The sequence below is a fragment of the Miniopterus natalensis genome, chromosome 1 (assembly GCF_054644295.1).
Source record: "Miniopterus natalensis isolate mMinNat1 chromosome 1, mMinNat1.hap1, whole genome shotgun sequence".
In the NCBI taxonomy this organism is placed as follows: Eukaryota; Metazoa; Chordata; class Mammalia; order Chiroptera; family Miniopteridae; genus Miniopterus; species Miniopterus natalensis.
This window is the reverse complement of record NC_142081.1, coordinates 174,560,268-174,683,231: the sequence shown is the minus strand read 5'-3', so window position 1 is coordinate 174,683,231 and position 122,964 is coordinate 174,560,268. Positions and strand designations below refer to the sequence as shown.

Genomic DNA, 122,964 nt, shown 5'->3' with positions numbered 1-122,964 from the left:
GAAAGCGTAGGCTAAGGGACACACTTCGTAGTAGAAACAGAATTAGATTCTAGGGTTTGGAGTACAAAGGCCACAGCGTTCTGTCCTTCCACTCGGTACACACACTTCAGGGCCCATACGAGGAAAGCTTTGTTTTTTTGGGGGGGGAGGGGGGCAACCAATAAAATTATACATGGCCAAGAAATACGAAAACAACATAATAAAAAAGGCACTTAGGAGTTTCACTCTATCCCACTGGAAAATCTAAATAAAATTTAACTAAAACTAAAGGGAACACCTCTAATGAAGACACAGCATGTTCACGTCGCCCTTCCTATTTCCTGCCTTGAGGAAGACCTCTAAACATCCTGGGTGGGTTCTTCTAGTTTTACCTCACCTTTTGCCTTAGCTATGCTTCTATGCAAAAACCTTTTTTTTTAAGTTTTAGTGAAATATTTAAAGATTTTGGAAAAAGCTGTTGCCAGGTTACTCACCTTGTTTTGCACGTCCCTTGTGTATGGAACAGTCAGTGCAGGGACGTGCTGCTGTGCACGTGGCTCCTCAGGGTGGAAAGGGAAACGCAGGGACAGGTGGGGCCGGATGGGAAGGGACAGGATGGGGAAGGGTCGAGGGGAGGGACGGAGGAAGGAGAAAGTGCGACACTGATGGTCGGTCTGACTGGAACATGAGCAGCTCCTCGAATGAGCTGCAATTCAGCTGAAAGGTGTGCATGTTTTTGTGACGGGGGTCACAGTTACACAGGAAGATGGGGGGAAGGTGGCAAACAGACTGCGACAACACTTAGGATAGATATTTTATACTTTTCCATCCTAAGGGGGCTCAGGGAAGACAGAAGGCAGCATTCAGCAGGTGGACTGACCAAAAGGGAAAGCGTGGGTCCCCAGGGTCACAGGGGAGGTGCTGCTCAGAGCGTCCACACAATGCTCCCCAGCACAGGGGACACCTGCGCAGTCCCCGGGCAGACAGAGCTCCTGAAGAAAGGCCCGTGTCTCGCTTGGCTTTCTACCCGCAAGAACAATGTGTGGGGCAATCCCTCGCCTCAGCCATTGCTGACGGAGACTGTTTCTTTTCCCTGAGCTCCTGAAGAAAGGTGAAGGCTCTCACTCAGCAGGTGTCTAAGTCAGAGACTGTAAAGGTCAGAAACCTACTCAAACAAACTCGATCACAGGGTGTACTGTGAGGCTGTGATACACAACCTCTCGGAGCCAGGAACCCAAATCCAAAAAGGCCTCCTGAAAACCATCGGAGACAACTCAATACACGATGCTCTCCTTTTCCCCTGGTCTGTCAGAACTTGAGCTTGCTCCTGGGTCTTGCTTACAGTGGGGCACCTCTGTTGTGAAGGTCACCTGATCCTTCTGTTCCAGGGCCCAGCACTTCCACTTACAGCCTCTGTGCCCTGGGGCAAACAGTTTCTAAGCTTCAGAAACTGTTTACCATTAGTTCAATTTTCTACCTAACTCCAATTAACTGTGGATACCATGGGTAGGGTCACTTAGCCCAAACATGGGCCCTGTTGGGGCCCCCAAACATTCTACCTAAGTGAGGAGGGGGCATTAATATTAGAAGGGTCCACACTCTTTTCAGTAAGGAGTATTTGATCTCCAGGGGAAATGGAATTGACAGCTATAAAGTACCACCCCAAGTCTTAAGAAGGTTAGCTCATATATTACAGAATTCAAAGTTTCAATTAAAAGACAACTCATGTACTGGCCTGGTGGCTCAGTTGGTTGGAGCATCAACCTGTACACCAAAATGTTTCGGGTTCAATTTCTGATCAGAGCACATACCTTAGGTTGCAGTTTCGATCCCCAGTTGGGGCACGTACGGGAGGCAACCAATCAATGTCTGTCTCTCTCTCCCCCTTCCTCTCTCTCTAAAAATCAATAAAAACATATCCGGGTGTGGATTGAAAAAATAATAAAAAAATTAAAAAATAAAAGACAACTCATGTTTCTTATAAATATATAACTTTATATATTATATATATTTACAATATATACAGCACACAAACTTTTTGTAATGTAATACTAATGGCAGTCTTGAAAACAGATGTTTCAAAACACATGATGGGTACTTATCCAATGTGGTTCCCGGTTCCTCCAGAACCCATATTCTATACAATGCCCCAGGCCCAGATTTCTGTAGAAGTGAAAGGGAAGAGACGGGTTGCTGGAATATGTTTGCCCTTCCCAAACACCCTGGTCTTCCACTGGCACAACTAACGTGGCCCCATGTTCACCCCTCAAATGGGCAAGCCCCGGGGCCTGCGCATGGTACCTTTGCAGGCACTCAGCCCTGTGGAATGGGTAAGAGTGCTTTTAATGACCATCTCCAAGGCAGCATTTCCATAATCTGGAAGATTCAGTCATGGAGCTAAAGATGGTCTAAAAGCAGATGCTTTAGGTGTTTTCACTTTACAAGTAAAACATTCTACACATCCAAGTGCTAAATAAATTAAAAGTTAGCCACTAAGTGCCATTTCCTCCTTGTGCTTTGGAATCTGGAAGCCGCTGGTCACAACGTTGCTTATCTTCCGAACGTTTCTTCACACTCGGCCAGTTCATCTATCGTGCGCAGCAAATCCTCAAAGGAAGGTCTTCCCTCTGGTTTCTACAATTAAAAAGCAAAGAGAAGCGGTGGGTTCCAGAATCCACTCCAAAAGTAATTTCTCCAGCTCAGATAGCACAGCACACTAGAGCAGGGCGCTCGTCGCGCTGGGGCTGGAACATGCAGGCGCCTCCAGACGGCGTGGCCTATCCTGCAGGCCCTGCCTCGAGACTAAGCTTTCTGCCCCACTGCTGCTGCGTCCCTACCCAAGACCCCGACAGAGCGCCTTACTGCGGCAAAATCAAGGCCTGCTAATTTGCAGTGCCCCCTATAACCTGCCATCCCCCACCTCCTTGCCACCCAATTTCACTTCCCAGAGAAACGCTCACATGGACTCGCTGCTCAGTGAAACCAATCTCCACCCTCGTGTACACACGCCAAGCTCGTTACTGCCTCCTTGCCTTCACTCACGCTGTCCCCTTCCCCCAGGGCCACTTCCTGGCCGGAAGGCCTCTGCCCATCCCAACCGATGCCCTCAGGAGCTTATAGCAAATGACTGGGAGCATGGGCTTTGGGGTCAGACAGGACTCTGGTCGTCTGCAGACAAGTGGCGTTGGGCAAGCATCACCTTCATGAGTCTTAGTGTTTTCATCCACAGACCGGTCACAGTAAAAGTAACTGCACCTCCAAGGGTTCTTTTTGAGAACTAAATCTAAAGCATTTAGTACAGCGCCTAGCACACAATACATGTGAGCTAATGTTATTAGTTTTAATAACAATTATTATTATCTTTCAAAAGTCATTTTGGTGTTTAATCTCTTCTATAAGGTGGCATTTCAATGCAGGGGGAAGGAAAACTTCCAAAGCTCATGAGTAAAAAGACCTGAGAGAGCTGAGGTTTGCAGAGAGAAATCCTCTCTGGTGAAAGATAATACTTCCACTATAGGAGACGCCCACTCAGAGGAGAGCCACCTTCCCAGGCTTGTTCCCTGAGTCCCTAACTCAGGCAGCTGTCGCAGGTTCCCATCCGGGAGTGGGGCAGCCTGAATGCATTATCTTAATTACTAGCATTTTCCACTCCTTCACATTCTTCTTCCCATTAAATGGAACTGAGTCGAGAGCGTTGGCTTCCTACCTAGAGTCGTGCAAAACATGCACCAACTCACTAGGCTACAAAGACTACACATTCTTAATCTACCAACCCCAGATCCATAAATATTTGAGAGACTCAAAAATAAAAGACACAAAAAAATTCTATACCTCCTGCCAACATCTCAGCATCACTTCGTATATATATTTGGACGCCAGCTTAGGCCGGTAGAGCCGGTGGCCACGAGTAACCATGGTTACCACTTCATAGTTGGTGTTCTTCTCGAAGGGCATTCTGCCTTCAGTGAACACCTCCCACATCAGCACACCTGGAAAAGGGCGAGGATTACCAGGTGAGGTGCCCACTCCCCTGCAGGGCAGAGCTGGGGGAACGGACCAGGGGTCTTACCGAATGACCACACATCTGATTTGCTGCTAAAGCGGCTGTAATTAAACACCTCAGGTGGACACCACTTCACAGGAAACTTAGCACCAGAGGAACTTGTGTATTGATCATCCAAAACATACCTAGAGTAAGACACATCAGAAGCTTACACCTCTGAGCTATGATCTGCATTTAGTACATGTTCTTTCATTCCCCCCCCCCCCTTAGAATCAAAAACACAGTTGACTGAAGTCCAACAAGCATCCGGTTGAAGCTAAATGTTTGCCTCGGTGGCCACGCCTGGTGATTTCCATCTCAGCTTCATTTAAGTATTTGAACTGATGCATTATAACATCAGTATCTGTACTTTCATTTTTGTATGTTTTTTCTTTTTTATAAGGCAATAGCGGCAGAATACAATAAAATAGTTGGCAAACTTTTCTTGTAAACAATTCTGCTACAAAGATTTACCCAAAGACCTCACATGTAAAACATCTAAAGCAAAGCTGCGCTAAAGGAAGTGGTGAAGGCATTTGGAGACACGTGCTTTTAGAGCACAACTTAAAACTACAGCAAATTAAAAAAGCAAATTGCACAATGACATACGTAAATGGTGGAGTATATATTTAGAAACCATGACATTGCTCCTACACACACACACACACACACACACATACACACTCTCAAAACAGTGTTATATAATTTTTCTGTGAGAGCATACTTATGTCCTCTGGAAGACACATACAAACTGGTAACACTGGCTATGTCTTGGGAAAAATCCCTGATTGGAGTGGTGCATATGGGAACTTCAGCCCTTTCTGTAATGTGTTCAATATGTATTTACAAGAGGAATGTGTTTGTGTATTACATGAACATACAAAGTTAATTTCCAAAAAGTCCTTGAGAAAATATTCTAATAATCACATAGGCCTCCTTTGCTGTGTAGACCAAGATGGTGACTATGCCACCATGGGCTGAATCAACTTGTCTGTCAAGTGGAGGAGTCTGAATTCAGTGTATAATGAGTGTTTTAAAGGGGACAGTACAAAAGCACAGATTTCCTGAAAGCCAACCATATGAAAACAGAACTTATAAAATTGAAGGACTGCCTGTCAGATACAGAACATCTTTATATAAAGCAAACCAAGGGCACTGGGTAATTCATGCCCTGACTGTCCGCAGTTCTGGTCCCATTTCTGACAGTAACACTGCTTTTGAACCTCTCTGGTCCTGAGTTTCCTTAGGAAGTAAACTTGATGTGCACGACCTGGTCCTTGCCTCCCTTTACTATTGCTCTTTGTGCTGGTCATGGACCAGCCACCTGGCTCTTTCAGTTCCTCGAGCAGGCCAAGCTCAATATATATATATTTATTTTATTTTTTTCCATCACCATTTATCCCGCCTATCCTCTCCTCCACCTCCACCAGATTTCAAACTTTCATACTTGCTGTTTCTTCCACCTGGAATATTTTATCCTCAGGTTTTCACTGAACTGGCTACTTTCTGCCTTTTTGGCTTCATTCATATATCCTAGCCTCAAAGAGGTCTTCCAGAGTACCAGCTCTAAAAGAGCCACCATCACCCCTACCCCACTCCATCACTCAGCGCCTGCCCCACCCCAACCCCGAGTTCTCTCCATCACAGGGGCCAGCAAACCTTTTCTGTAAAGGACCGGATAATGAATATTTTAGATTTTGCAGGCCAGAGTCACACCCACTCTACTCTGCCTTTGTGGTGTGAAAGCAGCCACAGTCAACACACAAGCACATGAGTGAGGCTGTGACCCAGTAACACTTTATTTATGGGCCCTGACACTTGAAGTTCAGATAACTTTCACATGTTATATTCTTTTGACTTTTTCCCAACCATTTAAAAATGTGAAAACCATTGTTGGCTCGCAGGCCACACAAAAAGACATGGTGGGTCAGATTTGGCCCAGGGGCCATAGTTCCCTGAGCCGGGCTCTGTCACATCACTCTGTGTTTTCCCTCGTGTGTGTCTCAGGTCCTGTGTTTCACACTCCTCTTGACTATAAGCTGCATGTGGGTGGGGACTCGTGTGTCTTTCTCTCTGCTATGGCTCAGTCTAACATTGTGCCTGGGAGACAGCAGGCACCACATTTCTTACAGATGGATGTATACATGAATGAATAGACAGAGGGAAAGAAGGTTAAACTAAAGAAGAAAAAATTAAAATTACAAAAATTAAGCAAATAAAAACACTACAGATTCGGATATTCTAAGAACTACACCCCCAAACAGATTTCTGTAAAAACAAAAGATTCTAGAAATCTGATCCACATCAGGAAGAAGCGTATTTAACGGGCTATACCACCACCTAGTGGAGAGGATTAACAATAATTAACACAGTATATACGCATTTATTTTAATGAATGTATTTGTCTCAGAACAGCTAGCTAACAAGCTTGCCTTTCTGCTTCATTAGTACAGATTATTCCCATGGTTATCTGTTCTACAAGCTAATGTGAATATCACATAGCACAGCACTAAGCAACCGTAATTTCTCAACAATTTGTTTACCTGAGAAAAAGCCAAAGCTAACTAACAGTAATGGGCACATTCGGCAAAGAAATCTTCCAAAATGTAAATAATTTATTTTATTACCTTATATCAAAAACACTAAAAAGCGGAAAAATCAATTAGTTCCTCTATAAAAAATGATGAGTGCTACTAATATTTTGCTAATGTAACAAAACATTCAAAACAGCTCTCAAATAGGCTTCTGAGGAAGACACTGACACAGTCAAACTGCAAAGAAAAATTCAGGCTTTCTGTAGATTCAAGGGAAAGGTCACAGTCTCATATTAATTTAATCCAAAATTGACAGTAAATGTTCACATATACTCGGACTTACCTGGCCATTCCAAAATCAGACACTTTCACAACTCCCGCCTCATTTACTAGACAATTTCTGGCAGCCTGGGAAACATTATAATGGTATATTAGTTACAAAGTTCCACAATAAAAGTAGAAAAATGTATGTTCTATGTATATTAAATTAAGTATGACCCAATCATCATCTGCAGAGGGTGAAAATGCCTCTTCAGAAATTGTTTGTACACCTATGGGAATGACTCCAACATACAGTTGACCCCTGAACACCCCAGGTTTGAACTGCATGGGGCCACTTACACATGAATTTTTTTCAATAAATACATACAGTACTGTAAGTGTATTGTATCTTCCTTTTGATTTTCTTAATATTTTCTTTTTACTAGTTTATTTTATTATAAGAATACAACATATAATACAAATAACAAAATATATGTTGACTAAGTGTGTTTTTGGTAAAGCTGCCAGTCAACAGGAGGCTATTAGTAGTTAAGATTTTGGGGAGTCAAAAGTTATACACAGATTTTCGACGGTGTGGGGGTTGGATCCCCTAATCCCCACACTGTTCAAGGGTTGACTGTATACACAAGAGTAAACCTAGCCTTCTGGCTCACTAAAGAATAGGAAAAAATATTTGCAAACCAAATATCTGATAAAGAGTTAATATGTAAAATATGTAAGGAACTCATACAACTCAATGGCAAAAAAAAAAAAAAAAATCCAATTTAAACTTGAAATCTGCTAAGAGAATAAACCTAAGCACTCTTACCACACACACAGAGGTAATTATGTAGGAAAGAGAGATGTTCAAATATGTGGAAACTATCAAAGGAAATATCAAGATAGAAATAAAAAATTATCTCAAAACAAATGAAAATGAAAATACAACATATCAAATTGTGTGGAATGAAACAAAAGCAAGCAGTTCTGGGAGGACTATTTCACATAATAAGCACATATATTAAAAAGTTAGAAAGATCTAAAATAAACAACCTAACTTTACATTTCAAGGAGCTAGAAAAAGAGGAACAAAGTTAGTAGAAGGAAGGAAATAATAAAAATCACAGCAGAAATAAATGAAATAGAGACCAGAGAAACAGTGAAGGGAACAACAAAATTAAAAAGCTGGTTCTTTGAAGAGATAAACAAAATCGAGAAACCTTTAGCTGACTAAGAAAAAAAGAAAGAAGACAAATAAAACTAGAAATGAAAGAAGAGACAATTCAACTGTTACTACATAAATTATAAGAGACTACTATGAACAATTAAGTGCCACCAAATTACATAACCTAGAAGAAATGGGTACATTTCTAGAAACCTACCAAGAGGGAATCAGGAAGAAATCTGAATAGGCCAACAAGTCACGAGACTGAGTCAGTAACCAAAAAACTCCAAACACAGAAAAGTCCAGGGCCAGATGGCTTCACTGGTGAACTCTACCAAACATTTAAAGAAGAATTAATACCAACCCTCATCAAACTCTTCCAAAATACTGAGGAAGAGGGAACACTTCCAAATTCATTCTAAAGCCAGCATTACCTAAATACAAAAACCAGATAAAGATATCACAAGAAAACCATACACCAATATCCTTGATGACTACAGATGCAAAAATTCTCAACAAAATATTTGCAAACCAAATTCAAGAACACATTAAGAGGATTATACAGCATCACCAAGTGGGATTTATCCCTGGAATGCAAGAATGGTTCAATATATGCAAATCAATAAGTATAACTTATCATGTCAATAAGATAAAAATACAGAAAAGCATTTGACAAAATACAACATCCTTTCATGATAAAAGCCCTTAAGAGACTGATTACAGAAGGAACATATCCCAACATAATAAAGGCCATATATGATAAACCCACTGCTAACATTATAATTAATAGAGAAAAATTGGAAGGATTTCTCCTGAGATCAGGTACAAGACAAGGTTGCCCACTCTCACCACTCCTAATCAGTACAGTACTGGAAGTCCTAGCTAGAACAATCAGGCAAGACAAAGAAATAAAAGGCATCCAAATCAGGAAGAAAGAGTAAAATTGTCACTATTTGCTGACAATATGATCTTACATCCCAGAGTCAATCAAAAAACTGTTGGAATTAATCAGTAAAGTGGCAGGTTACAAAATCAACTTATCAGTAAAGTGGCATTCCTTTACACTAATAATGAAGCATCAGCAAAGGAAATAAAGAAAACTATCCCATTTACAATAGCATCAAAGCCAGTAAAATACTTTGGAATAAATTTAACCCAGAAAGTGGAAGATCTATACAATGAAAACTACAAAACTTGGCTGAAAGAAATCAAAGAAGACACAAACAAGTAGAAAGACATCCCGAATTCACGGATTAGAAAAATATTGTTGAAATGGCCATACCACCCAAAGCCATCTACAAATTCAGCATAATCCCCATCAAAATACCAAAGGTATTCCTCATAGAAATAGAAAAAACAATCCTAAAATTTGTGTGGAGCCACAAAAGACCCTGAAGAGCCAAAGCAATCCTGAGAAAAAAGAACATAGGTGGAGGTATCACCCTTCCTGATTTCAATCTACACTACAAAGCCACGGTAATAAAAACAGTATGGTACTGGCATAAAAGCAGACTAATGGAACAGATTAGAGAACCCAGAATTAAACCCTGGCATTTACAGTCAGCTAATATTCCACAAGTGAGCCAAAAACACCCAATGAGGGAAGAATAGTCTCTTTAACAAATGGTGCTGGGAAAACTGGAGAAACACATACAGAACAGTGAAATTGAACCCCTATCTCATACCACTCACAAAAATTAACTCAAAATGGATCAAAGTCTTAAATGTAAGACCTGATACTATAAAACTCCTAGAAGAAAATGTGGGGAAGAAACTCATTGATATTGGTCTTGGCAATGATTTTTTTTATACATAACAAGAGTACAAACAACAAAAGCAAAAATCAGCAAATGCGACTACATCAAACTTGAGAGCTTTTGCATGGCAAAAGAAATAATCAACAAAATGAAATGGCAGCCTACATAATGAGAAAAAAGTTTTGCAAACTATGTACTGGATAAGGGGTTAATATCCAAAAGATTTAAAGAACACAACTTAACAAAAAACAGCAAACCAATTTAAAAATGGGCAGAAGAACTAAATAGATATTTTTCCAAAGACATCAAAATGGCCAACAGGAACATGAAAAGACCCTCAACATCCACTAATCATCAGGGAAATGCATATCAAAACCACATGAGGTATCTCCTTACACCTGTTAGAATGGCTGTCACCAAGAAGACAAGACACAACAGGTGCCGGCAAGAATGCCGTGAAATGGGAGCCCTAATGCATCTAAGTTAATGGGAATTTAAATTAGTCCAACCACTATGGAAAACAATATAGAGGTTTCTCAAAAAATTAAAAATAGGTCTACCATACGATCTAGCAATTCCACCTCAGGGTATACACCCAAAGGAAATGAACACAGGATTTTGATGAGATGCATGCACAGCCATGTTTACCGCAGCATTATTCACAACAGCCAAGATATGGAAACAACCCCAGTGCTCATCAATGGATGAACAGATAAAAAAGATGTGGTATATGCCCTGGCCAGGTGGCTCAGCTGTTGGAGCACTGTCCCGTACTCCAAAAGGTTTCGGGTTTGATTCCTAGTTAAGGGCACACACCTAGGTTGTAGGTTCAATCCTCAGTTGGGGTGCATACGGGAGGCAACCAATCATTGTCTCTCTCTCACATCGATGCTTCTTTCTCTCCTCTCTCTCTAAAAATCAATTTTAAAAAAAGATGTGGTATATATACACAATGAATATTATTCGGCCATGAAAAAGAAAGGTATCCTGCTATTTGTGACAATACGAATGGACCTTTAGCATATAAGTCAGAGAAAGACAAGTTCCGTGCGATATCACTTATGAGTGAAATCTAAAAAAAGAGTAAAAACTGTAAAAAGAACAGAAATGAAATGGTGGTTACAGGGGATGGGGGACTGATGGTCCTACCAACATGCTGAAAATAGACACATTTGGGAAGAAATAGCAGAGAGGAAAAAGGGAAGGAAAAGAATGGGGGAGAGAGGGCAAAAGAGTAAGACAGGAAAACTTAAGAAGTGTCCCCATCATAATAATTTTGAACCAGTAACAGATTTACTTTGTCTGGTATTTTCAGGAATTAACATGGGGTCCCATCTTTCCCCAGTGATTTGAGAGATAAAGTAAACCAAGGATTTCTGTTATATAGTTTCTGCTGACAGTGTGTGAGGTGGAAAAGAGCTTAGGATTTAGTTTAAAAATGAGTCAAGCTTAACTTCCTCATTTATCACCACATGCAAGTCATTTCATGTCTCTAAAGCTGACTTTCTTATCTATAAAATAATGTCGGTCAGAAACACTAGCTATTTCGTGAGATTCTTATGGAGATCAAAGAATCTATGCACGGTAACTTGCTGGGACATATTATCTTTGTAATTATGTATTATTTAAATAATTGCCTATGTAATTATGTATGACATGTTTTAGATTTTAAAAAGATCTTTCTGTTAAAATTATGGCACGTTAAGCTCGCCAAGTTTAAAAATAATAGTGAAATACTGTCGAGAATATAAATTGGAGATTAACACATCATTGCTCACGGGCTGGCCCAGGGTTGCAAAGGAATTCCAACAATGAAGGGGCAGCCAGGCAGCTCCTGACTCACCAGGTCCCTGTGGATGAAGCTGTTTCTCTCCAGGTACTCCATCCCCTCGCACACGTCTTGGCACATGCTCAGCAGCACGTCTCTGCTGAAGTGACCCTGCCTCTGTCGGAGGAAGTTCAGAAGGCAGCCCCTTTCCATGAACTCGGTGACGATGTAGAGAGGCCTCTGCTGGGTGCACACACCATACAGCTGCACTAGCTTCGGGTGCGTCAGCTTCCTGGGAGGGAAGCCGCACACACACACAGTTACTACAGGAAAAGCAACCATGGGGGCGAATGCTGGGGGAGGCCACTTTTTAATGCAAAAAGGGGAAGCGGAGAGGACACAGTAACTTACATCATCACTTTAGCTTCTTCTATAAAATCTTCCTCGCACATGGCGCCTTCCCGAATAGCTTTGATGGCTACTTTGTACTGAGCTCGCCACTTGCCCAGCCTCACCACTCCGAACAGTCCGCTCCCCAGCTCCCTCATAAAGGTCAGCTCCGAGGGGTTGATCTCCCATTTTTCTGTGAGACACAGTTTAATAAGGAAAACACAGCACGAGTCGGTGGGAAACAAAGAATTATAACCTCACAGTTAGAGGGTAAGACAACGACTGGTAAAACAGAGCAAACGTGCAACCTGCATCGAAACTGCAAGTGCGTCATGGACACAGACAGCAGGGTGGTGATTGTTGGGGGGCGGTGGGGGGGTGGAGAAGGGCGCAGGGGGGATAAACGGTGATGGACGGAGGCCTGACTTGGGTGAACACACAGCACAGTGCACAGATGATGTGCACCTACCTAAACCCCGCATAATTTGGTTAACCAGTGTCACCCCAATAAAAAAGTTTTTTGACTGCAAATGGCGCTTTCCACCCTCTGGGGAGGACGCACCCCTCTCTAAGTTGTCACAAAATGAGCAGAGGGGACTGAAGGAGGTAAGAAGATGCTGCATAATAGGCTAATAACAACAGAGCTTGAAAGTCAAAAGTTTTTAAAAAATTCCTCCTTTACTACTCTTTCCCCTCAAATTTTTGCTGTTTTGTTTTGTTTCCAATTCCAGCGAGTTGGAAATAATTTAACCCGCTGTTTAAAAGGCTTCTGCCGGAAGCAACAAAGACAATGGCGTTGGATGCCTTCGTTGGATGCCTTCTCTATTACCACAGTCCTTACTTTTCCGAGTATCCAACAAAGCCAGTGAGAACCAGGAAAGGCTTTGATTCATTTTAGATGTAACATGGTAATTAATGCCTATTTTCCACTGACAGAATTTTCTGCTGAATTATGACTAGGAGGAAAACAGAGAACCTAGGATAACTACAGCTATAAATATAATCGTCTAAAAACCCATACTATAAAATTTATAAAAACAGTTCCACTACGTGGAATTCTATGCATCTAAATTGCCTTGCGATAACGGATTCTTTTCAAGGACAATCCCCCGGTGCAAGTACAAAATGAGTTACCGTAGCTGAATCCTGCCGTGGTGGGCGCCTTCTTCTCCTTTGCACTAACGGGGTACCGCAGCCTTGTGACAAGTCCTAGAAATTAAAGAAGGCATTGCAGTTAAATTCATTCTTAATCATTCTACATGGTAAAGTGTGAAACTAGAAACTCACTTATAAAATCCATTCATTTAGTCTCTTAGTGCTCACCCTTTGTGTGTGCTTACAGCTGTGTGCTATATGCTGGCAAAAAATAAAGAGAGAGGAAGGCAAGAAGGAAGGAGACGCCCCTACCATCTGAGCTGACAATTTCATGTTTTTAGGGAGCACAAAAATTTAAATATATATACATGCTTTTATCAATTCAATAAACACTTTCTTTACATACTACAGTGTTTATCAGGCACCATGCCAGCATATTCTCTTCTCAAACATTTTAAAGGATGTTAAGAGGTTTCTAACAGCTATTATCAATTATTACTTCCTGTTCTTTTCTAATATGCGATCTTAACTATGTAAAGGAACTATGGTAATCTAATAAAAATAGACTCACTGGACAATGTTAAGAAACTTAGCATACAAATCAGGCTCTAAAATAATACCAACTACTGGTAATCAGTGAGGAACATTAAATCCTTTCATCTAAATTGCTACAACACCAAATAAGAAGAAATGGTAGGTATCTCTCCTATAAACACCTAGAGCACACTGAATTTCCTCTATTACAGCACATCTCATGTTAACTTAATATTGTTATATACGTCTCTGTCTCCCCCGCCAGATGGTGAGATCTGGGAGAGACAGAAGATCTGGGAGAGAGAATCAGTAACTGTCTAGTCCACCACAGTGTCCCTAGGACCCAGCACAGTTCCTGGCATGCACTAGACACTTAATACATGTTTGTTAAATGAATGGAGATAATGGTGAAAGAAATAGTGGAATGTAAACACTGGAAAAAAATAACAGAATAAGGGCTATGAAAAAGTCCTTTGGGGGACAGATGTTCAACACAGAATTACCCCACAGCCCAGCAAGCCCATTTCTAGGTAAGTATCAAAGGGAAATGAAAGATATTTCCACAACAAAACCTGTGCACAAACATTCATAGCAGCATGATTTCTAACCGCCAAAATGTGGGAACAACCCAAATGTCCATCAATTGATGAATGATAACAAGATGGATAAACAAAGCCCACACAATGACTTATTATTCATCAATAAAAAGGAATGGGGTACTTATCAGGTGACAACACAGGCTAACATCAAAAACACTGTGGTAAGTCAAAAAAGCTAGTCACAACAGAGCACACATTGTATGATCCTATTTATGTGAAATGTCTAGAAAAGGCAAATCTGGAGACAAAAAGGAGATCAGTGGTTGCCTAGGGCTGGACTGCTGAAAGGGTACAAGATTTTTGGGGGGATGATCCAAATGTTCCTAGATTGTGGTGAGAGTTGGCACAACTCTATAAATATATTAATGACCACTGAATCGGACACTTTAAATGGGTAAACTTTGTGATATGTAAATTATATCTCAATAACTGTTCACTTTTCTCAGATAATGACTGGAACAGAGTCACAAATAGCAACAGACTTTGCAAAAGGTGCCTTCGCTAAAATTTCAAAAGTTAATTTTTCATAAATTGGATTAGACACTTGGCTATCCCCTGCTCAGTTACATCTTTGAAGTCACAAGGCGAGAAACCTTTCCTATCTTATCCTGTGGAGCCTCAATAGGCATAAATGTGGTTTCTGGTGTTTGGTTTGTTCCCACTCTGGTGGTGAGTGCAGCAGAGATTCAGGAAGATGGAAACCCTGTCTGGGACATGAATACCCTTGTCTTTGGAAGCCCAGAGCCTAGGCCTAAACTCTGGACTCATCTGGCAGTTTCTGTGACAACTCTGAATGGGCGTGTCTTAGGGTTTAGTTTAGCACTGTTAAAGAAAAAAAGTGCTCAATGACACATTTAAAGATGGTAAGGCAGGCTTCATTCACGACCATTGTGATAGGGTTAGGGACCACCGCAATGGGATTTTACAATGGGGGAGAGAGACTGGACTCAACCCCGAATACAATGTGGGCAAGTGGGAATATATAGCCAAGAAACAGGGTGGAGGTAAGTGGGTGGAAAATCACTAAAAAAAACATCAGAGGTAAGGGAAGTGGGCAGTTCTGGTTAAACCAATCTCCTCACAGGGTTCTTGCTGAAGACAAGCCAGGGTGGTCAGACATTCCCTGCGGGCTGGTGGGCAATGAGGAATCTGATTGGATACTGAGGGCGATCAGGCATCAGATACTGAGGGTAGGGGCTCTGGTTAAACTGACCTAGCAGGGCTGCTGTTAAAACTGGATTTGACAACAAAGCGCACAGATGGCCTAGGAGATGGTTCAGGACCCTGACTACAGTCTGGTCAAGCAAATAATCTTTGTCAGTACCCAGAAATGTGAAGTTTACCATATATAATGAGAATAACTCATGTCCTAAGGTCCAGACAGACCTTTTTATGAAACTTGGTATTATTTCTGAATTTTTTCTGTATATAGATAGCACTTCCTTAATATGCAATAATTTTAAATCAATCACATTCTACAACTATATAATAAAACTGCTCAAGAAGAAATTATCACAATGTCTGATCATTTTAATCGCTACCTTATATTGAAATAGGCTTTAACAGCTCACCTACCTGCTGCATTGTGCTTATGATATTCAATAATTTCGGGAATGGAACCAAATGCGTGTTTTTCCGCCAGATAATACTTCTTGGGGGAGGTTGTTGTTTCCTTTATATGATAATGCCTGAAACCTGATGAGCCTTCTCTATAACAAAAATCAAAATGTGTTAGAACCAAGTTGGAATAAGGGAACTTTACTCTGAAGATGTTTTCTACCAGGTCACCACAGGGCCCTTACATATGGCCCCTTCAAGTTGCTGCACAAATTTTATTTTTCCCCATGTTCACCTTAGCTTCCCCTTTCACATTAAAAGGCAGAAGTTTTTAAAATGGTCACTGACAACATTCTTGGTCCCTTGCCTGAGGTTACGAAAGAGAACTTTTACCAACTCCATTTACCAACAGTTAAGTCTTACAATAGCTTTAGCTGGCTACTGCTTTTTGACCCTGCTGTTGGTGTAAACTTGCAAATATTTAGAGGGCGTATATCCCTAAAAGTGAATAAACTAGACTTGTAAAAAAACACAGAGTCTATTTTAGATATCTTTCTAGAGCACAGAGCTTCTGGAGTCATCTCTTGCTAATAATCTTTCAAAGAGAACTCCCACTACTCTTAAGATAAAGCTCAGACTCCTTGGCACTGGCATGGCCTAACCTCCGTTTATTTCTCAGGCTTCTCTCTTCACCCCGACCCTCCCATTCTACAGTCCAGCGGCAACACACTCCTGTCAGTTCCTGAATCACCACATCCCTCCCACTGCTGGGCCCAGGCAGCTTCCTGGGTCTGAAACATCCTTTCTCCTCCCGACTTCTGCCCTCCTCACCCGCCACGTCTCAGCCTGACTGTCACTAGACATTAATGGCTAACTCAGGTGTGTCTGGGCTATGTACCCTATTTCCCCCATCCCCCCCTCAACACACACACACTGCCCTCCTAGCATAGCACTTACTCGTATACTATCATAACTATTTGCTTTTCATGTATGCATGTATTTATTTAATTTATTGGGGTGACACTGGTTAATAAAATTATATAGTTTTCAGGTACATGATTCTATAATGCATCATCTGTACACTGTTTTGTGTGTTCACCACCCCAAGTCGAGTCTCCTTCCATCACCATTTACCCACCTTTACCCTCCTCTACCTCCCCCCACTCCCTATTTGCTTTTCTGAAGCTCCCACGAAGCTACTGGAGGGCAGGGCCTGTCTACTTTGCTCACTGTGGCATCTGTAGTGCTTAACACAGTGCACAGTAACTATCTGTTCAATGTTGCTAACATTTCTATAGCCATTCTCAACAAATATATATACAGAAAACTATGAGGAAAATTACTGAAACATGAATATAAAAAATAGTATAGGCTTTAAAAATCAAGTTCAGGTTTTCTTTTTTAATGCTGAAATGCAACATATTTTTTGAAAATTAGAAATCCATACTAACTATATAGGAACTTCACACAAAAACTCTAAATTAAAAAAGAGAGAGAGAGTGGGATTACTTACCCTCCAAACTTTGTATAAAGGGAGACAGTGTACATGCCTGGTTGACTGGAATCCCTTACCATAAAACCGCCCTCTTTATCCTGAAATCCAAGTTAAGAAAAATGTTTCAATCCAGTAACAAATATCAATCCACAGGGAAGATTCAAGAACCCAATCTTACGGCTTTATGATTATGATCCTTTACCTAGAAAGTCTGCTCTGGAGAGCACAGCTTCCCAGGAGGGTTCTCTCATATGACCTTGCAGTGGACAGGGCTGGGCCAGGAGAGGAACGCACCACACTCACAATCCCCCATTCACAAGTCACACACACAAGCTCCGCTCTCAGGGCCCTTTCAGAACTAACGGACAAGATTTTGCGACTCCTTTACATTCTGGACATTAGGGTGAAAACAGATACTGAAAATGTATTTCTTAATATTTGGGTTTCATTTCATACAATTTTAATATTTGATATAAGCTTTGATCCTGACCCAAGATCCTCTTCTATCCAAATAGCATTTTTCCTGTAAGTATCTCAGTGCTCTTTAAAAGAATGTCTTTTTAAAATCCTGAATTCCCTTGGAAATTGATGTTAAATATCATTCTTTACAAAAGGAGTGATGGAGGCACAAGTAACTTAAGCAGAGAAAACCAAAGGGCAGAACCAACTATAAATGACTAAAGGATAAATCCTGATCAGGTTCCAAGCCAAAGAGCAAGAAATCGAAGCTTAGGTCCTCAAATACCTCAAATACAGTCAAGCTCTAGCACCAAAACTGCTTTGAGATGAAAGTGTGTTGCATGCCTGACAAAATAAATTTTATTCTTACTCATAAGAAAGACAATGGAATTCAATAAAACCCCACAAATAAATCTGGTAAGAACAATTAGGGACAATGATATAATAGTTAATCTGTAAAAAGTATAATAGCTACCATATATTTATTGAGAACTTACTCTGTTTTAATATGTTCTAATCTGTGGATTTACTAATCCTCAAAACAGTGCTATGTGGTAGGTCCTACTGTTGTTATCCCTGCTTTACTTCACAGGTAAAGAAAATGGGCACAGAAAGGTTGGATAACTTGCCCCAGGTCACACAGCTAGTAAGTAGCAGAGCCAGGATTTGAACCCCAGGTCCTCTAGCTACCCACACACCTCGAGCTGCCGCTAACTGTGGGGTCACCAGGGGGCATGTAAGAATCCTGTGGGGGAGTCGTGTGGTTACGTGTCATTTGAATCAAGCAAAGTCACCTACTATTGCTCTCTCAACATAAACTACAGAAACAATTGCCCAACAAATCTTGACTGGTGGTAATAAGCAGGATATAAAATGAAAAAGCATGGTTTAAAAGACTGGGAACCATTAGTCAATGGAATAACTAGATCATAAATGCAGAGAACTATAGAAATCATCTTCTAATCCAACTCGTCATCAATGATGAGAGAGACCCATTGATCGGCCGCCTCCTGCGCGCCCCCTATTGGGGACCAAGCCCGCAACCTGGGCATGTGCCCTGATGGGAATTGAACGGTCACCTCTTGAGGGACAGAATCCATTGAGCCATGCTGGCAGGGCCCCTGCTGGCATCTTCATTTCAGACTTCTCACCTCTAGAATCTTGAAACAATACTGTTTAAGCCAGTCTGTGGTACTTTGTTACAACAGCCCCAGGAAACTAATATATCAGTATTCACTTTTAAATGATTAAGAAAACAAAACCCTGTACTTATATCATAGTATTTTTTAGGCTTTAGGAACAAAGGTATGTGAAATGACTGGCTTCATTTTAATCAATTTGTGTTGAAACCAAACCCATGAAATGAGTACAGACACTTACTTCACTTCTGAGGAGTAGCTCTGCTTTGCTTCTATTCGTATTTCTGCAATACCATCTGAACAGAAAAGATATGCTTAAGACCTCAGGTTTCTTATTTTTTATTCTTTTTAGAATTAACAAGGTAATATTTCTAATTAGTAACAAATACAATAAATAAGAACGAGACATCATTCATAATCTTAGTAATATAGACAACCGCTAGTAATACACTTCCAGACATTTTCTACCCATATTTTCATGAAGACTTGTGTATGCCAACATTCTTATGTTTTATTAAAGTGGAATCAAACTATACTTGCTATATCATAACCTGAATTTTTCATATAACTGCATAATTGACATCTTTGCATAATTTAAGTAAGCTATTCTTCCATATTTAACATAAAAATCATTTCCGATTTTTTACTATTATAGTAAGAATACATTTTCCTCCACAGACTCAAACATGCAGGAAATGTCACTTTACATTATTGTCTTTAATTCAATTAAATCTTATCCAAAGCCCCCATCTCACCAACAGGCAGTAGATTTTATCTCAAGTCATTATGGAGGTTTCCCCATTGAATTTCAGGAAGAGTCCAAAGAAACAGAGCAAAACAGAAGAGCAGGCCTCCTGGTTCTTTCAGCCTCACTCGTTCTAGCGCAGCCCTGGAGGTCACCAGAGGCTCTGCTGTAGGAATCCCGCCATGGCCAAGCAGTGGAACCTGCCCTCCCACCAGATCCTGCCACCATCCTGTGCCACAGCCCCAAGCGCCTGCTCACCTGGTCCCTTATTAACCCTGGGAACTTCCTAAGGAAGAATGGATACTGGCATCATCCGCCTCACCCTCAGAGGTGCTCCCCTCTCCCTGCTGCCCCAGCCCAATGTCTCTGTGAGATTCCAGTTGACCCTTGAGCAACAGGGGTTCGGAGCGCAGGCACGCACCCCACCCTCCCACCCCAAAGTAGAAAATCTGAGTATAACTTCTAACTGCCCAAAAGCTTAATAGCCTAATGTTGATCTCAAGCTTTACAGAACAGTCAATTAATGCATATTTTGTACATTATATACTATATTCTTACAAAAAAGTAAGCTGAAAAGAAAATGTTATTCAGAAAATCATAAGGAAGAGAAAATACATTTACAGTATTTACTGGGGGAAAAATCCATGTATAAGTGGACCTGCGTAGTTCAAGCCCAAATTGTTCAAGGGCCAACTGTACATAAGCAAGGAAGCCAAAGAACATGAACTCAGATTTTCTTTAGCCTTCAGTTTTAAACTTTATTTTTTTGGTTTTTGTTTGTTTGTTTTCAATGACCTTTTTAGTGGGCAGAGAACCCCCTACCAAGGTCATATTTCCTGAGGCTCCTGATGTTATAAAATCAGCTTGGCCCCTCTGGACATCTGAATTTTCCACCACTGGTTCAGCCTTTTATAAAAGAGCCAGCTGTTTGGGGCCCAGCAAATACCCTGAGACAAGCTAGCACAAAGGCCTTCCCTGATGGAGGAAGGGAAAAATACAAAGAACAAAATACAACGCAAGATCTTTTTTGGTCTGTATTCTTTTATGCAGTTGTAGAGGCCAAACACAAATTACAATCTCAACACAAGCTGATGACTGCTATTTCATTTGGAGCCTGAGGTGATTAATGAGGCCTCAGCATTGTGGGCATTGAGATCTCACTGCTGTGGACCCCACTTTATGAACTGAGCTCAAGTTCAACAATACTGCAGTCTGATCAATCAATTTCTGAATACAATTAAGAAATATAATAAATGAAAATGGGGGACATCTGTAATACTCTCAAATTTTATATATATATATATATATATATATATATATATATAATAAATGAGAACAGAATGGATTCTGTCCCTAAAGCCTTTCCATTGGTACAAGAAACATTTGTCAGAATGTTAAAAACAGTCCCAAAAATTAACTAAGGAAAGGTAACTGGAGCTCTCACTATGGATTATAATCAGAAAGATTGAAAAAAACATCTCTTCATTAATAACAGAATATCCAACCCCCATCTTCACAGAGAGAGTAAGCAATGGAGGGTTCACCTCACATTTCAGATGCAAGAAATCAGTAAGGCTAGAGTGTGGCTCTCAAGAGGAAATTAGATGAGCTACTTAGAGAAAGAAAGAGGTCCTTTCCTTACCTAGCATATTCAAGGTCCTGGGAAGGGATAAAGGAAATGAGAGAAGAGCAGGAACCCACTGCACAAGGGGGAGGCTCTTTGCAATGCTGTTCCGAGGGGTTATTTTTACGGCATTTGCAGATTCCCCAGAAAGGTCATTTTCCCTGCTGAGGATCTCAACTCAGAGCTTTCAGGATATGATGAAGGAAGGAAAGGAGGAAGGAGTGATGACACATAAACAGATGAATCAACTAGTGGTGAGTGTTTCCCAACGATTCTTTGTGGCCTCTCTCCCTCCTCCATGGTACGTATCACCGGGCAACAGTGACTCTGCTGAATTCGTCCCAACAGGAAGAGCTACGCACCTGGGTAAAATGTGAAGAAGCCCGGGTGGTGGGCACACAGTGCAGCTCGCACAAGCCCGGCAGAGAAATGCCTCTGCCAGAGGGCAGGTAGCTTGCCTCGAGGAAGGGACTATACAGCTAGAAAGCATGCCAAGGATTTGTAACTTGTCATTCTATTCTTGGAAATCACAACCCCTGTGTGAATGAGGTTTGCAGATGGGCTAGTCACTTCAAAACACGCCAGAGGAGCAGGACGTCACAGTGCTGTCTGATTTGGGGAGACTCAGTCCTTTCTGGAAAGGTAGGATCCCAGCCAACCTTCTTGGGCAGGGTGAGGTGGGTAAATCGTAACAAGAAAACAGGCATAAACGAAGAAAAAAACAGAAAACAACCAACCAACCAAAGAGCTACCAATCTGCCAGTTCTCTAATTTGGCCACCAACTCGAAGCCTTATGTTAGACTTTTTCCTGCTTAAGGACCCTTTCATTTCTGCCGCCTTCTTCCGTTAACATCTTTCCATTAAGAACACCTTATTGACCATCACAATGAACCCACTTTCTTTCCTGCAGCAGTTCCTCTCAGCATTCCCCCCAAATTGTTACCTGGGTGTTGAGGTCAGAACTCGGTTACTGGTAGCCTGACTAGGTAGGACAGGCCCCAGGAGCCTCAGGTCTGGCGATCCTGAGTCCAGCCCAGGGGACAGTGTGTTGCCTGGGCTCCTCCTAGGCCCAAACGAACAGCTGAAGAACTCAACAGCTCCCAAAAGGTTTTTTAACCTTGGGGACATTTAAGATGTTTTACAGGACAGGCTATAGCAAGAAACAGCACGAACCAAAGAGTGGGAAGACAGAAGCAGGAGGGGAACTCTGACTGTCACATTAAGAACGGGTTTCCCCTTTCTCATCCAGCCCGGCATGGCACAACGCCCTGAGGAATCCCTGACCTCTGGGCAGATGGCCAAGGGGACTCCCTCACCGGAGACCATACACAGCAAGTTCACTTAGTCATCCAGAGAGGAGAGTCCCTCAAAAGAGAAAATTTCCAAACTCAGATATATCCAGAAACTCACAGCAATGAACCATAAACTTCACAAAATCCTCATTTGTAATTCCATGAGTCGCAAAGGAGTTCTCACATTTATATAAGGATTATCTGGTTGGCAAGCACACCCTCCCCAATTAGCAGTTAGTTCTCAGATCCCTTTAAAACCAGGTCCCAGTTTTCACCTTTCAGCATCTTCCCTAATTCTAAGGATTTAGCTACACTTCCCCAAAATATTATTTAAGAATAGAGACATTATTTTATTTGTGCATTTTTATACCCTTACCTGCTTAGAGACAACCGTGAGGGATCATACCACTAAGTGCTGTGAGCTTTGGACCTATTAATCTTTTTTCCTGGATTTTAAGCTATACTCAGTTATAAGAAATGACATGGACAGAGGAAATCGCCTTTCGTTGTTGTTGGTGGTGGTGGTGTTTTAAAAGAAGTAAATGGAAACATCCATATACCTCTTCAGAACGACCACAAAAGAGTATTTGGTATATAGGAGCCTCTCATTAAAACCTGGCCATGCATGGCATATGAATAGCATGCCCCCTGCTTTCTCTGGAAGGCGATCTGACAGCACACATTAGGAGTCTGAGCAAGTTCATAACTAGCCTTTAGCCCAGTACATGGATTTTTAGAGATCTAGTTTAAGACAGTAAGCAGGAAGAAGGTTATCCCAGTTATTTTTACATAGCAAAGATGCCTACACAAAAGCCACACAAATAAGAAAATGATTACATAAATTATTGCACATCCATGTGCCATATGCCCGGTTGTACCCCCTAAGGCCTAGCACAGTACCTGATACATGCTAAGGTTTCAGTAAATAGTTGATGAATTTATGACAATGAAATATAATGCAGTTATGGAAGTGTTTCTGAAGACTACTTAATGGCATGAGGAAATAGACTCGTAACATTCTATGAGGTGGAATAAGCAGAATATAAAACAGTATATACAGCATGATTCTGTTTTTTAAAAGATTGAAGAAAAACATACTAATGTTGACAGAGATCAATTCTATTTTATTTATGAGTAACTTTTCTTATTAACTTTTTACTATTTTTAAACAATTTTAAAACTATAATCATATGTATAATTATACTTAGAAAAAAATAAACGTGTTTTTTTAAAGGCTACTCTGGGAAACTATATTCTGATTTCTTGAATGAATGAACAATTATCTGTATTTCAAAGTCAGCTAAGTAAGCTGTGATTTGTGTAAAATAAATTCAATTGTATTGCTTGTATAACTCGATTTATACATAGTACCTTCAAGTAAAGTGTATTATAGAAACTAATTCTCTCAACATCTTTTACAGCCTAGATAACTGAGTTAAGGATATGCTAGTACCACCTTCTAAAGATAAGGAAAGATATCCATTAATCTCCAAAAGTCTTTACATAATTAGGAAAATGAAAACATTTTCTAGTTCTCCACATTCACAAAATAAACATTTACTTACTCATATTGATCTAAGTTGTTTGATTTCTTTCCTGTTACATAATTACTTGGGATATATCCTTCACTCCTAGAAATAAGAAAAATACTTTCGGTAAATTGATATTATCTTACTGACAGGTTACTAAAAGAAAAATTATTGCCTTCTTGAAATAAAGAATAAGATTGCTTAAAGCTTAGAAGAAAGATTAGCTGACCCCAATATGTCAATATTTGAGGCTTTGCATAGTGCTTGCTCATTTGAGCCTCACAAAATTTCTGAAGTAGGCGGGCATCATTGTACCCACTCTCGGGTGGGGAAACCAAGGCTTAGAAAGACTGAAAGACTTTCTCAAGGTCCCAAGACTACCAGCAACAAGGTCAGCACTTGATCTCATTTCTGAACTTGTGACTAGGTTAAAAGCCCTTCGTGATATTCCATGATGCTTCTCTTGAATTCTAAACTTCTTGGGATGTTTTAAAGAAACCAGTACTTCAGAAAAGTTCAAGTGCTGGATAAAAATACCCACCACTCCAATACCTCAACAGTCCATGTGGAGTATTATCTCACAGAAGGTAGTCCTCGATTTTTACATCAACATCATCTGGGGGGCTTGTTAAAAGGCAAATTCTTGGCTCATACCCCAAGAAATCTGAATTGAGAAGGCCTATGTGAGGCCAAGAACTCTTTGATTTTACCCCATATGACTCTTATGCCCATTACAGTTTAAGAAGCACTTATAACAGATGGAATCTTGGTAGAAGCCAAGATTTTCCACATAAGATAAAATTTAAAAATCCAGTAAAAACCTTGCAGTCTTAAGTCTGAATTTGAACTATTAGTAAGAACTCATCACACACACACACACACACAAGTGCATATGTGTAGCTCTGTTACACTGAGAAAGACCTAAAAGCAGTGATAGTCCAGTAGCAGTTAGAATCCTAGCAACCCAACTGATGTCTCTGAATAGTATTTCTTACTAAAAGGAGCTAGCACTCCTTGGAAAAATGGCAAATCGCAGGTTTGACCAGGAAAATTCCAAGGTGAACTTGAGCCATTTTATTTTACCCAGACAGCAAGGAAGCTAAGAAAGACTAAAGGGCCCTTCAACCCAAAACAGCTACCATTGACCAAAGATAGGGCAAATCAAGCAATAATAATGATCACAATGGATCAAAGCCAAATATATAAGCATCCTTAATAACACTAAAAAAAATATACTGGTTGCCATTGTTATCATTAGCAGAAACTCAGTCACTAACTCATTATTTTCAAAACTGGTAAAAGAATCAATAATTTATCTTGCCTTTCCTGCATGAAATAAATGAACTGGTTGATGAGGCAGTTCTTCTTTAGAGAATTAATAAGTGCAGATGGAATGACAGAAATTTTTTAAAAATCACCATTTTGCAATTCCTAATGAAGTGATAGATCTAAGTAATAATCATTAATGGAAGCCAAAATCTTCAGGTGAAACACTGCTGAAGAGCTTTGTGATGAAGGGATAAGGTTGGCATCTGAACCACTAAGCTTCACATCATGATACCTGGGATGATCAGATGTCAACTTCTAATGTGATCAAGCCCCTAGACTACAATTTACAGGAAATACAGGACATAACAACATATTAAATGACACCTGCAATTAGCTTAGTCAAATGGTGGCCCACTTCATAGGGTAAATGACCTAGTTTCATCAATAAATCAAAAATGAAAAAAAGGATGGTGACTATGGTAGAATAAAAGAAAAACATAAAAGACACATCAGCCAAAACACAGTATGTGGACCTTGTTTTAATCTTGATTAAACTGTAAAATATAGATTAGAGATAATAAAGGGAAATTGAAATTACATAATTGGTACCATCTTTAGACCTGGGCCAGAGGGGCCCCTGACCTGCTCTCATAGTTTCAAGAGTGCCCTAAAGCCCATGTCCTTGCAGACCTCTTCCAGGCCATCATCTGGGTACCTAGAAGCCCAGAATTCTCCGCCCATTGCCCAGGCCAACATGGGCCCTTCCACTGGGTTCATTCTCTGAAAGCAAATTACGCTGGCCATGTGTACCCCCTTCCAGCCCAGGTCTTGGGGGCAGGCCATATCTGGAGGTGGCTTTTGCAAATGATATGGACAGACCTTGAAAGTAGGGCTGTGAGATCCACAAGGTATGTGTGAGATGGAGCCTGGGGCAGAAAGAAACAGAAAACGAGGCAACCTGGGAGCCAGCCCTCATTGCACTATGGCATTCCTCCTCTCACTCAGCACTCAACTCCCACCCACCCACTGCGGATCACACCCAGAGAGGGAGCACTCACCCATACTTATCTCTTGCTCTCCACCAATGCACATCATTCTTTTCTAATATGATATACTCCTGGCCTCTCTCTAGCCTGAGATCATGTGCTTCTGTCGCATGGAAGTCATACATGGCTACAACCACTTCCTCACTGTTATCTTCTTCTTCGGGTGGGACTGGTGGGGGAGGCCTTCGCTAAGAAAGAGAGAATGTGGAAGGTTAGTCTTCCCTTTGTGTGAAGGAAAACGCTGGGCGAGTCACACATCACCACCGAATAAAGCAGAAACTCAAGTCTATGTCATGTAAGCCGGTGAACCTCCCAGGAGCTTGATGCTACTGGACCTCTTGTGGGTTTCAGAAGGTAGGACGCGAGTAAACACTGTCTTTAAACATGGGAGGCTTCTGCTCAGGGTGAGGGGTCGCTTCCCAGGGAGAGGGAAGGGTAATTCATGAGTAGAAACCAGAAGGACTAAAGGTAGACCCGCCGCTCGAATGGCCTACACCGGGGAAAACACACTGTGGAGTGGAGACTTTCACCAGGTCTCCTCCCACTCAAAGGAACTGGCATTTGTCTTACTGTGTGCAAGGCACACACTGAGTACCGAACACTCTTTCTCATTTACTCTTAATACATAATTCCCCATTTACAACGGAGGGAACAAGGGTTTAAGAAGCCCACTCGCCCGGGCGTGGCTCAGCGGTTGAGCATCGACCTAGGATCCAGGAGATTGCGGTTCGATTCCCGGGCAGGGCACATGCCCGGGTTGCGGGCTCGGTCCCTAGTCGGGGGCAAGCAGGAGGCAGCCGATCAATGCCTCTCTCATCATTGATGTTTCTGTCTCTTTCTCCCTCTCCCCTCCTCTCTCTGAAATCAGTGAAGATATATGAAAAACAAAAAAATTTTTAAAATTAACCCACTCAATGTCCCTCCTATCAGATTCATGTGGATCAGGTCGTGTCTGGGTCCAACGTACCTGCGCTTTCCACCATAGCCCATCTTCAAAGGCATATCAGTAAATCCTTAAAGTCACTCTGGTGTCATAATTCTGTGGTTTAAGACTGAAATATTCCTGTGAAGTCCCACACCTCTTATACAATTATTGAAGCCAAAATACAGGCAAAATGCCAGATGATAGTAGGGGCCCCAATGATACTATCTGATACATTTAATATTATTTGCCACCAAAAAAATCAAACAAGCTATAGCATATCTGTTTCTGATATGATGGGGGTGGAGGGGAGACAAACAGCATCACCTGAATGAATATAGACACACTCGGTAAACTACAAATGCTTCCAAAAGTTAAAGGCCACCTACCTTCTTTGTTTCTGGTGCTGGAGGCAGTGCTTTTCTTATACCTGAAAATGACAACAAAAAAGGGTCAACTGATAGTTTTAAGGAAAAGCAAAAATGGACACACAGGCAAGAAGTTCACTTTGACTCTCTCACTCTGGTGCCTGTTGCTTGTATCACTATTTGGAACAGAATTTTAAAACGATCTTCAAGTTGGTTTGTATTTCTGCCTTTCTGAACAGATTGGAAATGCCAGAGGGATGGGGCCATGCCTTATTCTTTGTAAACAAGTGGGGCTACATCAAACTAAAAAGCTTCTGCTCAGCAAAGGAAACTGTCAACAAAATGAAAAGGGAGCCTATGGAAGGGAAGAAAATACCTGCAAATTACATCTCTGATAAGGGGTTAATATCCAAAATATACAAGGAATTCATACAACTCAACAGCAATAATAGAAACTGTTAAAAATGGGCAAAGGAGCTGAAGACATTTTTCCAAAGAAAACATACACATGACCAACAGGTATATAAAAAGGTGCTCAACATCACTAATCATTAGGGAAATGCAAATTAAAACTACAATGAGATATCACCTCACATCTATTAGAATGGCTGTTATTAAAAACACATGAGAGAACAAATGCTGGTGAAAATGTGGAGAAAAGGAAACCCTCATGTGCTGTTGGCAGGACTGTCAACTGGTGCAGTCAGTATGGTGGATCCTCAAGAAAATGAAAATAGTTCCACCCTATGGCTCAGCAATCCCACCTGTGGGCACATGCACGAAGGAAATGAAATCAGTACCTCGAAAAGATACCTGCACCGCCATGGTCATCGCAGCATTACGCTCAATAGCCACGGTATAGAAACAACAGACGTGTGTTGAAAATGTGATATGGTCGTGGAGATAGAGAGAGATAATGGAATATTATTCAGCCTTAAAAGAAGAAGGAAACCCTGTCGTTACGACAACATGGATGAACTTGGAGGGCATTACATGAAGTGAAATAAGCCAGACACAGAAAGACAAATACCACATGGTATCACTTATATGTGTGATCTTCAAAAAAAAAAAGTAAACTCAGAAACAAAGAGCAGAAGAGTGAGCTAGGATTAGGAAAATAGAGATGTTGGTCTGATAGAAGGGTACAAACTTTCAGTTGTAAGATGAACAAGGTCTGAGGATCTAATGTATACCATGGTGACTATACTTGATAAGTCTGCAGTGTTTAAATAAATTTACCAAGAGAGTACAACATAAATGTTCGCATTCATACACAGAAAAAGGTACACATGTGAGGTGATGGATGCATTAACTCAATGGGAGGAATCCTTTCACAACACATAAGTTTATCAAATCACACCATACACTTTAAATCTTACAATTTTATACGTCAATTATGCCTCAACAAAGTTGAAAAATAGAAAAAAAGCGGATGATGGCGCCATATTAGGCTCACATTTTTAATAGTCACTGTGATAAAAGGTCCCAAAAATTGATCAGGCCTTTTGATTCCATGAAATGGCCCCACTGTTAACTAAATATCATTACTCTTACAAAATATACCTGCCCAATATTTATGCTGTGCCAGGAAGTGTGAAGGACATACTTAACCAACCTCAAAATCAAAATCACGTCACTCTCTCACCATACCAGTAATATGTACATCCTGAGACAATGTAACCAGAGAACAAAATGAATACTTACTGCTCTCAAAAAGGTTGTACTTTTCACATCCAGGTGCTAGTTTTTCAGTTTGTCTGCAACACTGATAAGTTCCATCTGCCCAAAATTTAGGATGATATTTAATCATAATATTGTTGTTGTTCTTTATTTCTGCAATTCATAAACACATTACATGATTAGGGAAATAAAGCAGAAATGACAATGTCTCATAGGTAACAGTAACCATTCTTTATTTCTCAGATTCCATATTTATTATGAGAACACCCTCATAACACCATACAACCCAGCATTCAGAAAATCCATAGGGTTCTCTTTTGCCTCCTTTGTTTGGTGAAGCACCCTTGTTAGCAGAAGTAATCTCAGCTACACTATCATGGTTAAACACAGAAGCAAGCCCCCCACCATTCTGTTCTGCAGAAGCAGCAATGGGAGTTGTGCGAGACAATCACCCTTTTAAACTCTTTAAGCACAAGTCAGTTAATCTACATCAAATGCTGGCTACATTGGCGATTTCTTAGAAAATACCAAATCCTGTTATCAGAAAAGCCCAGTGCTTTATCAGCTTCAAATGCATCATTCACTAAATGAAAGCATGCTTTTCTTAGAAACGGGGTATACCTCACCAGAAGAATTAGATTATTCAAAAAAGAAGCTGTCTTCAGTATGTATCCCTTAGAGTAACAGAATGTCCTTGGAGAAACACTTGTTGTAAATTAAAGGATTATAAATGCAAGATACCTTAGCTGTGTTTCTATTTTAGTGATAACAGTGTTCTATCCTAAAATTAAACACAGATTAATATTTCATTGTAGGAGTTTTACCTTCTTTTAACTTCTTCACCCACCGGTCCCTGCTTTGTGCACTAGGTGCAAAAATGTAGAGTGTGTTGGCATCATGAACAACCTAAAATAGAAGATAAGGCAGAGTCGGTGAGAAATACTCAGACACAGCACTTTGTCCAGCACAGAGCCCTCAGTACCACATTCACCAATAAATGATTCTCAAATAACTGAATAAAAGTCAATTACTTTGGATCCAGAGAACCTAGATTCCTGCCTTACAAAACACATCTATTTCTTCATGTCTATGCCGAGTAGAAAACACATTTTCCAAAGGACTGCGTTTTATAGAAGAAAAGTCGTAGAGAGGCAAGGATGCATCACTAATCTGGTTATTTCCCGTGACCTAATTAACTAAAGCTCCTTAGGTAAACTGGGTGTAACGGGGATGATTCTAATACAGTATTTTTCTGAACAACATTTAGATAAATGGACTATACTGTTTCCACATCACTCCTATACCTTCCTTTTGCCACTGTAAATAACTGCAGCAGCTAACTTATCAAGCACAGGCTATCCTAACTCCATGCTATGTGCTTCACAGACTTCAACTCAAGGACTCCAGTATTTTTACAGAGGAGGAGACCAAGGCCTATCCACGGGTCCCTTCCTCCTGGGTAACTCCAGGAGGCACCATCACGTAGAATGCGCTGCAAATGGGGCCCCTGATGCTGTGCTGCTTAACCCGCCCATGATCACTGGGCTGGGATCCCAGAAAGCCACGATCCTGATGCCAAAGCCCAAACTTGTAACCACAGTGCTTCTTTTAGAAGTAACTTATGTCGAGCAGCTAAATAGTCTTATTATTTTTAGTTTTAGTATTAATAATAAAATTAAACCTGGGAGTTAACCCAAGAATTTTATTATTGGTCTTGATGTCTTTCACAATGTAGAAACACCGTGATTGTTCAAATCTATATGTGTGGCTAGAAACCTCCCTGCACCCCATTGACAGCCACCGGATTGAACACAAATAGCTCTTTCATTGATAAATGGCTGTTGCTGGCATCTTCAATGCATAATTCTTTCCCATTCATTTCAATCCAATAAATGCAGTCTAGCAGCAATGTCAGCACCATAGAACAAATAGTTTATATTTCATTTAGTGATTAATTCATTCAACTAGCATTTTGATGGGGCTATATAGATACAAAAATACATCAAAGAAGAAGCCTGTTTTCAAGACATGGATAGAAATACCTTATAACAAGACAGAAAATGAGACATGATAGAGAGGTAAAGATAAAGCGCTAAGAGAGATGTGGGGATGTTTTGTTGCCTGGTTTGGTCCACGATTTTCACACCTGTGATACTGTGATTTATAATAAGAAAATAAATATCTATTTGGTTTTCATCCTGTTTCCTGGCACAGAAATCCTAAAACCCTTGGAACATCCTGTGCCTGGAGTGATAAAGGGGTCTTTTGTTGTGCTTATGAGGTGGCTTTTGGAAAGCACCTAAGGATGGGAGCTGGTTGCCAGTGGAGCCAACCTTGTGATCAGAAGGATTGGAACTTCTAGTCCCCCACCCCACCACCTCCGGGAGTGGAGAGGAACTCATTGAGTTCAGTCACCAATGGCCAATGATGTCATCAACCATGCCTATGTAATGAAGCTTCCATAAAAACCCGAAAAGGAGAGGGTTTGTAGAGCTTCTGGGTTAGTGATTATGTGGAGATTTGGGGAGAGCGGTGCGCTAGGAGAGGGCATGACACCTTCACACCCTTTCCCCATGCCTTGTCCTATGCATCTCTTCCACCTAGTTGTTCCGGAGTTATATCCTTTCCTAATGAGCTGGTGACCTAGTAAGTAGAATATTCTCTGAATTCTATGAGCTACTGTAGCAAGTTACTCAAACCCGAGGAGGAGACTGTGGGAACCCCTGATCTATAGCCAGTAGATCAGAAACACAGGTGACAACTTGGAGTTGCGACTGGCATCTGAAGTGGGGCCAGTTTTGAGGGGCTGAGCCCTTAACCTATGGAATTGATGCTATCTTTGGTCAGATGGTGTTAGAGTTGAAATGAATTGTAGATCACCTAGCAGGGTGTCGGGGAATTGCTTGGTGGTGTGTTAAAAAACACACACACATTGGAAATGGGTGTCAGAATCTTAACACATTATCCAGGTTCATCAATGCAATCAACTCTGTAGGTAAGAATTAGGTAGAAATGTACCATGAAACAATCATTCTGGGTGTATCATAATAATTCATTACAATAATCCACTTTACTAAGTCTCTGTATCAGGCTAAGCACTTCACATACATGGGCTCACTTAATCCATATGGCAGCCCATGTCTCTGTTAGCAATGGAATACCCATTTTCCAGGTGAGAAAACCAAAGTAGGTGAGGTTAAGTCATCTGAGTAGGATCCACTTGACCCCCTAAACGTTCTTCTTATTCATGTTTCCTCCAAACACCTCCACAGTGCCCCTTGGTTAGCTCCCTGCTAGAATCTCCCTTTTCGTGTCAGTACTGTGAGCTTATAACTTTGTTAAACTTTGTTAAAGGCTAGCTAATCAGAGGAAAACTAATCCAAATGCAGAGTTCTGATAACTAAGACCAGATATATTACCTAGCTAAATGGGACATTTGCATTTCTAAAGAAAATTTCCAGAGAGCACCCTCAACCCAAATGATAAACATTAACTTGGCATCTCAGGCAAGCGGGTGGGTGAGTTATATGGGGTCCAGGGCCCTTCTCTCCACAAACCCCCAGCACATCTGGAGGCCGCCTTCTGTGTCACCCACGCAGAAAGCTGACCATGGCAGAGGGCATGCGGGGAGCCATGTGCGCCTCATCTCATGATGAGTCATCCTGCCACAGCAGAGGGTGTTGGGGGGGAGAGCTCTGCAGACCTTAGGCCCAGAAGCCATTTCAACAAGAAGGAAATATACTCTCCTTGGTAACAACCCTAACTTAGTAGTTACCCTCCCTCCTACTTACACCTTCATTCATTCATTCACTTATTCAAGAGGTTTTCACTGGCAATGTGTCTAACAGTTGTCAGGCACACAGATCTGGGTTCCAACCTCAGGAAAGAAATGCCACCTCCGGGGGAACCCCCGCCCCCCATCAGAAGACTCAGCTGAGGAAGAAGCTGGCACCTCCTCCCACGGCCTCGTTTCCTTCCCGGGGCTGGAAGCAATCTCCTTTTGTTTCCTGGTCTCTTTCGAAAATGTCTACTTCTACTTTTCTTTTTTTTTCTTTCTTGTGTGTATGTGTGTGTCTGTGTGGCATCTGCACGCGATGCAAACTTGGAAACTAGGACCCACACTTTAAGTTCTACTTGTTGCAATAAGAGGATATTTTTCATCTTTCAAATCTTGCTGGCTTCAGTTACAGTTAAAGCTCACGTTTACCTCTTCTTCATTTTTAAGATGTTTTTTTTTTTCTTGCATTTGTTCATCTCAACAATGAGAAAAGGCTCCGGGGCGGAAGGCCTGTCCCCTAGGTGCCCTCGCTGCAGAGCCCGCGCCGGCGCAGGGCGGCGCCCCCTCGCGGCGGCGCAGATTCCGAGCGGCCGAGCGGGGCGCAGGGGCGCCCTCGGCGACCTGCAGGCGGCTGCTGAGCCTCCCGGCATGGCAGGAGCGCGTGTCCTGCTCAACTTACACACACATACACCCGCACATATGCACTGAACATACTGAGTCAAGAACAGGATTTAAACTGGGCCGGCTTCTAGGTCGGAGGCAGGTGCAGTGCTCACAGTAGTAATAGGGGAAGTAACAATAATCATTATTACAGTCGTTATTAACAGAGGAGGGGAGCAAGGGACATCAGACTCATTCCCTAGGAAGGGGCGGCCGCTCCTCCACGAAAGGGACCCAATCCCCCCCCGGCAGGAAGGACCCGCTTCCCGCACTCCCGGGAAACCAGCGCCCCGCAGGCGGGATGAGGGGCAGGGCGGCGAGGACCTTGTAGGGGGAGTCCAATGCTGACGCATGTGCAGTAGGAGGCAGATGGCCCCGCAACAGCAGAAGGCATGCGCAGTGGGGGCCAAAACGGGCGGCATAAGTGGGCGGAGTCTAGCCTGGGAAAACGACCTGATAGGTCAAAGGCCTGGAACATGGAAGACCCAGGAAAGTGATTGGATGCGGGAGGGCCTCGTGCAAGCCCCAGAAGAACCGGAAGAAGGAAGTTTGAAAGCAAGCCTGCTGGTGCCCCAAACCGAGACGACGCCCGCGGATGCCTGGGGGTCTGGGGCAGGCGCCGCTGCAGCCCGCCCTGCCTCCCTGACCCTGACCCTGATGGCGCATTTTCTTTCCACCCCAGGGGACCCGCCTGGGTGCTTGACCTCCCCATGGGTGCCCCGTGAAGTTCTCTCTGTACTGCAGGGACCCGTTTTCTCCAGCAACAACCTAACGCTTCCCTTGCTCCCGCCGCGTATCTAAACTGTATCTCCTCGGTGTTAAGCGAGTAGCAGTGCTGTCACCCTTCTCATGTTTCCACGGAGGACACGGAGCAGTTCCCCCTGCGCAGGGTCGCAGCCCCGTCAGCGGCCGGCGGGCGGAGGCCTCGCAGGTGCCTCTCTCGGCGCCACGCTGACCCCCCTTCACGCAGAGAGAGTAGATGCGAAATGAGGAACTGGGAAAGGGAAAATTAATTGTAGGCCTTTCTCCTACTGTTTTCCTACCATAGTGAAAATAAGCCAGATGAGGCTTTAAAGTTTGAGTATCTTAATCCCCCCAACTGTAAGTGTTTATTTCTAACGTAATTCAAAAGTTCACAGTAGCGATTAAAAACACACAAGCTGTCCACTGTGATGCTACGTTGAGAAGATTTTTGCAACTTTCCCCTTAGGACATAGCCCTGGGTAAAAGGAGACTTTTACCCAGATGTTCATTACTCAAAGGAAAGCATAAAAATGTCCTCAACCAGAGAAGGGGGTTATGAGGCCTTGGAGGGGGTCCTGTGCTGTCTGCTGCAAGGTCTGGGACGGCAGGGCCCAACTCCACACTCCTGATTCCCAAGGCACGTGTGCACCACTCCCAAGGCGTGTGTGCACCACTCCCAAGGCACGTGTGCACCACTCCCAAGGCACGTGTGCACCACTCCCAAGGCACGTGTGCACCATTCTCAAGGCGTGTGTGCACCATTCTCAAGGTGTGTGTGCACCACTCCCAAGGCACGTGTGCACCATTCTCAAGGCATGTGTGCACCATGACCTGCAGGGAGTGACAAGGCCAGCTCCGGATGCCACACTGATCCTCCCGCGGAGTGGCAAGAGGTGAGAGTGTGTTCTAGGGAGGCTTTTCACTCACAAAATGACCTCGGGCAAGGCATTTAACATCTGTGAACCTCAGTGTCCTGTCATAAATGAGAATTTAAGTGTATTACCTCCCTCATGCAAAAGGATCATTGTGAAGAAAAACATGGGATAACGTAACTTTTTTAAAAGGTACACCTTAATCAATAAACAATGCTAACGTATTTTGCATCACGAGCAGCATTTTAATCTCATTTCTGTTCCAGTGGCTCACTCCTGCCCCTTCTCAGCTCCTCAAATCACAGAGAGCACCTCACCCCACTCTTTGCAGCCTCAGTCTCCACTCCTCCTAATTGCTCTGGGATAAATCTGAAAACTAGCAAGTTAGGGCTGGGGCTTAGAAACTCAGGGCATTGGGTGCATCTAACAGACCAAAATTAATAAGAAAATGTTTCAACCAAGTCTTAAATGGTTCATGAAGAAAAGCAACTACTATTAAAGTACAAATGAACCTAAAAGTCAACTAGCGTGTGATTCAGCAATCCCACTTCTAGGTATTTATCTGAAGGAAATAAAATCTGGGTCTTGAAGATATCCCTGCACTGCCGTATTTGCTGCAGCATTACTTGCGATAGCAAACACATGAAAACCACCCACTGTCCACTGGCAGATGAATGGTTAAAGAAAATGTGTATGTCTATGTACAACAGAATATTATTCAGCTTTAAAAAAAGAATGAAATCCTGTCATTCTTGACAACATGGATGAACCCAAAGGGCATTACGCTAAGTGAAATAAGCCAGACACAGAAAGATAAATACTGCATGATCTCATTTATATATGGAACTTAAAATAGTCAAAATCATAGAAGCATAGAATAGAACAGTGGAGGTCATGGGTTGGGGGATGGGAAAGTGGGGAAATGTGGATCAAAGAGTACTGTGGTAGGCAGTCAGACAGACACAAGCAGAGCAAGCACGATGGGCCAGGTACAGAAGGTCACCACGGGGAAAGCCCCAAGTGCCTAGCAATAGGTAAAACAAGGACCTTGCCCCCAAAGGTAACCCTTCCTCCCCTAGCCTATCACTGCTCCTGCGGTTTGGACCCCCTGACCTTTCATATCGTGATCATGCAGTTCAGATCTTTCCTCCCCTGACCTTTCCTCCCCTGGCATGTTGCTAGTCATGTGGGTTAGACCCATCTGAGGGAACTGAAAAGGGGGCTGGGGAATGGCCCTTAAGCATTAAGCCCCCAGGACAATGAGGTTCTGACCCACATCAAATACATCTAGGCTTCAGTTGTGTTTCAGCTCCAGGCCCAGAAAAGCAGCAAATGCAGACAAGGGACACCCTGGCTGACATCAGGACCAGCCACAATGCCTAATGAGCCCCTGCCCTGGTGCTGACCGATCAGTGGAGACCACAACCCTGAAAGGACACACGTGGAGAGCTGGTGAATATTCTATTGGGATCCTCTCCCGAGACCTCAGATAAATGCCCTCAAGACCGAGGACCCAGTGCAGCTCTCTCTAGGAGCACACCCTCGCCTCACCCCATCTCGAGTTTTCCTTGCCTCTCTCTCTCTCCTCAGCTCCGAGAGCCCCTTCTTTGGCTTCTGTAACTTGTTTCCTGAGCCCATTTATTCTACAACACTCTTCTACCTCTGCCACTTTCTGAATAAACTTTCTCTTATAGTTTGAGTCTTCACTCTGAATTCTTTCTTAGCCAGAACTCAAGTACCGAGGTTGCTGAACCAAGGTCCAGTCTGACTCCACAGGTCTAAGACCTGGTGCCGTCACTGCCGCCAAGTGTTTCAGTTACACCAGGTGAGAGTTCTGGGCATCTCACCCACAGCATTGTGACTACAGTTAACAGTACTGCATTGCAAACTTGAAATTTGCTAAGAAGGTAGATCTTAAGTGGTCTCACCACACACACAAAAAGAAAATGGTAACTATGTGAAGTGATGGGTATGTTAATTACTTGATTGTGAAGATCATTTCACAATGTATACATACATCAAAACATCAAGATTTTACACCTTAAGTACATACAATTCCCATGTGTCAGTTATAGCTCAATAAAACTGAAGTTTTAAAGAAAACAACCACCAAAGCAATGACAGGAAACTGTAATGTCAGATAGTATGACTAAAGCACAGAATTACACTGCCACGAAAACACACCAGCTCACCTGAAATGGATATTTATTTTGACAGGGAATGACACCGTCATCATTCTTCACTGTTTCCACACACTTTATTTTTGAAAGGTCAATAAATCCCTTTCTGTATTTTTTCTGTTAAAAGAAAGAAGAAGAAAAACTATTACAATCATAAGATATGAAATCACTGACTCGATATATTACAATTTCCTTAATAATTATTAAACCATGCATCCCTTTATTGTTAAAATTATTCAAAACACTAACACCGTGAGGACTGTAATCACAATAATTAAATCCTTTAATTTCTAAAGATGAAATGGTTCTGTCCTTGCCTCCCAAAAGCTCTGGAACAGAGAAATGGACTCCCTCTTATTGTCGCCTTTCCTTCTTAGACATACATCTTAACTTCTTTAACTTCTTGATGACAGCCCCCCAAAAATAGCATCAATCATAGATGCAGACTCTAGCCAGTTACCTTTTCCCCTCCAACACACAGAACCCAGGAGGTTGGAGGTGGCCTTAGCACATTCACACAAAGCCTCCACTCAGACTCTTATTGAATGTTCTACTTTCTTCCCTATTGCCCTCCCTCCCTGTGTACCGCAAACCTCCCTGCGGCAAGTAACTAAGGACATATCAAGACACACAGCCCCAAATCACTCACACCAATTGAGATTACTCCAATGTGAGTAACCTCACATTTGAGAATTTATCCCAGGAAAAAAATCCAAAAGAATACAAAGTAGTATGTGCAATGATAACTTGATATACTGTTTCCATTAAAAATATTACAAATACAATGTAGAAATAAAAAACGTTTGCTGCATAATACTAATTGATACATGCCACACAAAAAGTTGTATAAAGACTAAGGCTACTTGGTAGACGGGGGTAGATATTCTTGATAAAGAATAGAAGAAAAAATAAACAAATGAAGTATACAGTATTGGGGGTGACCAAGCCATTCCCTGGCCCCAGTCATTCAAAACTGCTTCATCTAATACTTTGAAATGCCCCTCTGGCCACAATCTTTGGGCCTCCTACCCTGCTCCCAGGAACCTGCCCTGCATCCTCACTGTCACCATAGGACTTTCAGACCTGCCAACTGCCCCAGGCCAGCAGCTCCCAGCTGACTAGACTACTCTGGAGGTCATTTCACCAGTATATCTCCCCTCCCGTCCCCTTCCCTCCCCTTCTTCTTCTCTCTCTCCTCCTTAACCCCCCTCACCCCCACATACTAATCCCATACATCCTCTGACATTTTTGCAGCCCCAGCTCCATCCTTACCTTTCCCTATTCCCGCATGCCTGGCTAGAGGTCAAGAAACAATACTGTCTTCTTGATGCTTAGCCAGACCCTCACTGCTACATCTCGGTTCTTCTGTGTATCTCTAGTGGAGAGAACCTGGTGGAACCACCAGTCCCATCAGAACTACAAACCCTTCTTCCCATTCCCTTACCCCAGGGGACAGCTGTCCCACTACTTCATGGAGCAGAGAGCAGCCATTCCACAGCCACCCCCCCAACTCTTTCCTTCTGCAGGTCAAAAGCACTCTAAGGTTTACCCTTTTCTCTTCTCTTTCATCCTGTCTCTAAGAGAAGTTAACAGGATACAACCGTTAAGATGCCATAGCTGGTACTTAACAGAAGTCATTTCATTTTATGCTCACAAAATCCCCCTCATTTTACAGATGAAGAAACTGCAGCTCAGACTATTTAAACACATAACCCAAGGACCCCAACTGACCCCAAAGTCAACTAGACCCTGGGATGCCCCAGCTGCAGGCAGGTGACGGAATTAATGAAGCCAAGTCCCCAAGAGGGCAACAAGAATCCTGGGCGTGGACTGAGCTTTTAGCCAGGAGAGGGACAATCTCGGCATCACGCTCTCCTAAGGCATTTACTTCTCCTGCCTGTAGTGTCTTCCAGCCACACCAACACCCCTTCTTCTGGCCCTGCTACTGCCCTAACTCTTCTCTCCCCTTCCTGAAAGAAAAGGTGACCACACGCCGGGCCTTTCAGTTCCTTCCCACCCACTCCTCCCTAACCACTTGAGATCTGCCTCCCACGTCACCACAGCCTGCTAACGCCGTTCTCAAAAACATCACAATAAACAAACCCCACTGTCCTGCCCGGCTGTCGTCCGCTCAAACCTTTACGAGGCATTCTTGTATTATTATTTATTAATTATTGTATTATTTTCCACATGAACAACTGTAAATGTACTTTTGTGCCCCAGCCTGTATAATACAGTGAGTACTGTATATTAAAAGGGTGCTAAGAGGATACACAGGAACTGAGACTTCAGTGACAGTTTGGGCACAGATAGGGAGGGAATGAACAGCACACATAAAGAAAAATGTGTTCCAGGATGACCCCAGTTGCCTCACCTGTAAAATGGAAATAATAACAGTATCTACTTCACAGATACTTACAGAGCTATGCGAAGTAAATGAGTTCGCATTTGCACAGCGCTGAGGAGAGTGCCTGGCCTATCGTAGGGTATCTGTAAGTGTCCGCTCCATCAGATAAACAAGCAGCACAAAAAGGCTGGTGTGGCCATGCACAGGGCGCCTGCGGCAGGATGGAGAAGGGACAGGGAGCGAGCTGGGAAAGAGCTGTGCTGAGGGGCCTGGCCCGACCCTTCCTGGGCCTGCACCAGTTCACGGGCAGAGGGAGTGCCAGAGCCCCGCCCTCCTCTTAACAAGCCACACGCGTTCACTGTGCAGAACACTAACAGCAAAGGGTTATCAAATGACCTTTATAACCCCCAACCCTGGGAAAGTCACTGGACGTTGCTCTGGGGTCACTGATCACCCCCAGCCCTCTTCGCCCTGGAGCAGCAGGCTCTGCGCGCTCTTCTTCCCCGACACCGTCGCCGCCCACCACGTGCCCTAAAAGCAGCTGTTCCCTGCAGGTCAGTCTACACAGAAAAGGGGGATAGCTTTTATACTGAGTTTACCTCCACCCCGTAAATTCAAGTTCTGTGATATATAATCTATTCGTGTACTGTATTAGTAGCTGGGTTTATTGATCTAAATATCTTGCTATGAAGTTTGCAGAGAAAAGTGCAAATTTAGATTGCTCATTCAGCGTGTCATCCATTCCGCCGGCAAACACTGGTGACACACCACGCACAGTGGCTTCCGAGTTCTGGGAGGGGGCCAAGGGTCTCCTCAAGAGGAGTGCCCAGCAACTCGGTGGGTGGAAGGGCTGGGGCGGGTGACTCATCGTGAAGTCAGCGAACACATGGGGGGCTGTGGGGGGGCCGTGACTGGGCCAGGAGAGGCTGGAGACATTTCAGGGAGGAAGTGATATTGTGATTTGTTTTTTAAAGGATAAGTAGGAGAGTTTCCTGCAGAGAAAGTGAAGGAGAGTTCCGGAGGGGGGGGGAGGGGGCACTGATTTTGATTTAGGGAACAGAAAGAAACTCATTGAGGCTGATGCTCAGAGTGAGTCAGGGGCAGTGTAGGAAACGACACCAGAAAGGTTATTTGAGAGCAAATTAGAAAGATGCTTAGATGCCTGACTTAGGAGTTTGGATTTACCCTGAGTGGCTGTAAGTGGGCAGCGAGGAGTGCCGAAGCGGGGCTGGTTTTAGGAAGGACAGTAAGGCAGCGTGATGCACGCGTGGACACGCCGCACACGCTCAGGTGCAGGGTACAGGAGGCCGGCAGCCCGGCGGCGGCAGCCAGGGAGCTGAGCAAAGGGGGAGGCGGGAGCGTGGGGAGGCAGAGCCCCCTGAGCTGTGACCGATCAGAGGGGGATGAAGGGCAGAAGCGGATGGGGAGCCTCCGAGGTTTGGAGTTTGCATGGCCGTGGCCATGGCCGTGGCCGGTGGACAGCTACATAGCCCACAGGAAGGAATACTGGGGACAGCCCGCTTTGGGAGGGCAAGGCTGGGATGCTCTCGAGGCCACAGGCGGACAGCCAGGTGGACACGTCTGGGGGGTGTTGCTCAACTCAGAGATGCTCAGCACTGTCCTCACGCAGGCCAGAGAACTCTGCTTCTCGTGAGACACGTACAGGATGTTCGGCAGCCCGCGACTCTAGACAAACCCTGGGTGACCCTGAGAGGCCAGGCAGGGCCGGGGAAGAAAAGGTTGGAAGGAAAGGTCTGAAACTCGCCATAGGAAACCCTGAGAGTTAATAAAAAATTTGAAAGAAGCCACGTACACCCAAACCCCTGGCTGCTTCACCCCGGCCCTCGCACTCTGGTTAACACTGAGGAAGGACACACAGCGCACAGTTTCTCCTCCACCTGGACTACTTAGGATTTCTTCAATGAGAAAGTTAGCTCATGACTACTTAAGTGTGCTCTACAGTCCTGTTAATATTGTGGCCCAAGAAGAAATATCCAAGAGCGTTACTTTCTTCACGTGGTATTTCTCTTCTGTTTCTGCAGCCTTCACCCTGCCCACTAGACTGACAGTCACACAGAAGCTGCGACTTCCTCTTGCTCACCTCCGAGCTGGGAGGCGCGCATCAAACCGTGTGCTGGGCCAGGCCGCAGAGCAGCACGACTGACGCTGCGCGTGTGCGCGCACAGGGTTATAGAGGGTGCCCCGAAAGCATGCACGCACACTTCCACAGCTGACAACTCACTTAACTTTGAAAGCAAATTGTAGGATAATACACAGGACTTTATAATCATTCAAAGTGTGTGTATGTGCTTTTTGGGACACATGGGGGTGGGGGGGTGGGTGTGTGTGTGTGTGTGTGTGTGTGTGTGTGTGTGTCCTTTCTTGCGTATCTTTCACAAAGCCTGAGATTCTGTCCCCCAGCAAGTCTTACAAGGTACACTGTTTTCCTTTAATTTCCAGAATACTCAGTATTTTTTAAATGTCAGTATCAATATACTAAATTGACAAAATCAAAAATTTTAAATATACACAAATGTCCAGGGCTGGCCCCAGATGAATTTGAGGTCGGTTGTTAATCTTCAGGACACCCTCACGTCCACATTCCCCAACCTTCCTGAGTCCCCTCTATGCACAGTGAAAGATATACCAGAAATTTCCTCCACACTGCAAAGGACCCCTCCCTTTTCCCCATCACAACTTCTATTCCTAATGTGGCAATTCCCAGCTGCCGCAGAAGAAATTTACTAGATGAATCACCTTTGCACTGCAAGAGGACCTCAGGTGGGGAGCATGGGCCTTGGAGACCGGCAGATCCTGACTCTAGCCTCTGCTTTGCCACTCAGAAGTCTTATGAGGAAGGCAAGCAGTCTCCTCTCAGTTCCCTTCTCTGTAGGAACAGGATAATATTACTCACTTTGCTAAGCTTTTTGCAGGAATAAAGACAGCCATACACAGGTACTCAGTACAGTGTCTGGCCCCGGGAAGTCCCTCCCTAAATGGCAACATTTGCTATTCATTAGTTTTCACAACAATTCCTGGAACTTGTTAGGAAACAGCATCAGAGCGGTTATGAGATTGGCTAAGAGGCTGAGCCAGAAATGAACCCAGATCTCTCAAAAAACACTGACGCCTTTACCTAACTCCAGGTCTCTCAAGCTGGAATATTTTTGGATGCTTAATATAAAAAAAAGAAAATGATGTCAAAATCTAACAATTATAGAGCATTCACTATGAACTAGTCACATGGAAAACTCAATGAATCTTCACAACACTGTAACGGGAGAACTCTTGCCACCCCATTTAACATATGAAACAATCAGAACTGAGAGTACAGTTAACTTGCCAAAAGTCACAATAAACCAAGATTTGACCTCTAATTTCAGCCCTGAATTCTTAAGCGCCACATATACTTGATACCACTTAACCAAGTACAAGCATAAACTGAGTGGAAATTTCTTAACACTTACGGCTCTTAACAACTGTAAGACCAAAGCAAGTTCACAAATTAAATACAAACAAAACGATACACTAAATAAGATTTAAATTAAGCACATTACTCGAGTGAGATGGATGGAAGGGGTGTCTGTTGGCACTGAAACCCTCTCCCAGGGCCAGTTCTCCCGGTGTCCAGGTGCTGTGTGCCCCGTGGTGCCCTCTTCTGCCCTTTCTCTCAGTTCCAGCCATGGAGCCTCTGCTTGCACATACCCTGCCATCCTACCATTAGGCCTCCCTTTGGCGCCACTAAGCTGTCTTGTGTTCGTTCTGCCTCTGTTCTTTTTCAGTCGGGCACAACAATTACAACAGAACATAAATACAACCCCAAGATGGCTGCTGACGTGGCATAAATTAATGACAAGGGACCCTCCACAGAATATGGACAAAACACATATTAGATACAATAATATATAAATAAAATTCCTAGAACTTAGAGTCCTTGCCAGATGGATAGACCAGTACGCCCTGCCAACACTCACCGCGTGCCAACGTGAATTCCTTCATTCAGCCACATTCACCAAAGACTGAGTCTGGCTCCCTTCCACCTTCAGCAAGGCACAGATGCCAAAGGATCATGATAGAGATTAAAAAGTACAAAATTTCTTGCTCTTAAGGAATTTACAACCAGACATTTTGCTAAGACTAAGGAGAGGAATGATGGTGTCGACAATGAAAGTTCGGATGGGTCAATACTAAAAGGATAGAGTTCCAATCAACTCTTAAAAAGAAAGAAGACGGCACATTCCACACGAAAAATCGCAAATGAGCCAAAAAGCCTGTTCTATGCATGAGGGTAGCTCTTCCCTTTCCACTCAGAACAGTTAAAAGCACAGACTGAAAAAGCAGCAGGACACGTTAACCAGGAGACACAAGGAAAACCTCAGGAGGAGTTTCACATTTTTCCTGTTGATATTGGGAATAATTTTGATAGAGACCTTTCTGGTATCAGAAGTAGAATAAATAAAATATAGCCCTGTCAGGTGTGGCTCAGTGGTTAGAGTGTCAGCCTGCACACTAAAGGGTCCAGGGTTCTATTACCAGTCAAGGCACGTACCTGGGTTGCAGGTTCACTCCCCTCCACCCCGTCCGGGTACATGCAGGAGGCAACCAGTCGATGTGTCTCTCCCTCCCTCCCCCTCTCTCCTGCTCTCCCTCTGAAAAGCAATGGAAAAAACACCCTCAGGAGAGGATTAACAAAAAAATAAAAAATAAAGTCACTTCCAACTTGGCAATTCTGTAATAAAATGCCTCCTCTTTACCAAGGACTAAATTCTAGTGAAAAATCAAAGAAAGCAAAAACTTGGCATCCTAATATTTCTTCCTCCCTTGAACCAGTTCATAATCGTAAATACTGACATAGGTGCTTTACAAGTGCTTTTAAACTAAAAGAAAAGAAAGAAAAGACATCTACACATCAAGAAGCCAACAGTTACATACATAAGCATGAAGGCTTATGAAGGTTTAATTATGAAGATTATGACTTTTAATGTAATATCCAGAATATAAACAGGATGTTGAAAAATCTCTATAAATTATAAGGAATTAAAAGGCAAAAAATTCCATTTCCAAAATGACAGAATAAACTTCATATTAGGTTGTGCTGATGTAGATTATTATAACGTTTCTGGAGATTTTTTTTTTTTTTTTACTTAAGCTAAAGCGTGTTTGTTTTTTCCCCAGTGGTCATTCCTCTTATAATATTCCTATACTCCTGGTAACTCCCCAAGGGCACTTCTAAAAACTATTACCAGGTATGTTTTATGACACGTGAAAGTAGAACATACTAATGTTTAAGTGTTTTGAAATAAGTCTAAAAGTGATTTACCTAGTTTAATTTTTAAAGTTAGTAAAAATTGGAATGAGTTATGTAGAAATAAATGTATATAGGTCCTTACTTCATAGATTTCATGGAATAGACTTCCAAATTCAAGTAATTCCAGAATTAATACATTCAATCCAAAGATTACAAATCCTTTGGAGCAGTGACGACGCCAGTGATCTTAGATTGCCACATTTTCCCTTCTTCTCAGTGCCCATCTAGGCTACATTTTTCCAGCTCTATTCATTTAGGCGAGGCCACAGGCCTGAGCTCTAGTCAAGGGAATGTAGAGGGAAGTGATGTAACCCCACTTCCTTCCTCTAAAACCTTTCACACCACTCTCCATGTTCCATCTCCTCCCTTCTCTCCCAGTTGAAGTGGAAGATCCAGTGGAAGATTCTACAAGACAAGACTACAAGACAATGGACTGCTAATGGTACAAGATTTCTGTTTGGGGTGTAGTGATAATTGCACAACTCTGTGAACATACTAAAAACAACTCAATTGCACAACTTAAAAGGGTGAATTGTACCGTATGTGAATTACATCTCAATAAAGTGGTTTTTAAAAACAAACAAACAATGGAGCCACTAGATGGAAGGAGCCTGGGTCCCTGAATCACTATGTGGAAGGTAATTATACATAACATAACGTAAGCAAGAAATAAACTTTCTATTGGGGTGAGGCATTGGGTTTGAGGGGATTGTATGTTATATAGTGAGCTACCCTGAATAATACATTCTAGAACAAGAAGAATCTCAGCTACTCAGTACTTCAGACTCCGTATCCAGAAAGGGAACATATTTAACTAAATCAATGTTTCCCAAAGTATGCTACATGGTGGTGACTGAGGTGGCTTCAGGTGGAATTTGAATAAACATTTACTTTTATTGTATTTAGTTTTATGGTTACCTTTTATTAATGGTTTTTCACTTACTGACAGACACAGTTTCCTTTTAAAAATCAGTGTATTGAAGGAAAAAAATTGAAATTATTTAAAGGAAAACATTAAGCAAATTACATTACTATACAGATGGCATGAATATATGTCAAAATCACGTAAGGCATATGAATAAAGACTAAAGTTTAGGCAATACTGGGTTAAATTATCTCTTCATACCCAATTCTCATATTCCTTGATTTTTGATATTTTGTACTTGCCACTGTACTCCACCACCTCGCCTGCCTGGTATAGCTCCCACTGCATGAGTTAGGAGTAGTGCTGATTTATGTGGAACAAGATGCAATCCACACGTATACACTCAGCTAAAACCCCCAGGAATGTTACACATAATGATGCTCAGCAACCTCTCCTCACTGACAAGCATTCCAGCACAAATCCCAAACGCCTACTTGTTCCTACTGCCATCGAGTTTCAATTCCTTACTGATAAGATACAGAAAATGCAGAATTTTTATAGCAACATTTTGCTTCTGGGGCAGACTTCCCACCTGGACACAATTCCTGCCTAGAATAGAAGTGTTTTACTGGCAAATAACTTATATGAAACTCAGTGTTGGACTTAGGCTCTGAATCTGGCAGCATAGGTAAAAATGATGAGACTCTCTGGGGTAAACTTAAATATACTAAATCAGAGCCTCTGATTTAACCCAGATTCAAATTATAAACATAATAATAGGTAACACTTATACAGCACTGTGTGCCAGGTACTGCCCCATGAGTTTACATAAATTAATTCCTTTAGGCTTCTAATAACCATTATGCCACCCCACCTCTCCAAAAACGTCAAGAGCAATCTGGAACTGGGTCACAGTGGCAGAAAGGGTTCCCACATGGCAGATCTGCAAGAAAGGACAGCCCCTGGCCAGTATCTAGTACGTGAAATGCCTACCATGTGCTTAGCACACTGAGCTATAGACATCATCGGAAGGCAGGGTGCTTCCTATCACCATATATATTAGCATTAGGTTTGCAAGCACAAGGCCATAGACATACTTCACTTCTCTTAGTTACCTTCCTACAATTTGAATATGTATGTTGATACCTGGAGACTTGTTTAATAGAGTCTAAAACACCAGATGACTGTTTATCAGATTATAACCAAAATTTTCCAGTTTTTAAAACATAATTCTACTAATTGCACAACAAAACACTAAGCTCTCATGGAGCCAACTTGTAAAGAAACAGAGAGTCACCTTCTACACTTAAATTTTGATGCCCAAATGGGACAATGGAGGGTTCCCGGCCAATAGTCATTTTTAATTTCAAGCAAGATATAGAAGAGTAGCCACAGACAAACCACTGTCTCGGGTGTGTCTGACCCACAGGATGCCAAACAGCCACAAGTTCAAGAGACAAGAGGCTGGTTCCACTGTAAAACAAAAAAGGATGGGACATTTCCGTCTCAGGATTCTGCCTAATAGGAGGTGATCAGAAACAGACTGGCCAATACGAGTGGCAGGAAGAGTATAAAAAGTGGCTTTAAATAGAAAGAAGTCATTAGGGAAGAAATTAGTCAAGTCCATTAACTTTATGGAAACTTAAGTGAACAATGCTCAGTTGACTAGACTGCTAGAATCTCTGCCTACATAGACTTGTAAAAAACTTACTGTTTTGAATATGCCACAATATTTTGAGTATTGTTTTAATATAACTGTCAATGTGTCGTAACGGTTCAGAGCACAGCTTCAGTGTCAGGCAGACCTGCATTTAAACACCAGCTCCGTGGCCCCATGCAAATTCATTAAAGTCTTAGTCTCCATTTTCTCATCTGTAAAATGGGAATATTAACCTATCTCCTAGATTGTTGTGAGGATTGTAAAATGCTCATAAGGCACTCAGCACAATATCTGGCACAATGTAATTACTAATATAAGCTATTTGGTATAATTATTTTTGCCTTTAAATATAAGACTTCTAAAATCTTTCAGTATTAAATTCATTTTATCCCACAAATAGATCCTTAATTTTTTTCAACCATACAGTCTCTAATTTTGTTAGAGACTCAGCAAGAAAAAAGAAGTTAACAGAGATCTTTTAAATATTACTGGCTTTTACAGTGTTTCTTTAGATTAATATAGCAGTATTTTTTCACTCGATCCTTGGAGGAATTCAATAAATCTTCCAAGAACTCAAAAAATATAGGAATAAACAATTAAGTTTGACTCTAGTGCAGAAAATATCACAGAAGTAGGAAAAGAGGATAATAGCAGAACCACTCCTTCTCTTGAAACAAAACAGTATTTTAAATAGCTATTTTTAAAAGTAATTTAGTTCTATCTATCAATTACGATAGAAATGCAGAAAGAATCCAGCAACTACTTAGGACAATAATTTGCTGAGCATCTAATATATGCTACGTAATGTGCTAAGCACAACAGATGTGACGGTTAAAAAGTATGGCCACTGTATTTACCCAAGAGAAATGAAGGCCTCTGACCACACAAAAACATACAAGAATATTAATAGCAGCTTTCTTTGTAATAGCTGAAAACTGGAAACAACCCAAAAGTCCATCAAACACCTGAATAGATAAACAAATTGTGGCATATGCAGACAATGGAATCCTTCACAGTAATAAAAAGAAGTGAAATACTGTGAAACAAAATGGATGTATTTCAAAATACTATGCTGAGTAAAAAGCTATTTTAAAAAGAGCACATGCTGTATGCGTTTGTTTGTTCTAGAAGCGTAGTGTATGTGAACTAATCGATGGTGTCTAGGGAAGGTGGGAATGAAAGGGGAAGTAATGAATTACCAAGAGCTAGGAGGAAACTCTTGTGGGAGACGGATAAGCTAATTATTTTATTGTAGTGATGGTTTCACAGCTATGGTTTCACATGTATATATATACATGTCAAAATTCATCAAGTAATACAATTTAAATATAGGCAGTTTATGGCACATTGATTATACCTCAATAAAGTTGAAAAACTACGGTCCCTGCCCTCAGGGACCTTGAAACCTGGGGACTGTTGGAAACTATGCCCTTCTTTGCTGATACGTTAGTGTTCTGAATCACGGACTTAAAAACGAAAAAACAAAAAGAACAAAAGAGAACAAGACGTACAAAGATGAAACAAAATAACCTCAGTTTATAATGGGCCAGAAGTAGGCAATCAAGCAGCTCTCATTTAAATGAAGGCTCAGCCTTAGGATTTATTCCAATTTAGAAAGAACTCTTCCATTCATCCGATTCACCCAGTACTATGTGAATTTCTGGTTAAGAAATAAATGGAACACCTTCCCCCAAACTGCGGCCTGATCCTATCTTCCTCTCTTTCTTGCTTTCTCATCAGTCCCTTCTTCGAGGCAGGCACAATAGGGCTCGGTGAAGACATGCCCACCTGCCCCTCAGTGCCAGCGGCAGAGCCTGGCGTGGACAGTCGGGCACGCGGCGATGCCCAGTGACTTTGCTGAGTGAGTGAGGGCATGAACGAAGAGGAGGGGCCTGGCTCAGCAGACAGGAGGCCTTCCTCGGGTCTAATTTCATAATATCCAGGCACAGCCACCACTTTTTCTCAACTAACCCATTTCAGAGCAGAGTTGCGACTGGCTTTATTTTTGCCACTGCTCTCTCAGGCCTATGCCATACCGGGTGGGCACAGGCATGCCAAGAATCGCCAGGAAGTAAGAGGCCCTGCTTCCTCTGCCCCTGCTCCACTGGCATGCATCGCTTCAGTGTAAATACCCAATTACTGAAGTACCTGTCAAGTTACGATCCTCAGAGATTCTTATAACTACTGTCGGGGACCCTCCTCGATGGTCATCATCGGACGGCACTACAAATTTCAGTGTATCTTTTTAAGCAGCAAAAGACAAGGCTGGCACCTTAACCTAGGTTTCAGTTCTTGAGTTTGTATGGTTAACACTTATTAGTAAGTAGCACTTTGCTCCTGTATTAAAGATTCTGTGCGCCTGTGTGTGTGCGAGTGTGTGGGTGCGTGTCCTGGGGCTCCCCAGTGGACACTTTAGGTGTTCAGGGTTCGTTTGTTTTTTAATGACACTTTTATATCTTTATGAAAGTGGAAATAACTAGAATCACATGAACATAATCTCTTATCAAGAGGAACTTGGGGAGATTAGTTCTGAGTTTCTGGTGGGTGAGATTTGCAGATAGCAAGCAAAGCAAGATAGAAAATGCAATTTCCGGGGTACGTGGTGGGTGGCAGTGACAACTAGTAATGCAAACACACAGTGACACGCTCTGTGGCCTGTGCACCTGGCATGAACCTACGGCTGCAGCACCAGGAGCCCCACCCCAGTAGCCGGGCCATGGCCGAATGGATTGATGCGTGATAACGCAGAGAAATGACAGCTCAGGGAGTGGGAAGGCCCTGTGACCACTGCCCCACAGCCTCACCCTAGGAGGCTGACCCATGACTTACAGGCAGGACTGGTTCTGGACAGAAAATTTGGGAGACTCAAAGCCTCTAGGGAACTTTACCTCCACAGTGCCCATACCAGACCAGTTCCTCCACTAAGAGAAACCCCTCTCTGCTCATCTGATATTAGTGAAAAGCAAAGTATGAATTGGAAACGTGATTGATTTAAAATGGAACTGGGCTTTGCTAGTGTACTGCAAAAGGAGAGCATTAACCTGGTATTTAAATGAGCTTCTACTGAACCGTATATAAGATTTTTCCAGTCCTCTCAAAGTTAAAGGGGTCATACTGCAGGTTGCTTTTCAAATACCTTAAAAATACTAAACTGCATATACTGGCAGCTTCCCTTTGCTGCTTGCTGCCCCAGAGAGAACAACATCCCCTATTATTTTTTCCCCAAAGAGATAATTGGCTGTGCTCAGAAAAGTTCCTTTTTTTGCTTCTAGGGGTATCTCAAGGAGTGGAAGGGGGAGTGAGTGGGAAAGTGAGGAGGTGGACCTGGGGACAAGAAATCACCATGAGAACACTGGCAAGAAAGAGAATGTGTATGTTAGATCCAGGTTTCCAGTAAGAGATGAATTGCCCATCAATTCTCCCATCAGTAAGATATTCAAAGAGAAATATATGGAATAGCCTGGTTCCATGGATTTCTGTGGGCTTAATCAGTGTCAGTCACTGCTTTTACTATGGTTTCTATGGGAATATTCACTTTGTGCTACAATTAATCAATTTATAGAAAACTTTGGCAGCACAACCCCTCAAGTGGGAATGTTCTAGAGATAAAATTATTTTTAAAACAGTTTCTCCCATGGACTGAGTATGCTGGATGACATCAAGGACGTTCTGTTGATATCCTGTTGTTTTTTATTTTTTTATTGATTTTTTAGAGCAAGAAGGCAGAGGGAGAGAGAGATGAGAGTGACGCATCCATCAGTTGCCTCAGGCATGCCCCCTACCAGGGATTGCTGACCTGGAATCCAACCAGCTACTTTTGGTGCAACAGAGGACACCCAGCCAACTGTGCCACACCTGCCAGGGCTCTGTTGATATGTTTTGAGGTGCGGTGATAGCATTAAGGTTCTACTGAAGATGAGGACTTCTCGTCTTGTGGAGATGGATACTGAAGCATCTGTAGAAGAAATGATGTGTAGAAGAGCTCCCGGACAAGATAACAGGAGTGGGAGGGATTTGCTAGAAGCTAACGGAGGTGGGGGAAAGTATGAGTCAGGGTTATCGGGTAGGATGGTGGGTTCATGGGGGTCACTGTACTATTCTGTCTACTCTTGAGTATGTTTGAAACTTTCCACAATAAAAGTCAAAAAATACTTCGCCCCAGCACATTTTTTGAAATCCTGATCAAAGTTGTACTTGGGTCTACTTATAATTTTTTTTTTATCAGAATATAGAAAGGCATTTACCATTATAAACTGGTAAAAAGTGGGGATGTGCACATTACTTAATTGCTACTAGTAAAGCTTTGGTCATCCTGTGTACCCTGGATTCAAAAGAGGAAACAACAATCCCTGATGTTTACACAACTGCTCTTAGAGGTCACATTTACACAGCCCCTTGCAACCAATCTCCAGAATTACTTATACGGACCCTGCTGAAGCCATGAGTTATTCAGCATGTGCATTTTACAACTGGGTAAATGGGGCACTGAGGTTAAACCCATTGACCAGGGACAAATGAAGATACAGAACTCCAGGCTGCAGAGCTCTACTCTTTATTGGCTATCCCAGTGGGGGGCCATAATTAAACTATCCATGCCCTCTTAGTTTGCTATTGCTAATGCCCTTAACTCTCAAATACTCTAGTGAAAATTAATCCAACTTGCAGGATATATGGACATTCCAAGAGATGCCCCTCAGTACCAAATATAAGATCCCCACGGCACGAGAGCCAGGCCACTCACTGCGAGCCCACCAGCACCTGCGGGGGAGGCATTATCAGTTTAATTTTCTCTTTACCCCGTCCCTCCCTTCTGGTGGTGCAGAAGTAGCGCATCATACCCCCTTGACGGCAACTGGTCTTACAAGGCTTTCGAGGAACTTCTAGGAGTAACTGTAGTTACTCCACTGAGTGTATCTGAAACCTCCGTATTACCAAGCACAGGCGTTCAAGTGGATTCATAAAGAGAGGTGGCTTTTGTGATCTATTCACTAAGGCACCATTAGATCACCCCATAAGAAATTGCCATTTTTATGTCAACAAGTGATCAAATATTGGTGATTTCCCATGGTTTAATTTAATACACTAGGTACATTTAGTACATTTTGGTCCTACTCAAATACCTCGCACTCTGTAATAGAAGCCACCTATACTTTTTCTAACTTCTATACATCATAAATGCAGTTGTTATGAGTGAGACTCTTGTTGGACACCTGATGCCCACAGCAGAATGAATGGTTCACAGGTGAGGGCCTGGCACCCATGTGGTGCTGTCACCGCCAGCACCGGGCACAGTCAGAATTCAATCAATGTTTGGTGTGGACAATCCAGGGAAATGCTGGGATGTGAATTAGATTTAGCATAGCCAAATTAAAACATCAAACAGTTAACCTAGAATAATAGCAATTATTTTTTGCTTGTTTTTTGTTTTAAATCATGTTCTATTTTGACTGCCAGACAGACACTTCACTGTTGCATGTTTCGTGGATGTCATGACTGTGAACCTCGCATTTGTAAACTTTTCACTCCTCGTTAGGAAAGAAAGCAGGTTACCCTAAATAGTTTGAGTCCCAAAAATCAAAAAATCTTATACTATATAGACAGGAATCAACTCAAACACCCTCACACCTTTCTGTTAACTTCCCTACCCCTCCTACCCCTCAGCTCTTTCAGTCAGCATTTCTGTAGCATCTGCTCATGTTCCAACTGGATGGGAAGAGAGGACTACTCACAGGCAGTGTGAACAGCTCATTACTGAACCGCATGCAGTGGGACACAAAGGCAGAAGTGGTTAATTCTCCCCAAAGACAAGTCAGAGAAGGCTGCACCCAGGAGGTGCCTCTTTGAGCTGAGCCTTGACTCATGAATAAGGGTTTCCCAGCAAAGGAAGGAGACAAGAGAACACTGAAAGTAAAGCGGGCAGTTACAAAAGAGCACAGGAGGTTTGGGGATTGCAATGTGACAGTGTGTTCAGACGCACTGAGGGACACAGGCGGAAGAGGCAGGAGAGGAGACTGGGAGTGCAGGATGGGACCAGATTATGAAGAGCTCTGTGTGTATGTAATGCTAAGGGGTTGCACTTAATCTTCAAGGCAGTGAGGAACCATGGCCTTAAATAATTATATTTTGCCATGCAATGGCCCAGGCTGTCAAAATAGAAAGCTGAGCCTGGCTCTGTTGCTTAGAATGCTCTTATTTTTTTGGAGGAAGAAAAACTGGGCAGCTTTTTAAAAATAGAAATAAATGGATAAACCACTTTACTTTGTTTAACATACCTCATATCTCAGACAAAGAACTAGCAGACTCTAATAAGTGTTTATTGCTTAAGAGCAAAGACTATGGAGCCAGAATGTCTGTTTGAATCCCAGCTCTGCCACTTACTCACTGTGTCTCCTTAGAGAAGTTACTTACCCTCTCTGTGCTTTAGTTTCTTTAGCTATACAATGGGATAAATAATAGCACCACAACTTCATAAGTTTGTTGAAGGAAATAAAAGAGTCCATTCATGTTAAGCTCTCAGAACAAAGAGGACAAATGGTAAGGGCTTGATAAATTTAACTATTAATATTATTTTTCAAATAGTATTTAGTCCTTAGGGAAAATAAAAGCAAAAGCCACTAGTTCTGTTTAAGGAAAGACCCTCACATCTACCTTCTACATGCCAGGGAAGATCTTAGGATTGATGTCAACTTGACTGTATCTTATAAAATAAAATGGCATGAATGAGATTCCTCCTTGGACAATGACAAACATCATCAGTTCCCTAAAATTACTGGAGGTCGTAACAGAAATGACCGGTACCTACCCATATTCACTCTTTTCAACAATAACAAAATTAACCTTTACATCATGGATTTTATAATTCTATTTTGAAAAAGGGCGATTAATGCTGCATGTGACTGTACTATTTTTACCTTCTGAGGCTGTTATTTTAGTTGCCATAAAGTATGAAACCAATACTGAATCAGCAAGCCGCTATATTAGCACTTCCTTTTTAGGTTAGAAACAGTTACAACTGGTAACTCACACTCTTAACACACAGAGCAGAGAGCACCTCTCCTTTCAAGTACAATAATAATATTACAAAGACACACTTTACCAATTTGTTAGGCTTTCTTGAGGGCTTCATGTACTGGAGAATATAAAGATTAATATAAGTTTGATTCTATGAATATATACAATTTAAGACAGCCAAGAAGTATCACAAAGTTAGCCAGAGGCGATGCAGTGTAATGAGTGGTTCAGGGCTCACGAATCAGACAGCCTAGGCTGGGTTCCGGGCCTGTCACATACTGGTGCTCAACTTCTCTGTCCTTCAGTTTGCTCATCTGTAAAATGGGAATGCTAACTGCATTTACCTTATAGAGTTAAGAGGATTAAAGTTAATACTTGCAAAGCACATAAGACCATGCATAAGGTATGGTAATCACGATAGAAGTATTTGGTACCTTTAAAACAAACAAACAAAAAAGCCTGCAAATGGCCTCCAAGCCCTTCTGTTCTTAAGCCCAGACGACAATCCTGACTTTCACTGTTCAAAGGGTGTACATGCAGGATGACCAGGAAATGATAAAAAAAGAAGATGATTTCCAGTGTCTGTTTTTAAAGCAGGAAGACTTCCTTCTTAAAGTGTTTTGTGTGTGTTTTTTTGAATCAGACAAACAGAAGAGTTCATAATACTCTATCTGCAAACAAATAGCCTGGCAGGATAGGTATCTTCTCCTTTTATAGATAAAGAAATTGAGACTCAGAGAGTTTTAGCAACTCTCCAATGTCAGAGCTGGTCAATGAACAGATCCAGGACTCAGAGCAGATCTTTCTGGCTTCCAAGTCCTTTTCCCTCAGGAAAATGCCTCCGTGTAGGATAAACAGCACTGAATGGACTAGGTCTGATCATCTCAAATGTACTTCCCTAATCGCATCCGCTTACTTGCGTCGGATCCTGCACCTCTAACTAGCAAAACACCTCTCCGTATGTCTTTCGCTCACATCTCTTTAAGATGATTCAAAATAAAGCCATCATTATGCCCACTCAGTCATTCCACAATCATTTATGATTTCCCATAGGTCACGTACTGGGCCCAGTGATGCCTTCGCCTGCCTCATGAAGCTAATAGATGAGAGAGAGAGAGAGAGAGAGAGAGAGAGAGAGAGAGAGAGACTGAAAAAGTAACTGTACTAATAATTTATTAAATAGAGATCAGTGGTACAAAGTAAAAGCATTAGATGATATTATACAGGGAAAACTGATCTAACCTGGAAGATCAATGAGGCTGTCCTGAGGAAGTGACATTTCAGCTGAAACCCGAAGGAGTTAGCCAGTCAAGGGAGGAGAACCTGGACTCTAAACACAGGACCCGGCTCAGGTCCATGCTCTGTGGGAGAAAGGAGCCGGGCGCCTTCAAGGAACAGAATGACTGGCAAGAGGGAGGAAGGGAATGAACCGCATATTAATGCCGACTGGTGGGAAGGCTGCTGGGCCATAGCCCATGAGGACTTTGAGGTTTAAACTGGGGATAGTGAGAAGCCCCTGAAGGGTTTTAAGCAGGGGAGGGACATGATCGCTGTAGCCACTGTGTACAACAGACTGGAGAGGGCAGGAGCAGAGAGAGGAGCCTGTCACACTGCAGCAGAGATCCCTAGTTATCGACCCATAAGTCCACTTGTCATCAGTAACAGAACCCTGACTTTTAGTTGGGCATGTTGATACTCAGAATAAATGACTATTACTTTTTTTATTTATCTTTACTGGTGAACATATTACAGATGTCCTCCTTTTTCCCCATTGGCTCCACCCTGCCTCTGCCCCCCCCCCCCCTTCACCACACTATTGTCTGTGTCCACGGTCATGCACATGCACACAAGTTCTTTGGTTAATCTCTCCCACCCTCCCCCGCCTTCCCTCTGACGATAGTCAGTCTCTTTCTTAGCTCCCTTTGCAGCTAAGCCCGGCACATGGTTCAACACCGGTCACTGGGACACAGGCAGAAGTCTTCTCACTGGTCACTGGGACACAGGCAGAAGTCTTCTCACTGGTCACTGGGACACAGGCAGAAGTCTTGTCACCGGTCACTGGGACACAGGCAGAAGTCTTGTCACCGGTCACTGGGACACAGGCAGAAGTCTTCTCACCGGTCACTGAGACACAGGCAGAAGTCTTCTGTGGAATACACGGGAAGGCTGATAAAGGGAGCGGACTCAGGTAGAAGTCCTTTCTTGCTCTTCTGTCCTCCCTTCATCCGGCCTACAATTCAGACAAGATGACTGGAAATTCAGCAGCTATCTTGGGCCAAAATGAAAAAGAAAAGCCAGAATGCTGGAAGGGAAAGGTAGGGTCCAAGAGCCCTCATTTGGAGCCACCACACCAGTTCAGAACGCCCTGCCTCCAGTATTTCTTCTCCATATTCAAAGAAAGAAAAAAAAAATCTTCTGTTTAAGGCACTATTATTTAGTGATTTTATAGGATGCATAGCCTAACTCAGCCCTAACCAATACAGAGGCTGCTGTCTCCGTCCGAGTCTGCAGCGGTGGCTGGGACCACGGCGGGGTAGAGATGAAGAGCGGCAGGAGTGAGACCTATTCAAAATGTGGAATCAACAAAACCTGTTGAAAGTCCAGACGTGAGAGAGGGTGAGGGAGAAGGGGAAGTTTAGGCCAACTTCCAGGTTTCCGGTACAATTTCTGAACCAGAAATGGTAGGGGGCACCTTGAGTTTCTTTGCAGACACTTTGGAGTTGCCTGTGCAGACTCTTCAACCTCAGAATAGATACCAAGCTGGGTCGTTTTTCTTTTCATTCCCCGGCCTATCTGGTAGCTCAGAACGAAAGGAACCAGGGCTTCAGTCAGCTCCCCGTCGCCTGCAGTGGGCTTGTGACAACCTGATACGGGGCCGACAGTTCAGTGGGTTTGTGAGAACAAAGGAAGGCATGACCCCAACATGTGACCCAGACACGGGGGAGGTCAGGTGGGGGAAACTGTTCCATTTTTAGTCGAAGCTCACCCATGTAAAAGTGAGTCTGAGGCAGTGTGCCTGGGCCGCTGGAACAAAAGAACCAATATTTCCACTGAAGATGCAAATAGACCTTAGTATTTCCAATGCAGGCCTTTCAAGGGAGGAAAGTCACTGAGAATTCAGCCGGGGAATGAGGCCACGCTGAGATGTCTGGGCTAAGCAGTCATAATGAATCATGATTTGGAGGTTCTGGGTTAACACAGAGACTTGACGAGCACTTCTGGAGTACAGACAATGCAGACACACAGGCTGGGTGTCAATGAGGATCTGCACAACTCAGGGAGCCATTGTTAGAAACCCACCGTGTATCCAGTTCTATGCAGGAGCTGGGAGGGGGAGAGGGCGTAATGATAAGGAGACATGGTCTCTGCGCTTTTTCAATTTTCTTTCCTATTTTTGCATCTGGTTAGTGTGCAGAAAGGAGTTAACACAGCAGGCCTGCAACTGCTATTCTTAGAAAGGACTGATGGCCTTTCTACAGTTGGCCCTTGGCTGGCATCTGGAACTTGGCCTTTAGGAAGGTTCCCACTGTTCCCAGCACTGATAAAAACGGCTCATTGTGTCTAAACTGCTTGTACAAATAGTACAGTGTATGCTGAACATCTGCTTTTCCTTCTAGAGTCTGAAATTTGGGCACATGCTAGGCAGGTGCCTATATAACCCATCGGTCTCCAATACAAAAACCTCAGGCAATGAGTCTCTAATGGGCCTCCTGGTAGGCAATATTCCACATGTGTTGTCACAGCTCATTGCTGGAAGTTTAAAGCACATCCTACGTGGCTCCACCGAGAAAGGACTCTTGTAAGCTTGTGCCTGTTTTCCTCTGGACTTCACCCCACGTGCCTTTTCCCTTGCTCATTTTACTTTGTCTCCTTTTGCTGTAATAAATGATAGTCATGAGTTTAACAATATGCTGAGTCCTGAGTCCTGCTCAAAATTAATCAAACTAGGATTGGGGGTGTCTTGGAGATCTGCCCCCCAACATCACTCCAAAACATTTGGTAAACTGGAACGAATTTTGGAATAAGAAAGACCTGATTTACATCCCAATTTTGACACTTACTAGTTGTGAACCACTGAGTTAATTAAATTCCCTAAGTCTTGGATTTCTCTGAAAATAAGACAGTAAAACTATCTTGCCTCAGAAGAGGAATGTGGTGAGGGTTAAATTTGTGGTAGACATTCAATAAATATTATTTCCTTTTCTCTTTAACATGTGAATGGCACCCCTATGGTTGTACAGTGCCCAGCAAGCACAATACCAGGCAGCCATAAGAAGCTCACTTTACCATTCCTCCCTCCCACTGACGTGTGTTTAAGTCAGTTCATGCCAACTCATGAGAGTCTATTGCGTGTGCCATTTCCCTGCTCCACTTTCAATGTCATAGTGGTGGCAATCGGCCATGGTGGGAGTATTTACACCATGGATATTGGCAAACACTAAAAATCAGGGCTTCTCCCCGGACTCCCAGTTACTAAATATTTACTACCGCACCACTGTCCCCTTCATTTACTTTTTGTTTTTGTCCCCTTCATTTAAAAAAGTCAAATAAAGCTGAAGTTTCTCCTAGACAGGTTTTATTGCCTGACCAAAGACAGCAAGCAGATATGCATTTTAAAAAAGAAACAGACTACATGAAAAGATTTGCAGTGTTAAGAGGCATAAGAGAAACTTAAACCAAAAACACTAGGAGATACCACTTCACACAAACTAGGATGGCTAGAATAAGCAAGATAATCTTAAGGGGGAGGTGGAAAATTAGAACCCTCATATGCCCCAGGTGGGACTATAAAATGTAGGAAAACAACCTAGCAGTTGTGCAAAACGTTAAACATGTCCCAGCAAGAGAAATGAAAATACATGCCCACACAAAACTTTGTACATGAATATTCATAGCAGTTCTATTCGCAATAGCCAAAAAGTGGAAACAACCCAACTACCTATCAACAGATGAATTAATAAACCAAATGTGGTATATACACATAATGAAATATTATTTAGTTATAAAAATGAATGAAGTACTGCCCTGGCCAGCTGGTTAAAGCGTTAACCCAATACCGCAAGGTTTTGGGTTGGATTCCTGGTCAGGATAATGAATGAATAAATAGATGGAACAACAAATTGATGTTTCTCTTCCCCCCGCCCCCCAAATCGATAAATAAATTTTTAAAAAAGGAATGAAGTACTGATAAACTCTAACATGAACAAACCTTGAAAACATTATGCTAAGTGAAAGAAGCCAGGCTACAAAATTCAACATATTATAGATTCTATTTATGTTAAATATCCTTAATAGGCAAATCCATAGAGACAGGAAGCAGATTAGTGGTTGCCAGGGGCGGAGAGGATAGGGGAATGGGGACTGGCTGCTTAATGAGTACCAGGTTTCTTTTATCACTATTATTTTTTATCACTTTTTTTTCTTGGCCTTCCTTGTACCAGTTTTTAGGACTCTATGTCTATTCCTTTTCACTGGCAGCTCATCCCTTTGACATTTTAGTGACTGTTCTTGAAAGTTTCTAGCTACTTTTACTTTGGCTTAAGGAATGATCAAAGCTATATGCAGCTTTTCAGGGGTTAATTATGTAATTTTGTGCCACAGGGATTTATATGATCAAATATCTTCTGACTTTGCAGATGATTTACAGGTAATGGCAATCAAATCAGCATCAGTGATAACTAATTATTTTGAAGATGCAAAATGTCTTTACCACCATTTTCTTTTTTTTCCCCGAAATATATTCAAGTCTCATACAGTTTGTTTTTTTGGTGAGGTTTTTTTTAATATGTGTCTTTATTGATTTCAGAGAGGGGAAATGAAAGGGGGAGAGAGAGAGAAACATCAATGATGTGAGAGTCATTGATCGGCTGCCTCCTGGACACACCCTACTGGGGATCGAGCCCGCCAAACAGGCATGTGCCCTGACCAGGAATGGAATCTCGATCTCCTGGATCATAGGTCGATGCTCAACCACTGTTAAATTCACTTTGCTACTATTTTGTTGAAAAATTTTGCATCTGTGTTCATCAGGGCTATTGGCCTGTAATTTTCTTATAACATCCTTGTCTGGTTTTGGTATCAGGCTAATGCTGCCCTCATAAAATGAGTTTTGAAGAGTTCCTTTCTTTTCTGTTTTGGGGAAGAATTTAACAAGAATTGGTATTAATTCTTCTTTGAATGTTTGGTAGAATTCACCAGTCCCTGGACTTTGATTTGTTGGGAGGTTTTGATTACTGATATGACCTTACTACTAATCAACCTGTTCATATTTTCTTTTTTTTCATGATCCAGTCTCTGTAAGTTGTATGTTTCTAGGAATTTATTCATTTCTTCTAGGTTGTCCAATTTATTGGCATATAATTGTTCACAGTAGTCTAGTATGATCCTTTGTATTTCTGAGGTATCAGCTGTAATCTCTCTTTCATTCCTAATTTTATTTAATTAAGTCCACTCTTATTTTCTTGGTGAGTCTACTATAGGTTTGTCAACTTTGTTTATGTTTTCCAAAGAACCAGCTCTTAATTTCATTGATCTTTTCTATTGTTTCTTCGGTTTCTATTTCACTTATTTCTGTTCTAATCTTTGTTATTTCATTCCTACTATAAAATAACTGTGGGCTTTGTTTGCTCTTTTTATTCTAGTTCCTGAAGTGTAAAGTTAGGTTATTTTAGATGTTTCTGGTTTCCTGAGGTTGGCATTTCTTGCTATGCACTTCCCTCTTAGAACTGCTTTTGCTGCTTCCCATAAATTTTGATATACTTTCATTTTCATTTGTCTCGACATGATCTTTTATTTCTCTTTTGAATTTTTCTTGACCATCCGTTGATTAGTATCATGTTATTTAACCTCTATATAGTCATCATTTTCCAATTTTCTTTGTGCGATTAATCTTAAATTTCATACCATTGTGGTTGGAAAAGATGTTTGATATGATTTCAATCATCTTAAATTCATTAAGGCTTGTTTTGTGGCCTAACATGTGATCTATTCCAAAAGAGAGCTTTTCCCAGAGAACAGATTATACACTCAACTGGAGCCCCAATTTTTGCCACTGCTACCCCGGGGACACCTCCATATTGCCTGGCTCTGGGACTGTAGCCAGCATGGCTTAAACTCACAGTCCCAAACAACTGGATGTATTTGCATACTTTAAAAAACTGCTGCCTGTGGATCTGGCTTCCAATCAGCCTGATTATAGGTGCTGAGATCCTCCCTTTAGGACACTGACAAGTCTTGGCATAGCCTCAACTACAAGGAGCTATTAAAAATATAATAGGTTCCTTGGACAAACACAAGATTTGAGAGACAACTAAGAGCTAGGGCAAGGCTGATGACAAGGTTCATTTCCTACATGAGGCCATTTCTTCAAGACTGGGAGAGGCAGTTGTTTCATCTACTACATAAAAATCAACACAGAGAGTCAGGCAGAATGAAATAAGAAATACGTTCCAAATGAAAGAACAAGATGAAACTTCAGGGGGGGAGGGGGGACTTAATGAAATGCGATACGTAATTTACTTGATAAAGAGTTCAAAGTAATAGTCATAAAGACGCTCACTAAACTGGGGATAAGAATGGATAAGCGCAGTGAGAATTTCAACAAAGAGATGGAAAATATAAGAAAGTAACAAACAGAAGTCACAGAGCTGAAGAATACAATAAATGAACTGAAAAATACACTAGAGGAGTTCAACAGCCGACTGGATGAAACAGAAAGAGTCCACTGAAGGGTCAGTGACCTCAAAGACAAGGCAGTGGCCTTAAACAAGACATAGATAAGACTGACTTAACAGACATATACAGAACATCCCATCCACAGGCAACAGGATACATATTCTTCTCAAGTGCACATGGAACACTCTCAAGGTTTCTGTTTGGGGTGATGAAAAAGTTTTGGAACCAGACAGTGGTGACTGTTGCACAACATTATGAATGTACTTAATGCCACTGAATTGTACACTTTAAAATGGTTACAATGGTAAATTTAGTTACGTGTATTTTACCTCAATAAAAAAAAATATATCATTAAGAAAATTAAAAGACAAGCTACAAGTATAGACATGTATTTGCAAAGGATATACAGACAATGGGTTTGATTCAGAATATATATTTCATATTTTTCAAAAACAAGTAAGACAGAAAACCTAATAGAGAAAAATAAAGAAAAATATCTAAATGGGCACTTCAACAGAGTAAATGCCAGCAGACAATGAAAATATGTGGACTTGCTCACCCTCTTTAGTAACCAGAGAAATGCAGGTTGAAAAAAACAGTGAAATACCACTACACACACACACACACACACACACACACACACTGCAACTTGGCCACCCAGAAGCAGGAGTGAGGCTCAGGGCTGAGAACAGGAAAGGCTCAAAGTGTGAACAAAGAGCGGGAGGGGCAAGTCTCCTCTTCTATTCCACATAGCCAACAGCCACTGCAAAGATATCTGAGTGCTTACTCTTTTAAGATCTGAGAATTATATTTCGCCATGAGAGACTCTAGTGAGGCACTGACTGGATAACTGACGTCCCCAAGGTCACATTAGCAGAGCCAGAACTATATCCTAAACCTCCTAACTTCTAGTTCATGTTCCACTGTGCGCCCCTGTCTGGATGTGCAGGAATATAAGGGTCAAATTTTGTCACATCCCACTCATAACCCTCCAAAATCTTCCTATCACATTACAAAAAAAAAATACAGAGCCTTTTTCCCAGCCCACAGTCATCCATGCATGATCTTGCCCAGGCCTCTGGCCTCTTCCCCTAACCCCACCCCATTCCACTTCAACCCCTGGGCCTCTCTGCTGTTTCTTTAGCAAAGAAGCACCTGCTGCCTCCCTTGGGGCCTTGCATTCCTGGCTTCTCTGCTGGAACACCTCCCCCAGGCTTCTATATGAACTGCTTTGCTCTTCCTAAGGTCTTCATTCCCTGACCACCTACAAAAACACAAAACCCAGCCATGCAAGGCCCCACCCCTCCCATCCTGCTTTACTTTTCTTCATCGCAGGGAGGTATTTATTGGTAAAGTTGTATACTGTCCATCTTTCTCCTCTAGAAGGTAAGTTCCCTAAGAGCAGGACATTTGCTATATATACTTTTGTGTCCCCGGAGCCTAGAACAGTACTTGCAACAAAGCAGGCACTATTTTTTTGTTGTTGTTAAATTAATTGATTCAAGTAAAAAAAATGTTTTTACTTGAGGACTTCCTTGGCCTGAGTTTGCATCATATTACCCTGCCAACAGTAGCAGTTATGAATTCGAAATCTAGGTTTCTCTACTTCAAATTTTATATTTTAGTTAATCCAGAAAGTTTAACGTTATTGATTATGTATATTCCTCCACCATCTCCCATCAATACCTCTGTCCAAGACACACAATTTAAAACTTTCTCAGCAAAGAAAGATTTAATCCCAACCTTTTAAGTTTTCCTGTTTAAAATTTAAAATGCTTTTATTTCTCCTAATATTTTTAACTGTTTTCTCCTCATAATTTGGATTAAGTTTAATTAAAAAAATAACTCTTTTATAGCAAAGTTGAGAATAGAATATTATATCTCTATGCAATATTTAGAAATAGCATAGTAGACCAGTTGGTTACAAAACAGATTTATAAAAATCAAGAGCTTGATTATATATCAACAATATCTAATTACAACAAACATATCATGAAAAATAACCTATTCATAAGAGTAACTATAAACATAAAATATTCAGAAAATTTAACATTTAACAAGAAAAGTATGAAACTTTTAAAAACAATTCTGAAACTATTAAAGGGAAATAAATTAAATGGATTATAGTAGACATATACCACTTAGCTCTTGAAAGAAAGACTTTTAAGAATATAACCAATTATAAATGTCCTTGACTTTTAGCTGTTTTACAGTGGAGATGGTTGGGAGTATTTCACTGACAAAATCTGTAGATATTATCATATATTAGAACAAATCAAGTCCTACATGCTCCACAGAGATCCAGATTTTGAATGACCTAAAGCTTCTACACTTTGCAGAGAAGGCGCTCTCTCTTTTTTTTTTTAAGTGCAAAATTATGAAACAAAATTGCTAGGGCCCTTTCAGGGACTTTTGAAAGGGCTGTGGAATTGAAGGGCTCTAATGCTTCCTTTTCTTTAATGTGATTCAAGGTAGAGCCACCTCTGCTGTTACAAAAATGTAAAACTGAAGCAACACCACATTTATCACACCAGCACCCTGTCATGTGCCCACTGATAAACATCTAGAGAAACGCTTCCAGAACCCAGATCTTGTTAGTCCCTAACAAGAGTTCCACCAACACGGGCTCAGAGATGTCAGAATGCTAATCCATCCTACCCCAAGGAACACATTTCCACCAGGCAGCAGAATGCCACGGAACAACCAACAGTGACCAATTTAAAGAGTGAATCACCTGGAATTAGTGACCTACTAGGACAATGAAACAGTTACGCTTATTGCAATAATTTCTAAATCTGGGAAGAGCCAGACACAAGAACAGAAACTCTGAAAGCATTATACAGAAAGATAAAAGTCAGTTACAACACAACCTACCTAGAATAACAGCCACCAATACTTACAAGGCACTTAACTATATGCCAGGTGCTGTCCTAACTACTTCATACCCATTTCTTCCTCACAAAAACCTGTGAGGGAAATAACATTATTTGCCCCAGTTTAAAGGTAAGGAAAATGAAGGCACAGAGAGATTAAGTAACTTGTCCAAGGACACAGCTAATAAGCAACAAATTTAAGATTTAAACCCAAATACACAGTCTACTCTCAACTCACAGAAATTCCATTAACTCAGAGATGAACCTTACACTAGAACTGAAGTTCCCTATAAGGGAGAAGGAACAGAAAACAAATGAAAAGCTGGTTTTAGAACCTCAAGAAGAAACATTATCTCACCCAGTGGATGTTGATCTTGTTTCCTACAGATATTTTAGTCATAACACGTATCCTTAGAAAGTGATTGTGATTTCTGAAAATAAAGGAATGACCCTGTTTTTTAAAAAAATATATTGAATTATGTATTTGATTTTTAGCATCAAGCTACTCATCATTTTCTAAGAAAATTCAAATCTCTGCCATTTGTTTTGACATTACACTATGATCAATCCCAGTCAGGCCTGAGTTAATCTAAAAGTCAGCTTACTTTCCTATTTAAAAGTGTTAAGCTAACTTACTAATGTATTAGGGTAGATTTATAGTGTCTTTTTCAACTGTAATACTGTTCTCTCCTGTGGGGATAGACTATGAATGTAATAAATTCAGCTTTTGAGTTTCTTGTGAGTTTTCTCTATAACAAATCATTTAAAGTATTTATGAAATGAATTTTCGTTCACATTACTTTAACCAAGCCTGCTTTGAAGTTCTTAAGAGTTTCGAACTAAGTATAACCCTTTTCAACTTCTTTCATATAAACACTCACAGAAAACCTTTCCTTCTGTGGGTCTCCTTTCTGCACAGCTCTAGTTTACTGAAATGCACAGGGCTCCCCCCACCTCGCAGGGGCACAGGGAGGGAAAACAAACGTGAATGAAGAACTGTCAGGCGAGGCCCTTTTCAAGCCACCCAGGGCAGGGAGGAAGGAAACACATGCCTGGAGGTGGTCAGTGAAGCTGCTGTTTAAGGAAGTCCCCTCCGCGGGAAGTAGCACAATGCGGTTTGACAGCACACAGGCCAGAAAGATAAGATGTTTCTTCATCTAGCCAAACGGCACGTCTGCCACTTCAGAGGAGGAGCCTGGGTTGTCCCTCGGTGTCTTCCTTGTAAAATTCAGGGTGGACGAATTCGGTGCGTATCTCCTTTATAGGGATGCTAAGGAGAACAGAGTGTGGCGAGTAGGTACGTAAAGCCCCTGTACTTCTGTGAAACCCACGCGATGGAAAATTTAAGAACAGAAGGAAATCCTGAACCCCTGCAGGTGTAACCGCCCGTGTCACAACTGCAACCCCAGGCCAGAGATGTTCAAGGGTCGGAAGTGATCCAGAAATGCGTGCGCAAGTGCAAACGGCAGCGCACGTAAGGATAAGCACTCTAGGCCTCAAGGGGCCCCTCCGCCCTCCAAGACAGTAGCTGCAGCATAAGATAGTCCGCAATTATGAACCCATAAAACTAGAATGATAGCTTAATCAGACTGCATGCTAAGCAAAACCAGGGGCGCTCATCTTTTAATTCCTCCATCCTAGCATACTCTACATACTCACTAAATCTTCGTGGTACAAATGACAAATAAGTTGAAACAAATGAGCTGAGTCCTATATAACAAGCAACAGTGTATAGACTCTCTTCTGTCTGGAAATATAAGTATAGATGTAGATATAGATGATATAGCTAGATACATAGATAGATATAGTGATAGAGATAGACATAGAGACATAGAGACATAGAGATATAGACATATAGATATAGACATAGACAATCCCCAAAAATGTACACACACTTTGAATAATTATAAAGGCAGTGTTTATTAAAATGTATTTCATTTTCAAAATTGAACTATCAGCTGTTAAAACATGTATACATTTTTTGGGGCACCCTGTAGATTTAGACATAGACAGACATAGACATAGACATAGACATAGACATAGACATAGACATAGACATAGACATAGACATAGACATAGACATAGACATAGACATAGACATAGACATAGACATAGACATGAATATGCACAGACACAGACATATACACATATACATATAGATACAGATACATACACATATAATATATTATTCCTCTAAAATGAGGAAAATTCACGTTACAATCTCACCAGCAGGGACTTACACCTGTCTATGTTACTTTCTGCAGCAGCAAATAAAATTAAGGCACAGCTATACCTATGTGATTACCTGGAATAAAGGTGGGATGGAAAAAGTTTTCTCATACAACTAGGATAATGAGGAGAAAATTCCTTCCCACTAGAGATTTCAATGAAGTCTCTTACAGAATTTTATTTAACAAACAAGTTATGTTGCATATATTTTGTGCAACTTTTCATCTCAGGTGTTTGCCAGTGTGGAATCATGCAAATATTATAGACAGTTCTCTAAGATTAAAAATGCAAAAGGCACTGGAAGAGCTTTGGTGAAAGACAGTAACAATGTTTTTCATTCTCTAAGGTAGTTATCATCAAACTTAAATATTTCTTTCACAAAACCCCAAGGCCAATAATGGCAGGCATTCTCCTAAAAGTCACAGAGTTAACTGCTAAGTAAGACATGTGCTCCTTAGCTCCCTTCTGCGGGTAATTCTCTACATGGACCTGACCAGCATCAACCAGTGGCTACGAGAGTCCCCAAAACAGTTTTAGAAACAACTCGAAATGGAGTTTCACTTTCTCAAATTGCTATGTGATTTCTTCTGACAGTTCATATCTTGATTGTTTAAATAATATCCACATTTTAGTTTTGAGGAGAGATTAATACTAATAAATACCAAAGAAAAACATAGTTGCATTTCTAAGCTTAAATAATGCATCTCCTCAAAAACATAAAATGCAACAAAATTGCATGGGAAATCACTATCACAGGTCTCTAAAGATCTTTTTGCTTCCTCGAATACTAACTGATCACCACCATTGTAATTATCACTAACAAAAACTGTTGGAGAGCCTAATAAGTGCAAGGTATTGTGTGATGTGTTTAAATTATGAGGCAACAACCTCAGCCCTCGCAATTTTTATGTAGTTGGTGAGGGAAAAGGCAATAATAATAACACATAAATTTAATAGTAATTCACAAAGGGCAAGTCATTGACAACCAGAAAGATGAGAAAGGTCTCCCACTTAAGAAGACTTGAGATGGGACATGGGTAAACAGAGGAGAGAAGGAGAACTGTCAGCTACAGCAAGAGCAAAGCTTTGAAAGCAGAAAAATGACAAGTATTTTTCAGCAAAGGGGTCTGAACAGTCACTAGATGGTGTCCATTCTGTGAACAACCATATTATTTAAGCTGCATCTTTTCCAGAACTAAGGCAATGCAATCAGAGACTGCTACAGACACATTTGGATCTGAGTTTTGGTCCAGGCTTACCATAGGCTTACTGGGTGACATGGAGCAAATAGCTCCTGATGCTCATTTTCCAGAAGGGAAACAGCTGGGGTTCATTCTTTAAAGTTCCTTCAAGGTCTAAAATTATATGATTCTTTTTTATTACTAACAAAATAAATTATCCCCTTGTATGGGTAATTATCACTTACATAAATCTATATAGGTGTAGATAGAGCAGAGCAGCTCTACAAACACACCAAGCTCCCTTTCACCCCAGGGCCTTTGCACATTCCGTTCTCTTTATATTGAAAGGGTTTTCTCTGCCCAACATTACTCATACACCAACCTTTCACTAAGTGGAGGTCCTCCCCAAACCCTCCCAACCTGCATCGAGCCCTCCCAAATCTGTATAGTCTATACTTTTCTACCAAAACTTCCTCCACTCATATAATTTGGTCTCTTTTTCAACTGTCCCTCAAGAAAAAGCTATCACACCCATCCTCAGTAACAAACACTGTATAGAAAATAATTACAGAAGCGGCTTCAAAGATTTCTAAGAATCCCCAGCCCAATAGTTCATGATGCAAGAGAGAAATAAAACTCAGGTTACAAAAATCATTATGTCCGCCCTGGCCAGTTTTGCTCAGTGGTTAGAGCATTGGCCTGCGGACTGAAGGGTCCTGGGTTCGATTCCACCCAAGGGCACGTACCTCGGTTGCAGGCTTGATCCCTGGCCCCAGTCGGGGCATGTGCGGGAGGCAACCAGTCAATGTGTCTCTCTCTCATTGATGTTTCTCTCTTTCTCTCTCTCCTCTACTCTCTCTGAAAAGTAATGGAAAAAATATCCTTGGGTGAGGGTTAAAAATAAAAATCATTATGTCAAATATAGTTCTTTTTTACAAAAAAAAATTGCAACAAGTTATACACACTTCCAATTAAAAGAAGTTTCTTTCAAAATAGGCAGGTGGGGAAGAGAGGTGGGGAGAAACACTGTTTATTTTAACTATGGTGCCATTTCCCAAACATCCTGGGATTGTTCTTTTCATAATCACCTTCAGTGCCTATAGCACAGTCTTCTGAATATATTCAGTGGCAAAATTGCTAAATAAAACTTTGATGGAAATTTTACTTTTTGATATCACTAAAAATTGCTAAGACCTAAGTCTTATGAATAAAATAAACTAAACAATATCATTTCTGGGGAAAAACACTGATTTTTCTTACAGCTTTTGTCTCTCTCATCACAATACAAATAACCAATGAGTAAACCACAACTATCATAGCTGGATCCTAGAGTGTTTCTCGAAATCTAGAATCTCTTTATTATTTCTAGTTTTAAGTAGAGCATGAGAACCAAACCTTTGGTTAAGCTCCCTCTTCATTTACTAGTAATTACTGAACTGTACTGTTCTTCATAAAATATTTTACATGCCTAACAACTGTTTAACACAGAAGAACAAAAAGTTAAAACTGAGGCAGCAGTAGAGATAGGGAAACAAGAATAAGTGATTTTTACTCATTGTAGTGGACCAGACTAAAGTAAACAATTTCTTTACTGGGAAATTATGGTCATCCTAACGATGACCATGAGAATGAGAGGAGGAGAACAGACTACAATCATCTTTAAATCTGACTGCATGTTTGTGGACTCCCATCGACCATCACTGAGTATTCATGAGACAGTTGGCATTTTACAGTATGCAACAAAAGAAGAGCATTCTTCCTTTCATTTGTCTTCCTTTCACCACTGACATTTAAAAATTTTATGTCTTGGCCAACTAAATGCAATGCATGATCAGGAATTAGATCCTGGACTTGGCAACAGGAGGAGTTTGAGAAATAGCTATGAAGATATCAGCAGAAAGATGAATGAAATCTGACTACAGACTATAGATTCAATAACAGTATTTACTGTATCAGTGTTAAAAGTCTTAATTTTGACCATTGTACTGTGTGTATAAAAGAGAATGATCTTGGTCTTAGACAGCACATAATGACCTATTTAGTGATAAAAGGGGCAATGTCTACAACTTACTCTCAAATTGTTCAGAGAATAACATACATAGAAAGAGAAAAAGAGAAAGATAGAGGGACAAAACTATAGGAAATTTGTAAATCCGAGTCAAAGTTACTTGAGAGATCCTTGTACTATTCTTGCAACTTTTTTTAAGTTTGAAACTACAGCAAAATACAAAGTTATTTAAAAAAATTTTTTAGGAATCTGGATGGAAGGAATGGTATCCTCCCACCTTCTGTCTTAAATGGGTTCTGCTTCCCAGAGAGAAAAAAACAGTAAATGTTATGAAATGAAAATGGATTAATTTGGCAAATTAAGGGGATAGATCAGATTCTAGGACTTCAGACCTGCATCTTGACCCTTCTAAGTGATTGATTACAAGGAAGTTCAAATCCAGGACAATACATTAAGAAGACAGATATGAATCAGAAGAAGAGACATAAGAAAGGAAATTGAGACACAAGAGAGGAAGTTGATACTACCTTATTTCAGAAACAAGGAAATTCAACTGCCTATAAGAAATGAGTTTTCGCCCTGGCCCTGGAAGCTCAGTTGGTTAGAGCATTGTCCCGATACTCCAAGGTTTTGGGTTCCATCCCTGGTCAGGGCACATACAAGAAGCAACCAATGACTGCATGTGTAAGTAGAATGACAAATTGATGTGTTTCTCTTTCTCTCTCTTTCTTTCTCTCTCTCTCTCTCTCTCTCTCTCCCTCCCTCCCTCCCTCCCTCTCTCCCTGCAGCACCCTTTCCCACCCCCTCAAACCAATAAATTAAAATTTTAAAAAATAATAAAAGAAAATGAATTTTCATGGGATAAAACAGTTGAGAATATTCAGAGCCAAAAAAAGTTCCCTTGTACAATAAACACTGTACTATCTCTATTGAGTATTTAGAGCTGTATTACTTTTTTACAAACTAGTGAACTGTCTGGTAACCTATAAAATCTGATGCAAATGCTTCCAACTGACATGTAATAAATAAGACACTTTTCCCACCCCCTACCCACTCTCCAGAAACATAGGAAGTGCTGAAAGATACAAATCTTCAGGTAGGGATTAGAAGTGTCCTGGAAACCTATGCTTCCCACTGAGTCCACTTAGTCTAAGGATACAACCAAGAGAGAAACATCAGATCAACTCAGGACCTTAACCGGCTCTTAATCCCTATGTCACTAAAAGTCTCCAGGTTCCCAGGGCTGGTCAAGAAAACAGCCTACTATGACCCAGAATACTCCAAAGAAATATGAGAGTTTGCCCAGGATGTTTAACAGGCTCATGTCACATCACACTCATAACTGATTGCCTCAACCATCCTGTAAAATTTCAAACATTTCATTATGAAGAATGTTCAGTTTCAGTACAACCAGAATAAAATTCTAAGGGAGGCACCTGTGGCATTATGGAAAAAGCACTGAACTTGGGGTCATAATACCAAGGTTCAAATTTTACTCTTCCACTTCTTTGCAGTCTGACCACCTTTCTGGTTGTCATGGTTCATGACGTATGTTTAAGATAAACTGTCCTGCCTGCTTTTGAGGCTGTGGTCTCCCCATCTCTCCTTCCATCCAGCCAGTCCTCCAACTGAATACTCACTCTGCACTGGAAATGCAGAGATGGTTAAGCTATGAGCCCTGCCCTCGAAAAGCTTCAAGTCCAATGGATGACATAGTTATGTAAATAGAGTCAGACAACCAAGATGCCATGATAAAAGTAAGGACAGGGCACAGAGGGCTGAAGTGGCGTGGGGATTCTACCTTTGGTGGGAAAGATATAGGAAAGGCTTTAAAGAAGGTGGGGAGCACGGCCAGGCGTGGCTCAGCGGTTGAGCATCGACCTAAGATCCAGGCGATCGGGGTTCGATTCCCGGTCAGGGCACATGCCCGGGTTGCGGGCTAGGCAGCTGGTCAATGACTCATCATTGATTTTTCTATCTCTCTCTCGCTCCCTCTCCTTTCCTCTCTCTGAAATCAATAAAAATATATTTAAAAAATAAAGAAGGTGGGCATTGAGCTGAGTCAGAAAAGATGAGTGTTTGCCAGGCACTCAACAAATTTTTGATGGCTCAATTGGACAGTGGATGGACAGACAGATCCTGGCAGGAAGGCAGAGGCTATCACTCCAAGTAGATTGAACAATATTAACAAAAACACCATGAAAAAGGGCAACCAAGTTAGAAGACGTGGCTATGGCCGGAGGAAGAAGGCATGGCAATTAAGAAAATTGCATCATGCACCTTGTATTCCAAGCTAAGGAGTTTTAACTTGATCCTAGAGAAGATACAAAGCTACAGGTTTTCAGTATCACTCTGAAGACTCTGCAGACGGAAGATAAAGATTCATGAGTGGGATCAGGGACAGCAGTGATCCACCTAAGAGAATGGGGTGGGAGCCACAATAAAGTTGTAACTTTAAAGGGAAGGAGAATTCATGGAACTTGGTAATAGATCACATGCGTGCTCGGGTCGAAACAGTGATGACAAAGGAAGAGTTCAGAGTATAAAGAGATAGAAAATGTATATAGAAGTAATTTCTAAACTATATGTACAAATTGAAGAACACTGTTTTATAGTGTCCAAGTAAATAATGGCAGAGCCAGGACAAAAGCCCTCTCTGGTGTTAATTTTCTTCTATCGCAAAGAAAATTCAAAAAAATAATAACTGAAAGTAATAAAAATATCCTTGTTTTAAAATAAAACTCTATCTGTATTATAGAAAGATTTCATTTTCCCTGGAGTATCAAGGTGATTTCAAAGATAGGCTTTGAAGAAATCAGCCCTGTAATTCATTAGGTATGGCCTCGTGCAAGTTTTAAACCTTTCTAAGCCTCATATCACTCATTTTTAAATGGGGGTACTAGTAAGACAATTTAGCACTGTTTTGAGGGGCAAAAGTAATGCACATAAAGTATTTAGCACAATGCCTGGCATGTATTTGGTGCTCAAAAATCTGTATCATTATTACTACTGATTTGCAAAAAAAGAGTTAACATAGCAGGCCTACGAGACTACTGTCCTGGGAATGACCTGATTATAAGGTTGGCCTGAACTTGGACTTTGGGAGGGTCCCCATTCCTAGCACCAATAAGAATAATTCACTGAGCTTAAACTTTGTACAAACAGTATGTTTTGAGCCGAACACCTGCTTTCCTTCTGGAGTCTTGAATTTTGGTACATGCTAGGTAGAGGGTGCCCGTGTGACCAGCCTCCACTGAAAACCTTGGACCCTGAGTCTCTAATGAGCTTCCCTGGTAACAACATTTCACAGCTGTCACAACTGGATGCTGAAGGAATTACTCACACCCTTTGGGACTCCACTGAGGAAGGCCTCTTGGAAGCTTGTGCCCGGTTTCCTCTAGACTTGCCCCATTTGCTTTTCCTTTGGCTGATTCTGTTTTGTCTCCTTTCACTGAAATAAACCATAGCTCTGAGTACAACTATATGCTGAGTCCCGTGAGATCTCCTATCAAATCATCAAACCTGGAGGTGGCCTTCAGGATCCCTGACACAACTAGTCTCCCTGCTCCTCGACTTTATAAACTATTTGCCAGTTTCCATACTGGAGCAGTATTAGAAACAACACACCAACCAAATTAGTAGTACCAAAGTCCAATTATAAAAAGTTCTTGATTTCTTAGTTAACAATAGTTACAGTTTTACTTACTACTTGAAAATGTTTTATTCAACATCTCAACATAGAGAAATCTCCACCCTCCTTGTTTTCTCACCATTATTTAGAAGGCCTTTTTCCTAATTAATTCCCAGCCCTGCTCTTCCCTGGATTCCCACTCAGTACCACACAGAGCCTCCACTGGGATGTCAGATAATCTGACCCATGTGTCATTTGGTTCCCTCACCCAAACACAAGATCACTTATGAAACTGCCTTTGTTCTGTGTTATTATGAGTAAGATCAAACCACATAAATTGCCAGGAAGATCAATTACCATTTCATTAGAATACATAAAAACACAAGCTAATTGGGAGTAATAAGAACAAGGGGACAAACCAAAGAATGGCCCATCATGGGAACTGAAACACAGGTTTTCCAGCGTCAGACTTGGAAGATCTGGCTTGACTGAATTTCCCATCATCCAGAACAGAATTTCTCAGCATACTTCCCAAGCACAATAAACTGTATTTAACAGCAAGAATTTCAATAAAATTATTGCTATTGTATCGAAGAAGCCTGGGGTCCAGAGAACCAGGAGAAGACAGATGTCTGTCTCACTTTATGATTAATTGATACAGACACAGTTTCTATGAGCTAAAGACTGTGATATATAATACAGTAATTTATGGGAAAGAGCCATGTACACAGTATACTTAATTCCATAAGGATCTGATTTGTTTTCAGTAACAGATTAATTTAGTGGGCTGATACAAAATGTATACCCATTACATATAAAATGTATACCCATATACTAAACCCATAATTAACGGACTTGTGAACAATTTCTATCCACATTCTAAACTTTATCTCAAATCCAAATGATAGCGTATTATTACCTTAACTTCATTATTAACTTATTAACCTAAAGCTTATACCACAAGATGGGGGTAGGGGAAGTATTATAAAGTATATCAACATAGAAAGCAGCAAAGCAAAACTGAGTGTCTCCTACCTCTGCTCGACCCTCATAGTAGGTTAACATGGACTTTGTTAGCACAAAAAGTCTCTCTTTGTAGTTTAAGGGCGATGTCTTCTTTTTCTGCTGGGACCGTTTAATAAGAATCTCTTCCAGAATAGTGTTAAAATTCATCTCGGTCTTCTGATCACTCCTTCTCCTGCCATTGAAGATTCCAGTATTCTAAAGTGAGAAAATGAACAGTTGAAATAAAATGTGACACTTTAATTTTCCAAGGATGTTGTCATTTCAAATTAGCAAAAGAGACTTAATCTTCATCACAGCCAGAGCCAATAACTGTTATTCTACGTACCTGGACTGAGAATGCCCAAGGCACCAAAGCTCACCCTCCACTCTGTCCCCAGCCTCATTCTCTTCACCCATATCCCAGCATTTTATAAGAAAATCTAATCAAGTTTTGCCATGATGGTGATTCTCTCCTTTATACCTCCCCAGCACCCCTTAACTTTCCGGCACGCTCTTCTGCTATTTGATTGCAAGGAAACAAGTATCTCAGATGGATATCTGTAGCCATCACCTGCATGGCTGGTTTAAGCTGGTATTTAAATAGCCTCAGGGTCTTGGTACACAAAATGGACAAGAACACAGACATGGTAAAGGTGTGAACAAAATGAATTACTACAGCGGTGGCTGTGATTCAGTCTCCAGCTCTGGCAAGGATATAATCTTGATCAAACATCTTAGTCACCAGAGCAGGAGCCACAAGGATGTTCTCTGATGTCTACACTATCATACTCCACAGTTCTCTTCTCAACCACAAGAGAAAAGGAAACCCAGTCATAGCTAGCTTACTCAGCCCATATTTGGAGCCTAATATCCAGAGTCTCCACCCCTAGACTAAGCCTTCTAATAGTCAACCAAATTTAACTATCTGAAAACCCAAGGATACTCAGAAAAGGCCTGAAGATTCTTATGTGAGACAAGTTGAATTGATGACAGCCATTTCTTCCCTTCCTTCACCACACCTTTATAAGACATCATTACGTGTCAAACTATAAAGGCAACGGAAGTCACGTGAAGAACATAAGAGGTTACCTGAGACCACAGTCAGAGGCTTGACAGAATTAGCCACTGAGGAATTCCACCGTCTTCACACCCAGCCTGATACCTCAGAAGAACCCTTGCAACCCCGATGTACTGTCACCATCCAACTGGGCCCGTCCATTTTTCACTTGGTTATTTTATAGCAGTTGAACCTCCGTATAGCATTTCCTTATTTCATAAAATGCCACTAAGTTATTGTGAGGTTTAATGAGATGTGGGGAAAAACTCAGTTATTTTGAAAACATATTTTGAATCATTATTTTTTTAATTACACTGCTCTTTTCCTAGCTCAGAGGATTACAATCTGGGCCACACTAGTAACAGTAGCTTTCCAACTGGTCTTCCTTTCCCCAGGCTTTGCCTCATGTCATTCAAACTGCAAACCACTTATTCCCATTGGGTCACCCTTCAGAGACACTGCTTGGATCATGCCATTTCATTCAATGGAAATCCTCGATGCCTCCTCAAAGCCTCCCTACCACCTGCAGGAAAAAGTCAAAACGAGTCTGACCCTGGAGATGGTTTAGAATCTGGCTACAACCTAACGTCGACTCTTTACTCCCACTGTTCTCCAAATATTCCACACCAGTCAAAATACCTGGCATTCAATCCCTGGCCTAGAGAGAGTCCCCTATCACCCTATAGAAACTCCACTAGCTCAAAACTCATTTTCTTGATGAAGCCTTTCCAGATGACTCCAATTAATCAAAAACCTTCCAATTCAAGTCTCACTCATAGAGCCCATCATAATCTTCCACGTTCTATAGACATTAATGTACATATTTGAACTTTTACCTAGATTTTAAGCTCCTAAAGGAATAGTTCTCAACCTTAAGTACCCATTAGAATAACCTACAGGGATTTTCTTTTTAATGCAGATATCCAGGACGTGGATATTTTTACTCAGCTGTTCTGGGGTGAGGCCCAGGCATCACGATTTAATGGCAATAGATTTGAGAGCCACTATCTTAAAGACAGAGACTGGGCTCTTACACTAACTCTTTATACCATTCTTGGTATTTACAGCGTCTCTCAGTAAGCAGTTGGACAATGGACCAATTAACCCTTTAGCTATGCTAAGATGAAAAGTCAGAGAAAAGCTCTTGTTCCTTCTGCATTTAGGTTGGCCTTCCTTATTCTAAATTAAAATTCTGATGCTCTCTTTTTTTTTCCTGAGAAACTGCTGATCTGTAAATACCATTTCTTGGAAAATTATCTTTTCATCTTTATGCAGCACATCTTCAACACAGGGTGAAAACGATTACTTACAAGAATTGATTATAAGGGAAAAGCAAGCTATACACTGGAAAACAAGCCCTATGCAGATGTGTAGCTCCCACCCCAGAGTGACACCGCAGTTACCACCTGGCTCATCCGCAGTTCCAGAGGCAAAAGGTCTCCACACCAGGGGCAGGTGATTCAGCAGGTTTAAAGTACGTTTCACAGAAAGGATGGAAATTCCTAATGGAATCATCAAAGGCAATACTGGAAGCTAGAAGATGATGGAGAAAAATCCCAGAGGAAATTGATTTCTAACCCAAAATTGAAATTGATTTCTAACCCAAAATTCTATACTCAGCCAAACAATCAATGCGGAGGCAAGAGAATAAAGACATTTTTCAAATATGTAAGGCTTTAAAAACATTACCTCCTATTCACTCGCCCTCCTCGAAAAGCCCTTTGAGGATGTACTCTACAATAGAGGCGTAACTGCTGATCTGTAATACACGGAATCCAAGAAACAAAGGCTCCGGCACAACAGAAAGGGAAGGAGAATCTCCCAGATGATGGAGAAGGGAAAGCTAGGACGACACTGAGCAGCAGGCCAAGAAAGCAACTAAGCCAGGTTATAGCAAGTTAGAAGGTTCACGGAAAGAACTTTTTCAGGTGATGAGCCTAAAGGTATTGGAGGGAGATCTACAATAAATCAGTAAACCTTTGCCAACTTAAAAACAATAAAATAAATCTCCAAAGAATGTATCTGTATAACCCATAGACACAGGCAACAGTGTGGTGATGGCCAGGGGGAAGGGGAGGTGGGGCTGGTGGAGGCTGGGGCTGGGGGAAGGCGGGCAAAGGCGGGGGGGGATAACGGGGGCATCTCTAATAGTGTCAATAAAAAAGGTTTTTTTAAAAAGACTTCTCAGACCACATGGTCTCTGTTGCAGCTACTCGCCTCTGCCATTGTAGTGTGAAAGCAGTTACAGACAATATGTAAACAACTGATTGTGGCTGTGTTCTAATAAAACTTTGACTACAAATATAAAAAAATAAAATAAATCAATTAATTCCTGGGAAAACAAAAATTGTGCAGAAAAGGAAAAATAATCACAGTATTCTACAGCATTCAGCTATATACATCCAGAACATCATAATAAGGTAAGCAAAAATAATAATCTTACTACCACTGATATAAATCCATTGGGGGTGAGTGCAGGAAGTGTGCTCGTGGGGGGGGGGGAGCGCTCTGTGAAAGCGCACGGCCTCCACAGTGCTAGCAGGACGTCAACAGAGCACACCCACACTGAAAACCAAGAAGTGGGAACGTGAGGGGGTCACTTAGAAAGTGATGGTACTACAATGTTTTTAAAAATAAAAATGTTTGCCTCTGAGGATCAGAAAGTTATTGGAAGATGGCAGTGAAAAGGAAACTATAAAACATAAAAACCAGAGGAAAATAATCCCACCTTCCAATGAACAAAAGATGGCCTTCAACCCCAAACTACAAACTATGAAACACGTATCTGCCAAATATTGTGAAAATTGGACAAAAATAGAGAAGGAGGCTAAAAGGTCAATCTAATGAATGACCTATTGATAAGATCAATGAAACCCAGCGCAATAAACCACCATTGGAGAATCAGGGAGTATCCCTATAGAATTACTGTTTATACAGAAAAAAATAATAAAAATTATAATTACCATTATCCAGCTTTCATTATCTTGCTTTGTGTTGTCACTGTGCTGAGCACTGAGCACTTTATATGTAGCAAATCATTTAACTCTCAACAAACCTTCTGAAGCAGGTACTAGTACTAACTGTACTTTACAAGCCACCAAGGAAGAGTCAGAGCCAGGCAGACCAACCACAGAGGCTGGACGATTAGCCACTCCACTGCGTGGCTCTCTGACGGAAGGGAAGGGAGAACGGAAGGAAAGGCATGATGACAGGCCACTTTCAGAACACAACTGGATTCAATCTCGAGATTTCAACAGGGATCATTTATGACTTCCAGGCATCACTCAGAGAGGCACGCCAACCTCGTAGTACCAAAAACTGAAGGGAGATGTTCCCTCTGAATGAAGGAAATAATAGATTTGATGTTCTTAATTAGAAAACAAAGATAAAACAAAATTTCAGAACACTCCAGCTTAATCTCCCAGTGATTCTCTGCTCCACAAATAGCTGACCCTTTCAGAAATAAGAAGCACAAAGGAACCAACTCGCGATTACAAACATCTTTAAATAAAATTCAAAGCTGCAACTTTGAATTTTAAGTGTTTTTCTCTGTATCTCATTGGAGTTAAACACAAGAATACTATTCTCTTTACCTTAGCTGCTAATTGGTAAGAGTTGGGAGACCTTAACAAACAATCCTAAAATCTGTATGGAACCACAAAGACCCCGAATTGCCAAAGTAAACTTGAGAAAGAGCAAAACTGGTGGCATCACACTCCATGATTTCAAACTACATTACAAAGCAACAGTAATCAAAAGAGTACACTATTGGCCGGAAAACAGATGTGTAGATAAATGCAACAGAAACCATGTGCAAAACTTCCAAGAATCAACAAATATATTTACTATGCAGGAAATTCATAGTTAAGTGGTTCTAGAGAAAAGCATAAGTTATCATAACATAAAAATATTCACTTATCAACTGGCCACAGAGGCCCCAATCAAATATCCCTTTCACATTACTAGGTTCTGCTTTGCTGGTCATTCTCTCTCACAGAATGAGAGATGCCACCGTCAACCATACAGGTGCAAATGAAATATCAATTATTCAAAAGATGAGGATTTTAAGAATCAATGAGAGTGATACTGGAGAAGCGCTCCAATCACATCAATACCCCTGGAAAATGAGAATCTTGCAGTTAGCTAGTAAAAAAAATAAAATAACACAATAGAAGTGTCAAAAGAGAATACAGAATGATTTACAATTAAAATGTTAAGGTACACTGTGGAAGAGTGCTTTTTGCTCCATTTCCCACCCCAGTCCAGTCTCCCCTTCTTCCTGGACCTATGGGCTAGAGATATTTCCCAGCCTTCTTTGCAGCTAGGCGTGGCCATCTAAGTTAAAGCCTGTTACAGAACAAAATTCAGTTGAGTATAACTGAAGATTTAATTGGCTTTATTAAGTGAGTCATCAGTTGGGCAGCATCCCACCTAGCAACCAGAAGGGCACTCCAATGAGTTGTATAAAACAGAACGTTTTTGAGGCCAAAAAAAAATGTAGGGCTAAGAAATTAAAAGAGTGGATTGTTTCAGGCAAGGACAGCTTCCATAAGGGGAAGGCAGGGTCTTATCAGGCAGATTTTCTCACCAGTGTTGATCAGGAGATTCCACTCCTGGGGGAGTCTGAAACTGCAATTAGGCTAGTTACTAAGTTTTGGTTTGGTGACATGGCCTAACAAAAGTGACTCCGTTTTGACCTACTGTCTCTTTTCCTTAACAAGCCAAAGGAATATGTGCAGAAGTGATATGTGGATCATCTTCAACTTAAAGACAAGTGAATCTCCCTGGGTTTAGAGCATTTTCCACCTTCCCGCCAGCTGGAAAGTACTCATGGTAAACTCAACTTTCCTTATGCATTCCAGGCATCACCCAAGGGAGAGGAGGGGGAATAGAATGGAACCGGAATCTGGCCCTCGAATGACTTCATGCAGCAGAGCTGCCCCACCAGTCTAGATAGTTGACCGACACTGTAAGAAATAAACACACTTCTGTCTTATTTTTGAAATTACGTATAATTGTTCTTTGTTATAGTGGCTTAACCTTTATTCTACCTAACAGACACACCCTTGCAAAAACTGATAAAGCTTTCTAATACTTTTGGGAAAAATGGTCCTATTTAGACTGCGCTGACAAATTCATATGAAGTAAAGGAAGTAAAATTTTATCATGCATTTCCATCAGAAAAAGTATCTCAAGGATACTTTCACTCTTTGTTCTAAGAGTTAGCAAATATAATCTAAATGGTGCCATTTATGAGCTAAAACAAGCATGTTAAAGTCTGAATCATATTGGGCTTTCTCTTTTACTACTTACTATGAAATTTAAGTGGATTCACTTTAAGTGACAATATTCTGGCACTAATTCTCCCCAGATGGGAATTTCCAATATAAAACAAATATTTCTCTTCCTGCTTCATGCTATTTCAAAGGCAAACAATAACCATTGAAAACAGGCATGAATAGCAAGTATCTCAAGTGAGTAAAGTGCTTTTCAGCACCTCTTACTAGAAGAAAACATGAAACTAAAGAAAAGTAATTTGGAAATTATATATAAAATAATCAAATACCAATATGTGTTCCTTGGCTGCAGTATTCTAAATTGGTTTTTAATGAGAAACATATGTCTATGTCAACATATTTTTTTCCTTATTGTTTCTAAAATAGGAATAAAGAATCCAAGTCATTATTGCATTCAACTTTTTTACAGAATGAGAGCTTTTTAACAAAAAAGTTCACGAACAAAGAGAGAAATTGGGGAGGATTCAATACATTTTAAGTCTTGAGAGACATTTCAACTAGTTAAAATATATGATGAGACAATGTGGCAACAGGAATACTACCAGATATTGATGACATTAAGTATTTTTGGTAAGATTTGTTTTATGATATTAAGATTTGATGACATCAAGATAGTGTTAGGTTGTTTTGGAGTGTTTTGGGTGTGACAATGGTATTGTGATGTATTTTTAACAGTTCTTATCTTTTAGAGCTACATAATGAAAAATTTAGAGGTAAAATAATACCTGTGATTTGCTTCATAATCTGGTAAGGGGTGTGTGGACGTGCAGACAAAATTATTCTTGAATTAATAACTATTGAAGCTGAGTGATGGATACAGGGGTCTTAATACTACCCTATTTTTGTTTAAGTTTGAAATTTTCCATAACAAAAAAATTTTAAAATATGTTTAAGGGTTTTCCATAAATGGTTTCCCATGTCCTTGTCTTCCAACACTTTGGAACTGGTAAGAAAAAGAACAGAAAAAGGTGAAATAGAAAATGGTGAAAGGAGAAAGACAAAGGAGGGAGGGGGGCAGACAAGTAAAAGTAAAACCTGTAGGTGAGCTCTCCTTTATAACAGTGTCTCCCTCAGGGTGCTATTACCACCCTACCTAGCTCATCATGAAAGCTCTTCCAAGGATTCCTTGAGTCAACTGAGCCTCAAAATAATGTATGTGATGCAACCTCTTCTTGGACAAACAGGAATGTGTATCTCTAGCAACCAAAAATAAAACCACAGTCTCTGGGACATTTGTCCTTTTTGTAACTCCTCCCTTCCCTTTATTTCCTTTCCTTCCCCCTGTTCAAATTTCATGGAAAAAGAAGTTGGCTTTTCAAGTTCACAGCATGATAAAAGGAAGTACCAAGGCACAGTGGGCGGTCAGGTAAAGTGCATACATTCAAACTGCAGTCTTTTAATAAAAGAATCATTCAAAAGATCACCAAAGGTAACCATCACAACGGAAACTACAGAGCATACTAAAACAAGAAGGCAATTTTTTTTAATTTGTTTTTATTGTTGAGAGTATTACAGGTGTCCCATCTTCCCCTCTTTGGCGCCTACCACCCAGCTCCCGCCCAACCCCAGGCCTTCACTGCACTATTGTCTGTGTCCATGGGCTATGAATATATGCATATAAATTCTCTGATAATCTCTTCCCGCCCTCCACATCCCTCTTCCCTCTGAGATCTGTCAGTCTGTTCCATGTGGAATCAAATGGACAAAATAAACTGATGAACAGAATAGGTCCAGGGACATGGAAGCATGGAAGCAAAGAAGGCAAATTTGACCAGAGAAACCATTACCCTTACTTCTAAGGCTTGTGGAGCTCAGTTATTAAAGAATTTCCCAAACTAAAATCCCAGCTGTTATATACCTGATCTCTAAGAGGAAAAAAATAAACTGATAAAAATACTAGTTCCATAGAAAACATTCTCATACATCACTTATAACAAATAAAAATTATAAACTACATTAAAAGAGTATCATGGATATGCACCATGACCTAACTTCTGTTTGGAAAATGTCCTGTGACCTTCTCCATATGTTCTACTTCTAATGAAGTAAATCAATAATGTACTTTCCTACTCTTTGCTCTCTGGCCTATTTATGATATGCAATGCTCCTGAATTTAAAAATACATACAGCCCAGCCAGGTTTGGCTCAGCGGTTTAGCATCGACCTAGGATCCAGGAGATTTAGGTTCGATTCCCAGTCAGGTTACATGCCCGGGTTGTGGGCTCAATCAATGACTCATCATTGATGTTTCTATCTCTCTCTCCCTCTCCCTTCCTCTCTCTGAAATTAATAAAAATATTTAATTAATTAATTAATTAAAATACATATTCTTTTTTTTTTAAATCCTCACCTGAGGACGTTTTTTCACATTGCTTTTTCAGTGAGAGTGGAAGGTAGAGATAGAGAGAAAAACATTGATATGAGAAAGGCACACTGACTGGTTGCCTCCTACATGTGTCCCAACCAGGGCCAGGGATTGAACCTGCAACTGAGATATATGCCCTTGACCGAAATCAAACCCAAGACCCTTCAGTCTGTGGGTCAACGCTCTATTCACTGAGCAAACCTGCTAGGGCAAAAACTACATGCAAATTCTTTAAGACTCCTCCATTAAGAGACAAGGTCTACATCTCCTTCTCTTGAGTCTGAGTGGGCTTTTGACACCTTGGACAAATACAGTACAGCAGAAGGGATACTGTGTTACCTCTGAGGCTAGGTCAGAAAAGGCCAAGTAGCTCCGGCCTAGTTCTTTTGGACTCTCACTCTTTCGACAGTCCCTCTTAGAGCCAGCTCCCACCAAATGCAAAAGCCACTTATAGGGGTTCTAGTGGAGAAGTCCAGCTGAGCCCAGCCTTCAAATCATCCCAGCCTAGAAGCCAGACCTATAAGTGAGAAAACTTTCAGATGATTCCAGCCCTGAGTTGTCTGAGTCACACCCAGCTATCAAGATTTTTAAGATAAAGGCACAGACATTGTGGAGTAGACACCTTGTGCTGTCCAATTCTTAACTTACAGATTCCACAAGGGTGATAAAATGGTGGTGGTGGTTGTGTGCCTGTAAGTTGAGGGTGGTTTGTTACATAGCAATGGATAAGTGGGACATATTATACGATATAATTCTTTTTTTTTATGTTTTGTTTTTGGTGTTTGTTTTTGGTGTTTTATATTGATCAAAACATCAAGTCATGCTGGCATAAGAACCTGGACAAGGAAGTAGCACATTAATTCATGTTTCCTTCTTAGCTCTGCTCAGGACCTGCCCAACTTGCTCTCCATATCAAAATCTAAGAAACTGAATTTACCAGTTTCACCATCATCATAAGAAACACTGAGCACCACCCACAGAGCAGAATAATTCCAAAGAGGTATCTTCTCCACAATAGTAGCTGAGTGAGCCTAATACAGAGGCACTCAATCTGCCCAGTGTGTCAACAAAACTCATAGATGTCCCAACTCTGGCTGACGGTTGAAATTGTCCAAGTAGTGGATATACCCTTTCATTCCAAAATTAGAAATAAAATATAGACTGCAAATACCTCAGAAGTAGGTAATACACAGACTAGTTTATTCTAAATTCTCAGTCCCATCGTCTCTTGCCATCTCAAACATTTCTGGCCTGCAGTTCCCATCTCTCTTCGAAGCACCTGATCCCTCTCTCCTGGGTCATCCCCTTTGGCACAGCAGCATCACTTATGTTCCAGTCATAACCCAATCCCTTGACACACATTCACCTCCAAATACCAGGTCACTTCTGTTTCCCTTTGCAGCACAAGCTCTTGAAAACTGGGAGTGGGGTTGCTTGTCTCCACTGCTCATCATGTGCTTTCCTCCAAACAGTCCAGTTGGGTTCTATCTCCAGCATCCCACTAAGACCGCATTTGTCCAGGTCACCAAGAACCTACTTGTTGTCAAACCCAGTGGTCACTCCTCAGTTCTTATCTTACTTAACACAACTGACCATTCTCTCTTTGAAATACTTCACTTTTCTTGGTTCCCCGTGATGCTAAAGTTTCCTGGATTCTTCTCTGATCTTAGAGGCTGTATCTTCTCAGCCCCCTTTATTGGTTTCTATTTTTCTGCTTTCCTTCTAAACACTGGTGTGTACCAGGGCTCCATCCTGGGCTTGCTGGGCCTCTTCATTTATCCATTCTTCAGGAGTGGCCTCATCCACTTCCATGGCTTGAAATACTACCTACAGGTTGATAACTCTGAAATCTACATCTTCAGCCCTGTCCCCAAGAACCTCAGATTTATATATCCAATTGCAAACCTAACATCTTTATTTGAATGGCTAACAGGTATCTCAAATATAACATGGCTAAAACAGAACTCTAGATACTCCCCTAAAACTTGCTCTTTACCTAGTCATTACCATCTAGGTGAATGGTCTCACCACCTCTCCACCAGCTCAGCCAAAATTTTAAGTTATCTTTGATTCATTCCTCTTTCATACTTCAAATCAATCCATGAGCACATTCTTTGGACTTTATCTCCAAAATATTCTAAACCTGAATATTCAAGTCTCTATTTCACTCTTCTCCCATTAGCACAATAGATTGATTACACTAATGGTCCTGATATTTCATACCTCCCTATATCTTTTCACACCTCTCTTTATTCCTGCCCTTTAGCAATGCCCTCCCACACTAAGTGTGAGTGCACCATATCACTTTCTTGGACCAATAGGATAGGAACAAACTTGACACAAGTTAAGGCTTGCTTGTTCTATCTCCTCTCTCACTTCTTTGTGATTACCATGAGAATATGATGTTGCCTCAGTTCTCTAACGTGTTTGGGGGGCCAGCTGGCTGTCGACTGTGGATGTAACATAAACACAGAAGAGAGAAGAGTTGTCCCAGCCATCTCAGCTGAGGCCATCCTAGACAGCTGACAGTCAGCTGGCCCCCCAAACACATCAGAGAACCCAGGCAACATCATAGAGCTGCCTACTTCACCCACAATTGATTATGCACACACCGGCAAGACCAGTCACAATCAGCTGGGTCTGGCCCAGAACAACAGAACTACCCAGGCATCCCATTGACTCATAAGTGAAAATAAATCCTTATTTCTATATGCCACTACGTTTATGGGGATATTTGTTACCTGGCATTACTAGGGCAATTAATTAACGCAGCCACCATCATCCCTTGTTAGGACTATTGCAATATCCTCCTAATAGGCCTCACTATTTCTTTCCTTAGCTTCTTATAATCATTTCTCCATTCACCAATCAACACAAACTTATAAAAACATAAATCAATTCATGTCCTAAGCCTTCTAATGATTTCCCTGCACTTAGACTAAAACCCAATCTTTGTAACCTAGCATAACACCTACTTGTCCAGCCACATCTAGTACCACTCTCCTACTGGTCCACTATAATTCAACCACACCAGCTTTCTTCCTGTTCTTCAAATGCAGCAAATTCATGGCAGGGTGGGGTCATTGTACATGATGTTCCCTCTACCTATAAAATCATTATTTCATCTGGTATTTCTAGTTTTCTCTCTAACCACAATTTCTTATTACTCAAATTTCAGCTTAAATGTCACTTTCACAAAAAGGCCTTCCATTGACTACCCAATCTAAAGGAGACAACAGGTGTGGAGAAAAAGGAACCCTCCTTTGCTGCTGGTGGGAATGCAAACTGGTACAGCCATGATGGAAAACAGTATGGAAGCTCCTCAAAAAATTAAGACTAGAGTTACCATATGACACAGTGACCCCTCTTCTGGCTATCTACCCAAAAAATTTGAAAACATTTATTCACAAAGGTATATGCACCCCTATGTTCAATGTAGCATTGTTCACAGTGGCCAAGACATGGAAACAACAGAAGTATCTTTTGATAGATGATTGGACAAAGGTGTGGTACATGTACACAATGGACTACTACTCAGCCATAAAAAAAGATGAAATATTGCCATTTGAGACAACATGGATGGATCTTGAGAATATTATGCTAAGCAAAGTAAGTCAAAGAGAAAAAGTTAAGAACTATATGATTTCATTCATATGTGGGATATAAAACTGAAAGCAACAAATGAACAAACAAGAAAAACAACAAACAAAAAACTCACAGACACAGACAACAGTAAGATGATTACCAGATAGAAGGGGTGGGGGTAGGGGGAGGTAGAAGAGGGTAAAGGGGGAATAAGTGGTGATGGAAGGAGACTTGACTTGGGGTGGTGAACACTCAATGCAATATACAGATGATGTGTTATAGAACTGTACACTTGAAACCTACATAATTTTATTGACCAATGTCACCCTGATAAATTTAATTTTAAAAATAAATAAATAAAGTAGACAACTGGTCATTCTGAGATTCCTATTTTAATTCTTTGCATGATGTTTATCACTACATGGCATTTTTCTTGGTTGTTTTTATCACATGCTCTCTCCACTGATTGTAAGTTCCACACAAGCAAGAATTATGTCTGTGTATTCACCTCTGGATACTCAGCTCCTAAAATAGTTCTTCTCATAGTAGAAACTCATTAATTATTTGATGAATGACATCTAACTTATAGAATAAATAAATGATCAGTTCCTTTCTGAGGTCAGGTTTTTACAAAGAAGAAGGAATTAGGCATGTTGAAATGGCAAGGGAGAAAAGACAGACTAATTCGGAGAGGGAAGTCTAGAAGCAGAGTAAATATTTCTATTATAAAATGAAGTTAGGAGCCTGGACTCTGAAAACAACCTAGAATGAAAACTCTGCCCTGCTCCTTCCTAGCTATGTATACACAGAAATACCACGCACATCTCTGAGCTTGCCTCCTCATCTGTAAGGTGGTGCAACAATTACTACTTCATAGAGTTATTGTAAAAATGAAATAAGAAAATAGATATAAAGTGCTTACATGAATCATAGTACTTACTCAACATTAATGATGACAATGATGGTGGTGGTGGTGGTACCTAAGTCAACCCTGCTATTATTGATTAAACTGGCATAATCTATAGTATCTTACTCAAGCTGTTGAGTCTACCTAGTTGTTGTTTTTTAATTTTCAGGCATTTTGCTCCGGAAAGTGTGGCTCACTTGGTTGGAGCACCATCCCGAACACCAAACGGTGGCAGGTTTGATTCCCAATCAGGGCACATACTCAGACTGCAGGTTCAAACCCAGGTCAGGGCACACAAGTGAGGCAACCAACTAATGTTTCCCTCTCACATCGTTGTTTCTCTCTCTCTCCCTTCCTCTCTCTTAGATAGATAGATGATAGACAGATGATAGATAGATAGATGATAGATAGATAGATAGATAGATAGATAGATAGATAGATAGATAGATAGATAGATGATAGATGCATAGATAGACAGATAGATGATAGATAGATAGATAGATAGATAGATAGATAGATAGATAGATAGATAGATAGATGATAGATACATAGATGATAGATAGATAGATGATAGATAGATGATAGATAGATAGATAGATAGATAGATAGATAGATAGATAGATAGATAGATAGATAGATGATAGATAGATGATAGATAGATAGATGATAGATAGATAGATAGATAGATAGATAGATAGATAGATAGATAGATAGATAGATAGATAGATAGATGATAGATAGATAAAAATTTGCAGGCATTTCAAAATTGTCCCTTCTCACTGAAAATAAAATGATCATAGAACCTAGAGCTAAATGAGCTGGGGTCCTGGCTCTGGTTCTGCCCCTAACCAGCTGGGTGACCTTGGGCCAAGTCACCATCTTCCCAGACCTGAAAGTTACCTTGTCATAAGCTCTGTCTATGCCAAAGGCAGGAGGTGCAGGAGACATTCTTTGAAGAGGTGGAGGTACTGGTATAACACAGAGACACGGAGGCAGACAGACAGGTAATCAATCACTCCATTCCACTCCAGAGCACAACAAGGAATATCTAAACACCTTAACTCAAGGCTTCCCAAAGTGTGTTTCTCAGAACCTGTCAGATTATACTCGACTGTAATCTCATAAAGGCAAAGGACATTGGCTGATTTTATTCTCTACTGTAGGACCAGTGGCCAGCACAGTGCCAAAAACATACTATCACAGTATGTGCTTACCACATGCTTGCAGAATGAATGAACAAGTATAATCAGGAAAAGCTGGGTTAAACAATGTCAAACTGGTTTCTTGTGTGCATTTCTGAGCCTTTAATGCGTGAATAGACTCTGTGAATCATAAAGAATGCAGTGTTTCCCAACCTGATTTAACCACAGGACTCTTCCTATTTCCCTTGAACCTTATAAACATCTCCCAGAGTTGCAGTATCCTATAAAAATAGTTTGAGAAACATCTTAAGCTTACGTAATTTAAGTGATTTTTACCATCATGAAATAAAGTTATCTTACTCTTTATGCATAAGGTAATTAAAAGGCCGACTAATTTGATTCATATCTAGTATGCAGCTGTTTTCTCCCAGCATCCTACACCTTCAAGTCTCCCATCAGCAGCCAGGGCCTCAATCTCTCCTATCTCCCAAGCAGCAGGTGTCTTGCCAGGCTTTTCCACTCTGCTCCCTGCCCCCTCGCCACCAGTCTGCTCTGCAAATCCTCACACCTCTTCTTGCACTGCTCTTTCTCTCTACATCTGTAGTCTTATAATGGATTTCTTAAACTGCTTTAATTACTCCCCTTCTCCCTTTACAATCAACCCAGCAAAGTTCAATCTTGTCATTTACAATATCATCCCACCTCTGAAAACTTTTCAAAGTACTTCTCCCTTTTATAACAAAATCTGTCCCATCCTTTGCCTTCTCCACATTGAACCCTCCCTAGGATCACTCCTTAATTTTAAGTAAATATAACCATGTCACATCCCATCTGGGTTCCCGCTTCCCTTCCGATCACTTATTTCCAGGTGCTCACGGAAGTCAACACGTGGACATTCTCGTATCTCCATGCTTCTGCCTGAGTTGCTCTCTCTGCCTGAAGAGCACCTGTTGAAACCCTACTCATTTTTTTAAGGTCCTGATCACAGGTAATCTCTTGTACGAAGTCTCCCTTATTTTCCATTCCTACCACAATTAACTACTCCCTTTAACTACCCCCAGGCAATTGCACAACTTATCTCAGACATATAAAGTTAGTTGTATGGATGCAGAGATGGCAGAGTTGGGAAAGATGACCAGGAACCTGGTGAGCCTGCCAGGGACAGTGACCAAGAGGCTGGTGGCAAAGGGAGAGACCAGGAGGTTATTTGCATGAATGCCTTGACCTCTAAAGGAGAAAGGATTTTGCATGACCTGTAGGCAGCTCAGGGAAGCCTGGGGAAGGCCACAGCAGACAGAGCTGCAGAGAAGGGAGTGACCTCATTCTGTGAGGAGGCTGGGGATGTGGGAAAGTTGATTCACAATGGAACAATGCCCAAAGGGCCCCTGGAAAGATTTGGAAGGAAGCCAATAGGAGCATGGAAGTTCAGACTCACAGGGGAGTTGAGAGTACATAAGAAAACAGCTGATCAGAAAGGCTGGGCGCCAAGGAAACTGGGGCTAAGAGGCAAAGCCTTGGCCAGAGCTGGCTGAGATCCCAGCTTGTGTCAGAGCCCAGATGAGTTAGGCATTCAACAGTTTTTGATCAGCAGTCACAAGTAGGTTGATGAGTAATTTTTCTAATGTCTGTGAAGAACAGATTTCTCTCATGCTCATGGCACAATTCTTAATCTTGTGTGTGGGCTGTGCCATGGTGGTAAGGGTGGAGGGAGTAGTGAGGATGGGTTGGGTATGGCATCTCCTTTCATTAGGGCAGTGCTCACAGACCTAAGAGAGAGGAAGTTCGCCCAACAGGAGCAGTTTACAGGGATCCAAGGCGTCCAGGCACAGTGCAAGCAGCAGCAGGCACCAAGGCCCAGGAAGGAGTGGGCTCACCCAAAAGGAGGTAGAGAATGGCAATGTAGAATCCACAACAGAAATAGTCATCTTCTCAAAAGTCTGTATATTAGGCAGGCTCATTCAATTGCAAGTAATTAGACTGAAGTCAGCAACAACAAAAGGAATGTGTTGGCTCACATAACAAAGAAGTGCTGAAATGCTTCAGGCACATCTGGATCCTGGGGCTCAAAGGATGCCATCTGTGCTCGCACCACCGCTCACTGCTGCTTCTCAGTGCCCGCCCGCCTCATTCATTCTCTCCTACTTCAGACTGCTTCCTCCAGGTAGCAGGGAAAGGTGGCCACCGGGAGCTCCAGGTTCCATCACTCTAGCAGCAAAAAAATTCTTTTTCCCAGAGGAAAAGAATGCTTCCTTCCTAAGGAGCAGAAAAGGAGCCTGGGTCGTGTGCTAACCTCAGAAGCAATCACTTGGTCAGGTGGAAGCACTTCTCAGATTGGCCAGAGCTGAGTCACATGACCACCCTGGGGTTAGCATATACCCCACCCAAACCACACGCACTGGGATGGAGGAGTTTCCCAAAGGAAGGAATCTGGGCAAATAATAAGTCCACTAGAATGTGGTCACTTGTCAGTCAGGTTCCAGATACCAAAAGAGAAGTCTAGTCCTATTTAAAGTACAAAAGGGCTTTGAAGTCAGACAGAACCGGTTTTAAATTTCAACTTTGACACTTAATAGCTGTGTGACCTCGGGTAAATTACTTAATTTCTTAATTTCCTCCTTATAAAATGGAGGTAATAGTACCTACCTCCTAGAGATGTCTGTGAACAATGCACATAAATTGCTAGGCATACATAATGCTTGACACAAAGTGATCGATAAATGGCAGCTATTATTAGTAATAATAACAATAATGGCAATTATTTTTATTTAGAACAAGGGTACCACATGAAGGATGAGCTGTGACTGGGTGAAAGACAGCTATGTTGGCATCTGATAAATCCACCCTGCATCAAGTTTCATTAAGAGCAACTGAGGACACAATACAGGGGCCTGAGTGAACACTGAGATACAAATTCAAATCAATAAATGTGTTAAGCACCTATTGTGTGCCAGGAACTAGAGATTCAATTATGAATAAGACATGTGGCTCCAAAGTAAACTACCACAGAGAGTGACTATAGCTTTGTAACATTATCTGGGGGGGAGAGGAGTGGTTGACTGAAGCTGCTTCATTACTTTCAACCACAGGCTGTGGGCACTGGGAAAGTGCTAAGCGTACAAGAGAACAATGCCTGGGCCCAACTGCGAGAATGCTAGAAAGGAACAGAAGGGCTACAATTATCACCACCACCACCCCAAAAAAACAACAACAAAACCTTTGTATGAATTAGGAAAAAGTATCTCTTCTTTTAAAAACTTTACTTCCATCTTCCAAAAAACTGTCACAATAAATAAACAAATCTACTAGATGTCAATGTGAATGACATCTCAGAGTTTTGCAGTGTATAACCTGCACGAACTGTACATGGTAGCCCTGTGTATAGGCAGGGAAGATAAGATGGGGGCTGAGGGAAGTTAGGGGTGGTGATGGAGTATCTGGGAGCCCCTGAAGAGAATAACTTTTCCCCCCCCCCCCAAATTTTAAGAGAAATTTCATTTAGAAAGTCACAGAAGTAGAAAGAAGTGAGCCTGCTGGGCTACATGGGCTCAGGAAACAAGTTACAGAGGAAAAAGAAGGGCCCTGAGGAAAGAATAGGGTGGGGGAAAACTCAGGCATGCTCAAGAGACGGAACACACTGGACAGAGAATAACTTTTGCTGCTAAGTTGTACTGTTCAATATGATAGCCACTCACCACAAATAGCTACTGTGAACTTGAAATGTGACTGGTACAACCAAGGAATTAAATTTTTTTATGTTATTTAATCTTAATTTTAATTTAAAATGTAAAACTGTAATAGTATAAAATATTTTCCATTAGCCACAATTTATGATATTATATTGTATTGCATTGTACTGTATTGCTCATATCCTGAGTTGTTTCTGATATCTCATTAGTAATTTTATATGATAACATGAAATTAGAGTATTTTTTAATATACTGGGTTACATAAAACATTTCACCTATTGCATTTTGCCTTTTTAATGTGGCTACTAGCAATTTTTAAATTATATTTTTGACTCACAGAATATTTTTATTTATTTGACAGTGCTGCTATGAAGACATCTCTTAGATCAAGAGGGTTAAGGGGCTTACAGTGATACCCAGAGGAATGGTTGCTTTTGTTTTCTTTGAAGCAGACCTTCACATTTCCTTCTAGGTTGTTCAACTCTGCTTACCAGGAGGGAAAATAAGAGAGGGAGAGGGAAGGAATGTAGCTTAGTATGTACAACTCAGTAAAGCCCTAAGAGTACGCTCTGAAGACCAACTGTGTTGTTCTGGACTCTGGCTTCACTACTTAACCAAATCTCTCTGACTCTCCTGCGCTCAGGCTCTTCCATAAACACCAACTATGGAGGGAGTGGGGCATATTTGGGATAAGGATGGTGCGAATAGCCAGCCTCCCTGTGTCACCAGGTTTGCCCTGGTGTCAGAGGGCGCACCCTGCCTACATGTCTCCTTGGCACTAATCTTTCTAGACTGAAGAGTTGTATGAGGGTATCTTACTCAATCTTCTGTTCTGCTGATAATACATTTGCTTTTCTCTAAGTCCATTATGTCTTTCAAGTGTATTGATGAAACTATTTTAGAGGCTGGAGCATCATGGAAACAGGGTAAGATGGCATTTTTGAATTACTAGTTAGGTTTTTTTGTTCCAAGTCGTACACTTAGTGGACATCTTCAGTGAAGAGTTTACAATAACATCTGAATCTCTTTCTTGAGGAAAAAACTGGATGCCCATCTGCACATACAGATGAATTCATCTTCCCTAAATGCCTTCTTTATCACTCCCCTGCCATTTTGCATGGAATTGAGACCAGCAGTTTGACTTCTGAGTGTCCCAATAGGTTCATGTTGACTGTACACTTGGACTTTCCACTGTGCACTCCCTCTTTTACATTGTTTATTTTTGTAGAAATAATAATAAGACTAGTTTACTCACAGTGACATCCTAAAAAATATCCATCTACGCCTACCCTTTGTTCTGTCTTTGTCCCCTCCCCATACCTTCCACTGACTCAATTTATTTAACCGCTTTTGTGGGGAGTCTTTTCAAAATCACTTTGAAAGTCAGTTTATCCCTAGCTCCCATAATCACTTAATGCTCTTTAAAAACTCTAGTAAATTTGTCAAACATGATTCCCCCTTACAGAGAAGTAGCCTTCCCCCCTGAAAGGTTATATTTGCTTAAAAACTATTAAATCCATTTTCCTGACACATATACACTCACGCAGAATTTATTTTCAATTCCACTTGTTCCACAAAATCCAGGAAAAATTCCATAGATGCTACCTTAAATTTACCCTGTGATTCTCAGCAAGCCATTATCCTCTATGAGCCTCACTTTTCTCATCTATATAATGGGCTTAATATAGAGCAAGCCAAACAGAGCAAGCCATCTCATTATTCATGAATGTGTATAAAACACTCTGAGGAAAGCTCAAAGTCCTTTACAGCATTATGAATCTTTCTGAAGTGAACTGTTAATTATATGTCATTATGCTTTGTTTAATAGATGGAAAACCTGAGGCTTGAGAACACACTATCAGTTAATAGCTGACTTAGAAATCTAGCCCAGACTCCAAACATTAGACAAAAAGATGTCAGGGGGGAAATCTGAAAAGGAATGCACTCTGCTCTAGTTCTTTATCAAGAAACTACATTAATCCAAAATTCCCTTACATGCTGGTTGCCCTGCCCCTCTTCCTCAAGCAGTCAGGAATGGGGAAATCAGTGGGAGGGCTGGAGTTCCCTATGAAACTATAATGCCTTCACCCCTGCTTACTGGAAGGTTCATGAACCCTAGACCAGGTACTAAGGTCAAACACAGTTTCACAGATAACATAACAACCTCTCCACTTTTTGTTACTGGCTCCTGTTCACTTTTCCTACCAAACATCCAGCAAAATGAAATGAGGCTCTGGACATTATGAACATGAATGCAGCCTCTGCAAATGGACCTGCCAGGTGACCCTGGCTTTAATACCTGACCTACAACTGGGTACATAACATGGCCTCCATAGCTCCAGCTAAACCTGTGTCTTCACATACAAGAGATACTGTTGACCTAAAAGGTAAAAAAAAAAGAAAACCTTCATATAACTTTATATAGCTAATGAACTTTTTCAAATTATTATTTTGTGTCTTTGTGACAATGGCCAACAGAAGCTAGAAATCCTTAATCCCAGAGTGGTATTTTGAAATATACCCCAAGGAAATAATCCCCCCAAAAAGGAAAAAAAAAGTATAGTAACACTACTTACTGAAAAAAAAGGGCTGGGAGGAACAACCCCAAATGTCCAACAATTAGGAAGTGGTTCAAAACGCCACTGCATATTAACATGGCAGACGATCACCTAGCTATTAAAAGTGATAATTATTCCTGCAAGAAAATGCCTGTATGAAATAATGTTACCCAAAGAACATTATGCCCGAACTCATTATAACCTCATAAAGTAATGGCATATACATGTAAATACTATAGAATTTAGAGTTACATAAACAGTTCCACACAATGCTCCTTATGTTAATTATTTTCTAGAAAGTTGCTAAAGATTTTTGAAAAGTCAAATGATGATAGAGATGATTGAGAGGGTGTTCACCAGTATTCTCTCTGGAATGGTTTTGGTGTCATTTTAATTTCTTCTATGTAAGCTCCCATATTGTTTACATTTTCAACAGAAAACATATAAAATTCTATAAAACAATAATTTTTTAAATGATGGCAGGGAGAGTCCGAAAGCTCACTGAGAACTGGAGAATCTCAGTGGCATGCAGAGATCTATCTTCAGTCTGGGGAAGGCAGGAGGATGCATCACCAGCCTTTGAGCCCAAAAAGCTTTTATTCAGTGACAACTTTAGAACATAAAATGAACAAGAACCCTTTCATGAAATGCTTCTAGAACCGGTTTAAGGATGTGATAGTTTATCCTGTCGAAAATCCTTTAATAAATGTTTAAAGCACTCAAACCTAAATTTACATATCTAACAGCATTCATAGCTCAGTTAAATTGTATTTCTGTTTCTCTGTGTGATTAAAAGATAAAGCATTTTTATCACGCAAAGCAGGAGTATAAAAAAGAAAGCCAACTGCCTTCCATGAAACAAAAATAATCCCAATAGTAAAAACTGACTTTACTGCATGCTTAAGTTTTATTTGTAGGAAAATAAACTCTGAAATCACTCCTTTGTAGGGAAAAAAAAAGCCACAATTTCATTTTTGGGGCAATCATGTGAAATGAAGATCCCACAAGTGGTGGTTGAAACATAATACTGGGGGTACATGAGGACATGAGAGTTTCTAAGGAAATAGTAACAGAAAGACATCATTGGAATTCTACTCAGGATATAGAGAAGTTAATTTTTTTCCTATTAAATCAGGCTAGACCTTCACAAAATTTAAAGATAAAGGGAGTAGGATATTAGACAGGGATTCTACATTATAAGTATCTCATAAAGCATATGACAATTTAAAGTCTGTCACTTTGATACAATGAAGTTAAGCATTTCAAAAGTTTTTAAACTTAAAAAACAAAGGACATATAGTTCCAAAAGGATATGTATATATATGTATATATATTGCTGAAACCCAAAGGTCTTCCTCTTTTAGAAACATAAAATTCACCAGACTAGACAGCCTAATCAGCACAAACGTCCCTCCAACCTCCAAAAGCCACTCTTCTTAGCCATAAAAACCAAGACAATTACAACACTATGCTAAGAATATATGGATGGAAAAATATTATAATAATAGCATATGTATCCTTTCAAGAACGTTTTCAATAAAGAATAGTTCTAAATAATGAGAAGCAATATATTGGGGAAAATTTAAATTGAACACACTGTGCTACAGTCTACACAGCCAGAGTGAAATGTAAGTCTAATTAAGAACTTAAAGAATTTAGGCTATTGGGTACAACTTGAATAATTATGCACAAACATTGTTTGTTTGTTTTTTAACTGCCAAGTGTCCACAATTATTTGAATAATCTGGAAGATTCATTCAGTGCATTAAGTATTTATCAAGCACTATGCTCTTCCCTAGAATTTACAATCCAGCTGAGAAGACAAAAAGAACTTATTGAAGCACTTAGCACATTAGAGCAGAACTGTTCTGCATGGAAAGAGAGGTTGCACCGGCTTCAAAGGTTTTATTTAGAAAAGGAAGAGTGCCTATGGAAGCACAGAAGAAGGAAGGAGCAGCAGAGATATCCTGCTGGCCACGCTTTGGTTCATAATGGTACCTAGCAGGTTCTAGCCGGGTATGTGCTCTCTAATCACCTCACCCTTCACGGTCATCCTCCAGAGAGCAAGTCACACTGCACCTGCTGCACTGCAACAACTGCCAGCACCGGTGTTTTCTGAATCCCCAGTGCACAGCCCCCATCATGGGAGGAGAGCTTTGCTTTTCCTTTACAGATAAGGTGGGTTGGGAACAATGCTCTTCCCACTTCAGTGGAAGTTGACTTGTCATTCCTCTGTGTGTAACCACAGTCATGTTGATGTTATTAAGCTACGGGGATAGAATGCTTGAAGGTCACCATGCCTTAAGCCTGAGAAATGACTCAACTGGTAAAACAGGGTTAGGAAAGTTGTGATGATCCACGAGGAGCAGGGCAGGCCAGTCATCTCTGCTCAGCCCAGCCAGAAACAGGAACTTGGTGCACATTCCAAGAAGGGCACGAGCTTTGAAACAGGAAGAGAGGACGTTGCTTCTGGTAAGGCAATTGTGTGATAAACTGGCCTCTAAAAGGAAACAATAGTAACTTCCATGGAGGCCACAAGGCCATCAATGACACCAGGTTCACCTCTAAGATTAAAATACTAGACTTACAGAAGCTGAACTTTATTGAGAGGTAACAGAGTTAGAGGCCAAGGTGACAGAATGAATACTCCTAGACAAAGTGAATTTGAGAAATAGCAACAAGGGCTCTATGACCAGTAACTATACACTATCTAAGCTAGGGCTAGAGTGAGGCTTTCCCACGACAACTGTGATCAATTGGTAGTGGATAATTAGAATGACAAAAGGAATCTGGCTTGGCAGGAGTGGCTCGATCCCCAGCAGGGGGCATGCAGAAGGCAGCCGATCAATAACTCTCATTATTGATGTTTCTATCTCTCCCTCTCCCTTTCTCTCTCTGAAATCAATAAAAATATATATAAAAGAAAGAAAGAAGGAATCTGAGGTCCCAACTGGGCTCAGTGAGAGAATATGCCCAGAGTGATCAGAAAATGTTTATTATTGGTAAAGGGGGAGAAAACGGCAGTATAGTGCCGTGGCTGAACCATGCTACTCTCTCAGTAGAGATTAGTTGAGAAATCTATGTTCCCCTAAACAAAAGAAAATGTAATTTTCTAGACCACAGTAGCTGTGGTCATGAGCTCTGAGTTTTCAGCATTCAAATGTGGTGGGAAATTGAGCAGTTATAATCCAATCCAAGGAAGGACTGGTTGATCTAGGGCAGAGTCAATAAGTCAAGACCAGGCAGACACAAGCTTGGGGATGGAGGACAGGACTAAGCCCCTCCCCTCTGGGGTTCTTTTCAACAAAGCTATTCTCATGGCATAATCACATGGTACAGAGTAATTTTACAGTTGCCAGTGGCCATGGGCCAATTTCACTCCTTTCTAATACACTTTATGACTCTAATCCAACCAAGGCAGACAGCCCCCAAAGAGGCTGATCTGGGTTCAACTTCAGTTACTCCTCTATGCTTGTGTAGCCTGGATAACAGGAGAGCATGTAAGGGCTCTGGAACAAGTGACACTGTTGTCAACAGATATTTACTGAGCATCCATGGGGAGCCCAGCACCAAGCTTGAGGACCAAGTCAACCATGTGGACCAAGTCTCCCTGCCCTGTCCAATAAGGTGATTCTCCCTAGGCATAGCAATTGGGACGGGGAGGGGGGTAGAAGCCAAGGAGCTAGAAGAGCTGGGATGGGAAGGGGAGGCACCAACCCCATACACCTGGAGGAACCTATAGGCAGAGGTGTGCTTGGAGGCCCAAGGCCCAGGCTCCCTCCCAGAGGAAGGCAGAGAGACCAACAATTCTTTCCCAAGCATAAAAGTGGCCAGACACTGCCCACAACCCCTTCAACCATCCTGTCAAGGGCCCACTTCAGGAAGCATTAAGTCGCCATTCTCTGAGCTTTACTATGATTTGATAAAGCATGGCCCCTGCCAGTGGTGAGTAACTAGTAGCTGAGAAAGCATGATTCCCTTATCTTGATACGGAATAAGTAGGTAAACATCAGGCCAGAGCACACACTAATATTCCGTATTCTTGGTGTTGCCTTAGAGCACAGCACCGATTTGCATGTGTTTACAACACTTGCCCTATACAGTTCCACAAACCAAAATGCACACATCCTTGTAAGGATCAAGATCATTAACAGAAGCACACTGCAGTAAGCATCATGAGTTGGCAAGAGTAGGAATATACCGAGCAGATCCACTGGACTACGGGAAAGCACAGGTCTTCCCCAGACACTGAAAATGTAACTAAACTAAAAAAATACTTTCAAATGCATAATGAGAAGATTACACAAACTTTTCTTTTCTCCACATAAATCGTAACATTCTATGCGACGTGTGATTCTGGCTAAGGAGCTACCGGTGTCACTAATTAACTGTTAACCCTAAACTTGTTTAGGAAGCCCGCTGGTTTGCCAGGGCTGTTTCATCTTCCCGGCTCTTTAGGGCAGAATCATCTGGAAGAGAGTAAATTCTCAGAATTTCCTGAGAGGAAAATGGGCACTCACTGGAATAACTTTCAAACCCACGTAGCCACCAACCCTCCTGTTGTTCCCAGTTCACACTGCGATCGCCCCTTCTAATCAAACACGCCAGCTTCCAACGAAAGGCCATAGGTGAGAGTGCCCAAGGACCCGAGGAACAGTGCCCACTCCTGGGTCAAGGCCCTAGTTTTTCCCATACACGCATTCGCCGACCCCTGCTTTTTAAGATTCAAACACAATTTCCCAGATTTAAAAAAAAAAAAAAAAAGAGCTTGGTGCGGGGAGGCGCTCGGACACGTGCAGCTGCGGAACCTGCGTGGATTCTGCCGACTTTCAATCCAGCCCGCGCGGCCGCCCAGGCAGAGAGAGGGACCTACCCTGCGCGCAGCTGGGAATGAACCCAGCGCCGAACCGGCCCCGGCCCCGGCCCCGGCCCCGGCCCCGGCCCCGGCCCCGGCCCCGGCCCCGGCCCCGGCCTGGCCTCGCCGGACCCGAGCGGACGGGGACGCGGGCGGGGGCGCCTCCCAGAGGCCAGCGCCGCGGCTCCCGGGTGGAGAGGCGGCGGCCGTGCGGGTCCGCGCGGGTACGCGCACCTGCCGCCTCCAGCGGGGCCGGAGGGGACGCGCCGCACTCAGCGCGGGGCGCCGAACATCCTTCCTCGTCCCGCGAGGGCCAGAGCCCGGTCAGTGCCTGCGCCTGTGGGAGCGCCCTCCCCGCGCCCGTCGCCACCCGCGCGCCCCGGTGCCGCCGTCCCCCGTGCGCTCCCGCGGGCGCGGCGCCCTTACCTGGCCGGAGCGCGCAGCCGCCCGGAGTCCCGCGGGGAGTGAGCGTGGCGGGCGCCGCGGAGCCGGGACCCGGGCGCTCTCCAGCCCGCCCCCGAGCGCCTCGGCCCGCCCGCCGCCGGCCGCCCCGCCCCTCGCTGCAGCGGGCGGAGGCCGGCTCCCCGCCCCGCGGCCGCCGCGAGACCAGAGGCCGAGCGGGTCGGGGCCGCGTCCCGGCTCCCCAGCCCGAAGTTTCGGGGAAGCCCCGGGAGCGTCCCTCGTGTTCCCGGACGCGGCGCTGGGCCTCCCTAGGCAGCGCTTCCTACCCGGGAGAACCTCCCCGCGAGGGCTCGGACATCCCCGCCTGCAAGAACCCCGAGCAGTGCCACCTGCGGGTGACAGGGGACCCTCGGAGTTAGGGACCGCACCTCCTCTTCCGCTGAGCGGCGAGGGGCCCGGAGGACGACACGGCGCAGTGGAGCGAGGCAGCGAGTGTTCCCAAAAACCGTCTTTTCACTGTCAAACCTGAGCGCGTCCGTTACGAAGGATCACGTGGGCTCATCTTGATGTATTAACACCCCACCCACCCCTCACTGAAGAGTAAGAAACAGTCTAAGGCCACATGTGCCAAGCGCTGTTCTAGGTACTTTACATGTGTTAACGTGTCTATACAGTCCATGTTATCAGAGTCCCTAATTTTCACTGGTGGCGAAAGTGAGGCATAGCGAAGTTAACCTACCTAATGTTACCCAACTAGTGAATCTAAGAGCTGGGTCTCAAACCCAGGTGGCCCTCCTCCGGAGTCTGTGTCCTAACCCACTGCAACCCTGACTCTCCAAAATGTGAGCGTCCACCACGGCCCATGAGCTGGAACCATGTTACAGGCTTAGGGAATACAAGACAGGGCTCTGCTCTCAAGGAGTTTTACTTTAGTGTGGGGAGAAAGATAACAGGTAATCAGTAGGAAGTAAAAATGAAACGATTGCCTATGTGAAAAGTATCTTGACTAAAATAAAGCAGGGGGATGGAGTTGAGAGTGATGGGGAGAGGGGCTACTTTCCATCTGGCGGTGGGAAGGCTTCTCTGAGGAGGTGACAGAGGAGCTGAGAGCTGAATGATAGAACTGGCAAGTGCATTAAAATGTATCATACCTCATGCCTAATGTCACCCAACTGGTAAATCTAAAAGCTGGGTTTCAAATCCAGGTAGCCCTCCTCTGGAGTCTGGGCCTAAAAATATGCCTTTGTATATTATCTCTCCTTTAATCATACAAGATTGAGAAGAAATCTGACAAGATTCCATTTTATAGGGGGGGAACATCCTAAGAGTCACAGAGGTTTAAGGACTTGCCTAAAGTCAACAATTGGGGGGGGGGGGGGCAGAGAATAGGCACAGATTTGAATCAAGGTCTTCTGATTTTAAATCCTTGTTTACTCTGGTGAGGGTCTTGAATGAATCGAGAGGACTTAGAACTTTCATCACATTGATCACAAAAAGAACTGTCTTAAGGGGGTTAATTGATATTGTAGTGACTAGAAAAACTGATTTCTAATTCACTTTTCCTATGCTAGTTAGGTGATTCTGGTGGCTTAATGGAAATGAGGCTCTCAAAGTTTCTGAAGTCTGATGCAAAGGAAAGCAAATCCTTCATAAAGTTTAAAATAAAGAGAGAGGAGAATATCTATATTGTCACTCTTAGTTCTCAAGAAAACCAGAGAGGACTGATCCACAAACGAAACATCTGGCTCAACATAGTTATCAGTGATAACTGGGGTAGTTTCCATAACCTTTTACTGTTTCCTGAAGAAAGCATTCATCACATTATTAATCAAACAGTTTAAGCAGATAGTTGCCACAGGTATGTCATCCCCAAGGCACGTCATGAAGACTAAGGGCAATTGTTCTCAGTAGGGTGTTTTTGAAAAGAGAGAGACAGAAAGAGAGAGGCTACTAGAGAATTTCATCTACATTAATGAAAAGGTGTAAAACTGAATTCAGGATGTGGTAGGCTAAAAAAAAGTTCAATCTTTAATGTTTATGTGAAAAAGTTCAGCAGCTTTAACAGAAAACAGAGTACAAAGTTTGTGCCTATATAACTCAAACTTTTACATTGGGCAGCTGTCAAAAGAAGAAATCTGGTGGTGGAATTTAAAAAATGCCTTCCTCTTCCTCCAACGAGGAGATTCAGATAATATTATCACTGCCTTCTTTATTTTAATAAAATTGAGATACAGGGAAAAAAGGCACTTATGACTTCTTAGATACAGGAACTTCCTTCTTACACAATATCCCCATGGCTTCTATAAAATTTGTATGTTTAAATGAGCAGTATCAGATTGACATAATTTTGGTTCCTTGAGAGAAGAAAATGCCCCTTTTTAAAACTTGCATGTAGATTTCCACATTTTGCATAAGGAGATACACAGAATCAACCTGGAAGATTTGTAAATAAAGTGGTGTTTGTATTTGGAGCTTCTCGAACTCTTTTCTTGTAAATCTCTGGCTTCCTGTTTGTTTGTTTGTTTAAAATATTACAAATGCCTCTTTATCTCCCCAATGACCCATTCCACCTGTCCCACCTCTCTCCCCAGTCCCTCTCCCCACCATTGTTCTGGCTTCCTTTTGTAACTTTCTTCCTGGCCCATCCTAGATGAATAGTAAATGTTTGTCGACTGAATGAGTGATGACAACAATGATGATGATAATGCAAACCTATCAGTCTTATATAGAGTCTGTTCCTACATAAAGAAGACTTCATTGCAGTAGTGTGATGTGCCTGCCTTTCTTTCTATCACATACTGAAAAGTAGTTTCTTCTTTGGAACTGCATAGAAGAAGGAAAAAGTTTTAAATGTTGGACACAAAATAAAAAATTATACTCCTGGGAACAGTTACCAAATAAGTCATTCAAAAGAAAGAAAAAACATAATTACAAAGTTTGGTTATAATATCACTAGTAATAAAATAATTAAATGTCCAATAACAGGGAAATGTTTAAGCAAAATATATCAATATTATGAAACGTCAGGCTGTCATTAAAAATAATATTTATGTTAATAAAATAAAAATGCGGAGGAAACTATGAACATTAAGTTAAAAAAAGTAGAACACGCTGCTTTATGTATCCTATGATTAAATAGAAATTATGTAGGAAGAAAATTGTTGTGTTGAAAATAAGAATTATGAGGGGATCCCTATGTGCCAGGCTTTGTTTTCAGTGTATTAGATTAATTCAGTAATTTTCACAACTGTGTGAGGTAGGTACAGTTCTTATTTTCATTTGGAGATGAGGAAACTGAGGCAGAATACATCTAAGTAACTTGGTCAAAGTCACTCAGCTAATGAGCAGCAAAGTCAGGATGTAAGTATAGAGTAGTGTCTCCAGAGTTTACACTCTAAACCATGCAAAACTACTAGAAAAAATTATTTTTGAATCACAGATTATGCTTTTTTAAATATATGTATATTTCCTTTTATAATGTTTTTACATTTATTTAATAGTAAGTAAAAACTTTTTTAATTGAAAAGTCAGAAAGACTGCATAGTGGTAAAACCAGGCTATGCTCAAAAGAGACAGATACAAAAGTAAAGATGATAAACATATTGAGTGAAATTATCTGGGTTTGGCCAGTTTATGTTTTGGATTAGAATTTAAATGGTGTTTCAGATGAGTGCAATATATCAACAACTTAATAGTTTATGAGGATTGAGATAAAATGAGCTATGTCACATAAAATGTTATATTTCATATTATTAGTATAACTAAAAACCAGTTCTGGCATTATGGCTTGCAAGTGCTATTTTTTTCTAACTAGAATTCTCTATTACCAGCTTTTTAAAAATATATATTTTTATTTATTTTAGAGAGAGAGGAAGGGAGAGGGAGAGAGAAACATCAATGATGAGTCATTGATCAGATGCCTCCTGCACACCCCCTACCGGGCATCGAGCCCACGACCCGGGCATGTGCCCTGACCAGGAATTGAACCTCAATCTCCTGGATCACAGGTCGATGCTCAACCGCTGAGCCACGCCGGCTGGGCTATTACCAGCTTTTTGAAGCTGCTATTTTCTCAGCAGTGGCAGTTGTGAAAATGTGACCATCACTACATTAGCAGGAAGCTGAGAAAACATTAGTGAACAATTGCAACAAAACTCCCCTTTATAGTGGAACAAACGTCTGGTGGAAAGGACAGTCATTTAAAATACTATTTATCTATATCCCCTTGTAGTAGGCAGAATGAAGGCCTCTCAAAGATGCCCTTAAACCCTGAAACTCATGAGTATGTTAACTTACTTGGCAAAGGGGACTTTGTATATGTGATTAAATGAAGAATCTTGAGATAGGGAGATTATCCTGGACTATCCAAGTGAGCCCAATGTAAACATAAGGGTCTTAAAAGGGAGGCAGGAGGATCAGAGTCAGAGAAGGAAACATGATGAGAGAAGCAGGACAGACAGAGAGCAAGAGAGAGATTTGACCATGGGCAGGCAGCTTCTAGAAGTTGGTAAATGTAAGGAAACAGATTCTCCCCTGGAGTTTCCAAAAGGAACCAACCCTGCTGACATCTGGATTTTAGCCCAGTGAAACTGATTTTGAACTTCTGACCTCCAGCATGATAAGAAGACATTTGTGTTTTAAGCCAATATGTTTGTGGCAATGTGTTACAGCAGCAATAGGCAACAGAGTCTTTATTAAGAGTTTTTGTCTTATGTGTAAGAAGTCAGTGTCAGACTAGCATGATGTTCTACTAGTGTCAGGGCCCCAGGTCCTTCTATCTTTACACCTAGGCGAGAAGACCTAGAAGGAAGGACTCCTGACTTGGGTATCAGGTCATATAGTCACCCATGTCAGTGTTTCTTAAACTTGAGTAAAGTATAAAGCCCTTTGAAACGAGATTTCACTATAAATCACTTAAATACTTACAAATATAAAACTAGTTATACATTGCTTATGTTTATAGAATTTTATATATATTTGAGGCCAAAATAAATTTGCAAAATAGGTTCAAACAAGACTACAAAACCAATTATTGAGACCACGCACATCTCCACCCCATGGAGTCACTGGAGGCCACAGGGGAAGCGGTAATAAGACATTCCTATCCCTCCCAGCCAGGGACGTATCATTGGAGGCCTAGTCAGGAGCTGGAACTCCCAACCGCACCCAGCAGTAATAGGAGCACATCCCCTTGATTGTCAGTGTGGGCAATGGGAAACCTGAATTTCTAACCACAACTAGTAGTAGATGGTGAAGACAGTGCCCCCTTCCTCAGCCAAAGCAATGTCAGAGAAGCCAGTTAAAGCAGAAGGCTAAAATAAAAGCTAGAATTTCATAACATAATGCACCAAATGTCCTGGTTTCGATTGAAAATAACACCCTTTACCAAGAAACCGATCTCAAACTGAAGGAAAAAGATAATCGATAGGCACCAACACCAAGATGCCAGGGATGTTAGAATTGTGTGAGAATAATTTGAAAGGAGCCATCACAGAACTGATTCAGTGAGCAATCACAAACATGCTTGAAACAAAATTTTTTTAATAAAAAACAAAGTCTCAGCAAAGAAATAGAAAGTCTTAGTAAAGAAACAGAAGATATAAAATGAACCAGATGGAAGTTTTAGAACTGAAAATACAATAACTAAAATATTAAAACTCCATGGATAGGTTTCAGCAGAATGGATGGAAAAGAGGAAAGAATCAGTGAACTCGACAGAGCAATAGAAGTTATTCAATCCAAACAACAGACACAAAACCGAAACCAAACAAAAAAACCATGAACAGTTCTGTGGGACTATAACAAAAGATCTACCTTTTACATATATATATACATATATACTTATATATATACACACACACACACATTTTTTTTTTTTTTCAGAGAGAAAGGGAGAAGGAGAGAGAGAGAGAAACATCAATGATAAGAGAGAGTCATTGATCGGCTGCCTCCTGCCCACCCCCTACTGGGAATCCAGCCTGGAACCCGGGCATGTACCCTGACTGGGAATCGAACCATGATCTCCTGGCTCATAGGTCAATGTTCAACCACAGAGCTACGCTGGCCGGGCAAAAGATCTACCATTTTTATCATCAGAGTATCAGGAAAGGATAAAGAGGACTAAAGAGGTACTCAGAGAAATAATGGCAGAACACTGTTCTTATTTGGCAAAATCTATACACCTACAGATTTGCTAAGAAGTTAGGCAAACTTCATATAGGAAAAAAGCACAGAAATCCACACTAACACACATCACAGTCAGACTTCTTAAAACTAAAGACAAAGAAAAATATCTTAAAAACAGGAAGAGAGCCATGACTCCTTACCTATGGGGGGCAAATAATTCAAGTGACAGCAGATTTCTCATCAGAAACCATGCAGGAGACATGGAAATATTTTGTGTCTTGACTGTATCAATATCAATATTCTGGCTGTGATATTGTACTATAGTTTTGCAACATATTACTGTTGAGGGAAGCTGGGACATATGAGATCTCACTGTACTTTTCAAATTACAACTGCATATGAATCTGTAATTATGCCAAAATTAAAAGTTTAATTAAAATTTTAATTAACAGCTGATAATGACAATAGCCAGCAATTATTGAGTACTTAATGCTAAGTATGGTTCTAAGCACTTGATCCATTTAATCCTTCCAACCACCCTATGCTATAGGTACAGCCATTAGCTGCACTCTCATCCATTGATGTTACCCACCAGGTCCAGTAGACCCTAGCATATGACATAACCTTGTGCCTGAAAAATGAAAAAAATTAAAACTATATTAATTTAAATCTAACAAAGAAGAACAACCATTAGAATTAGTATAAAGTCTGAATTGTAGAATATTTTTAAAGTAACTATAATAATGCAAATAGGTATACTGCTAATATTGCAGCATGTTTATTAATTTTTTTAAATAAAATAAATAACTAAAATTTTAAAATAAATAAAAATAAAATCTTCCCATGGATCAGTTCTGCTCATACTATTAATTACTTAGTTCATCCCTTTTCCAAACTATCTGCCGTTACTCCTTTCCCTGCCTCACCCCACTGTAGTAACTATTAGTGTCCCTCAGGTATCCCCTTGGCATTCACCTTTCCTTTGAGTGCACAAGGTCATTTCTGGACAACTTCTGCTTGAGAGTTTTCTCTTGACTCTTCTCTAGGGAGCAGGCTGGAAATGTCAGAGGAGTTAACATCCCCGGGAAGCTGCCACCAGCCAAGACAGATGAGGACTGGAAGATAAATACCCCAGTTTCCCTGCCTTTGCGATGAACCAAAAAGCCATAGGTGGAAGCCCTAACCTCCAATATGACCAGATTTGGAGATAGGGCCTTCAAGGAAGTAAATAAGCTTCAATGAGGTCCTAATCCAGTAGGACTGGTGTCTTTATAAGAAGCGGAAGAAACACCAGGAGCACATGGGCACAGAGAAAAGGCCAGGTGAAGACACAGCAAGAAAGTGGCCATGTCCAAACCAAGGAGAGGTCGCAGGAGAAGCCGGACCAGTGGACACCTTGATCTTAGACTTCCAGTCTACAGAACTGTGAGGAAATAGATTTCTGTTCTTTAAGCCACTCAGTCTGTGGTATTTTTTATGGCAATCCAGCAATTCTCAACAAATGGCCGACAATATCTGATTTATATGTGGAATTTTCTGCCTTCAGCCATTCGAACGGACAACTCTGCAAGGCACTTACTGTGATACTCAGAAGGTTTCAGCCCAATCAAAGCCCTGTCGCCCCCAACATTGACCTTTATACACACCCTCATCTTGGCTTTTCCTCCTTCCTTGTCTCACCCTTCCCACTCTCTCACTCCTGTGTCTTAGGATCACTAAGCGCACTGCCTGCATAAACGTCCTTATGACTCTTTGGGGGAAACCCAGGCTAAAGCAGAGCCTGCTCCCAGACTAAAAGTAGGATCTGGTTCTAGGAATGGCAGCTACTTGGGCCCCATTCATGTACAGCACCCAGGATAAGTGTTGGTGGCTCCTCCAAGAGGACTCAGGGCCGCACCAAGCAAAGTCTACACCCTTGCCCACCAAAGAAGATGCAATCAGCAGCCGCTTCAGGGAGATGGAGCAGAGGGAATAAAGTCAACATCCACCCAAGGCCTAAATATAGATCCTCCCCAACATTCCTGGGACAATTGAAGCCTGAGATTCTTGTAGGATAATTCCGTGGAAGAAAAGGGCCTGAATAATAACTGAGATTTGATTTTCTGCCAGGTAAATGAGTGAGGGCTCAAAGCTGATGACATTGGATTTAGAAAAATAAGGACTATGATGTGTTTTACACCCTGGTGTTGTGGACTTGTTAATAGCTGCAACTGGTTGTATAATAAACTGAGATCAAGGCATGTTCCACGCCGTCTCCCAGGGTCCCCACCCAGAGGTGCTCAGCCAAATTAATTCCAAATTAAGGACATTTTGTGTTACATGTGTTTATAAAATGGAAGAAATACTTTTCCTCTTCTGTTCCCTTTCCCCACAGGAAAAATTTAAATACCTAAGAAATAAAGAAGTTTTGAAGAACTCCCTTTTCCTGCCCTTGTTTTTCTAACACTACGTGTTATTTCGTAACATTAATAACACAATACGATGACCAAAAACAAGCTAGGCTTCTTTAGTTCAACTCAATTCTTGGCTTCCAAACAATAGTGGGAACAAAGCCAGTAAGAAAATTTGGCCTGCCAGACACATTATTGTTAGGGAATCTGCTAGAATTGATGGCAGCCCTCTTGATCTTTTCCAAGAGGTAAAAATTAACATCTTTCTCTTTTTTAAAAGGAATTTCTGCCCCCTTTGCCAATTTTGAGTCCCTCGATTTTGAAGTTTTCAGTTACTACTAAAAATTGTCCTCCATAAGATTTCTTTATTGCTTACAAGATTTCATGAAGTTGAAACTTACTATATACTTTCACCTTGCACTTAGCTGGGAGACTCACCAAATTGCCAAGTGAATGAGTGAATGAATGAATGAATGAATGAATGAATGAATGAATGAATGAATGAATTTGTCTTTGTATAAGAAAATGGTTAATGAACTCAATTCTATTTTCAAAGCTGCTTTCATTCTAAAGCTGTTTTTCTGCTTTTTATAATTCCCTGCATTGTTGACTTTAACAGAAAAAAAGTCTTCAGTAGAACTCTTGTACCCTATTTAAACAGAAAGGTCTTGAGCATTCTTTCATAATAATGCAACTTGAGTCCTCAGGGGCTGACAGAAGCATTCAAAAGAGCAGCTTAGCATATTTCCAACTCCTCTCACAGGGCCTGAGTGTAGGCACTTTGACTAAGTGTGTCAGTAGCAATTTAGTGTAAAACATGACTGCTGCAGGTATAGATAAATTTAGAGAAGAAACAGTGTGGGGCAGAAAAGTTAGCCTCTCTCCTTCCTTGAATGGCCCAAAGCCAGGTATCTCCTGATGTGATGGAGAAAATGTACCCTGTGCTGTATTTAGTATGAAATAGAAAAGTTAGGGATTTACAATAAAAATAAGCAAATAACATTATATTTATATAAAATCAATGGTTTTATTCAAAGATTCTTAAGTACACAGTCACTTTGATATATAAAACAAACTTGGATTGCCATATCTACATACCCACAGACTTACCTATACTAATATATTTTTTAATTTACTCACTTTGCTTCACTTAAATAAATCTACTTAATAAGGAAACTTCAGGAAACTGAAAGTGCAAAGATCTGTTATTTCCTCCCTCTATCTCATCTGCTTACAGCCCCAGACTCTGCCCCAGCAGCCAGCAGTCCAGCACCCAGCACCAAGCTCCCAACACAGCCCCCTGCTGTTGGCCATCAGATAAATCTTTCTCACTGGCCTGAGCAAGAGGCTTCTCTAGGGGTCCCAGATACAACTCCCAGCATGTTGTGGGAGTGAAGTACTGGGATGGACAGGAGCTCTTGCAGGCGGTGTCCATCCAGAGCAGCACTGTCTAGTAGAAATATACGTGTGCCACAAATGCAGACAACACATGTAATCAAAATGTTGTAATAGCCACACTGAAAAAACTGAAAGAAACAGGCAAAATTAATGTTAATAATGTCTTATTTATATTTTCAACATGTGATCGATACAAAAAAATCATTAGTGAGGCATTTTATATTCTTTTTGTTGTACTAAGATTTCAAAATCAGGTGTATAGTTTACACTTACAACATATCTCAGTTTGGATTAGCCACTTTCAAGTATTCAGTAGTCACCTGTATGTGCCTAGTAACCTCACATTGGACAGCATGGGTCCAGAGCATACCATAGCAGTACATTCACGGACGGGTGGGCAGGGAAAATGTCATCGCCTTAAATACCCAGGCATCACACTTTGGGAAACACTGCCTTTGGAGTTTCCAAAGCCTGAGTTCCAAATATTAAGGGATCCCTAGTCATCTTAGACTAAATGAGATTACTTATCAACCCTAAAACTGCCCAGGATCTTTTCAAAAATGTTTCAGGAACCTCCAGACTAGGGGTGGATGCTCCTGTTTTAGAATAGATTCTTCAAACTGGAACAGATTCGTTGGGATTCACTTTGGTCTGAATTGCTGCTCCTTTGGGCCACTACTGAAACTAGACACAATTCTGGACTAGATGCTGAAGAACACTTTGTTAGGTAATAGGTTTCATTTGTCCTTTCTCCAGTCAATTTCTGTGATTTTACAATCCAAGCTTTTAAAGCTGTTGATTGTCAATGAGCTGCCTCTAGAGTATTTCTTCTTTACTCTAATTCTGTTTTATTCCAGGCCATGTGCATAGTCAACATGGAGTGTGAAAAAGACTTTAAAACACAGAGTCATTTAAAAAAAATTATCCTCGCTGTATGTAAAAATAGCCTCCATCTGTCATCTTGAGCAAGGATTGTTTAGACTAGTCACACAACTATGCTCTCTGAATACACTAGACTAGATAACTACTCAACTCTGTTACCATTGACAGTATAGGTCTGGCCTAAATATGCGAGTTTTATTTTTGTTTTGTTTTGTTTTTTAGTTTTTCTTAAAATAAAAGAAACAATATTTAAACATGAAAAATAATTAGTTTTGAATATTTTGGCAGTTGTGGGCCAATGAGTTTATAAAGTCATAGAATTACATACCTTTTTAGAAGGTAAAAGGGTTAGAGACCCTCCAGGCAAACCCTCTCATATTGTAGATGTGGACCTTTTTGTTTTAATCTAAAAATCTCGATCTGGATTTTAATTCATATATTTTTCAAGAATCAAGATATTTCAAATAATTTACATTCTTAAGAAATTATCATAATTTTAAATATCTTAAATTTAATAAATTTAGTTAATCATTTATTGGGAGCCTCCTATGCTAAAAAGCCTGGTAGATACTGAGAACATAAAGACAAATTATTTCATCACTATTTATGTTTATTCCAATATATTATGATACATTATGGCAAAAGTTTACATAATTAGTAATGCTTTTTTAAAAAATACGTCTTTATTGATTTCAGAGAGAGGAAGGGAGAGGGGGAGAGAGAGAGAGAGAGAGAGAGAGAAAAACATCAATGATGAGAGAGTCATTGATCAGCTGATCAGCTGCCTCCTGCAGGACCCATATGGGGGATCAAGCTCGAAACCCAGGCATGTGCCCTGACCCGGAATTGAACCTAGATCTCCTGGATCCTAGGTCGATGCTCAACTGCTGAGCCATGTCGGCTGGGCTTAGTAATGCTTTAATAAACAACTAAGAGTTTAGCTAATACATTATTACTTACAATAAATAAAGATACTTTAAAAACATATTTTTATTGATTTTTTTTTAGAGAGAGAGAGAGGAAAAAGAAGAGAGAGAGAAAGAGAAACATTGATGTGAGAGAGAAACATCCACCAGTTGCCTCCCGTGTGCGCCCTGACCAGGGAACCAGGACCATTTGGTGCCCTGGGTGATGCTCAACCAGCTGAGCCACACTGGCCAGGGCAGTAAAGGTACTTTTTTTGTGGTTAACCACAATGACATCACATAGAGTGGCATCCCATAGAGTGAGCAGGAATTTCAGATAGATGGGTCGATGGGTCTCCTTTCTTTATAGATCCTAAAAAGAGACATACTTGAGCCAGGACACAGTGGGTTACAATGTGGGGCCATCCTCTTACTGAAGGGTGTCCCCTCTTTGTTGCTCTGTCTTTAAACAAGATGAGGTGAGAGTGGTATGGGGACAAACAGACTGCTTGGGCAGTCTGAGCTTAATTACCAGCAGCTTTGAGGAGTGCTGAGAAAGCTGGCTGTGCAGCATCTGGAGATGGTGGGAAGATGCGTTTTCACGCAGCACCTCCCACTGCAGAAAGAGGGATCCCAGCCATTCTCATATCTAGGACTCTGAAGTCATCCAACAGCCGTATCTGTCTCCACTAATATCAAAGATTTAATACTCTCTATATTGTTTTGTAATTTAAATATCATGGAAACCTAAACACTTGCTATGTAGAATATGAAATTGCTCATAGGAGATTGTTTATAGAAAAAAAAAGACTGAAGTATTTAAATGTTATATATAGGCACTCAATGTTTGTTGAATAAATGAATGTAAGGACAATAAAATATAATTCCATTTGGGATCAAATTAGTAGACTATCTACTGTTTATGATGAATCTAGCTTCTGGAAAAGTGTTGCTCTGTGAAATAATTGTATATACTTAATTTCAGGGTCAATCATTGTTCAATTATCCATGAATTTATCTAAATTTTTGTTATTTCTATTATAGTTTCAGCCTTACAATTTTAGGGATAGTTTCAAGATGGTTATATTATGATGTACAGATATGTTACTGTTCAAAACTTCCTTTTTTATATCTCTTACTCATCCTCTAATGATATAATAGTTTGTAAAATGAAGTATTTTCCTGAATATATTGAACTAATTAAAAAATAAGTTTTTTAATTTACTTTTCATCTTCATTTAATGCTAGAAGTGCCTTTCAGATTAATGGTTGCCTAGTATATTGCAGAGGTGTCTACTGGAAAGCACTGTTCTAAATGGATGCTAACGGATCAACAGTCCTTCAGATATTGAAAAGCACTATCTAGCTTGATGTGCATTATCTAGAGAGTAGGACCAACAAATTTAAGATCTTATCTGCAAGAAAGTAAAAACTATGAGTTAAAATACTCCTAAGTGCATAAATCATATAAGTTTTATCAAGGGAAATTTTGTGGTAAATATCAAGAGCCCTAAAAGTTTGTGTATTATTTAATCCAGCAATTCCATTCGGGGAAAATATCCCAAAGAAATATTCATGAACATGTGTTAAAAGATATTAAAGAATGATTTTCATCAATGTTAAAATTTGTAAAATAAAAATTAGTAATAATTGGGTATATTTATATATATTATGACCCAACCCTGTAATAGCATATAGAAAAATAAGGATGTTTTCGGTATAATGATTTAGGTATAAGGATGTTTTAGAAGATTATTTAGTGATATAGCAAAATGCTATACCAAAAAATATATACTGAAAAATAAATTTGTAAAACAGACGGACTTGGCCTTGGCCAAGTTGCTCAGTTGGTTACAGTGTCTTGCCAATATGTCAAGATTTCGGGTTCAATCCCTGGTCAAGGCACATACAAGAACTAACCAATGAATGCATAAATAAGTGGAATAACAAATCCATGTTTCCCTCTGTCTTTCTCTCCCCTCCTTCTCTCTCTCTCATCAAAAAACAAAACAAAAACAAAAACAAATGGACTTCATGATCTCATCTTTGGTTAAAATGTATGGATTTATACACAGGAAAAAGACTGAAATTATACTCTAAAATATCAATAGTTGTTACTTCTGGTGGTATGCATATAGATTTTTATATTTTTTGTATATGTTTACATTTTGTATATGTTTACAATTCATATGTACTCTTTCTATGAGCAAGTTTTCCAAGTTATTGTTATTTTTTAAAATCTTGTTAACAGTTTTACTAAATTTAAAAGAATAATTTTATGTAAGAAATAAAAATTCAATACCTTAAGAATAAAACAGTCTTTAATGCAGGCCAGAGAAATTATCATGAAAAATGAAGAAAGCCTCACATGTAAACATGACAGGAAGCATAAAAAGGAAGCAATTGCTTGAAACAAGTTCCTTTCTTCCCCACCTATCTGGAAGTTAACCCTTTGCGGTCATATTAAATTTGGACATGGGTGTCGTACTGGTCGGAATTAATTTCCACTGAAAGAGCAGTGATACGTAACATGCAAGATTATGAAGGATAAACAAGAGAAATTATGATCTGATACATGAATGAATAGAGTTAAGATTCGTACGGTTCCTTGCTGTGGTGGCTGAGAGCAGACAAACGACCGCAAAGGGCTAAGTCCTCCATTTATGGAGAATCAATGAAGCAGAGGTATAATTTTTAGTATTAGTAATAATTAATAAGTTGTTCTTTAATTCTGCTTTAAAACAGTTTGTGTTATGAGGAAAATTCACCAAGGATTTTAAAGCTTGGGTTGATTCAATTAGGTAGTCTTAGGGAGAAAGTAACTTTTCTAGTTCTCACAGCCATTATTCCTGGTGGAAGCAGGACAGATATATCAATTTTGTATACATTCTGCTATTCAAGCATTCAATGAGGCAGTGTTGGGTGTGAGCTGTTTCCTGTGGACTGAAAAGTAGCCACCCATCTAATCCTTTCAGGGAAGAAATTTCTTAACAAATAGCTTGTTAGGCATCAGGTGTTACAAAACCCCAGCTGTCAGCTACGGAACTGGCAGGATGTTATGAGAAATATCCTGACAACTCCTATCCAGTAATGTGACTCAGACTTAATATTTCTTTAAGTTGTTTTTTCTTTTTAAAGAATAGCATACTCTGAATTAATATTCCCCAATTGCCTCAAAAACATTTCTTAGGAATAATGTGCGTGATAACAATTGTTCAGGAACAAAAGCCCACCTACCTGGTTTAACCCCTGCCCTCTCCAAGACAAAACAAAACAAAAACTGATATTAAAACTATGTGTTGGTGAGACCCTCCTCCATTTAGCCCAGGGAAAACATTTGCCTAAAGTGCAGCTTCTTGTGGCCAGTCTTAGGATTCCCAACTGTGTTCAGACTCAAAGAATTTGTCTCAACTTCTGCCTCCATAGGCATTGGTAGGGATAGGGAACCAGGGAATGTTCAGCACAGACAGCTTGGTCTCATCTGGTTATATTAATGCTAATATCCATTAATGCTAAGTAATGCTGATTGTCTGGTCTTCAAGACATTAAACAGATGAAACTATATGGTTACCAAATTTAAATGCATTAAATTTAAAATGTTGATCCAAAGCGCTACCAAAAAAGTGACCAAGTTACAGGTGGGAGAAAGTGCAAGGCACAGAACAAAGGATTAAAATCCATAATAAATAAAGAACTGCCCGGCCAGTGTGGCTCAGTGGTTGAGTCGACCATGAACCTGGAGGCCAGGATTTGATTACTAGTCGGGACACATGCCCGGGTTTCAGGCTCAATCCCAAGTAGGGGGTATGCAGGAGGCAGCTGATCAATGGCTCTCCATCGTTAATGTTTCTATCTCTCTCTCTCCCTCCCCGTTCCTCTCTGATATCAATAAAAACATATATATATATATATATATATATATATATATATATATATATATATATATATATATATATATATAGAGAGAGAGAGAGAGAGAGAGAGAGTAAAAAGATCAGTGGTTGCCAGAAGTTCTGGGGGAGAAGGTGGGGAGGGGTGAATAAGTGGAGCATGGGGGATTTTCGGGGCCATATAATCAATAGTTGCCAAAATCATTAGGTGAAAGGTTGATGAGGGATCTTATTATTATATGTTCTGATGGATCATGTCAACCACATTTGAACCTATTGATTAACAACCAGCATTGTGTCCCTCTTGATGCGATATAATAGGAGTCATACAACATTGCGTATGAGGTATCTTTGCCTAAATAAATAAACCTGTATCCTAACCAAGCCTCTAAATCTAACCACATGTTTATAGGAAATACCATTCCATGCCTACTGATAAAACTTAGTAGGTCTGCCCTGAGCGAGCTCGGGGAACGTGGTGAAGATGTGGAGCTTTGGAAACTCCCACAGCCTGCTGGTAGGTATGCACAATGGCCCAAGCCTTTTGAATCCGACGGTCCTTAACCAACGGGGAAAGTCACCTTCTTGCCACTAGATGGTGCTTACTGGCTTTTGAGTCTCCTAGTACATTGCTGCATTTCTTCTTACTCCTCACAGGCGTCGTTGGAGAAGGGAACTGGGCACTAGCACTGGAAGAGTTTCACTAAGAAGCTGTAACCCGGCTCCAGGCAGCCACATCTGCTTTCTGGCCGCTGCACCACGCTGGCACTGGGAACACATCTCTGAAGCTTGCTGTCTCCCCACACCACTTATTTTATGCAGTTACTTAGTAATATTTATTTCTAATACTTTGTCAAGGGTATTTTTTTCTGAAGAATATGTTTATCAATATTCAATAGCTGCATCTCTGTTTTTTTTTAATTTGAGATCAAAATGATAGAAATGTACAAAGAAATTCTGTATAAACTTCACCAGGACCCAGGCTTCCTGGTTAGTAATACTTTACTTTTTTCTCTCTTTCCCTCCCTTTCCCATTATCTCACATAAATATATCAGATATGAATTATGTGTAATTTCTAACCCATTTAACAGTAAGTTACAGACATGATGCCCATTGGCCTTATAAACAAGGGCACTATTCTACGAAATGACAGTATACTTATCAAAATCTGGACAGTTTCCCAGACTTTCCTTGTCTTTTATTATCTTGGTATTTTTTGAAGGCCAGGTGCTTTGCATGACCTTCAGGTTGGGCCTGTTTGGTGTTTCCTCAGGATTAGATTCAAGTTACAATTTGGGGAGCAGCCATCTCCCAAATGTGACGCAGCATCCTCAGTGTGTCATATCAGGAGGCATACAATGTCCATTTGTCTTCTTATTGGTAAAATTAATCATTCTCATTTTGTTTCTCCACTGCAGAGCTAATTAATAAATATTTTGAAGTTATTAGCATAATTTATAAGCATTTTAACTATATAATTATCCTTTCTCTCATCAAACTTTCACCTACTATTTTGCCTGAATCAATTATTATTATTATGGTTGTTACCAAGTGGTAATCTTCAAATTCCATTACTCCTTTTCCATTAGCTAGCTGGCATTCTACCATAAAGTACATATTTCTATTTTTTGAGCTATTTATCTCAGTATAGACTTATGGATTCCTATTTTAGTCAATGGTTTATAATATATCACTAATATTATTTATTTTGGTGCTCAAATTGTCCCATATTTGGCCAGTGGGATCTAGAATATTCTTTCTCCCTCTCCCTCTAATATTTTTTGACTGATAACCAATTATTAAGGGCCTTATTAACTCTGGTTAAAGATCCACATGTTCCCCAGGCCAGGCCATGCTTGCTCTCTTCCTAATAATTCTTCAGAAGGCCCCACATTGGATGGGAAGAGTTAAGTCTTGGTCCTGACCCATGAGGTGGAGTAATGCTCAGAAGGCAGAGCTGTTCTGATTGAAGGCTGGAGGAAGTGGCTGAGGTGAGAGGCCAGCTCTGTCAGTTCAGCCTCACTGGCGGCTCAGTCGGTACCTTCTACCTTCCAATCCTAACCTGGAAAGGGCAAAGCTGAAAGCTCAGCTCTGCTCTTCTGGCAGGTATTACATTTAGCATTTATCAGCTATTAATTCCTGAGCTTCTCTGGGTAGGTGAGTGCAGCTCAGTTTGACACTGAGCTCACTTTTCTCGTAATTTGCTCCAGGAGTCCAGTAACTGTACCTGTGTTTTAACTACTTTGCATTGTTGGCAACTTTGCCTTATCACCTCAGAGTTGGCCCAAGAGGTAGAGATGGGGTAGGATTGGGAAAAGTGCCTTTTCTCCTTATTGTTAAAAAAAAATCATTACGTTCTAGAAGTTTGGGAAAAATGAAAAGTAAAATGCAGAAAGCAAAAGTCACCCATAGTACCAAAACTCTCTAATATAATTTCTTTCAGTTTTCTCTATGCTCTTTTTCTTAATATCATTATACCATTCTTCATTTAAACTCTTTGAAAATATCATTAATGAAAACATCATTAATGCCTCCTAACAATGTCCTAATTTTTATATGGGGGTTGTTTCCTGGTTTTAGCAATTATAAGCATTTGTGTACATAAATCTTTATTCTCGTTGATAATTATGTTGGATTACCAAATGAAGAATATCTGGCCAAAGTCTACGAATATAGTTACGCTCTTGGAGCACATCACCAAATTGGTTTCCAAAAAACTTGCTCTAACTTACACTCTCATCGGCCACGTGTGAGAGTGAGTGCCTTCCTTGCTCCAACAACACTGCATTAAAGGACAGGACAGCAGTAAGAACAAAATGATAAAAAGGGAAATGAGTGAAAAAGAGAGATCAAGCAGTGGCTTGAGGAAGAACATTCGTTTCCAAGTTCCATGCTCTTAAACTAGAATCTGATGGTAGAATCTTAGCCATTCTCATTTTCTTGGGAGCTTTTAGCCTTGTGCTATGTATACACCTAAGGAAACGGAAGACCCTGACTTCTGGATGCTGTGGCGATGCTGGACATTCAGCTTTATCATTTGGTAGGAGGGTGAAGGGAATTGAATTGCCCAGACTGGGCACTTTGGAGCATCCTCCCTCCCTCCCTCTCACCCTTCACATCTGATCAATCAACAAACCCAGCCACTCTGCCTCTCTCTGTCACCACCTCTTTACCCCTATTAGCTTCTCTAGTTCAGGCTGTCGCCCTTCACTTGAAAAAATGCAATAGCCTCCCAACAGATGCCTCTCAAATCACCCTTCACCTAGTGACCTGTCAGGATCGCAAATCCATCCATCTCGTCTCCCTGTTTAAATATCCTCAAGGAGGCCTAATTACCTACAGAATAAGGGTCAGACTCTTTATCTTGAAGGCAAGGATCTGGAGACCTATTCCCCACCTGTCCCTACAGCTTCATCTCTCACTTTCTCCAGCCTTGAGCCTTATACATCATTAAGAGCAAGCTATTTATGGTTACCGCCCGAACACCATCCTATTTCTTGCCTCTAACTTGCTCATTCTCACTACATTTCCCCCTTCCTTAATAATGACTGGATACACTTTATTCTTTTTCAAAAATATCAATTGCCCTTCCTTGGGGGTACTGTCATATTCCCTGCCCCACAGCTATCAGTTTGGCCACATGATTTGTTTTGGCCAGCAATATATGAGCAGAAGTTATGCTTGTCACTTCCAAGCATAAACTTTTAAGAGTCAGAGTGTGCTCTGCTATGCTCTTTCCCCCCTTCTGCATTGAGATCCGTAATATTCCAGGTAGAGGCGGCTTCATCGGCCTGGGTCCTAAGGTAAAGACCATCTCTAATGGACACAAGTGAGAAATAAACCTTTGTTGCTGTAAGCTACCGAGATTTTGTAGTCATTTGTTACTGCAGCATAACAAATCTCATCCTGACTGATATCCTGGCCACCTCCCAATCATCCTTTCACACAATGTATTACCTCTAGTGAGGTTCTGTAGTAGATGTGTGGCTGCCCAAGACTTGATCATAGAAATAAACATCCTGTCTGGGGAAGTCACCATTGCCCGAGCTTTGGCAGGAGGAAGTTTCTGCCTCCCAGGAAGGGAGCTAAAAAAGAACTAGTACTTGTTCTCCCAGGTTCCTCACAGCCAAGGAACAGGCGTGTGACCTAAGGTCAGCCATTTGGAAGCTCCCTACTCAGAACTCTGAGTCTTGATATAAAGAAGCAAGAACAGTATATTACAGCATCAGTTCTGTTGCTGGTGCAGCATCCGGTGTCCAGTAGAGTGACAGCAGTGAGAGCAGAGTCAGGGGTGTGACAGTGAGTGTCCAGCAGTGACAAGATAAGCAGACTGTTCCGGTGGTATGATCTGGCCCCGTACCAGGCTGTGAGTCCCCTCAGTTCCTGCTCACGCTCTGAGCCTGCTTCTCCAGTTTTCCTAACAACTCTGATGTGCCAATATCCTTCCAATCAATTTGTTTTCTTCTTAAATTACCCAGAGCTGTTACCAATGATAAATTACCAATGATGTTGTCTACCACCAAGACTCTTATCCCTACTAATTCTCAGGGCTCGAAAGGACCTGGTCTCCAGAAGTCACATTGTAAAAGCCCAATCCGGCATTAAAAAAAAAAGTTTCAATCTTTAATTTCTCTAAAGAATATTCAAAGGGATCCCATTTGTGATATGTAGTCACTCACACTTATTCATGCTCTTTCCTTCTCCACCTTCACCCCGAGAAGGTTTCTCACTCTTAGAACTTTAGGGCCTCACACCCACAACCAGCCACCTGGCCACACCTGGACTGCCCAACCCCAGGGCCTCTCTTCCTCTTGCCTGCTCTCTCTCCCCACTTTTTGTTAGCTAGATCATCTTACCCTAGCTGCTTAGGTCCTCATGTATTTTAGTTCACCTTTCAGATGTTGTTTCTTTCTACTCATTTTTCAGTTCTGCAGCATCAATTCTGCAAAAGGTCTGGGAATCAAGCTGGCCTAGACAAAACTCTCCTTAAAGCAGAGGGGCAGAAATGGCCTCCCACAAGTCACATCCAACCTTCCAACTTAAATTTGCTTAAGTTGTAGAGTGCTGTATGAGTTGTAGAATGTTGCTGTTGTCTTTATTGAACTAGTTGCCAATATTTGTGGGGTAATTTCACCAAAAAACCTGGATTTTCAGGTCTTCTGAAAAATCAAAAGACCTGGCAACATCGGGATCCCATTTCCCATGGTAAGACTCAACTGGAGCTTGGTAGCAGCCACCCCCTTTTATGGGGCATCACTCCAGCTCTCTATGATCTCTGCCCGGTCAACCTCACTTAAATTATTTTTCTGGCTCCTACGAACATATGAGGTTGCAATTTCTGCTCTGTAAGGTACACTAAGAAGAATAGGAAGCATCTGTGGGATGAAAGAGCATACGAATTTTCTTTAGGGATGGGGGCATGGAGTGAAAGAAAGAGTATAAGAAGGGAACATTCACCTTGTAAATCCTGTCCTGCCACCATAGGACAAAAGGAGGAGAGATTGATGAAAGAAGAAATGCGCAGGAGAAAGTAAGGCAGCTTGGGACAGCGTGGGGGATGGGGTGGGGAAGGGAGTACCAAGACCAATGGATTAAGGCACCTACATGGCAAGAAAAATAAAAGTGCAATGTTTACAACCTTTCAGGAGCTTGTACCTTAAAGGACCTCTCTCTCCTCCCACCCTCCACCCCCGCCAACCCCACCCGCTTCTTTATACCTGAAAGGTATCATCCTTGATGTCCCTCTGAGCTGCAGAGGAACAGGTGTGACACTCATAATTCAAAAGCAAGCTGCATTCAACTCTGCATTAAATGCATAAGGGAGAGAGCTTTTGAAAGGAATAATAGGGTAAAATACTTCAAAAAGAACATTCCAAAGTTTGCTTATATTTCTTTTAATCCAAATTTACATACCCAGTGTTAGATTTGTTTACAGTTAGATGCATCTAGATTATCAAACAATTGGATGAGAATGTATTTTCTTACAATTTTGTCATAGTTCTTCACATCTCTATATTATATGTGTATCTGTATATGAAACAGAGAGCTTCAACTCTTTAATGCTCCATAGTTGTGAGTGAAAATAATTAGCAAATTTTAAGTTGCTAGCAAAGAAACCTATAACAATACTTAAGGAAGAGCCAGGTCAATAAAACACTGGGTTGTGAAGGATCTCCACTTTAACATAACTCACCTCTCCAGAAAGAATTTGGGTTTTTTAATATTTATAGTAATATAACACA

At 41.2% G+C, this 122,964-nt stretch overlaps 1 protein-coding gene across 1 annotated transcript; it reads right to left on the bottom strand.

The window, feature by feature from the left end:
- Nucleotides 1-2,326: 2,326 nt before the first annotated feature.
- On the bottom strand, nucleotides 2,327-75,459 carry TEC (tec protein tyrosine kinase). Its single transcript, XM_016208005.2, has 17 exons — nucleotides 75,307-75,459; nucleotides 37,497-37,601; nucleotides 30,075-30,156; nucleotides 29,275-29,403; nucleotides 27,592-27,632; nucleotides 26,293-26,468; nucleotides 24,002-24,067; nucleotides 19,016-19,070; nucleotides 17,195-17,274; nucleotides 15,700-15,833; nucleotides 13,031-13,105; nucleotides 11,918-12,089; nucleotides 11,582-11,798; nucleotides 6,899-6,963; nucleotides 4,049-4,167; nucleotides 3,811-3,968; nucleotides 2,327-2,613 (listed from the first exon to the last, which is right to left on the bottom strand). The coding sequence occupies exons 1-17, from the start codon at nucleotides 75,442-75,444 to the stop codon at nucleotides 2,530-2,532; spliced, it is 1,896 nt and encodes a 631-aa protein (XP_016063491.2). The 5' UTR covers nucleotides 75,445-75,459; the 3' UTR covers nucleotides 2,327-2,529.
- Nucleotides 75,460-122,964: the final 47,505 nt, after the last annotated feature.

Excerpts from the sequence above, each read along its gene's own strand:
- TEC (XM_016208005.2), bottom strand. The coding sequence starts at position 75,444 with ATGAATTTTAACACTATTCTGGAAGAGATTCTTATTAAACGGTCCCAG. Across the intron at positions 29,404-30,074 it reads GGTGAAGAAGTTAAAAGAAG|AAATAAAGAACAACAACAAT; the intron begins GTAAAACTCCTA and ends TATGAATTGCAG. Across the intron at positions 13,106-15,699 it reads TCATAAGCACAATGCAGCAG|GACTTGTCACAAGGCTGCGG; the intron begins GTAGGTGAGCTG and ends TTTAATTTCTAG.